The sequence below is a fragment of the Micropterus salmoides genome, unplaced genomic scaffold (assembly GCF_014851395.1).
Source record: "Micropterus salmoides isolate LMB-PRFRI ecotype aquatic unplaced genomic scaffold, ASM1485139v1 Ms_hic_scaffold_18, whole genome shotgun sequence".
In the NCBI taxonomy this organism is placed as follows: Eukaryota; Metazoa; Chordata; class Actinopteri; order Centrarchiformes; family Centrarchidae; genus Micropterus; species Micropterus salmoides.
In genome coordinates this window covers 30,172,595-30,316,773 of record NW_024040928.1, presented here as the reverse complement: position 1 = coordinate 30,316,773, position 144,179 = coordinate 30,172,595, and the positions used below count along the sequence as shown (strand labels likewise).

Sequence of the window (144,179 nt, the reverse complement as noted above, 5' to 3'; positions counted from 1 at the left end):
GTCTTACTTGACAGTGATCTCACATTGAAGAGAGACATTTTAAATGAGTTTGTTCTGGGTGCTGGAGTTGGTGCAGTTGTCCTAATCCTTAAGAGATTACTATTATTTCTGTGTGGGATGTGCACATTTCGGTTTACTGGTCTATGCGTGATGATGACAGGAATAGAAGTCTGTGGAACAACGCTGGGAGCAGACGGCTTTACATGCCAGCAGGTGGAGACAGTTGTTTGTGGCAGTGAGGCAGAGATCTGTTCAGTGAGCGGTGGTGTGTCCAGGTGTGCTGCATGAATGATTAGTCATTCACGTAAGTCATGTGTGGACCGCACCACATGCTGTATGTGAGCAGCTAACATTTCTGAGCCCCGTTTGTTTGGGTGAAGTCCGTCTGTCTTAAAAAGAGACATTCTTTGCCAGAAAATATTAAAATTATCCACATAACACACACGGTGAGCCCTGCAGGCGGACTGGAGCCAGTCGTGGAGGCCAAGGAGTCTACTGAAGCGGCCAGCACCGCGACCAACTGTGGGAATGGGACCAGAGATAAAAACGGACTTTCCACACTGCTTAAAAAAGTTAAGAAGACGGTTAAAATCTAATTTTGTCAGCTCAGACTGCTGAAGAGCTGTGTCATTTGTTCCGACATGGACTATCACTCTTGTGATGGAGGACGGGAGCGACGGCATCAGGTCCTGGAGTTTTTTTTAAATGACAGCCGTGGTGGCACCGGGGAAGCAGCGAGTGGTAGCGTTAAAGAAACGGAGGTTTCTGGTTATGGAGTCACCAATTATTAGTGTGGTTGGGGAGAAAAGAGGACGAGGAGATGCCTGTTGTGGGGATCCAGAGCAGGACTGAGCAGAATCTGCTTCAACACTGCGTGCGGACTGAGGATGGAGTGTGTGAGCTGCCGAGTGTTGTGTTGGAGTAGCAGTAACAGACCTGAGAGAAGGGCTACCCGACGGTGCAGGGTGGAGACAGCCTCCGGAGCGTCTGAGCACAGCCTCCTTCAGGATCCTACATTGGGAAGCGGAGGTTTTTGACCGGGATGACGGCGCGGGAGATGTAGCCGGTGGAGGAGATGCAACAGTGTCGGCAGGCACTGTGCCCCGAAAGAGATCCGTATCAGGGAGACTCGAAGCCGCAGGTGCATCCGCTGGATGGACCGGAGTGTTGTTAGACAAGGCTGCATAGCGGTTGGAGAGGCCGATGTGCGGAGGAGAGGCAGCCCCATCTGAGCCTCTCTTGCAGCCACGGACCACCACTTCAGCCCAGGTTGACTGATGCTTCGGAGTCGAGCAGGATGAAAGCCTGGGAAGACTAGAGGGGTCCCAAAACACGGTGTCCTGGATGTTAGCGGTTGCGCTAAGAGAAACAATCTGTTTGGCTTGTACTGAAGCCACATCCATAAAGCCAGTCAGCAGGGAATCTTTCTCTTTGAGTTCCTCTGAAAGTCGTCGGATGTCTTCCATAAGGTCAGCAATCTTTTTGTTCGCTTTCTTAAGGAGTGTGCAGTCCTCATGGGGCAGAGTTATCTCGGCTAGCATAGTCACCGGAGCTTTGTTGTGGTCAGTAGCGTTGATCGCGTTTTTACGGTCATCTAGCTTAAAATCCATGTCGGATGGCTAAAATCCTTAACCCACGTAAAACTTAAGTTAAAAACTTAAGTTTAAATAAAAACGATATAAAAAATGTAACGAAAAAGAGTGGATTAAAACTGGATAAGAGTCCGGTTTAAGACGAAGCTTCCGACAGGTGGCTACAGACGCCAACGCATGCGCAGAGTGCAGATTACGTCAGCAATTACGTCAGATCTTGTGACAAGATGATGCAATTACACAAACATTATACATTATTATACAAACATTGACAAGGGAAACACGTTAATTCTCTCTGTCATTATGGACCATCGCCAAAACTGCCCGCCAGCAATAATATCTGGCTCGCTGCCAGATTATTTTTGATAGCGGCAAAAAATATAAATAAATAAATGCTTTGATGGCGGTACTGAAATAGATCTCAGTCATGACAGCAACAGCTACTCACATAATCTCTTCCTCCGCACTGTAATGCAGTATTAGAATTGAAATTAGCTTTTACTAAATTAAATTCTGTAGCCTGCTTGACACAGCTCTGAAAGAGCTGTCAGAAAACGTGATTCCGCTAAATGTCCTCTGCTTGTAGACACTGGGGAAATGAAAAAGCGTCCATAGGTTGATGGATGCAGATCAAACACAGACACAAAAACAGTGCAGGACATGCCGTGCTCTAACATTCGCTGCAGAATCCACTTGTTGAAGAGAGAAAAATTACCCCGAGGCGGGATTAAACCCTCAGTCCTTGGGTTGCGAGTCCTGCACTTTACCTCCGATGCAAAACTTATTTGCCAACCCCTGCTGTATATTATTACTACCTCTTCTTCTTCTTCTTCTTCTTCTAATGTACGTATTCAACATAGTGATGAGTGTCTGCTCTGCCTGAATTCTACCAGAAGTAGAAAAAGAAAGTTAATGAATCACGCTGTGTAGCGCTGTTTGACCGTTTTCAGCTACTGTAGAAACAAGACGAAGCAACATGGCGATTTCCATGGAAGGGGGGGGCACGGTTATGTAGAAATAAATGGCTCAATCTAAGGTAATAACAACATAATGGTTTATTATGTAAGGTCTTTACACAACACTGAAAACATATTATTATTATGGATCTTATTTTGCATTTCTGTCGATAGATCCTCAGAAATATTACACACCAAACATTGCAGCAGAATGTGTTTCAGCAGGTTATCTGCTCATATTCAGGTTGGCTAAGGCCTCAGTTTTTAGATGTTTATATTGCAAAATTCTACCAGCTACGTTACCACTCATCACAACTATCTGGACTTACAGCGCAAGATGCACTTGATTAATATCACAGCGTGCGGCAGTGTTGCATCAGCTTGGCAGAGTTGACTAGCACCATTTTGCAGAATAGGCAACTGCCCATGTCGCTAAGGCCACTGGCTGGCTCTGTATTTGTCAACTATAAAATTTAGCATTTTTGAAATTGCACATACATACATCCACCTACAGAGCTTTGTTGGAGGCTTTGACCACTGGCAGCAGCCTCAGAAGAGCCTCCTCTGAGTATTTCTTCAGGTCAAACACATCCAGATCTTTTTCTGATGACAGTAAGATGAAGACCAGAGCTGACCACTGAGCAGGAGAGAGTTTATCTGTGGAGAGACTTCCTGAACTCAGGGACCCACTGTCTCAGCTCCTCCATCATACTTGGTGTTCTTCAGTTTGGACTGAACCACCAGGAAGTGGATGTACATCTCAGTCAGGGTCTTGGGCAGCTCTCCTCCCTCTCTGGTCTTCAACACCTCCTCCAGAACTGTAGCAGTGATCCAGCAGAAGACTGGGATGTGGCACATGATGTGGAGGCTTCGTGATGTCTTGATGTGGGAGATGATTCTACTGGCCTGCTCCTCATCTCTGAATCTCTTCCTGAAGTACTCCTCCTTCTGTGGGGCAGTGAACCCTCTGACCTCTGTCACCATGTCAACGCACTCAGGAGGGATCTGATTGGCTGCTGCAGGTCGTGTGGTTATCCAGAGGCGAGCAGAGGGAAGCAGGTTCCCCCTGATGAGGTTTGTCAGCAGCACATCCACTGAGGTGGACTCTGTAACATCAGTCAGGACCTCATTGTTGTGGAAGTCCAGAGGAAGTCGACACTCATCCAGACAGTCAAAGATGAACACAACCTGGAACTCTTCAAAGCTGCAGATTCCTGCTTCTTTGGTTTCAGGAAAGAAGTGATGAACAAGTTCCACCAAGCTGTACTTTTTCTCTTTCAGCACATTCAGCTCTCTGAAAGTGAATGGAAATGTGAACTGTATGTCCTGGTTGGCTTTGTCTTCAGCCCAGTCCAGAGTGAACTTCTGTGTTAAGACTGTTTTCCCAATGCCAGCCACTCCCTTTGTCATCACTGTTCTGATTGGTTCATCTCTTCCAGGTGAGGCTTTAAAGATGTCTTCTTGTCTGATGGTTGTTTCTGGTCTGTCTGGTTTCCTGGATGCTGTTTCAATCTGTCTGACCTCATGTTCATCATTGACCTCTGCAGTCCCTCCCTCTGTGATGTAGAGCTCTGTGTAGATCTGGTTCAGAAGGGTTGGGTTTCCTGCTTTAGCAATCCCCTCAAACACACACTGGAACTTCTTCTTCAGGTTAGACTTGAGTTTACGTCGGCACACTGGAGCAGCAGTTCCTGAATGAAGAAAGAAGAAATGTGATTAATAAGTGGATGCTGCAGTAAATCTGATAAATGTAAACTTTAAGACATCAAGATGGTATTTATTTTCCTCCTCCATGAAATCTCTTCAGCTCATCAGCTGTGAACAGTTTCTGAGTTTCAGCCCAGAAGAATTCATAGATCTGATCCAAATGTGTGCATCATATTAACAGCAGAGTTTGAAATGGAAACTTCTCCCATGTTGCCTCCATTTCCTCTTTCCATCATGTTAAATCTGTTCAAATCCTCTTACTGCTCTGCAGACGCTCAGCCAGCTCCTCCTGCTTCATTCTCCTCAGGAAGTGCAGTGTGATCTTCAGAAATGCCTCTCTGCTGCTCCTCCTCTGCTCCTCCTCCTCACCGTCCAACACCTCCTCATCCTCCCTCTGACTCTCTAAGCATTCTGGGTAATCTGGACTCAGAACTCTCTGGAAATGTAAAGTTGAACTGGTAGAAGTCAACATCAGATCATCTGTGACAGACAGAAAGCCTGCTGGTCTGCAGAGTGCAGCATGGAGACTGGATCAGAATGCTGCTTCACTATTTACTTTGTGGACTGCCCTGTCTCCTATAATATTTTTAAAGGAAACATATTGCTTGCTGAGATTTCTACATAATGAGTAAATGCTGTTAAAGAACAAATTAAGCAAATCACAGAAATGTTGATACTGAGTGTATCAGTGAGATGTTCTGTAGAACAAGTTGGTGTTATTGAGGACTGTTTCCATATGGTGCTGGTTATTCTATAGTGGGAGCCCTGCGGTGGTAGTGTAGCCTAACTGACGTCACACAGTTAAAATTGGTGCGTATCAGTGGGCTGGTGGAGTGATGGACTACAGTTGTGCAGTGCAATAACTTTCATTACAAGTGCGTGAATGAAAAAGAGTATTTTTGTATCTTTGTGTCGATGCAGCTAAACATACATTCTGTTATGTTGTTACTGCAGAGGGAAGAAATAAACAGCATATCAACCCTCTCTCAGCTCTTTATTTCATATTTGGTCTTAAGTGATGTTCTGCTGTGACAAACAGAACTAGCACCCAGACTGAGCGTATTCCTGTTAGCTCCAACATATTCTAGTTTTCCTCTAAAATATCTGATCTCACAATAGGTTATCAGCTGGGACTGACTGCAGCTTTATGGATTATGGCTGCCTGTGAACATCATCCAGAAGTCAAATATAAAATAATTTATAGAAATAATTTCAATGACATTTTTGTGCTGGCTCCTGTAATTAGCAGTAGTAGCTGAGCTTGTACATTTACACACCATAAATATGGAGTCCAGGTCTGTTTGATGCTGCTGGGCAGACTGACCACTGGGAACCTCTGAGCTCTGCTCATCAACTCTGTGAAGAAATATGATGATTTGAACATATAATGACAAACAGTGTTACATGTGCTGTGTTATATCTGGTAGAAACAGATCCTCATACACCTATACCAGATCTTGGTATAAAAATGTATGATCTGGTCACTTTCCATGGAAACACCGCTGGGTGCAGGGTAGACTGGACAGGAGAAAATGCTGCTGTTTTACTCATCCAGCTGTGTCTCAGTGGACATCAGCGGACGAGGAGGCTGCTGAGGTCCTACTGGACTCTAACTGGACTTACAGTTACAGTAAGCAGCAGACAAAAGGGCATGCTCATACTTTTAATATTTTTACTTTCTCATGTGTTTGCCATTTGTTTTGCACTGTTCTTTGAACCTGGTTCATTTCTGTGCTGCTGATGTGACATGAGAATTTCCCTCTGGGAATAAATAAAGAGTCTATTATTATTTTTAATTAACAAAAAACAGTGCTGAACCAAGACCTACCTGAGAGCTCTTTTTAGGAGAGTCAACAAAACAACACAAACATTTAAGATTCTTACTTTTGTTCAGCATCATTATGTCCAGCTTTGAAGTGAACAGGGACATGACGGTCGCTGTTCACGGACACACAGCTGGGTCCAGGAGAATCTGGTCTCTGCCGATGGATCCTGAACAATGAAATAACAAATCAGATGTGTCCTCAAAGCAGATTTAATAGATATATTTATGTGTTGGTGTCTCTGGTAGTGAGTTTTCAGCTGAATCTGCAGTTTGTCAGCGTTACAGAGTTTTATAGCGACTTTCAGTTGTTGTTTATCTGTCCAGCTGCAACTTTACTGTTAGTAGCTCAAAACTAAACTTCATTCACCTCCATTGAGCAAGAGGAGGCTCCATAGACAATGTTCTTATACATTCTCAAACCTGCATCCAGCTGTTTGTACATTTTAACTGTGGTTTTGATATTTGGACTAAGATCTGCAAAATGTGAGACCAGTTTGAAAAAAGGTGAAGAGTTCAGAACATGAAGTGATCAAAACAAAGACACCAAACCTCATCTCAGGAGAGACACAAACATTTAACATGCTGACCTTTGATCAGCAGAGTGGTGTCCACCTTTGAAGTCAATGAGTCTGCCCATAGACCAGTCACTCTTGATGGACACACAGCTGGGTCCAGGTCCAGGTCCAGGTCCAGGTCCAGGTCCAGCAGAGTCTGGTCCCTGCTGCTGCTCTGGGCTTCAACACAACACACACAGAGCTTTGAGAGTGAATAATGATGGTGGAGTGATTTGAGTCCTGGACAGTTAGAGATCCTCATCTCACCTCTGAGCTTTGGTCTGGCTGTCATGTTCCCCACACAGAGTGCTTTTAGAGGGAGGGACTCCCTCCTCTCTGTCCTCACACTGATTCATAGCAGAGCCCACACCTTCACACAAACACAACAACATGCTGAGAGAGCTGCACTCATTCATTACAACAAGCTTTACATCTCAGGACACTTTAGTTCTCCTCAAGGTCTGTGTCTTTAAATCTTTATTTCTGTCTTTAAATGTTTAAATCATGATCAGAGAGACACAGGATGGCTGATTTTACTTTGGTCCTTCTCTATTCCTGTGAGGGCCCCTGATGGCTGAGGGGCCCTAATCAACCTCTAAGTTCCCCTCCACCCTGGGCTGGCTCTGGTCCATCTAGAAAGGATCCTGGAGCCTCTGGTACAGCTGAGACCTGGGGCCTCATGTATAAACGCTGCCTACGTATAAAAAGGTTACGTACGCTGGTTTTCACGCACACGTGGGATGTATAAAAATGAACGTGATGTGAGAATGTGAAGTCCCTCCACAAACTTTTGTCTGGCTGTCAGTAAACTGCTAAAGTGCCAAAACTCACCAAATGTTTCAAAATAGTGTTTCCACTGCAATTACTGTGCAGATGTCAATGGAGTAGTCTATCAAAATCCTAATTATGTCTTTTGACAAAGGTTTGATCATGTATGTAGTGGTTTAATATCAAAATAAAATTGAATGTGAGAAAAATAGATCATGATGACTTTCACATATTTCATTTCACTTCATTTCACATGTTACCACTTTATCATGTAAACATTCAAACCAGCAGTGTTATTTGTGCTCGCACTAGTCAGCCATAACTATTCCATACTGCACCTTTCAATTGGAAAAGAAATAAAATAAGCCAAGTGCCAACTGCAGGCTGCCTTTCCCCGGTATTAGCCGGTGTGTTTACCTGAGGTGTAGGCCTCTTTAATAATAATGTTCGTTGTGATTAAAACCTGCTTTCACATAGCGGAATAATGTGAAAAATTTAGATTTTTTTTTGACGGGGGGACGGGGTTTTACAATCACAATGCCATCGCCGATGGCTGACAGATGGCTTTTATACATGAGGCCCCTGGACTGTTCTAAAGGGTCTTCAGTGAAACCAAGTCCGTCTCAGTGTTGGAAGATGTCTGTATTTGAGCCCTGAACTCTTCATCCATGCACTTAACTTCAAAGTATTAACAGTTAAAACAGAAACCTGAGGCAAGTGGATCCAAGCTGTCAGACCAGTTCAGACACACCCTGCATGTTTCACTGATGATGTGAGCTCAGACTACAATCAGACTGCTGCTGATTCTACTTGAGAAACATGAACAATATTACAGGGAAATCTTTCTGAAATCATTGTTCTTTAACTCGGAGAGAAATTCTACAGCAGATTTCAAAGAGATATTTAGAAACAGCCAATCAGCATCAAGAAGCATTTCTACTGTCCAGTTAAACAGTGATCCAGCACAATGTGATCAAAGTGATCCTGATTATCAGACATTTACAGATTCCTCTGGTCGGATTCTCACCTGCTGAACTCACTTCAGGTCGACTTACAGACACTTTGCACCTTCATGTGTGGAGGAAACACTGGGAGAGAAGAAGCTGCTCATTTCTTCCTCGTCAGTCCTGGTGTCTGTGTGCATCTGATCTGAGGACGCCGTCACAGCCTCATAACTTCAGAGTCTAAAAAACATCAGAGGGACAAAACCGGTCTGGTTTGTGATCCCTTTGTTTTGTTATTTGATGAAGGCTACAAGAACAAAAGCTTTTATTTCTTAAATAAGTTTTAAATTTGGTCGTGAGATAGTGTCACATCTTTCCTTTAGAACATCTAAACCCAGTCAGTGTCAGAAACATCTCTGATCAGATGTGTAGTTTCATTCTCTGTCCACTAGATGCTGCTAACTAACCAGCTGATGAGCTAAAGATTAGCTCAGTAAATAAATCTGTGATGGAGGATCAAGTCTCAGTGATCAGACCCACCATGAGGTTTATAGGGATTTATAAATGAACTATTTTAGAAAAACTGTTATTGATTAATTTCATTCTGCTGCAGTGATTTACAACCTACATTTCAAGATGACTGGAGATAAGAACTGTAGGGAAACAGAGGGGAACCTCTGCAGCTGGATGTAAAACATTAAATAACATTTCCTGAGTAAGTCAATAAGTAACATTTCATTCATATAGCACAGTTTAAAAACCTAGGTTACCACATGCTTTACAGAAGGATATCAAGTTAAAAGCAACATTACAACAGTAGACAGCACAATAAAAACAAAAACAGTTCAAGGCATCACAAATCAAGTGTAGATGAAAACTCTCGTTTTTCAAAAGAGCTGAATCTTCAAAATGCTCATTAAGAGCAGCAGGTGGTTTACATGTTGATGATGACCACACAGATTATATTCAATTCAATTTTATTTATATAGCGCCATAACAACAGTTATCTCACAGCGCTTTTCATAAAAGAGCAGGTCCAGACCGTACTCTGTGATGAGAAAGAGAGAGAGAGGGAGAGAGAGAGAGGGGAGGGAGGCAGCCTACACAATATCCACACAGAGGTACAGACAGTAAAGGTGATGTTGCTATAGACTAAATGAAAAATGGTACAGATATTTATAGTAGTGTTAATGGTAACCATCGTAATGTTAATGATTAAAATAACAATAATAATAATAGGACTAGTAACAATAGTTGTTGTAGCAGAGGGTGTCGAGCAGGAACACGAGGGCAGCAGGTGACCCGCAACCACAGATCCAGACTCCACAGCTCCAGAGCCAGAAACACCTGCAGGAAGTGATAGGAGGAGAGAGGAGAGGGACGAGAAAGCACAAGACTACCAGAAAGGGGAGAAGTTGTGTTAGTAACATGCAATAATGGGATGAGGTTGCATACAGAGGGAGAGAAAGTAGAGGAGAGAGGAGCTCAGTGCATCATAGGAAATCCCCCGGCAGTCTAGGCCTATAGCAGCATAACTAAGGGATGGTTCAGGACTACCTGAGCCAGCCCTAACTATAAGCTTTATCAAAGAGGAAAGTCTTAAGCCTACTCTTAAATGTGGAGATGGTGTCTGCCTCCTGAACCCAAACTGGAACCTGGTTCCACAGGAGAGGAGCTTGATAGCTGAACGCTCTGGCTCCTAGTCTACTTTTGGAGACTCTAGGAACCACAAGTAACCCTGCATTCTGGGAGCGCAGTGCTCTGGTGGGGTAGTAAGGTACTATGAGCTCTTTAAGATAAGATGGTGCCTGACCATTAAGAGCTTTGTAGGTAAGAAGAATGATTTTAAATTCTATTCTGGATTTTACTGGAAGCCAATGCAGAGAAGCTAAAACAGGAGAAATGTGATCTCTTTTCCTGGTTCCTGTCAGAACACGTGCTGCAGCATTCTGGATCAGCTGAAGAGTCTTAATGGACTTTTTCGAGCAGCCTGATAATAACGAATTGCAGTAATCCAGCCTAGAAGTAACAAATGCATGGACTAGTTTTTCTGCATCATTTTTAGACAGGATGTTCCTGATTTTCGAAATATTACGTAGGTAAAAAAGGCGGTCCTTGAAATTTGCTTAATGTGAGACTTAAACGACATGTCCTGATCAAAGATAACTCCAAGATTCCTCACAGTGGTGCTGGAGGCCAAGGCGATGCCATCCAGGGAAACTATATCTTTAGATAATGCGTCACGGAGGTGCTTAGGCCCCAGAACAATAACTTCAGTTTTATCTGAGTTTAACATTAGAAAATTACAGGTCATCCAGATTTTATCATCCTGAAGGCACATCTGAAGTTTAGCTAACTGATGAGTTTCATCTGGCTTGATCGATAGTTATAACTGAGTATCATCTGCATAACAATGAAAGCTTATGGAATATTTCCTGATAATATTGCCTAAAGGAAGCATATATAAAGTGAAGAGGATTGGTCCGAGGACAGATCCTTGAGGAACTCCATGACTAACTTTGGCATGCATGGAGGACTCATCGTTAACATGTACAAACTGAAATCGATCTGATAAATAGGACTTAAACCAGCTTAGAGCGGTTCCTTTAATGCCAATGAAATGTTCCAGTCTCTGCAATAGGATCTGATGGTCAATGGTATCAAATGCAGCACTAAGATCTAATAAAACCAGTACAGAGACAAGTCCTTTGCCTGATGCAATAAGGAGGTCGTTAGTAATTTTCACCAGTGCTGTCTCTGTGCTATGATGAGCTCTAAATCCTGACTGAAAATCCTCAAATAAACTATTGCTCTGTAGAAAGTCACACAGCTGTTTAGCAACTGCTTTCTCCAGAACCTTAGAGAGAAATGGAAGGTTAGATATAGGTCTATAGTTGGCTAAAACATCCGGATCAAGTTTGGGCTTTTTCAGAAGAGGTTTAATTACAGCTACTTTAAAGTACTGTGGTACATAGCCTGTTGATAAAGATAGATTGATCATATCTAGTATAGAGGTGCTGACTAAGGGTAAAACATCTTTAAGCAACCTAGTCGGGATGGGGTCTAAGAGGCACTTTGATGGTTTAGATGAAGAAATTATTGTTAGTTGGTAAAGATTGAGGGAAGCAAAACTGTCTAAACATGTATCTGGTTCTACAGCTGTTTCTAAGGTTCCTGAGTTTAGAGATAAGTTGGTGTCAATTGAGGGCAGGTCTTGGTGAATTTTGTCTCTAATAGCTAGAATTTTATCATTAAAGAAGCTCATGAAGTCGTAACTACTGAGAGCTATGGGAATACTTGGCTCAATAGAGCTGTGACTCTCTGTCAGCCTGGTTCCTATTTTCCTCTATTAATGACGAGTAGTAGGCTGCTCTGGCATTACGGAGGGCCTTCCTATAAGTTTTAAGACTATCTTGCCAAATTAAACGAGAATTTTCCACTTTGGTGGAACGCCAATTCCTCTCAAGTTTACGCAATATTTGCTTTAATTTGCGAGTTTCAGTATTATACCATGGAGCTAACCATCTTTGTTTTAGTATTTTCTTTTTTAGAGGGGCTACAGAGTCGAGTGTCATTCGCAGCGAGCCTGCAGCACTATCAACAAGATGATCGATTTGGGAGGGACTGAAATTAGCATAGGAGTCCTCCGTTACTTTGTGACTAGATAATGAATTTAGAGCTGATGGAATCGCATCCTTCAATTTAGCTACAGCACTATCAGACAGACATCTTGTATTGAAATTTTTGCCCAATGGCGTGTAGTTCAGCAATACAAACTCAAAAGTTATCAAACAGTGGTCGGATAAAGAGGGATTCTGTGGGAACACTATTAAATGTTCAATTTCAATACCATACACCAAAACAAGGTCGAGGGTGTGGTTAAAACAGTGAGTCGGTTCATGAACACTCTGAGAGAAGCCAATGGAATCTAACAGAGAGATAAACGCAGTACTAAAGCTGTCATTCTCAACGTCCACATGAATATTAAAATCTCCTACAATAATAACTTTGTCCATTTTAAGGACTAAAGTTGACAAAAACTCTGCAAATTCAGGTAACAATTCAGAGTACGGACCAGGTGCTCGGTACACTATAACGAAAAGAATTGGTTGCAGTGATTTCCAACTAGGGTGTGAAAGACTAAGAACAAGACTTTCAAATGAGTTATAGTTTAGTTTAGGTTTAGAGCTGATTAGTAGGCTAGAGTCGAAGATAGCTGCAACTCCACCTCCTCGGCCTGTGCCTCGAGGAATGTGAGTATTAATATGACTGGGAGGGGTGGATTCATTTAGGCTAACATATTCTCCATCACCCAGCCAGGTTTCAGTAAGACAAATAAATCAATATCATAATCTGATATTAGTTCATTTACTAGTACACCTTTAGAAGAGAGAGATCTGATGTTTAAGAGTCCACATTTAATTTTCCTATTCGTTTGCACTATTGCTCTTGTGGTTTTAATTTTTATGAGGTTTTTATGCACAGCTCCTCTTCTGTTTACCTTTGATTTAAATAATTTCGATGGTCGGGGGACAGACACCGTCATTATAGGGTTTTCACTAAGTAACTCCTGAAAAAGGGCAGAGAAGTGTGTTAAACTGCGACTCTGCCTCCTGGTCTCAACTCTGGGTTGTCAGTGGGATGGATGCCGTCTCTCCGAATCAGACCAGGTCTTCCCCAGAAAGTCTGCCAATGATCAACAAAGCCCACATCGTTTGCTGGACACCACCTCGACAACCAGCGGCGGAATGACGACATGCGGCTATACATGTCATCACTGGTCAGATTTGGCAGGGGTCCAGAGAAAACTACGGTGTCCGACATTGTTTTTGCATATGTACACACCGACTCAACATTAATCTTAGTGACCTCCGATTGGCGTAACCGGGAGTCATTACCGCCGACGTGAATAACAATCTTACTGTATTTACGTTTATCCTTAGCCAGCAGTTTCAAATAAGACTCAATGTCGCCCGCTCTGGCCCCAGGGATGCACTTAACTATGGCCGCTGGCTTCGCCAACTTCACGTTTCTCAAAATGGAGCTGCCAATGATCAGAGTTGGTTTCTCAAAATCTGTTAGAGACGTGAACAGGTTGATGGTGCCCCGTGGGCTTTGAATGCTTACGACTATTCCTCCTTCGGACAGTCACCCAGCCCCCCCTTCCTGGCTGCACAGGAGATGCCGGGGGACGGCTACCAGAGGCTAACTCAGACCGGCCCGCACCGACTACCGGGGACTGGCTAGCTACAGTAGCTAAAGACTGATCTACCAAGGTGCGGAGCCGGACTTCTAAATCACTGAGCCTCGCCTCCATGTCTATAAATAAACTACACTTATTACACGTACCATTACCGCTAAAGGAGGCAGAGGAGTAACTGAACATCTGACACACCGAGCAGGAGAAAGTAGGAGAGAGAGAGGTGGAAGGAGAAGCCATCGCTAGCTGCTAAGCTAAAGTCACTAACGGCTAAGCTAAAGTACTGTAGCGTCAGCTACCAAAACTTTAGAACAACTGTGAGATTGAACAGCAGTCACTAAAAGATGGAAAGAACTGTGAGTGCTTAGGCAAAATTACTGTAAGAATAAGTGTTTAGCGAACAGTTGGCTGCTGTAATCTAACAAATTTAACTGTTTAGCGAGATCAGCACATCACGGTACCAAAACACAAGCACCGGAAACGGAAATGAGTCGACACGCTTACCGCAGTACGTCAGCGTCATATAGATGCTATTGGTTAAGAGCAGCAGGTGGTTTAGATGTTTATGATGATGTAACAACCTATTCACATATAGGTAATAAAACTGTGCTGAATACATTCAAATTCCTTTTCCACAGCGCCCCTTTAAAAGGTGTGTGAGTGAATTAACTGGTTTCAGCTCAAAGATGTGTAGCATTATTAAAATATACTGAAATGGTCTTTAAGTGTTAAGTGTAAGAGTTCAGGGGCTGCTCTTTGTGTAGTAACGCTTTGTGTGGTGTGTTCAGTGTCTGCACTGTCACTTTGCCTGTCTGATGTTCAAACACCTGGTGAACAAACTGTCGTCAGAGACCATCAGCAGCATCATCAGGAACGCCGCGGAGATCGAGCAGGTGGGTCAGACGGGCCGGCGTGGAGCACCTGAACCGGGTCTGGTTTCTGCTGGTTTGTGGTGTGTTATATGTCATTTTGAAACTATGTTTAAAAGCAGGTCAAATAATTCCTTTGTTTTTCCCTAAAGAAAGTGTTTATTTTAAATAAATTGTTGGTTACATGATCAAAAAATGAATATTTGCGACAAAAACTGTACTTTATATGCTAGCAAGTTGTATTTTTCTAAAGAACGCAACACCTTTTTTTTTGTTTTAAAGGAGACCGAAATCATGTAATTTACTAAACAATTGGATAAATGACTGGCCTAAACATAATAGAAAAAATTGTGGTGTATCTTATTTTAAAAAACTAAACAATTTAGTAACAGGAATGAGCCCTGGCTAACAGTATGCAGAAATATTCAAATACACTTTTATACCAAATGCAAAGAAAAGCACGGTACCAATGGATGCATTAGGTCATCTAGTTTCATATGATATTAGTATCTTCACTCTGGATTTAGAATAGACCCCAGGAAAAATTTCTGAAAGATCCCCTCTGGACACTGTCCCAAGGAGGTGAAGAGAGTGTATTTGAGTAACAGGACTGAAAGAAACAGGACTGAGTTTTTAGCATAGAATTAGCAAATACATGAAATATAGTGACATTGTTTTTTTTAATAAAATAATACACAGTATATTTATTCCCGTTTGCAACAAATTCGCTATCAAACAAATATATTTACTAGGAAAAAAATCTAAATAGGCTATCAGGTCAGGTGGCGGCTCTATTATAACATGGATGGTGAAGCAGGACCCATGACAATAACTTATTTGGTGGATGTGTTCCAGTGGGAATCAAAGACAAGGGTCTAATCCACTGCACCATCGCAACCTCTCTGTAATAATTATTATTTTGTATTCATTTTTCTTCAACAGCTACTTGTGCAACACGAAATAATATAATAATAATAAAAGTCTATAACTAAATAATATAACTGCTTCAAATTAGTATGTACATAACATACGAGCGAATATACATACATCATTTTTCAGGAGAACGTAATTGAGAAAGCAATTTGAGTAAATATAAATGGAGACAGCGTTGAACCTTTCATGGCAGTAGCAGTCCGTAATGTCCTATGTAAAGCTAGCCTCCATTGGAGGAGACAGTGGGAGGTAAAGAGGTCACTTTTACATTTCACATTATTGCCTCTTAAATTGGGACTGACAGAATATACTGAGTGGCCAGAAAAAAACCCAGATGAACTCCTCACTGCCACCTCTACTGTTCAGAAGAGTGTAAAACTGATACTACAACAACAAAATGGCAGAAAATGATTAAGTTACCTTTTGATGATAAAAAATAATCTGCATGAAGTCGTCGACCGAAGGAGAAATTAATCAGCAGCTTCAACCAGGAAACCAACCAGAGAAAGAACAAATGTGACTCACAGCAGGTTTTCAAAGGTCTGTAAATTCACATGCAGTCTCTCTGGATTCATCTTCAAACTGAAGTGTTTTTTAATGTGAACACAGAGCAGCTCTGAACTTTGGACTGAGAAACTGGAGTCAAACATTAACAGTATAAATGCTTATCTCAAGATCATAAAGCTCTGGTGGTTCTACTTTACCAACTTCATTTTTCCTATTAACAACTTTGACGGGTAGAACTCAAACTATTTCTTATCATCTGCACTTTATGCTGAATAAATTACCTGACTGCAGAGAATCCAAAGCAGTTATTTAAAGAATATGATTTACCTTCTTCAGTCAACAAGTAAACAGAACAAACTAGCATACTTTAATTTGAATCCTGAACAGTGTGTTTCTGTTTGACGACGTGATCACACTGAGTGTATTTACATAATCCTGTAGTAAGAAACTTAATCACAGCCCTCATAAAAGATGCAGGTTGGGCTGTTAACCCTTCCTGTGAGTTCTAATGAAATGAGGAAACTCGTGTTTAAATGTTCCAAGATTTTATTTTGTAATCTCAGATTTGTGAATGTGGATCCTGATTTGAAAAACTGCATGAAGGAGCTAATTTATCACTCCACTTTCAATGTTCTTACACATTCTCAAACCTGCATCCAGCTGTTTGTGGATTTGAACTGTGGTTTTGATATTTGGACTAAGATCTGCAAAATGTGAGACCAGTTTGAAAAAAGTGAAGAGTTCAGAACATGAAGTGATCAAAACAAAGACACCAAACCTCATCTCAGGAGAGACACAAACATTTAACATGCTGACCTTTGATCAGCAGAGTGGTGTCCACCTTTGAAGTCAACAGGTTTGTCCATAGACCAGTCACTCTCAATAGATACACAGCTGGGTCCAGGTCCAGGTCCAAGTCCAGGTCCAGCAGAGTCTGGTCCCTGCTGCTGCTCTGGGCTTCAACACAACACACACAGAGCTTTGAGAGTGAATAATGATGGTGGAGTGATTTGAGTCCTGGACAGTTAGAGATCCTCATCTCACCTCTGAGCTTTGGTCTGGCTGTCATGTTCCCCACACAGAGTGCTTTTAGAGGGAGGGACTCCCTCCTCTCTGTCCTCACACTGATTCATAGCAGAGCCCACACCTTCACACAAACACAACAACATGCTGAGAGAGCTGCACTCATTCATTACAACAAGCTTTACATCTCAGGACACTTTAGTTCTCCTTCCTCTCAGTAACATGACACAAATATTCAGGGTTGACAGAAACCTTGTTGGAGCCCTAAACAGGATCTGATGACCCCAAAATGTGTTACACAGCCCCCAGATTCACCCAGAGGTTCAGTATGTTGACCACAAAATATATCAGATGGACTGATTTGTTATAGTACATATTGTCACTTCTATTAGTGCTATTACTACAAATACTGCTTCTGTGATACAAGTACAATATCTACTGCTGGGACTGAAAACTGCTGAGAGGTCAGAGGTCAGGGTCCGGCTGTAGTTTAGCTGCTGTGTTTGCTTCTGTGAGGACAGGATTTGTGCGGACTCTGTTAAAAGAGTATTTGTGTCGGCCTACCTGAGCAGCAGAATAAATCAAGACTAAAACATCAAGTTTATAATGACTAAAACGTTTTCCCCTTGTTATGTGTAATTCACATCACAGCCTCTAGGGGAAAGCAGTCGAACTTAAAGGTCCCACATTAAGCTCATTTTCAGGTTCATACTTTTATTTTGGGTTTCTACCAGAAAATGTTTACATGTTTTAATGTTCAAAACCACATTGCTTTTCTCACGCTGTCCGTTGCTTCAACTTAATACTACATTTTTTTTCCAGTGTATCCGCTCATTCAGCATTTTCCCAAACCAAGTCCCCACAAACTGCTGCCACCTTTATTAATCCATCCATCGTCAACCGCTTATCCTGCGTACAGGGTCACGGGGGCTGGAGCCAATCCCAGCTGACCCTTTATGTTTATAATTATACAATAATAATATGTAATTCAAAGTCCAGGGACAAGCTGCTTTTCAGAGCTTTGTCTTCACTGCTATAAAGAAGAAAAAAATGACAAAAAGTATAAACAAATGAATGACAAAATAAAGAAATAGCCTTTTTTTTACCAAAATGTATTTTATATTTGTTTATTTATATAATTTATTATTTATTTCTGCATTCATACTTATGTTATTATGCTCTTCATAATTATAAGGGATAAAAGCCTTGTAGGCTAGTACTTGTAGGTTTTTAAGATGTGACAGTAAGCCCACTCACCGCTTTGAAATGTTTGAGTATTTTATATTTCATACAGCCTGTCGCAGCCGTTAAAATAAATGGGTTTCATTTTTTACGTGAGGCTGAATATTATGCAATATAGCAATATTGAAATTCAGTTTAATATGAGTGTGTTTCTTTTACGTTAGAAGCCATCTTGTATCACACAGACTGGTCATGTAGCGCCTCACCTTTAGCGATGTGGAGGTAATGTGGGGGAGTTTTCAGAAGCCTAAATGTTGAGATTCAGTCTTTCAACCACTGTTAGAGCACATTTTATTACTTTTCATGGCATGAATGGATTTTTCATTTTGTTGCTTTATGAAATTAATTTAGAACAATGTTTGGACCATTCCTGTGTGTTAAATAAATGATTCTGATGTCTGAAGTGACGAGACGTTCTTAAAAGTGAGTTGACCACTTATTCAATCAGTGCCTGAGGCTTTTAATATGGAAACGATTGGTCATCTGCTGCTAACCCCGCCTTTTATGTGAAGGTGCTCATTGGGAGCTGGATTGGGAAACCCTGGATTGAGTTACAGAGTCTCAGAGGGATAACACCTTCAGCCTGAAGGCCTCTGTAAAGATGCGGACTTCTGAGGACCAGGTGGACTGACCTGGTCTCACACAGACTCCACGCTCTGTTACAAACATGAGCAGATAGACTCTACTGGGAGAAATAATGGGAGATCGTCTCTGCTGTATCAGAGCGCTGTAGAAGATTATTTTTGTAAATAAACTTGTTTTTATCTGCATTTTGTAATAAAATGTAAACTCCAGATTTATATGTTGGTTCTTTTCATATCAGCAGTGTTTGTACATATTTAACACAGTAAACTGTAAGTTAAACAGAAACCTGTTGTCTGTTTTTAAAAGTTCAATGTGTAAGTTTTAGTGACATCTAGTGGTGAGGATTGTGACTTGCACCCCCCCTCCCCTATCCAAGCGAGTAGTACAGCTACTGAAGGAATCATGGACTGATTTATTGCACGTTTGGAGTTATTTCTATAAGTCACGTGGATGTGGGTGGTGATTTCTGTATAGTTAATTTACACACCTGTTCAACGCCAGTGGCAGAAAGAGGGTGAGTGACGCTGTATTTTTTGTTGACCGCGGTATTCTTTATAGTTTTTGATCATTGTGATTATATTGAATATACGTTTTTCACATTATATTAAGTTGCATATTTTCGTCAATAAAAAGCAATAGATTATATTTTTTGAGATCCGCAAGTTATTTGTGCAGCGAGTCAGACAATCAGCACCACAAGGCCCTACCTCAGCCTCTCAGCGACTACTTTGTTTTTGCTTTAGTCACTACAGATACGGTGCCTGAGACAGGACAAATATGCCATCTATGAGATAGGAGAGAGTTGCCAGTCAAGAAATCAGGTTTCTTTAGATAGATATATAAATAGATATAAAATAATATTGACTTAATTATTCAGTTAAACCATATGTTTTGAATATTATTACTTGTTCATTAATAAACAGCCACATGAAGAAATGAAGTGCTGCATGATGTCTCATACTCCTGTAATACATTATTTTACATCTTGGGAGGGTTGGCTCATCTGGACTAACATACATGTTAATGAAGAACATCTCAAACTCTAAACACTATCACATCTAGTGCATCCAGTATGACCACTGACAGATAACAGGACAATGTGAGCCTCACTGTTTCTGCACCACAGTCCATTATAAACCATATTGTCAGGTGAGGATCAAGGCTCCTCTCACTTTGCTTAATTAGATAAACAATCTGCAAATATTACCAAAATGTCTTTTTAATTTTTTAAAATACAACAGAAACACAAAGTAGTACTGACAGCCATAATTTCAGCTTGTGGTAAAACGGTGCAACATTTTTAATGGGCATTTAGCATGTGGAAGCATAAATTACACATTTGTGTGCACAGTGGGGAAAACAAAATTTTTAATGCACATTCTCAAAGTATTTATTCTTGGTCACTTGATAGACGTGGTCTTGTTATATATCTCCATTAGCAGTAAAAAGAAATACATGTTTTCCACCAGGGCAGGAAATTGTGAAGTTTAGCTGCTGATCTGAGCTTTGATGCTGGAAGCTGCTGTTTTATTGCCAATTAGTGATCAGCTGATTGTCTCATGACAAACAACTACATATTTTACACCACAAGCCAAAGCACAGCGCTGGAGAATAAAGCAATCCAACTAACCTTACATGATTTTTCTATCAGGGCAGTAAAAGTTTAACTCTGTGTTGACATTTTTACATCCAGTAAAGTTCGGTAGAACTACTTGCAACAAATGTATCATAGCAACCAAAGCAGTCAGAAAAACGCTGCGCCTCAAAAAACGCCTGCTAGCGTCCCTGCTGGGAAAATCCACAACATCCGTGATTTCTGCCCTCAGCTGTTTGTATCTGTCCCGACTCCGTCTGGCTTCACGAGGCTGAAGTTAGCTTCAGTTTCGGCAGTTAAGGGAAACTTAAGTGAAAGTTAACTTACGTTGCTGAGCGACCGATTCTCCGTTTTTTGCACCTCGTACTGCTGTGAAAGCTGTTATGCATTTTAGCAAAGCGTTAAGGCTGTCTGAAACACTTGTTTAGATTTGAAAAATAAGGGCAATTTCACTGCTTTTTCTGTCCACATGCAGACCACATTAGACCAGGTCCAGATCCAAAACCACTATACTTAGAGCTCTCAAATCTGGACTAGATTGATACAGAGAGGCTAAAGTGTCAATCAAACATAGTTTCAGATTTGTGAAACGTTTATTCAATTTGTGAAAATACTTTAAAGGACGATGTCATTGTTTTTTTCGCATGTAGACCACATTAGACCAGGTCCAGATCTAAAATCACTATGCGTAGAGGTCTCAAATTTTGAAATTTAAATTTTTACTCCTGTGGCTGATTCAAATAAACAGCCAGCTTCCACATCAAGTGAAGGACCTGTTGGGCAACTCTGTAGATGGAAACGTTGTGATAAAGATCTGCATTTCAGTTTTTCATAATATAAATATATAATATAAATATAAAAAAAAATATAAAACAGCTTTCAAGACAAATAAATGCAAATGTGTTCTTTTGCTTATTGCTCAGATTCTCAGTTCTTGCCACTATGAGGATGAAATGTGCCACAGTGTAACAGATTATTAGGATTTGGGATGTTGCTGATATGTAGATGCACAGATATTAACTTACATTTGGGCTGTAAATGCCAATTTAGTCCATTTAAAGTCTTTTGGGTCATTCATGGAAGCAGAGCAGGGGGAGGTTTTAGTAAGAAGCTTTTCAGAATAAAAGTGCAACAACTTCGTTTTGAGTCATTTTGTGAGAATTTTCACGAGTGTCAAAGATGTTGGTCCCCCAATATCAGATATATGAACTTAATCTGGACCTCTAATGCTTAATGAATTAAATGTCCTGGGTAAAGAAGTTAAAATGCAAACCGTTTTAATATTAAAATGTGAAAATAAAGCACCAAAAGTAGATTTCAGTAAACAATCTTGGATGGAGGGCAAAATGTTTGTTTCAGTGTCCTGATTCACTATCTCTGATGTTTCAATGTCCTCTAGTGGGGAAGCTTCAGTGTGGCACATTTAGAAGAAGAAGAAGAAGAAGAAGATATACTTTATTTAATCCCCAGAGGGGAAACTCAATGTTTTTTTTTATTTTCTTTTGTTTTTTTAGGCTTTTTATTTAGGCTTCATTGCTGTGTGCTTCTTCCTGTGTCTGTTTTAAAGGATCAGTTCACCAATTTCACGAAAAGACTTTTATATATTTTATATTTTTTAGATATTTTCTCTTACCTCCAGGGGTCTCTGGCCATGCAGATAGTTTTTTGTTGTTACTGTGAGGTTTGGATGTTTTCTCAAATGTTAGGTGACTCATTTCCTGTGTGTTTAAACTAATTGAAATGGAGGACATCTCTGCACACAGTTTAGCCAACTGAACCACCTAAATAAGCCAAAGTCATTAAAACTCCTTTTTCATAATCAAATTCATTATATCACCATTGTGTGTCCATACCAGATACAATTTCAAATCAAACAGATTCAAATTTGTTTTGAGGTTTCAGATGCTCCTGTGCTAATGTAACAAAAGCAATAATAGGCTAATTTACTGAATATCACTGTTTCTCAATATAAAATATAAACTGTGCTCAGCATGAGACCTTTTGCCTCCCATACTACTGCAGGCCATCTCTTTGAACTGAAACTGGTATTAAGGTCATTTTCACTGCATTAAGATGACTAGAAGTGTCAAGTGATGCATCAAACCTTCTTGTCTTTGTGCTTAAACACATGTTTTCTCTTTTTGAATGGTTTTCTCTTGTGTCAGTGGGAAGCAGCAAACTGGTTTAGTACCAACAGGCCATAGCACTATTTTCTTATTCTGTCTTATTAAGTTTATACTTCACACAACTTTATTGTGACGTGAGTGTTAACTGCTATTAAGCTTATGAATATTAATGATCTAAAGAGGAAGGAAATCTAGTGGTAACAGCCTGATATCCATCTACTGCTTACTGACCACAGAGGAAAGGCTTCTTTAAAGACAGCGTCCTTCTTCATCGTAAGTAGAGTTGTTTATTGATGTGACTGATACTGAACATCTCCTGTGTACATTATTTGATCTGCTGACATGTTTTATTGTCTGTGAAGCCGCACAGAGATGAGAGGAGCAGCTATGAGTTTACCTGCAGCAGCGAGAGGATTTGTCGCCTTCCTTCTCTCTGTGTCAGGTAATGTTTATCTAAACTCACATTCATCACATTAAAAGAGGGGAATCTGGGAAAACGTAGGTCTTGTAAAAGTAGGCTGAAGGTCACATGTGGAAATAAGTGGATCAGAGTTGTGTGAAAGTCAAACTTCCTAGAAACGCTACAAATATTGGTTTTATATAACTGTGGAAACTCCCCTGACTTTAATTATCTTTATATAGTTGTCGTTTGTGTACATTTTAATGGATATCAGGACGCTAGTTTTTTTGCTCTGTCCTTTGTATAAAGTATCTGTTTGCTGAGCACTTTCACATGCTGTAAACTGAGTATATTGTGTTTTCTCCTCACTCTTTAAAAACCTATAGTCCTGTTTTGTCCGATAGCCGACCCTGGTAGTAGAAGCACCAGCTCATGTGGTGCACAGTTAGTTTCTGCAGCTACTTTAGCAACAGTACAGGTTTTTGAAAGAAATGAGTGTCACAGTCATCACATACAGACTTCTCTCATATCACCATATATCTGCATCAAACCCTGCGAGTTCTTTTTGTGCTATCTGACATCAGTGTGATGTTTCATGCTCTGTGTTGAAAACTGTTTATATCATAGCTGCTATAAGCCACACAGTGTTCTGCATTTCCTTTTGTTTTCACACTTAAGCAGCAACCCCAGACTGAACAGAGAGGACTGAGCAAGAAAAGCCCAGACTCTCTAATGACTTCTTATTCTATCCTCTTATTCTGGCCAGTAAACTTCAGTAAATGTCACAGGTTCACTTTCCTGCACCTTCAGACGCACCTGCGTTCAGAATGGTTTTTTTTAGAAAGTGCCTAAAAAGGAAGTTAACATGTTGTAAAGAATAATACAGAACAGCTCTGATTATTTTATGTACTACTGCTGTTCTCCCACATGCCATAAAATCGTCTTTTTCATTCATTATTTATTTTGGAGGACATTTCGTTGAGATCTTCAAATCCAAAACACCTGGAAGGAACACAAATGTCCCAACAATGGTAAAATAAACACATGATAAAATTCTATTTTCCAGTTCCAGTTCTAGGTGCAGTCTAACAAATTAATGGAAGAAACTTCTTAAATACGTGAAGATTACGACTCTCCTTCAGCGTGTCTTTACTCTACTTCTTCAGTAATTAAGTGTCCATGTAGTATCCATGGTAACAGCACACCGTGTAGTTTCTAATACAAGAGGAAATCAAGCCGCTCACATTGTGTTTGTTAGAACTTAGAAAGCAAAAGAATGATAGAGAACAACTGGATTTTACATCACACTGAACTTCTGCTCTGTCTCAGAAAAGTGTGCATGATATTGTTTTAATACATTTCCTGTTTTGAGGACTTTTGTAAGATGCACTTTTCAGGCAACACCCAAAGTAACAAATATTCCTGTGTCCCAGGGATGATAAAATATGATATTCAGTGAGTTCTAGTTAGATGCATGATCATGAACTGTTTATGTGAATTACTACAGATAATCAGTCAGATAATTAAGCTTGTCCAGGTTTCCTTTCCCCAAATCATATCAGTAGTTTGATCTACTTTGTCTTAATAAATGATTCATTTTGGTTGTTGTTCTGATGTGCTCTGTGTTACAGGGGTACAGAGTCTGAATGGCTGGGGAGTGACTTACACTTCTACTGAGATCTGTGCCTTCAAAGGATCAACTGTGGACATAAGCTGCACCTACACATATCCATCCTATATTAATTACGTTTATACTACTATTAAGAAAAGATTCTGGTTTAAAGGTGGTAAATTTGTATATCTGAGAACAAACTCAGGTCATGTGGCGCATATATTTGTTAAGAACCGCTGCACTCTGAGAATCACAGACCTGAGAGAGAGCGACTCAGCTGAGTACAAGTTCAGGTTCATAACAAACCAACCAGGTGGGACATATACTGGTTCACCTGGAGTCACTCTGTCTGTCACAGGTAACATTTCATCTGAATATTTCCAAGTGTTAATCATCATTAACTGCGTCTGTGTGTTGACAGTTGAGTCTAAATGAAGACTTCTGTTTCTTATTCACATAATCAGATCTCCAGGTGCAGGTGAGCAGATTACAGGTCAACACGTCTGATATCTGGGCAGAGCTGAAGTGTCACAGCAGTTGTCGTCTACCTGGTCATCCTTACTACACCTGGTACAAGAATGGACAAACATCTAATTCTTATTCAGACTTCTTTGATCCTGCAGACAGCGTTTCCTGTGCTGTACAAGGAAATGAGAAGTCTCGCTCTCCTTCAGTGTGTGAGTTTACATCCAGTCTTCCACTGACATGACACCATCTGGTGGAGCCTTTAACCTGTTGTACTGCACATTAACTGACTTTGGCAATCGTCATAGATGTTCCCTGATTATGAACCCATGTAGTTTCTGTTGGAGGAAATCAAGCTGCACCGCCACTTTGTGTTTGCATGGATTATTGTCTAATTAAAATATGCTGCACTGTTAAAGCTCAAGCTCATGTTGAAATGTTATATGTGATCATGTTTTCTCCTCCAGATGCTCCAAAGCTTCCCTCAGTGTCACTGAGTCCCTCTGCTGAGATAGTGGAGAACAGTTCAGTGACTCTGACCTGCAGCAGTGATGCTAACCCAGCAGCTAATTATACCTGGTACAAGGAGAACATAAACTTCCATCCTCTCAGTAAAGAACCACAGCTTGTCTTCAGCTCCATCCAGTCCTCTGACTCTGGAGAGTATTACTGTGCTTTTAATAATACGCTGAGAGAGAGAGAGAGAGAGAGAGAGAGAGAGAGAGAGAGAGAGAGAGAGAGAGAGAGAGAGAGAGAGGAGGGAGGCAGCCTACACAATATCCACACAGAGGTACAGACAGTAAAGGTGATGTTGCTATAGACTAAATGAAAAATGGTACAGATATTTATAGTATATAGGATAACAATCATAATGTTAATGATTATAATAACAATAATAACAATAAGACTAGCAACAATAGTCGTTGTAGCAGAGGGTGTCGAGCAGGAACACGGGGGCAGCAGGTGACCCGCAACCACAGATCCAGACTCCACAGCTCCAGAGCCAGAAACACCTGCAGGAAGTGACAGGAGGAGAGAGGAGAGAGACGAGAAAGCACAAGACTACCGGAAAGGGGAGAAGTCGAGTTAGTAACATGCAATAATGGGATGAGGTTGCATACAGAGGGAGAGAAAGTAGAGGAGAGAGGAGCTCAGTGCATCATGGGAAATCCCCCGGCAGTCTTAGGCCTATAGCAGCATAACTAAGGGATGGTTCAGGACTCACCTGAGCCAGCCCTAACTATAAGCTTTATCAAAGAGGAAAGTCTTAAGCCTACTCTTAAATGTGGAGATGGTGTCTGCCTCCTGAACCCAAACTGGAACCTGGTTCCACAGGAGAGGAGCTTGATAGCTGAACGCTCTGGCTCCTAGTCTACTTTTGGAGACTCTAGGAACCACAAGTAACCCTGCATTCTGGGAGCGCAGTGCTCTGGTGGGGTAGTAAGGTACTATGAGCTCTTTAAGATAAGATGGTGCCTGACCATTAAGAGCCTTGTAGGTAAGAAGAATTATTTTAAACTCTATTCTGGATTTTACTGGAAGCCAATGCAGAGAAGCTAAAACAGGAGAAATGTGATCTCTTTTCCTGGTTCCTGTCAGAACACGTGCTGCAGCATTCTGGATCAGCTGAAGAGTCTTAACGAACTTTTTCGAGCAGCCTGATAATAAGGAATTGCAGTAATCCAGCCTAGAAGTAACAAATGCATGCACTAGTTTTTCTGCATCATTTTTAGACAGAATTTTCCTGATTTTCGCAATATTACGTAGGTGAAAAAAGGCGGTCCTTGAAATTTGCTTAATGTGAGACTTAAACGACATGTCCTGATCAAAGATAACTCCAAGATTCCTCTCAATGTATCCAGAAAACCTCCTCTAAAGTTTCAGATGCTCCCTCATAAATATGGCCAAAGGCTTCGGTCTTCTAGGAATTATTTTAACTAGTGTTTTTTTCAAATATATTTAGCGATATAACTTACTTCTGTTTATCACAAAACAGTATAACTCAAGTGGTCCAACACACAGCTCTGCCTGCTGCAAATCACAAAACCACCTCCAAAGTTTCAGATGCTTCCACACACATAACTATTACCTGTTTCAACACATATATCCTCAATTTGGTTCATTGATTTGATCTTTTCCAGATGCCTCAAAGCTTCCCTCTGTGTCAGCAAGTCCCTCTGGTGAAATAGTGGAGGGCAGTTCAGTGACTCTGACCTGCAGCAGTGATGCTAACCCAGCAGCTAATTATACCTGGTACAAGGAGAACGAAGACTCATCAAAAGCATCAGGACAGAACTTCACCATCACCGAGTTCAGAGCTGAACACAGTGGGAAATATTACTGTGAAGCTGAGAACAGAAGAGGACGTCATAACTCCACCTTACATCTGGTTGTTGTGGCAGGTAAACTTCTGCATTCAGCTACACACACAGACGTTTACTGCACCAGACCTGATTCACATATTAATATGTGAAAACAAACACGTTCTCACTTCAAAAACTGGTACAGTTTCCTGTCTACATTTCCAAAGACTGTTTTTCTGTAGCTACGTTCAGTGAGAAACCTCTTGACTGACTGATTAACAGATTGAATCACCTGGCAAAGTGATTTATTAATCCTTACTCTAATCCTGCTAATGAGTGATGTCACATGTCTTTCTGTACTTCTAGGGAATTCAACAATAATAATGAATATCATCAGGTTGACTCTGGTGGTCTTGATGCTGATTCCTCTGCTTCTCCTGAATCTGTGGACGAGGTAAAACAGTCAGAATCCATCAGTTCAGTCTTTCATTCTTCAAACTTCTTCACTTTAGTGTTGTGAAATTCATGATGTTAAAATTAGTATTTGTTGATGTTGGACTCCATCCAGGGAGAAGAAAACTCTGAGCTCCAGCACTGAACCAAATGAACCTGTAGAGACAATAGAGGTGAGAGAGACACAGAGAGACAGGCCCTGTTGACAAAACGTCCCCTATTTCACGGTTATAATAACTTGTCTCATATGCTGTGGAAAGTGAAGAAGGTGTGATGGACAGACTCGCCCTATGCGGGTTCGGTGAGTACCACCTTTAAATGCTGAATAGTAAACGTTGCTACGGTGTAGTATTTCCTGCACAGTGATTGGACGGCTGGGTAAAAAGTGACAGTAACGAGCGCAGCATTTTTCCCAAAGTTTAACATTTTTCAACTCTCGGCGACCGAAAAAAAACGCTCAGCACCTCGTCACGCTGCTGGAGTTTTTATCAGCTCGTAAAAACGCGACGCTCCCATTGCAATGAACTGAAAAAAGACACTGGCGTCAGAAGCTCTAAGTTCTCATTTTATCTTAGTAAGGTCTGTTTTAAGAGTTTTCGTTTCTACCTTCTCTTACTTCACTTAACCAATAAGTTATTTGGGTTAAGTTTTTTTAGTTTACAGCAACAAAAAAAACTTTGCATCACCAATTTGGCAAAATAAGGGAAATTACAATAGCACAAAATACAAATGTGAAACACTGCTTCAAAGATCAGCATATAATCAACAACTCAATCTCACAACTCGAAATTAGTCCTTTTGTTAAGTCCTTTAAAAGTCCAGATGAACTTCACAGCACACTGCAGCAAAATAATTAATAAGTTTCAGTCCTACCACGATTCAGGTGAACGAATCAGTGTCCTTATCCCGCGAGTACAGGTTGGTCTTGTGGAACAGACCCGTATCCGACGCAGTTTATTCTATGGGTGGTTCGCCATCTTCTTTCCCGGCTTCACGTGCATAAACACCAAGCAGCTCCTCACAACAAAAAAACCTGGCCTGTTACAACAGGGAAATACACACATTTCAGTCTTTTATATCTTCAACAAAATTAACTGAGGAAGACTAGCACCTAAACACAGGTTAAACGTTAAATTAAATCTGAACCGCACCCTAAAATGGTGGCGGTGTTCGTCTCCATTCTCTCACCAGGCTAAACTTGACCATGCCTGATGCATGTAGCTTTTCAGTTCTTTTACACATATAAAACCACAAAATACACAACATAATTCACATTTTTTTAGCTTAGCTACTGGCACTTAGGCTTAACATTATATTCAGCTCGAAAGAAAACAAGGAAATGCATAATTTACATGTTGTAAATAGTAGTTTTCACTCAGCAAATCCAAAAACAGAATCCATCAATGTGGACTAAAAGCAACACAAAATCCTCCAAAAATGGAAAAGAAATTAGGTTTTACAGTCTTCAAAACTTGTTTTTTACTCTTTCATCTCACTCGGTTTCAGACTTCTCTGTTGTTCCCCTTCGAGGGAACTCGAACTGCGTCGGTTACGACACTATGGGAACGCCTCTAGGCGAAGCAGGTCTGAACGTGAATGAAATCACTCCAATCCTATTGGCCTGTTGCTAGAACGGTAAGGTGTGACGGAATAACCGGAGGAGTATAAAGCACACCTGTACACACTCATCATTAGCTTTTTTCTATTCAGCAGGCGCTCTGTATGTTGTTTGAAGAAAGCTCCAGTCCTACAAGCAGTATGTCTTACCTGAAGAAGAAGTCTACCAGCATGTCCGGCAATCAGATGTACAGAAGGTGTGTTTTTTTCTTGCCCACGGTACATCACGGATGGAGATTCTCATGAGATGTGTGTCTCATGTTTGGGGATGGAGCACGCACGGGCAGCTCTCGAGGGGGCTGCCTGCGCCCGTTGCGAAGCCCTTTCCGTGCGAGTACTGAGGTACAGCATGGCTCTCTTTCCGAGGATGGCCGGATGTGTTTTCCCTGTGGCGTGGGCCCTGCGGCCGCTGAGGCGGCCCTGCGGCTTCACTCATGGGTTCACAGCGTGATCTGTCGGAGGATTTCGGGACGGCTGAGGCTTTTTCCCGACCTTCATCCGCTGGCTCCGACGCTTCCTTTCCTCATTCGGGAGCCTGTTTCTCGGCTTCTCCCACTCGTGGTTTGGATCCGGAGACGCTGCAGCAATCCGACTCCGAGGAGGCGGACGTACTCAGCGTAGTGGACGATGACTTCCGGGTGTCGGGGCGGCGTCATCTGGCGGCGCCCAACTATGACGTGCTGCTGGAGGTGGTGACTAGAGCCGTGGCTAAACTCAACATCAACTGGACACAGGAGGAGCAGACACCACAGGTTAGTGGTAGCTTGATGAAAGGTTTCTTAAGCACCACACGCCACCTCCACGCCGGTCTCTGCCATTCTTTCCTGATTTACATGATGAACTGAGTAATCATGGGGCAGACCCTTCTCTACACGGCTTTCCACACCCCGATCACTGAACTACAGTAATGTGATGGGGGTTAGGGACCGTGGTTATGGGAGGATGCCTCGGGTGGAGGATGAGCTTGCGAGCTATCTCTCCCCTCGACTTGCGTCCTCCCTGGAGAAGCCGGCGTTACCATCCAAACCATGTCGCACCACATCCACGCTCGTGGGGAAGGCGTACATGGCAGCGGGCCAGGCAGGTGCGAGCTTGCACACCACGGTGCTTCAAGCCTACCAAGCCAACCTGCTACAGGAGATGGTTCAGAGGGGGGGTCCCTCCGAGGAAGATCTGGCGGAGCTTCGCAGAACCACGAAGCGTTAGACGCAGTGCGAAGCGTTCCGCCAGTACCTCCCTCGCCGGTCTGGACCCAAGGCAGCTGAGGCTGCCAGGCGTAGGTCCCTTCCCTCTACGAGCTCCTACGGAGAGGAGAGGAAGCAGAGTGTCGCTTCTCGGGGGCCCCCCCGAGGAGCTGGGGCAGCGAAACGGCATCTCACCCTCAGCCGTCTGAGAGACGCGATCTGAGGACCGTCATCCAGTCCCGACGGAGCTCAGGGAAGACCCGCCCCCCCCCCGGAGGCCGACCGAGGTCCCCTCTGCCATGGCAACAGGTGATGTTATCCCGCCGTTTACACGTTCAGGACGCACCTGCCCCCATCGAGTCCGCGCCGTACTGCCTGCCCCGAGGGTCTGCAGGCGGACGGCATCCCGACTCACTCACCGTGGATCTTCGGCGGCTCCCCCCTGCCGTTCTGGGGCTTCAGGGGTCCACCAGAAGATCACTCGAGACACCGACCACCAGCCCCGAGGGGCTGGTTCCGTTGGCAGACTTTGCAGACGCTTGGCGGAGCCTGACGAACATTTCTCCGCGGGTCCTGCGCACTGCCATAGATGGGTATCGACTACAGTTCAAAACCCGCCCTCCAAATTCAACAGAACAAAGGGGGTGGTTTGGATGGACTGTGGTCCGCCCGGAGCAAGGTCCGGTGTTGGGACAGGAAGTTTGTACTCTGCTGAGGAAAGGGGCCGTGGAACGTGTCTCCCCCCCAGACAGAGACGCCGGTTCTACAGCCGGTACTTCATAGTCCCCAAGAAGGACGGAGGGCTGCGTGCCCTATTTTGGATCTGCGGGTTCTAACCGGTCTCTGAGGAGATTCAGGTTAAAGATGCTCATCATCCCCGCCACCGTGACGCACATCCAATCTGAGGATTGGTTCGTCACGATAGATCTAAAGGACGCCTATTTCCAGGTCTCCATCCGTCCTTCTCACAGGAAGTTCCTGAGGTTTGCCTTCGGGGGTGTGGCTTACCAGTATCGGGTTCTTCCATTCGGCCTGGCACTTTCCCCTCGCACATTCACCAAGTGTATGGATGCAGCACTGGCCCCGCTGAAGCTCCGGGGCATCCGGATTTCAACTTCATCGACGACTGGCTCATCCTAGCCCAGTCTCGAGAGTTGGCGGTTCGGCATCGAGATGTCGTTCTGGCTCGTCTGCGGCGTTTAGGGCTGAGGCTCAACGCAGAGAAGAGCGTGCTGGCGCCCACCCTACGGGCTACGTTCCTAGGGGTTGCATGGGATTCGACAACGATGCGGGCACAATTGTCTCCGGCACGTGTCGACACCATATTGGCTGCCGTGAAAGGGGTGAAGTTAGGCCACGCCATTACTATGAAACACTTTCAACGAGTGTTGGGTCTCCTGGCGGCTGCGTCCAGCGTAATACCATCTGGACTGCTGCACATGAGACCCCTGCAGTGGTGGCTAAGGAACAAGGGTTTTTCCCCGAGGGGAATCCTCTCCGTCTGGTTTGGGTTACGCGCAAGTGTCTTCGTTCCCTATCAGTTTGGAAGGAAACTTGGTTCCTGTCCCAGGGGCCCGTGCTGGGAGGGTCTTGTCGCCGGCTGGTTATTTCGACAGACGCCTCCCTCACGGGCTGGGGCGCGGTCATGGACGGCCGCTTTGCAAGGGGATCCTGGCAGGTGCATCGATCCGAGTGGCATATCAACTGTCTCGAGATGTTGGCGGTGTTCCAGGCTCTAAGGAGTTTCCTGCCCGATCTCCAAGGCCACCACGTCCTGGTTCGTTCCGAGGAGAACAACACAGCGGTGGTGGCCTATCTGAATCACCAGGGCGGTCTGCGCTCGCGCCCTCTGGACAGACTGGCGCGTCAGATCCTCCTGTGGTCCCAGCAGAGGCTACGTCTGTACGCTTTTCCCCCAGTCGCTCTGCTCCCGGGGTTCTGGAGCGGGTCCGCCAGGACTATGTCGGCCTACTGCTCGACTACTGCTTGACCCTCAAGATGGCCTTTCTCCTTGCTATCACCTCTCTGAGGAGGGTGGGGGAGCTCCAAGCGCTTTCGGTTTCCCCGCAAAGCCTGGAGTTTGCCCCGGGGAATATTAGGGCTATCCTGCACCCTCGTTCAGGATACATCCCTAAAGTGCCTTCTTGTGCGGCAGGGTCCACAGTGCTGCAGGCATTTCATCCTCCACCTCATGTGACGGCGGAGGACGGGAGACTTCATCTGCTCTGCCCTGTCAGAGCACTGAGTATTTACACTCTGAGGTCCTCCCGTTGGAGGAAGGCTGACCAGCTGCTAGTGTGTTTTGGGTCTCCCAGGGCCGGGCTCCCTGCATCCAAACATACTATTAGCAACTGGATTGTTCAGACTATTTCCCTGGCCTATCAGGTGCGCGGTTTGCCTTCACCTGTGGCTGTGAGGGCTCATTCTACCAGAGGCAAGGCGGCCTCTCGAGCCCTCCTTTCCGGGGCCTCTTTACGGGATGTTTGTTTAGCGGCTGGCTGGGCCACTCCGCACACATTCATTCGGTTTTACAGTCTTGACCTTCCTTCGGCACCTGGCACTCGTGCGCTCTCCTCTTAGTCGTGCCACTTTATTGCACACAGGGGCAGGCGGGGTTTTCGGCACGGTTTAGTGGGTATCTCGTTCCCATAGTGTCGTAACCGACGCAGTTCGAGTTCCCTCGAAGGGGAACGTCTCGGGTTACGTATGTAACCCTGGTTCCCCGAGAAGGGGAACGAGAGACTGCGTCGGCCCGCCGCACCTCTCTCCCCGCCTGAAGCGCCTGCTTCATAGTTTAAGCTAATGATGAGTGTGTACAGGTGTGCTTTATACTCCTCCGGTTATTCCGTCACACCTTACCGTTCTAGCAACAGGCCAATAGGATTGGAGTGATTTCATTCACGTTCAGACCTGCTTCGCCTAGAGGCGTTCCCATAGTGTCGTAACCGACGCAGTCTCTCGTTCCCCTTCTCGGGGAACCAGGGTTACATACGTAACCCGAGACGTTTCCTTCTCAAGGTCTAATGCTCTCGCTCTGTTTTTCCTCTCTCGGCGCTAGAGTCACTCTGATTGGCTGTTACTGCTGCACTCATTAAATTACTGATTTAATGCCTAATTTTATTTGCTTGTTTACATCACATTTTTATTTGTTTTCCCTTTTAGTGGTTACCTTTTTAAGGTAACATTAACCTGGGTTACATGTGCATGAAAAAACAATTTGCAAAGAAAATCCTGGTGATACGGTGGAAACCAACATGTACTCTATCACTACACAGTTGGTGGAATATTCTTACTTTAGAGCTCTCTGTGGCACAGTCTCACAAAGGAAAAGACCATAAGGTCTTGGTCTAGGTGAGCGAATGAGAGAATGAAGGTGTGTATTGTTTTTCTGAACACGTAGATGCCTTTTTTTTCTGTCAACACGAAACCAAATACAAAATTGCTCACAAAAATAGTAGAACACGCGAGTAGAAACCAGAAATATATTTGGTAATTTCAGCAAGTATATTTACTTTTAAATAAAATAAATATTGATCAAATCTAATTATTTGCAGGTTTCATGAAAGAGGTCTATATTGAGCCTAATCTTGTCTCTCCCATCAGTTAGACTCTGGTCTGGTGTGTAAGAAGGTCTCAGACTTGAAGGCCGTCACTGCAGCACAGACAGAAGACTCAGAGCGGCAGGAAGACGTGGTGTGAAGTCCAGTCAGGTTAGAGCCACCTGCATCAAATAAAGGCCGACTTCAGATTTACAGTTAAATTTACAACTTACACAAGTTGTATGTGATTTTCTTCAGATGCAGTAGAACCAGACTCACCTCATGGAAACAAAGTAGAACATCACTGAAATATTCCTGGAGATGGAGGCTGTGGAGGAAGAACACTTTGCTAGATGTTAACATCTTCCAAGAACTGCTTGGCTGATTCAAATAAACAGCCAGCTTCCACATCAAGTGAAGGACCTGTTGGGCAACTCTGTAGATGGAAACATTGTGATACTAATTTTATTTAACAGCTTTCAAGACAAATAAATGCAAATGTGTTCTTTTGCTTTGGCTTATTGTAGTATTTGAACACCCTGCTATTTTGCAAGTTCTCCCACTTAGAAATCATGGAGGGGTCTGAAATTGTCATCGTAGGTGCATGTCCACTGTGAGAGACATAATCTAAAAAAAAATAAAAAATCCAGAAGTCACAATGTATGATTTTTTAACTATTTATTTGTATGATACAGCTGCAAATAAGTATTTGAACACCTGAGAAAATCAATGTTAATATTTGGTACAGTAGCCTTTGTTTGCAATTACAGAGGTCAAACGTTTCCTGTAGTTTTTCACCAGGTTTGCACTGCAGGAGGGATTTTGGCCCACTCCTCCACACAGATCTTCTCTAGATCAGTCAGGTTTCTGGGCTGTCGCTGAGAAACACGGAGTTCGAGCTCCCTCCAAAGATTCTCTATTGGGTTTAGGTCTGGAGACTGGCTAGGCCACGCCAGAACCTTGATATGCTTCTTACAGAGCCACTCCTTGGTTATCCTGGCTGTGTGCTTCGGGTCATTGTCATGTTGGAAGACCCGGCCTCGACCCATCTTCAATGCTCTAACTGAGGGAAAATCTGGCAATACATGGCCCCGGTCATCCTCTCCTTAATACAGTGCAGTCGCCCTGTCCCATGTGCAGAAAAACACCCCCAAAGCATGATGCTACCACCCCCATGCTTCACAGTAGGGATGGTGTTCTTGGGATGGTACTCATCATTCTTCTTCCTCCAAACACGGTTAGTGGAATTATGACCAAAAAGTTCTATTTTGGTCTCATCTGACCACATGACTTTCTCCCATGACTCCTCTGGATCATCCAAATGGTCATTGGCAAACTTAAGACGGGCCTCGACATGTGCTGGTTTAAGTAGGGGAACCTTCCGTGCCATGCGTGATTTCAAACCATGACGTCTTAGTGTATTACCAACAGTAACCTTGGAAACGGTGGTCCCAGCTCTTTTCAGGTCATTGACCAGCTCCTCCCGTGTAGTTCTGGGCTGATTTCTCACCTTTCTTAGGATCATTGAGACCCCACGAGGTGAGATCTTGCATGGAGCCCCGGTCCGAGGGAGATTGACAGTCATGTTTAGCTTCTTCCATTTTCTAATGATTGCTCCAACAGTGGACCTTTTTTCACCAAGCTGCTTGGCAATTTCCCAGTAGCCCTTTCCAGCCTTGTGGAGGTGTACAATTTTGTCTCTAGTGTCTTTGGACAGCTCTTTGGTCTTGGCCATGTTAGTAGTTGGATTCTTACTGATTGTATGGGTATGGGATTTTTTTTTTTTAGATTATGTCTCTCACAGTGGACATGCACCTACGATGACAATATCAAAAATCATGGAGGGGTCTAAGTGGGAGAACTTGTCAAATAGCAGGGTGTTCAAATACTTATTTTCCTCACTATAAGTCATACAAAGCAGAAACACGATGCTGCTGACAGAGTTTTGGTATTTTTATTAAAATTTTCTGTACCGTGCAAATAACACTTACAGCCTGCACTTACTGTGCATGTTTATTTTCCGCCACCACCGCTGCTTTTAACTCCCGTGTTGCATTCAGTAACAGTCCCAGCTTGTTATTGGTCCATGCAAAATAAAAACCTGTTGCGGTTCTTCGTCTGTAGTACTTTATTCTTTCGCCAAATCGCCATCTGCTTCAAGTTTACACTGGCACGTGCATGCCCAGTGTACATGAACGGCCACTAGATGTGCATTTTCAGTCGATTTAATGTAGACGGTGTGGTGGGAAAAAGCAAACACTTGTCTTTCTGTGAATTTTATTCAAGTCTTCTGCAGAAGGAATTCAAGGGGACACATACACATCCGAGAGTATCATCCGAGTGAGCTGCAGCGTAACAGGTCATGCAGCTTAGTCTCAGGGTCGGAGTCCTATCTCATCAAAGAAACATGGTGTCTTTCAGTGTTCCCTAGGGGACACTGAATCTGGATCTATAGAAAGACACCCATGTCCAAGGTACATCTGGTGGTTATCTGAGACGTGTTCCAGAACCTAACCCTAAAGTTGACCATGCTGATGTTACACAGTTAAGTGTCTTGGTCATATCCTTAACTTCTCGGCCCACCCTGGGAAACCCTTGAGTGAAGGTTAACAGGGCTCCTAGTGTCTCTGAAACATTTATTGGTCTGGGTTTCACTGGTATGGAGTTCCCCGCTCCATGAGGGAGCTGTGCACACGCATAACAGCTCTGATTGGTTACTTTTCTTGACGTGGTCATCGTGGTTGCATACCATGCATTGTCTTTCAGCCCAGCCGGGCTGTCAGGGAGGACGTGCATCTCCTCCTCTTCGGCCTGGAACTTTCCCTCAGTCAGGCCAAGTTTGTTGTTTTCATGTTTGGAAATGATGACAGTGAGCAGAACAACGCCTCCGTTTTGTCTCGGTCCGTCACCTCTCCAGAGCCATCTGTTGGTTTCAGTGTGCCCGCGGTGAGTGTTTGGGAGATTAGTGGTTCTAGGTGGTCTCAGAGACCTCCACTCCCCTCCCTCCCTAGGAACACAAGGCAGGAGAAAGCTCAGCTCAATCACTGATCTCCATCTTCGCCTGGTTTGAGGCCTTTTGGTTGCTTTGGCACTCGTTTGCAGTGGGTGGCGTGAATCCAAGTTGCTCTTTCAGCCACTTTTACTGCTGTTTCTGTTGTTAGCAGTATCTGAAATGGCCCGGTCCACCTGCGAGCCCTTTCTCCTGAAGTCCTTTCCCACAATCCAGTCCCCTGGCTCCATATCGTGCAGTTTCTTCTCTGCGGCCTTCGGGATGGCGTTTTTGACCTGCATATGAATTTCAGAAAGCACAGAGGACAAATTAGCACAATATCTCAACATTTCATCCTCACATTGGCTGGTATCAGGGAGTTGTCTTTTTACTGGCCCAATCCCCGTGTTCAATGGTCTGCCAAATAGGACTTCAAAAGGACTGAGACCCCCTCTGCCCCTCATCCGGCTTCTCATGTGCATTAAAACGACTGGCAAAGCTTTTGTCCATGTTAAACCTGTTTCTTCACAGCATTTAACAAGCTTGTTTTTCAATGTGCCATTTTCTTATTCAACTGCACCTCCGCTAGCTGGATGATGAGCACAATGTTGCCTCAGATCAATCCCCATATCCTCCCCTACACTCTTCAGTGCTGCGCTAATGAAAGGTGTGCCGTTATCACTGGAGATCTTAGCTGGGATCGCTCAGCGATGATCTGGCTTATCAAAGCTTTTGCAACTGCTGCTGCATCCTGTTTAGATGTTGAAAATGCCTCTACCCCTTTAGAGAACATATCTACCATGACAACACAATATTTCTTCCCCTGTGACAGTGTCAGTTCAATGAAGTCCATTTGCAGGTGCTCAAATGGTTTGTCTGGGGGTGGGTGTGCCACCTGTGGGATCTGAATCGGCCGCCCCACATTGTTAGTTGCACAAATGATGTAAAATAGTCTCATGCAAAGTTGTTACTGCAAAAACGATTTTTACCAGGAGCTGGATCACGTGATGCTGAGCCGTCCACAAACAACTCCATGTCTGGGTTTGTTAGAGGAGTCTCCTGCAAGTCTGCCCTTAGAGAGCAGGTTTCTGCTATGACTGCAACACAATCATGCGGCTGTCCTTCACCTGGAGTTGGGAGGAGAGTAGCAGGATTCAGTACAGTGCAGTAATGTTAGATATATCAAGCAACACGGTCTTGTATCTCAGCCACCTGGATGTGGAGAGATGAGATGTTTTTTGTTCAAGCAAAATCATCGACAGCATGTGGAACCAGCAATGTCAAGTCTGAATAACCCACAATGTCACGTGATGCCATGGCTGCTTTTTCAGCAGCCGCCACAGCTCTCAGGCAGTTTGGCTGCAACAGAGTCCAGTTTGGATGAAAAATAAGCTCCAGGTCTCAGTGTCCCCCATGGTCTTGTAGTGGTACTGAGGTCATGTACCCCCCTTTTCGTCAACAGTCTGGGTGAAATGTGTGTTACAGTCGGGGAGACCCAGGGTCGGTGGAGACTGAAGAGCCCGCTTTAAATCAACAAAAAAAAAACACTGAATGACCATAAAAGAAAGAAACACCACAAACTCAAAAGCTTAGTACAAAACAAAATATTGGTGCATTTCAAGATTTCACACAAAAATACAATCACAAAGTAAAGCACAAACCAACTGAAAATTCCATTTGGGTTTTCTGCACACTTAAACCAAACAATCTCAAAAACACAAATGAGTTGCAGTTCATTTCAAAATCACAAAAATAAATTCAGTCCAGTGCCAAAGCAAAAAAAAAGATAAATAAAACTGGTTCAGTTCTCTGGCACAAACAAAACAAAAAGGAGGAGGTTTAATTGTCGCGCCATCCGGCAACGAATCAGTGTGGCTCATTTATAAAATGGGCGTTTCCGGGGTTTTCCACGGTGGTGAAACCTGGTGAATTCTAGGTTGTCACAAGATCTATATAATGTCTAAATTCTTACGTGTTTCTATTAAATGTTAACAAAGCTAGTAGTCTGAGGAAATCCTATCCCGTTTACAAAAAGCCTTTGTTCAACATTCACACGGTCTGTTAGTGTTTTTTTTCCCCCAGTCGCAATTCATTCACACAAGGCTGTTTGCAATGCCCACTCAAAAAAATTTTCATTCGCACTTCATTCATACATCTGTAGTGAACACATTCAGCATTCAACAATACTGTCTAATTACTTGGTAATCACCTGGAGCAGCAACCCCAAGTAAAATAATAAAAAAAATTCTTTTAAATAAAATTGTTTTTCTTCAATTTTATTGCGAGTCCTATGACTCACACACCCCTACTTTACTGTGGGTCCCAGACCCAAAAGAACTGATGCAACAGCAGGTCCCAGACCTATAAGAAATCCACTGCCCCCCAGTGATTTCTTGACTATAGTACCTTTAACACAAAGCTTTGCCGATTCACACGGCGGCCCCAGGCCTGCCCTGCTGACACGTCTGTCACGCTCACCCTGAGAGGCAGCGAGAATCGTTCCACTGAACAGTCTCTCACCACAAAGAGAGTGTTGCCAGCCACCAGGTTCTTTGTGGATCACAGCGGTGAGGGAGCCTCAGACACTCAGGCGTCAGGCCCTCAACGTCTCACCCGTATTTTGGCCATACGGTTTTTCACCTGCAGCTCCGAGTGTCCGAGTCCTCTCGCGTGTGTGACGAGCCGACAACGCCAAAATTGTGGTGGGAAAAAGCGTATTTAAATAAATCTGAATGAACCTCACCGCTGTGTTCACCACTTGTTACCGTCCGCACTGTGGAAGTTGATGGTCTCCATCTTCTCCATGCTCTCCTCCAGGTCCGTCTCTATGACAACATGTCGTCTGCAGAGATGTTACTGCAGAAAACAGGTCAGCTTTACTACAACACACGCTGAAGTACTGCAGGTTATACACGCTGAAGTACTGCAGGTTATACACGCTGAAGTACTGCAGGTTATACACGCTGAAGTACTGCAGGTTATACACGCTGAAGTACTGCAGGTTATACACGCTGAAGTACTGCAGGTTATACACGCTGAAGTACTGCAGGTTATACACGCTGAAGTACTGCAGGTTATACATGCTGAAGTACTGCAGGTTATACACGCTGAAGTACTGCAGGTTATACTCCACATGGTATACACAGAAGAATATTAAACACAGTACATCATATCCTGTCCTGGTGAGTCCAGGTCCCTGTAGTATGGGAGTCTGATGTGACTCTGGGTCCTGGTCTTACCTGACTTTGACGTAGTCGGACAGCAGCCAGCGGTAGATGGCCTTGGTGGCGTGAGTCATGAGGTGCGTCCTTTAAAGCTGGTCTTCTGCAGGAACCAGGGCAGAGCTCCACAGTGATCCAGGTGGAAGCTGAGAGGGAGGGCAACAGTTACTGAGGAGTTTCCAGGTCCACATCAGCCCTGACCTTTATGTTGGTCTGATTTCTCAGCATCATGTCAGGCAAAGCAGTTTGATTAGAAAGCACATTTCATACACAGGTCGAGTCTGTACAGAGAAGGGAAAACAACACACTTGGACATTAAAGTCCACCTGCTAGTACAGCTGAGTGTGTGTATATTAAAGTGTTCTCTGGTTGCTGTGCTGATAAATGTTGGGAACTCACTGGCTGATGAGCAGCAGGTCAATTTCAGCCGGGTCGATCAGGTCGATGTACGGCAGAGCGTCCATCCCGTCCAGACCAGGATGGATCCCGCAGTCCAGCTGAACCACAACACACACACGTTTTTACACACTGAGGTGACTGAAAGCTGAATACCGTGCAGCTGATGGGATTAAAAACAGACCAGAATCTTTGGTCCCTTGAACTCCAGGATGATGCAGGACCGTCCCACCTCCTGTCCTGCTCCTCTGGACACAAACACACAGAGACAGCATCACTTTCATGTCTAACTGACATCCAGATGTTTCAGGTTTCAGCCTTAAAGACAAAACTCTTCCCCCAAGAACCGTTAACAAACTAAACTCAGCTATCAAACCCAGCAGAACCAATAATAACAGAAGGACCAGCTGATGCATATCTGCCCCCAGAGGAACATCAAGCAGAACTCCATTCAAAAATTAAGCACTTTTAAAACACTTTGTCAGCAAAGGCCAAAACAAGCCAAATACCAGTTATTTAATTAATTAATCAGTTAAATTATTAACTCAGAATTTCTAGAATCCACCAATAAGCATCAGATTTTAATGAATGTTGTTGAAGTTAACGTCAAGTCTCGCGGTTAGATTTCCACGTTGAAAACCTTCTTAAATAAATAATGTTTGGTACATTTGGTCTGCGCCGAAATGAAGCCTTGCCTCTAATGAATAGTTAAGTTTAAATAGCAAGTTTAAAAAGCTTTGGCCTTTGTTGATAAAAGGAAGATCTACTAAATTGGTGTTTTTCTGAATGGAGTTTGGTGAGAGAGCAGCAGCCACGGAGGCTAAACCAGGTAAACGTTGTGTTTGAACTCACAGCGGGCGGATGAGCAGTTGGTCACTTTCCTCCGCAGGAACCGTGGCGTCACATTTACGTTTAGACGCCATGTTTACCTGAATAAACTCACAAATCTTCCACAAATACTAAATTAACTCAGAACTTCAGCTATTCCGCGCGTTGCCACAACTTTAACTCTTCTTCTTCTTCTTCTTCTACTGGCTTTCCGGCAGACTAGATGCCTTACGGCATATTGCTGCCACCCACAGTTCAGTCTCGGTATCGCTTTATAGCACCTTCATTCTCAGAGGGCTAATCCTGTTGCAGATATAAAATCCATGACTGCTTCCACTATCCTTGATTGGTTCTCATGAGGATTCAAAATATCTCTCAATGTCACTGCTTGTAATCCATCTCCTGCTACCTCAGAATACAGTTGTTCTCTTTGCCTTTTATACTGTTGACATTCCATAAACACATGATTAACAGTCTGTTGTTGATTGCAGGTTCTACAGAGCCCATCCTCATGTTTGCCTATCTTCGCTAGATCCCATGCAAATCCACAGTGTCCCAGCCTTAGTCTTGTCATAATTACAGCTTGTCTTCTGGATTTACCCAAGCAACTCTGCTCTGTCTTTACTTTGTTTTGTATTGCATAATAATGCCGGCCCTTTGTTTCCTTTTCCCACTGCCTCTGCCATACTACTATAGTGTTTTCCTTAATGACAGATCTACATTCAGTGACCCCAATACAAACTGCTAAATCAATATCTCTTTTCAGAGTCATTTTTGCTACCTTGTCTGCCACCTCATTCCCTTCTACCCCAACATGTGCAGGGACCCAGAGAAATCCCACTGACCCTCCAGCCTTTTCGATTTTATACAACAGAACCATCAGCTCCATAAACAGATCTGGCCGAGCTCCCATATTACTTCCTCCCAGAGTTTTTAACACTGAAGCCGAATCTGAGCATATTACTGCTCTCCTTGGTTGCACTTCCTCTATCCACTTTAGTGCCCATATAATAGCTAGAAGTTCTGTTGTATACACCGATACCCCCTCAGACAGTCGTTTAAGCTTTACATATTCATATTGTGGGATATAAAAAGCAAAGCCTGACTTCCCAGTTTGTGGATCTTGGGATCCATCTGTATATATCTGAAGGTAAGTTCCCCACTGATTTTCCAGTCTTCGCTTTACCATATTGGGATACTCTGTGCCTTCATGATGTTTGATGTTATCCATTATACTAAGATCTATTTCTGGTATGGACATCAACCACGGTGGTACAACTGACCAGTACACTTGCGGGGCCACCCTTCCTCCTTCAGTCCCAGTTCCTCAATTTTTTTCTGATGTTAAACATAAAACATTCCTTCCTCCTTTTCCCTGATCCCCACTCCCACGCATTAATTAGAACTATTTTTGTAGGGTGTTCTCCTTTATGTGCCCATAATTTAACAATATACTGCATTGCCAATTTCTCCCGTCTAATTGACAATGGCATTTCCCCCATCTCTACCAACAAAGCTGGGACTGGAGTTGTACGGAGGGCCCCGCAACATAGTCTCAGTGCCTTAGCTTGTATTACTTCCAGCCTCTTTAAATGTGTATCAGCGGCTGTCCCATAACACACACATCCATAATCCAGCCTAGATCTTATCATTGCCCTGTAGATCATTAGTTGAGTATCTCTGCCTGCACCCCATGTGCTACCTGAGAGGGAACGCATTACATTTATACCTTTTCACACTTATTTACAACATTATCTCTGCTTTTTCCATGTTAGCTTCTCATCCAAATGCACACCCAAAAATTTGAACTCTTTAACCCTCTCAATTGCTTGTTCATACAAAAATAAACCACCACATTCAGTTTTCTTATTACCAAATATTATATACTTTGATTTCTCCACTGATATCCTCAACCCCCACTTTTCACCCCAACTAGTTACTTTGTTCAGAGCTACTTGCATTTGCTCAGTTATTTGTTTGACATTCCTGCCCCTTTTCCAGATGGCCCCATCATCTGCAAAAAGAGATTTTCCAAAACTATTCCCAATTTCTTCAAATATATCATTTATCATAATATTGAAAAGGACTGGGCTTATCACGCTACCCTGAGGAGTTCCGTTATCGATACCTGTACCAGCTGATAAAGCATTTGCAACCCTAACTTGAATTCTCCTGTCCTTCAAGAAGTCTTGTATCCAGTTAATCATCCTCCCTCTGACTCCAGCCTCATATAGTTTTATGACAAGCCCCTCCTTCCATAGCATGTCATACGCCTTTTCAATATCAATAAACACCGCCATTAATACTTCTCTATTCACCATTGCTTTCTTTATATCACTGTCAAGGGACGTAACGGCATCCATGGTACTTCTCCCTCTACGGAATCCACTTTGTACTGATGTAAACCATCCCTTCTTCTCTAACTTATAAACCAATCTGTCTGTAACCATCCTTTCCATTATTTTACATAGGACTGATGTCAGTGCAATGGGCCTGTATGATCCTGCCTTATAAGCGTCTTTCCCTGGTTTCAATATTGGAACCACCAGTGCATGCTTCCATGTGCTAGGTAGACTTCCCTCTTGCCATATGTGATTCATTAAGGCCAAGATTTCCTCCAAAACTTTGTCACTAAGATTCTTAACAATCTCATAGCTAACACCATCCTTTCCCGGGGCTGTTTTCCTTCCTTTTCCAATTGCCCTGTGCAATTCTTCTAATGAGAAAAATAAATTACCCACATCAGAATTATCATTATTTATCTCAAGTTTGTATCGATTTTGCTCTAATATCTCATTTCTTTTCCTTATACCTGCTTCACCAATGTTAGCTCCACTGTGAACAGCTCTAAAGTTATTTTCACATAGCTTTGCTTTATCCAAATCACTTGTAGCAAACAATCCTCCCTCCTCTAAAACTGGCATTTTCCTTTTCCTATTACTTCCTGCCATACGATGTACTGCCCGCCATATTTCTGTTACTGCAGTCTCTGCCCCTAGTTTTCCACAGTATTTTCTCCAGCACTCTTTTTTGCAGTCTTAATCACTCTGCGTGCTTTGGCTCGCAGTCTTTTATATTCTACTGCTTTATCTTCTGTTGGATGTTTCCTCAATGCTCTATACCCCAATTCCTGTCTCTTACTGCTTTATCACAGTCCTTGTTCCACCATGGCACACTAATTTTCCTTTTAGAACACTTCTTTATCGGGATAGATTCAATTGCACTTTTCATAATTATTTCACATAAGCTGCTATTCCATTCCTCTATTGTCCCTTCCTCATTTACTTCCTCTATAGTTTTGTTACACTTTTCAGAAAAAAATGCCCAATCTGCCTTACTATAATTAAATAAGTTTTGGTTACCCTGTTCTTCACTCAATAAAGTTTTCCCAAACCTCAATAATATTGGGTAATGATCACTCCCTATTGTATATCTGTCCAAAGAATCCCACTCTCCAACCCTAGCTAGTTCACTGGATGCTAATGCCAAATCTATATATGAAACATTTCCTGTTCTAATATCAAATCTAGTTGGCCTGCCATCATTTAAACAAACTAATCTCCACCTGTCCATAAATTCCTCTATAGTGCTCCCATTATTATCTTTTATTCTGCTACCCCAAAGAGGGTTGTGAGAGTTAAAATCCCCCACCCAAATGACCGGTGTCCCTACTTCTTCCATAACCCACTCCAACTCGCTTAGATTTATTTGCAAACAAGGATTATACATGTTTATTATGTTAATCCACCTGTGCTGTCCCCAAACTCTTACTATAACACATTCTAGTTTAGACATTATCTCTACATTTTGATACTGTACATCTGATCTTATAAATGTTGCACACCCTCCCCCAGACTTTCCTTTTCTATCATATCTGTTACTTTCATATCCAGGAATCACAAAATCTAAGCATGGTTTAAGCCAAGTTTCCTGAACACATATCACCTCTGGTAGATCCTTAAATTCATCAACAAATCTCTTAAGTTCCTGTCCATTAGCCATCAAACGTGCATTCCATTGTAAGATGTAAAACATCAGCAATTTACCTATCATCATTTATGTCCATGTTTCTTTCCCCAGTACATTCCTCATTACTGTCAGTGATCTTTTGTTTTCCCCTACCTCTTTCGTAAACTTCCAGTTTCTGTCTCATATACTTGTGCAACTCTTCAGGACCCATACATGCCTCTTCCAGAAATCTCTCTGCAGCATCCACCACCACTTTAATAACGTCAGATCTTCTGGTTTGGTCTCTAACTGCCCACAGAACATCTACCATGAATGCCAGGAATGACTGGGTTCCCACAATCTGCCTCACTTTCTCCCTATCAGGCTGGGAATCAGAAGGTACTTCAACTACCACTTGTCTGGAAGGTTCCCCCGTTCCCCTCACTTTCTTCAGGGCATCTGCATATGATATTTTGCCTTCAACTCTCAATTTCTCTACTCCCACAGCTCTAACATGATGCTCACACCCCCTAAATGAAGATACATGATTTCCGCCACAGTTACAGCACTTGACTATATCAGCTTTACATTGAATAAAGTCATGGTTTCCTCCACACTTCCCACATCTTTTTTTCCCTCCGCATGCTGCTGCTACATGGCCATAGCGTTGACAATTGTAACAACGCAGGGGGGACGAATATACTGTCTCACTGGCAAGCTAATATATCCAAGGCTGACCCTCGCTGGCACAATATCTTGCTTGAATGTTAATAGCACAGCAGTACCGGTTTCTTTGAATCTCCGTACAGCTACAACCTCAGCTCCCTTTAAATTCTTCAAGATGTCACTCTCTTCTATCTCAAGGCTTACATAGATCACTCCTTTAGCATTTTTAGCCTGACCAGGAATAAAACATTCAACAGGCCTGTTAAGCAAATGCCGAACTTTAAGGGCATTCAACCTCTGATTATCACTTCTGCAAAAACAAGTATATTCCCATTCATCATCATTTTAACATTTAGAACTTTTCCCATTTTGTTTTTTAGCTCCTCCGATAGTCTGAGTGGGTTTAAGGCTTTGTCACTTTTATCTTTGAATTTAACTATCATCCTAAATCCACCCTCCTCTTCAGATCTTGGCATTTTCCTTGTGCTTTGGGACTCGTCACTCTCACTTCCACTTCCATTGTCAGATCTATCTCTTTTTTCAGATTGTCTGGACTTTTTGTCATTACTCCCAGCACCATCACTAGTTTTCCCCTTCGGCGGCATAGCCCATCCCTCGTTGGGGAGCTGCCTGCTGCTTCAGCTCACAACACAAACTCTCACAGGAGATGCCAATTGAGATATCAAATACTTGTCCCTTGTAAGATTAATGAGTCACAAAGTAATTTGAATCGCCCTCCAAACCGTACAACTCCTCCTAGCCGTGAATCATCCAGTCTACTCCTTTCCTCGTTGGTGTTTTTTCCGACCGTTCCGCCGAGTCGTTTCGCGTTGTCCCACCTTTGGGAGTGTGTTTTTCTTCTTCTTCTTCTTCTTCTTCTTCTTTAGAGTTTATCGGCAGCTTGCATCCATTATCGTTGCACTACTTACATCTTCCGGCTTTATTTCCTGTCATGTCCAGTTACATCATATTCTTCCCCATCATACCTATTCTTGATAAAAATAAGAAAATATTTCCTCTGCTTTGTTCATTCTCCCCACTTTCCAGTATTTCCTTCATTCCTGTCCCTATTGTTCCAACTATTCCTAACTCTTCCATCATATTTTTCCTCTGTTCTTCATATTGTCTGCAACTCAAAAACACATGCTCTATAGTTTCTGCAACCTGACCACAACCACAAAAACCAGTTGGGTGCTTCCCTATAATGTGTAATGTGCTATTCAAATTACTGTGACCTATCCTTAATCTGGTCATAACTATTTCTTCTTTTCTATTCCCTCCCCTATTCTTCACCGCCCCAACTTTACTTTGTATAGCATATAAATGTCTCCCTTTAGTTTCCATATCCCACTGATGTTGCCATTCTCTAATGCTTCTTTCCATATTATACTCTTTCCTTCAGACTTTGACAACTTAATATTTCCTTCAATACTCTCTTTTTTAACAGCTTGTTTGGCTAACTTGTCCACTCTCTCATTACCCACAATGCCAATATGAGCAGGAATCCAAGTCAATTGAATCTCATAGCATTTTCCCCTTATTCTTGTGTATATTATCAATATTGAATACAGTAAATCCTGATGACTATTAGATATACCAGTCATGAGACTGTATAAAGCTGACACTGAATCACTTCCAATTAAAGCTTTTTTGATTTTGTTTTCCTCAATCCATTCTAGCGCCATCTTAATAGCATATAATTCAACTGCATACACACTCAGATCATTTGTGGTTCGTCTGCTTATCTCACCTCTTTGGTTGAAAATGTAAACTGCAGATCCGTCTGTATAAATCTGAATATACTCTTTATATTTAAAATCTATATGTCTATAAAATTCCGCTACCAGATCTGTACTATTACTTACTGTTTTAACTCGAAGTAATTTAAAATCAACTTCCATGGTTTCTAGCTTCCATACCGGTGTATCAGGCCATATTATAGTTGGGCAGAATTCCTTTTCATACACTCCCAATTCTCTAGCCGCCTCATCTCTACCCACCCAAAACTGAACTTTTGTGCTCTCTCCCTTTCCCAATTCTCTTGTAATATTATTTTAGTTGGATGACTATCTCCATGCCCTTTTAGATTTACCCAATAATTTACAAGCAATTGTTTACGTCGGATGTTCGATGGCATTTCTCCCGCTTCCACCTGTAGAGCACACACTGGTGTTCTTTTATGGCAGATTGCAGCCATGACTTTTAAAGGTGCATACGCCACCTACTGTACCGGAGTATGTTGCATGAACTATGTTTGTTGACACAACTTCATTTCATAAAATAATTAAAATAATAATGAGAGAAAAAACTAAATCCTATTATATATCTCTCTATTTTTCAGATAATAATAATAAACCTTCAAGGCTTCACTTCCTTCCTGCCTGACTTATCTTTTGATTTAGCCTTTGTGAGGATCAAACTCAGCAGGAAAAGAAATGTACTTGAGTAACAGAATAAATCAAGACTATTTGTTGAGTTTTTGTCTTCAAACCTTTATTGAAATAAATGAGAAGCTCTGCAGCCATCAGCAGCTACTAGATGCTGCTCCAAGAAAACTTTATTAAAGTGAAAATCTAAGTCAACACAGTTTGTACACAACAAGTTCAGCCCTGAGATCATTTCACCATTTCTAAGAAAACACATTTCTGACATTAAAGGCACAATCAGTGAGCCAGATGTTAACCAAAGTGAAGCCTCGTCCACCACCAACATTTAAACCACAGGACTGGAAGTTGTCTCCCTCCTACACAGAACACAGAGACACTGAGGAACCATAGAAACAGACTGTAAATCCAGGATAAAGAGGTTCAGTGAATGTGGTGTTGAAGGTGTGGAGGTGGATCAGTGTGTCAGAGGAGACTCTGTAGAAGGACAGAGAGCCAGCAGGACAGTCCACATACACTGCTACTCTGTTAGAGGAGGAGGAGGAGGAGGAGGAGAGAGGGAGGACTGTTTCTCTGTTATTGTGCCAGACAGAGTAACGACTATCAGAGCAGCTCAGACTCCAGGACTGATCATTCCATCCAAACACACAGTCTTTACTCTTTCCTCTCCTTCTGATTCCTCTGTAAGTCACTGATATATAAACTCCTCCTCTCCACTCGACCTCCCAGTAACAGCGACCAGTCAGACCATCTCTACACAGCAGCTGAGGCCAGTAGTCAAATCTCTCTGGATGATCAGGATATGGCTGCTTCTCTCTCACCCATGTCACCTTCCTGTTGTTGTCAGACAGTTTGAGGTATGTGTTTGCTGTGTTTGTGTCCAGTGTGAGTTCACAGAAATCTGATGGAGAGAACGAGACACAACACAGCAGCAGTTTATCATCAGACACATCTGAAGGTTTATTCTTTGTTTGTGTGCTGATGTTGTTCATTTCTATAAAGTTTAATGATGCATTTAGTCAGTAATGTTTGAATGAATAAATATCACAACTATCAACTTTGTATTAAGAGAAACTGACTGTGTGCTGTTTTGTCATCATGAGTCAGATTGAATCCACACTTACACTTCCTCAGACCAGGTTTTAACCTCTGCTCTCCACCATGGTCCACCCTGGAGGAAGAAACACAGTCAGAGTGATTTTCTATCCAACATGAGAAAGAACCTGAAAGACCTGAAGAAGAAGAAGAAGAAGATCCAACGAAGGTTGAGGTCAAGGGCAACTGGACTTTGTTGACCACCCTTGACCTCAACCTTTGTTGGACAAATATTTGACCTGGATGAATGTGAACCTTCACAGACAAGAAGAAGAAGAAGACAACTGATATGATAGCAGAATGTTAAATATTGTCCTTTGCATTTTGTCCCACAAAATAAACAGTTTGACCATCATTCACACATAATAATAATAAAGACACCTAGAATGTGTTTCTATCAGCAGCAAATCATTTATAATGTAATTATATGCATCTAAATTTGACCATTCTTTTTGCTTTAAATATTTAACGATTGTATTCACAATAAAACAAATAGTTTTCAATAGTTTTTACTTTTGTTTATATTGAACCAACTTCATTCCAGATGAAGAAAAAGAATAAAGACCTGCTCCCAACACTGTGTGTGAGAGAGAGATCTGAAAAAGACATGCCAAATTATTGCAACAAAATGTATTTCCTCATGCCATGGAAACTCTGAATAATTTAGAAAATAAATAATTGTTGTTGTTTGTATAAACTTTAATATAATATTATTATGCTGTTTCCTATTTTAATAATTGTTCCTTGCTACTGCGTGTCAAAAACCAAGATATTTTCAATGTAAGATATGTTTTATTTTGTTTTTATTTGTTATTATATATATATTAAAAACTCCCTCTCACCTCTTGCGAGGAGTTATGTGTCATCCTCAGGCTCGGGTCCTCTACCGGAGTCCTGGGAGTTTGAGTGTTCTGCGCAGTATCTTAGCTGTTCCTTAGACTGCACTCTTCTGGACAGAGACTTCGGATGTTGGACTATGCTGAAGCCACTCTCCCAGTCTAGGGGTCACAGCCCCCAGTGCTCCGATCACCACTGGCACCACTGTTGCTTTTACTCTCTACATCTTTTCTAGCTCCTCTATCAGTCCTTGGTATTCCTCAAGCTTCTTGTGTTCCTTCTTCTTGATGTTGCTGTCACTTGTCGATCAACACAATGTCTGGTTGGTTAGCCATCACCCGTTTGTCAGTCTGGATCTAGTATTTTAGTCATTTTAGTCATTTAGGCATTTAGTATTTAGGATTGGGCATTTGGGATTTAGGATTGAGGAGTGTATGCAAAAAAAGGTGTGTGGCCCAAAGACTGGTGGCTGGGTTTGAAATGGATGGTGTGCAGAGGCATGTTATGGTCAGGAGGGGAAGCTCTGAGTGCTAAAGAGCACACTGCAATGAAACCAAACAGAGCGAGTGAGCAGGGCTGGAGAGAGGACTATACTTGATAATTTATGTGGCCATGATTCGAATTTGGGGGGGATTAGGGGTGTCTGAGCCCCCTATTTAAAGCTTGGACCCCCCCAAAAGTGGCAAAAACAACAGTTCAGGAGGGTCTTTCTTACCTGTAATTGTAAATATTACAATATATTTCCCATACTAATATATTTAAAAATCTTGAAATACGATTTGAGAAACCCCCAAAATGGACCGTACCATTTCCTAACATTGATGTTAGTCTGCATCACTCGCAGTGGCAGCTGCTCCAGTCCGGTGTGTCACACGCTATGGAGACGCTGCAGGTTAATGTCAGTAGTTAATTATCTAGCTGCTTTAATACACTTATCTTTCCTAACTTCAGAGTTTTATAATTAGCATTTCTTTTACTTAAAATGAGTTATCTGATGTTAGCTGAGAGCCCACCCTATCATTTTTATAACTATGTAATTTAATATTTTATGTAATTGTCACCTAACACTGGTGCTCAGGCAGTGAAATTGGGGATTAGTTATTGTAGAGATACATTTTTACACCAATATAGAGTTTATTATTTAATTTGAAGTCTTGAGTAAGTTGAAACTTTAAACTTGAAGAGAATGATAAGAATTGGGAATTAGAGATAATAATGCAGACTGTATTTTATTATAGTGTCTTTAGTTCTGGTTCAACATTGTATTGGTCTGTTTTGAGCGGTCATGATGGTCTGCTGTTGTATGTCTGACTTGCTGGCAGATTTGCTCTAGAATACTTGGTGACCCCTAACTACAAAAGTTGTCATGTGGTTTGGGGCACCTATCAACTGGTGTAATGAATTTGATTTATCATCATCTACAGACTGCAGACATTAGTTAAATAAGCAAGAATATTAAACAATGCGACAATGTGCATGTTTTCTATGCTAGTAATTTATATTTATAATAATTGACTGCACCAAGGAAAGGGACATAGTTTCATTAATAATTTGTTTATTTTTCACAAGGCAATAAATTATTTTAATTATTTTTTGGTTATTGGAATACATAACACTTCAAAATAAAAAAATATTCATACTAAACTATGGCATAAATAAAATATTTTTACTTTTTGTTTCACAAGCAAGATGCCAAATGAGTAAAGATAACTTTCAGCTTCACACAGCCAAGCAACAGAATACCAAATTTCCTGAATACATTAATTTATTGATCAAAAACATTTTTATTGTTGCTATCATGTTACACTAACCTCACGCACACACACACACACACACACACACTCTCTCTCTCTCTCTCTAACTGATGGTGACATGGACTTAGTTTCACATTTGAGGGAGGGCTGTCTGGATCAAGATCTATCGGCATGCAACAAACTAATAGAATGGGATGGTTATTAGAGGAGGAGCCTACCATCAAAACTATGAAGTTACTAGCATAATTTAAGGCAGGACACTTTTTCATAGTGGTCAATTGGTCTGTTTTGCTTCCATGTCTTCTTTACTCTAATGGAAATAAAACTTGAATATTTCTTTAGATTGTGTTTGTTTTAAGCCTGATACCCTCTGTCTGTTTGCATTGGTAGACTTCTTATAAATTAACCAAAACAAGCTAATCTGCATATTTAAACAGAACATTTCAGAGGAAAATACTCTTGATGTAAGTCATTAACTGAGGAAGTTCAGTGGTGATATACTTAAGTTATTTTGTTTATCCTATTCACCTGCATTGACTGGTCAAATGTGTGCAAATTGGTGCATTTTAATTAGTTAACGGGGTAGTGATGGAGCAGTGGATAACATGCATGCCTTTGATGTGGGAGACCTGGGTTCAACTTCCCACTGTGACACATCCACCAATGTGTACCTGAGCAAGACACTTAACCCCTTGGTGCTCCAGAAGTGTGTGACCTCCAACATATATAGCAGCTGTAAGTCGCTTTGGATAAAAGCATCAGCTAAGTGACTAAATGAAAATGTAATGTAACGCATAATTTGCATATCAATGTGGCGTGTCTCCACTAAGTACAGTACATTAGCCTGTATGGATATGAGATATTGCCTTAGTTAAACTTCAGCTAACTTATTACATTAGCTAGTAGCTTATTATCATGCATGTTAGCAAGTATAGGCCTATATTGCCTTTTGTCTTTTTTGCAGTAAACTCGAGGCACTGGTATTATAGTCTTTTGTTCATTACCACTCACGTCCACACAAGCCAGAAGCTGGGAGGGGCTGCTGTATGTGAGGCGGAGCGGAGGTGAAGCAAAATACTTATATAATATAAACCCCAACACAACATGTATCAGCAACATTGCTCTTGTGTCCATGAGCATGTGATGCACCCAAGATTTTATGTTTTCCAATGAAAAATATGTTATTTCACATCATATTGGGCCATTATTTTCACCATATCTCTGAACAAATAGTTGGAAAAGCTAGAGCAGATAATGAATAAACAACACTCAAAGATCAGTCTACTGGAGGAACTATAACCTTTAGACCTGGAGAAAGTAATTTGGTTGGATCTGTTGCTCCACAGTGATTTCACATTGATGGCACAGCATGTTTTGGGCATCACCCCTAAGCCTTAACGGCAGGAAAACCCTATTAATGTGACCTCAGAATCATTATAGACACGACTGTTCATGTTTGCCTTTTGTGTCTTCATTTTACAGCTTCTGACATTTATCTGTAGACAATATAAAAAAATAGGCAGCATGAGAAACCTCCTCCCTTCTGAGGTGCATTTTATTTGCACTTTAAAATACAAAAAGAAACGTCTCCTCATTTGCTTAAAAGGACGAGTTTGCATCACTAATTAGCTTTACTAACCTCAGCTCCTCCAGTCACCTCCGTCCTTTCTTTTCCAAAACCACTTTTTCAGACTGAAAACTCAAACATAATTTAATCAGTCAGTACAGGACAGAGCTACAGGCTACGCCAGTTGAGTCTAAGTTTGTACCTGATGTTCTGAACATTGGACAACATTGTGTTGATTGCACTTTTTTGTTAACTCTCACTTCCTTCCCTTGGTATTTACCCCATTGATGTGATATGTACTATGAGCTCTTACTAGTATTTATTGCTGCTCTTACTAGTATGTATTGTCAGTTGTAGATCTGTAGTTGATGCTCTGTTGATGCTTGTATGTTGTTCCTCAAATGTAATTCGCTTTGGATAAAAGCGTCTGCCAAATGAGTAAATGTAAATGTAAGCTAAAGTCGCTAACGACTAAGCTAAAGTACAGTAGCGTTAGCTACGAGTGCTTAGGCAGAATTACTGTAAGAATAAGTGTTTAGCGGACAGTTGGTTGCTGTAATCACAAATTTAACAAATTTAACTGGTATTTAGCGAGAGCAGCACAACACACTACCAACACACAAGCACCGGAGACGGAAATGAGTCAACACGCTTACCGCAGTACGTCAGCACGTCAGCACATCCCACTCTGCTGCTGTAGTTCAACCTCCTCGCTTTTTTTTCTCCCAGCAATGTCCAGTTTTCTGTCCGGTTTTCATGTAAATATGAAGTCGTAGTCCAACAGAGCTAGCGATGCTAACATCACTGGAACCGGATGTGTACAGAAGCTGGCTGCTGAGAAGCTCGAGTGAAGATAAATCAACGTTTTAATCCCAAAAACTAAAGTAAAAAGCTAATTTAACAGTTAACTCTGAGCTCCTCCCGTGAGCAAATGGCGTAGTTGTCAGAGCAGAATTCAGTCCGACTACGGGTGTTTATTTGTCCAAAAGCTGCAGCGCTGCTCCCTGCTCCTCTCCCCCAAGTTTAGCAGCTCTCCACCGGCCAGCAGATTTTCAATCGGCCGCTCTGCCTGGCCCTCTCCACACAACGCTCTGAAGCCATCACTGTACGGACAATCTCAACGCTGATAGGCTATCGCAACTCAACGCTTGCGTTGAAAATATTCAACTCACGCGAATTCCTTTGCACTGCTTTCACTTCACCTTTGCGTCGCTGGCACCGCGTTGCTTCATGCCACCCAACAGGAAGTCGCGGCTCTATGTAAACTCACCGCCCCAAACGCTCGCTTTGCTTTTGATCTGAAAGCACCATCACACCGAGGCAAAACTGGATGGAAACCCTGTGGTAGACCCAGAACTCTGGAGGGATTACGTTAAAGCATCTTACGTAAAAGTAATCAGTCAGGTTTAACCAACCCCTCATCCCCTCATTTAGATATTTCTTTATGCTCCCATGTGGCCTGGGAACACATTGGGTTAGCCCAGAAAGAGCTTGAGAGTTTTTCTGGGGAGAGGGATGTCAGGAAAGGAAATGGAAGATAATGGATGGTTGGATGGACATCCCAAGTGTCCCCCAAAATGTGTTACAATCAAGACATTTCTAGAACAATAATTTCCTTTACAATGTCAAATGAACCAGTACCAGGTATCGCAAAATCCCATATTAAACAAGCTGAGACAGCGGAGACCAAGTCCGTCTCAATGTTGGAATATGGTCCTTCCAGCCTTAACGCTTCATCCATGCACTTCAGTTAAGAGCATTAACAGTTGGAGTTATTCAACTTTCAGACCAGTTCAGACACACCCTGCATGTTTCACTGATGATGTGAGCTCAGACTACAATCAGACTGCTGCAGATTCTACTTGAGAAATATGTATTCTACAGCAAATTTCAAAGAGCTAATTAGAAACAGCCAATCAGCATCAAGAAGCATTTCTACTGTCCAGTTAAACAGTGATCCAGCACAATGTGATCAAAGTGATCCTGATTATCAGACATTTACAGATTCTCTGGTAGGATTCTCACCTGCTGAACTCACCTTCATGTGTGGAGGAAACACTGGGAGAAGAAGTTGCTAATTTTTTCCTCGTCAGTCCTGGTGTCTGTGTGCATCTGATTTGAGGACGCCGTCACATCCTCATAACTTCAGAGTATAACAAACTTCATAGTGACGTCAAAACCGGTCAAACCTGTGGCAGAAACCCAGTCAGTGTCAGAGGAATCACACATCAGGTGATGTAGTTCTGTTACCTGTCCACTAGATGGTGCTAACTAACCATCTGATGAACTAAAGATCAGCTCAGCACTGAAAGATGTCATGAAGGAGCAGTGTGGATCAAGTTGGTACACTACGATATTTTGGACATGTTGGTTTGTAATAAGGCAGAATGAAGCTTGAGATCCCCGGGCGGGGCCCTTCACTCTGTTCCTCAGTCCTGGTTCCTAACAAAGGGGGACCAGAACCTCAGGCTGCCACAGATGTCTGCTTTTAAAGCTCTTCTTCAAACAGACTCTGGCTTCCAAACATTTTTCTTTAAAGGCCTTTTCACTTGTTTGTCGCTGTAAAGACTTTTTACCTTTGTTTTAAAAGGTGTTAAACAGATAAAGTTTGAAATTATTGTCACTTCTAATAGTGCTACTACTACAAATACTGCTTCTGTAATACAAGTACAATATCTACTGCTGGGACTGAAAACTGCTCAGAGGACAGGGTCCGGCTGTAGTTTAGCTGCTGTGTGTGCTTCTGTGAGGACAGTATTTATGAGGACACTGTCCTTAAAAAGAGCATTTGTGTAGGCCTACCTGAGCAACAAAAATTTGCTCAACCTCTGGGGGAAAAGTAGTCGAACTTAAAGGTCCCATATTAAGCTAATTTTCAGGTTCATACTTTTCAATTCAATTCAATTTTATTTATAAAGTGCCAAATCACAACAACAGTTATCTCACAGAGCTTTTCATAAAAAATGGTACAGATATTTATAGTAGTGTTAATCATAACAATCGTAATGTTAATGATTATAATAACAATAATAATAATAATAATAATAATAATAGGACTAGTTGTTGTAGCAGAGGGTGTCGAGCAGGAACATGGGGGCAGCAGGTGACCCGCAACCACAGATCCAGACTCCACAGCTCCAGAGCCAGAAACACCTGCAGGAAGTGATAGGAGAGAGACGAGATTTAGTTTTTTTTCTAGAAAATGTTTATATGCTTTAATGTTCAAAAACTACATTATTTTTCTCATACTGTCCATATCTTCAGCACCTCTATTCACCCTCAGTCGTAAACACTATTTTTAGCTCCTGTCTCTTTAAGGCCGCCCTCCCTAAAAGCTCACTTTGTTCTGATTGACCACCTTGTGGAAGGCAGTCCTGGTGACATGGTTGATGTGGTGTTCAAAAGTGAGGTTGCTGTCAAAGATGACTCCAAGGTTGCGGATGTGTAGAGTTGTCGATGGAAAGGCTGAAGCTGTTGGTATTTTTTGCGAGTGATTTGGGACCGATGATGATCATGTCCAATTGATTGTAATTGAGTTGTAAGAAGTTGGTTTGCATCCAGATTTGTATGTCGATGAGGCAGTTGGTCAGAGTTGCAGAGTTAACTCTCGTGGTGGATTTGGTGGAGATGTAGATCTGGATGTCATCAGTGTAGCAGTGGAAGTGGAGACCATATCTACGTATGACAGAGATGCTCACAAGTCTTTGAGCTAGAGTCCACGTCAAGTCTGAAGTCTCTCGTGGTTATTACGAATGTTGTATCAGCTGCGTTCAATCCAGGTTGCTAATAAAACTTCATAGCTATAACGAATACTGTTAACCGGTTTTTCATTTAAAGAGAACAACCATGTAATGTGCAATGCAATTAATGACAGCTTATTAAATACTGCAAGTCAATAAAACTGTGACGTTGCATAATCAACAATAAATCTGTCTGTTTTTAACTTACAGAGCACAACCATGTAGCCTAATGTACAATGCGTCTACAATTAATGACCGCTTATAAACTACTGTAAGTCAACAAACCCGTTGAGTTTCAGATCCAGTGTAAAGTTAACTAAATAATACTGTAAAGTTACGAGGTCAACAATAAAGCTGTAACCTGTTTTTCACAGAGCACAACTATAATGTGCAATGCAGTTAATGACAACTTATTAACTACTATAAGTCAACACACCCTGCAGACTCTCAAAAAACAGTGTAATGTTAGGCTATTAACTAAATAAAACTATAAGGTTAGGCTACATGATCAACAGTAAACCTGTAACCTCTTTCCAGCCAACAGCAATAATTAACGTGATGGCAGCCTGCGGGATGTAATGATTACGTTAAATGACCACCACAAGTTTGGCAAGTAAACAAACGCTCGTTCATCTTTTCATAACAAACGACAGTCGGAGTAAACCTCTCGTAGCTGAAGCAAGAAGCAAGCTAACGTTAGATGGCCAATGCTGAGCTAAACATGTTCACTCACCACATATTTGGGCACTTCTTTGTTTGGGTCTTGTTGTATGAAGTTTTAAAGCCAAAGTTTATGATAAATGGCACTGTTCGTTGTCCTCGCTCACGTGCGGCTGCGCACAGCAGATGTTACGTGTACGTAGGCAGGTTATAGGTAACGGAGGGCGGGAATAACAGCAAGCTCATCAGAAGTGTTCTAAAAAATAAACAGTGTTCACGAGTGAGGTCGAGCATGACCATGATTTTTGGAGTCATAAGAACAGAAACTGCAAAACTCAACATCAGAGCCATTAAAGGCTGTACTACATTCATGATTTTCAGTTCAACAACAATTATTCAGACAAACTTAATTTACAAACCTCATAAACAGCAACTTTTACATTAAATAAAAAAATGTTTTGGATTCATCACCACAGAAAAGATGTGGATTTGCACATCGGCTATGTTGCTGATATAATTATTGAATTCATTTAAGGCTACACTAATTGATTAATTTACGAGGTATTTTCTCAAATTGGTTAAAAAACACAGTGCTACTAGATGCTGATCCAAGAAAACTTTATTGAAGTGAAAATCTAAGTCAACGGTTTGTAAACAAGTTCAGCCCTGAGATCAATTCACCATTTCTAAGAAAACACATTTCTGACATTAAAGGCAGAATCAGTGAGCCAGATGTTAACCAAAGTGAAGCTTCGTCCACCACCAACATTTAAACCACAGGACTGGAAGTTGTCTCCCTCCTACAGAGAACACAGAGACACTGAGGAACCAGGCCAGAGCAGAAACCCAGGATACAGAGGTTCAGTGAATGTAGTGTTGAAGGTGTGGAGGTGGATTAGTGTGTCAGAGGAAACTCTGTAGAAGGACAGAGAGCCAGCAGGACAGTCCACATACACTGCTACTCTGTTAGAGGAGGAGGAGGAGGAGGAGGAGGAGGAGGAGGAGGAGGAGAGAGGGAGGACTGTTTCTCTCTTATTGTGCCAGACAGAGTAACCATCATCAGAGCACCTCAGACTCCAGGACTGAACATTTCTTCCAAACAGACAGTCTTTACTGTCTCCTCTCCTTCGGATTCCTCTGTAAGTCACTGATATATAAACTCCTCCTCTCCACTCGACCTCCCAGTAACAGTGACCAGTCAGACCATTTCTACACAACAGCTGCCAGTAGTCAAATCTCTCTGGATGATCAGGATATGGCTGCTCCTCTCTCACATATTTCACCTTCCTGTTGTTAGACAGTTTGAGGTTTCTGTGTGCTGTGTTTGTGTCCAGTGTGAGTTCACAGAAATCTGGTGGAGAGAACGAGACACAACACAGCAGCAGTTTATCATCAGACACATCTGAAGGTTTATTCTTTGTTTGGGTGCTGATGTTGTTCATTTCTATGAAGTTTAATGATGATGCATTTAGTCAGTAATGTCTGAATGAATAAATACCACAGCTAGCAACTTTGTATTGAAAGAGAAACTGACTGTGTGCTGTTTTGTAATCATGAGTCAGATTGAATCCACACTTACACTTCCTCAGACCAGGTTTTAACCTCTGCTCTCCACCATGGTCCACCCTGGAGGAAGAAACACAGTCAGAGTGATTTTTTTATCCAACATGAGTCCTAACTGCTGTTCAACATGAAGCAGTGTTCCTCAGTTTGTCAGCGTGACAGAGAAACAGGCTGAAAAGATTCTGTCTCAACTGTCTCCAGGATTCTTTCACTGTCTGAGAGAACAAGACCTGAAGAAAAAGAGAAGACGACTAATATGAGAGCAGGATGAAAAATACTGTCCCTCTGCATGTTGTCCCACAATATAAACAGTTCGACCAGCTTTCACACATGAACAACTAACTTGTATTGTGTAATTTATATGTCAGAAACATAGGGTCTGAGGACAGAGAGTCCACATGATGTACAATCCGTAAAGATTTCTGAGACAATTTTGCGCTTAAAACTGACTTGACTTTGGAATTTCATTTCAATAAAGGACTGTATTTCACAGAGAAAAATGAGGCTAAATTATGAAGTTTACACAGAATAAAGGCACCTAGAAGGTGTTTCTATGCATCTAAAATTGCTCATTCTTTTTGCTTTAAATATTTGCAAAGAAAACTCCCCCCTACTGTCTAACGTGCACAACGTTTCGGTGCTAGACCATCATCAGGAAAATGGTGTTACATAGTGAAAAACCATGTTTTGAAGGAGGTGGCTTATTTGTCTACACCAATCACTTACTTCCAACCATTACAAAACATTCATTAATATTTCCATGGGATGAATGTAGATTTCCATATACTGAATGTACATCAAAATAATATCATGAAGTACACGCATGAACAGACATGCTCTCAAATCTTGCTGGTACCTTATATTTCAATAGACAAATAGATTAGAGGAAATAGCATAATAAACAACAGATAAACAGAGGAATAAATAATACACACAACATATGGCAAGTCCAGGTTTTGTGGGGGTGAGCATCCTAGCTGCAGAGATCTAGACATACTGGAGTCTGTCAGAAGCCTTGCTGGGCAGACCGAACAGGATACCGTTACAATAGTCAAGTCGGGAGGTGATGAAGGAGTGGATGAGGGTCTTAGCTACAGAGTTGGAGAGGCACTGTCAAGAGTCTGGAGATGTTCTTAAGATGGTAAAAGGCAGTTTTAGTAGTGTTTTTGATGTGCTGTTGGAAGGAGAGAGTGGAGTCCATGATGATGCCCAGGTTGCGTACTTGAACGGATGCAGAGATTGAGCAGCCATTCACATCCAGTGTGATGTCACCAACCTTTCTGAGAAGTGACTGTGGGGCAAACACCATGAGTTCTGTTTTGTCTTTATTGAATTTGAGGAGGTTACTGTCCATCCAGTTCTTGATGTCCTTCAGGCAGTTAATAAGCGGCACTGGTGGAAGGGGAGTAGATGACTTAGTGCTGATGTAGAGCTGGGTGTCATCAGCGTAGCAGTGGAAGAGGAGTCCATGTTTCCGGATGATCATCCCAAGAGGTAGCATGTAGATATTGGATAGTAGCGGGCCAAGCAGTCCTTGAGGCATACCGTGTAAGACTGGCGCCAAATCAGAGCAGATGCCCTTAAGGGTGATGTATTTTTGCCTGTTGGTGAGATAGGATTGAAACCAGGAATATACAGTACCAGTGAGACCAATGAGTTCGGAGAGGCGAGTGAGAAGAATGAGTGGGAGACTGTATCGAAGGCTGCAGAGAGGTTGAGAAGAATTTAGATGCTGACATGGCCAGAGTCAGCTGCCATGAGATGGTAATTTGTGATTTTAATGAGGGCAGTTTCTGTGCTATGATGTGTCCTGAAGCCAGATTGAAATGGCTTGTAGAGGTTGTGATGTAGCATATGATGGTTGAGATGGGAAGCCACAGCTGTTTCCAATAACGTGCATATAAAAGGTAGGTTGGAGATTGGGCAGTAGTGGTTTGGATCATCAGGGTTCAGATCAAGTATTTCAGGAACCTGGAGCATAGCACTGGACAGAGTATGTTTGGAGCTCTTAACATGGTCGTTGTAGGCTTCCTGGTGGACAGTGAGGCCAGAATTTTTTATAGTACCTCTCCAGCCTCCGCCCTGTGGCCTTCATGAGGTGTTCAGCAATGAACCATGGAGCGGAACAGGAGAAGGAGACAGACTGAGTGATGAGGGGGGGCAACAGAGTACAGACTACGTGACAGGGCCAGGTTGTATTAACCAAGTCATCAACTGTGCAGTTTGGGGGATAGCTGATAAGATGGCCTACAAGTGTACAGAATAGTTTCGGTATGCACACTCGTTTGATGTTGCGATATGCAATGGTCCTTTTCACACACTTCCTGTGTGTGCACAGAAACAGAGAACATGATGGCAAAGTGATCAGAAATAGCCAGATCAACAGTTTGTAGATGGGTGGGGGTTGTACCTGTGGAGCATACCAGGTCCAGTGTATGACCTTTAACATGTGTGGGGCCGTTGTCATGTTGTGTAAAACTAAAGCAATCCAGTAGTGACAAAAATTTTGCAGCGTAAACATCTCTGGAATCGAGATGGATGTTAAAGTCACCAAGTAGGATAGTAGCTGGCGAGGTTGGGCAAATCAAGAGCAAGACAGTCAGAAAGCTCAGGCAGGAAACTAAGCAGATGACTTAGGCGGGCGATGGACAAGGACCACTTGTAGCTGCAGAGGCCCAGACAGAGCAAAGTGAATGCACTCAAATGAAGAGGCGTGTACGGAGATTCTTTTATCTGGATATCTGTGCAGCCCCATGCACATTGTGGGGGCGACGTAAGAGATGGAGAGATTTAATCAACTCAAGGCTAATGTTACTCGTTACGATGTGTGAAGTGAGATTCTTGAGTTCCAAAGCGGAGTACCTTAGGAAAGCCATGATGCCGGAGGAGACCGCTAGCTTGTCCAACACTAGCTAGCGTAAGCTTACAAGCCACAGACCATCCAGCAGAGAATCACGGCCAAGCTTCAACAGAGATTAATGTGGAGGATCAAACATTCATCAGTGTTAATTACAGCTGTTGGCAAAGCCAAAGTTTGGAAGTAGCCTGTCGACCACTCTGCAAGGTAGTGTAGCAGCTGGAAAAAGCTAAACCTAACCCTTGTGAACATTTCAAATGGATGTGTTCAGGGTGAGACTCTTAATGTATTCCAAATTTGGTGCAGATGTGAGGATGTAGACTGAAGTTACAATGACTTCCTGTTTATGGCGAATAATCGATTTTGGACATCATGCCACGGGCGCGCTGTTCCACGAAAACTCACCTGCACAACTTTTAACCGTCAATGGGTTTAGACTGCACAGCACAAATCTAAAGTCAGTCGGACTAAATCCCTAGGAAGAGTTCATTTAAGTACAAAGTGTGTAAATCGCCAAAAATGACCATTTAACCCAAAATGACCATTTAACCCAAAATGGCCGACTTCCTTGGGTTTAAGAATGACCTGATACACGTACCACAGAAATTTCGTACATGTATGTGAAATGTAGTCCAGGGGCTGCTCTGTAGGGAGCACTAGCGAGCTATTTTGCCACGCCCATCCGCGAAACCCATAAAAAAAAATCTCTGCAAACATGATTTTGTTTTTCAGTTTTCCTTCTTCAGAACTGCAACCCTTTTTTTACAATGTTGCGCAAACAATTCTTTAGAGTGTCAATAATAATACATGTAAATGAAGTGAAAACGGTGGGCTTATTTTTTGGATTTTTATACCTTGATACATTTAAGATGAATTGGCTTAAACGATTATATAGAAACCCTACGTCCATTTGGAATGTTTTACCCCTTTCTCTATTATTTAAGCTGGGTGGCTTAAACCGTCTAGTTTGTAACTATGATATTGATAAGGTATCTGTAAAAATGTCTTCCTTTCATCAACTTGTCATGGTCTCTCATCTACAAGCACAATTTTTCACCTCACAAATATCTTATATGGAATAACAAGAACATCTTATATTAACACAAATCTCTCTTCATGGAATATTTGTTTAACAACAATGGTCTTCTGTTTACTTATGAAGAGTTTCCGTTGCTGGGAAGCTGGGGACTATGCAAATGTAGTTGGTGCAATACCCTCTGGAGTCTGTATGCTATTCAAATCTCAAACAAGGGTCACTGCACAACAATTGTTGTTATTTCCATCAGACAGTCATATAGGTAAAATTAGTTTTTCCAAAGAGATATCTATTCCAAAGAGATATTATTACAGTAACATATGCAATCTCATACTGGATGTGGATGATACAGTATGAAGAACTAATTTTATATATATATCTATAGATCTATATCTATCTATCTATCTATATATATATATCATCCACAAATTGAAATTCAGTACTTAATCACCAATAAAATCAAAGACTCATTCATAAATTCTATTCAGCTTAAAAATATGTTAAGAATAGATTTAAGAAAGACACTCACGTATTAGTACAAATTTCGTATTCATAAATGTAAATTCACAAATAAGAAACCTTGCTTTTTTGCCTTTTCAAAAGAGTTCAAACATTACATCTCATCAATTCATTTCAGTGGTCTCAAAAGCAAAAGGCAATTAAGTCCCTTTCCCCCCCAGCGCTCAGCTCATGTACTTGATTCATTGTATGATTGTTTTGTACTTCTGTAATTTTTATAAAACAAAGACTCATACTATGTGAGACTTATACAGCAACATTATATATTATTTTTTTCACCGTACATATAGTATGTAAAACAATTTTGGAAAGATGTATGTACATTTATTAATAATATTCAAGTTTCATCTTGTTCTGGCAGAATGTCCTTTTTGGGGTTAGCCAGTAATAAAAAGCAAAGCTGCGACCATTATTTCTTAATTAATTTTATGTTGTTTCTAAATTTTATGTTGTTGGCTAAATTTATAAACAAAAATGCAAATTTACAAACAAAAAACACATTTATAGTCTTTGAGAAAGATGAACGGAGCTACTTGTAGCGACATTACTGTCCAACACTGAAGCTAAATTCATCTCAACAAATTCAGTAGCTGATATTTCATTCTGAACCAATAGTGTTGAACAGACCGACCAACACTATCCCTAGAGCCATGTTGCTAGCAGTGCTCACATGAGAATGATTTTATATACAAGTTTCTGATGTTCCTAATGATAAGACTTCTGAAGATCCATGTGTTTCCTAACTCAGGCCTACAAATTGGTCTGAACAGAATTAGGAGAAATAAGAAGTGATAATGGACTTCATGATGATGGACTCCGCCACTTTTATAGAGGGGGAAAATACACAACAGAAAAACATGGTTGTGAGGTTAGAGTATTGTGGCGATCAGCGCACTCGCCTGCGCCACACACACACAGCTCAAGGAATATCTGTGAAATAGCGTTTCAAACCACACTAGTCCCCGAAAGTCCAGTGTGTTACAGCAAATGCGTTACTTAGCAGCAGCATCGGCCGACAACGGGGGAGGGCGGGAACTCCGGTGTTGTTGGAGAATTACTAATCTTGACTATTAGACCAAGAGGCGTCACTTGGTTTTATTTTTGTTGGCCAACTTTTATATTGAACCACAAACTGAGGCTTTTTTTGTTTGCTTGCTGGGATCCAGAAAATGAGGTTTTGTTGAGATATGGACTCTTGTGGAGATTTGAACTGACATAAGGACTCATTAATTGGTGGTTGAATTGTGGGTTTTGTATTGAGCTCTTAATGTATAATACCACTGTGGTGAACTTTGTTTTCTTGTTGTCTGTAGGTAAGCCTACCTGATAATATTATAGGAAATCATTTATTGCCATGACTTGCATCCTTCTTATCATGGCTGACATCTACAGTAATAATACAGGATTGATGTGCATCTTCAATTGAAATACCTGGTTGTTAAGTAAGGTGGAGTGATTGTCTTGTACTGAAAGACATGGGTCCTTATTTTGCATGCAAACATGTACGTAATGTTTTTGAGTAAATATACTGAACATTGAATGACAACATTACTAACATTAATTGATGTCTTAATGAGCTGAATGTTATTCCTTCATTTAGTGCATACATTTCAAAAGTGGCAAATAAAATTTCTGAGAGGCACACCCTGGTGTCAAAAAGGAACAAGGAGTATGTCAGTTATTATAAAAATAATAGCATATTATATCACAACCGCAATATTGGTTATTTTATTGATTTTCCAACATTGTTCAGGCCTAGCAGTGTGTGAGCTCATGTTGTCCAAACCTGAGAGTGTCCAGTCTCCAGTGTGGCTCCTCCAGTCCAGCAGAAAGCAGCTTCAACCCTGAGTCTCCTGGATGATTGTAGCTCAGGTCCAGCTCTCTTAGATGGGAGGGGTTGGAGCTCAGAGCCGAGGCCAGAGAAGCACAGCCTTCCTCTGTGATCAGACAGCCTGACAGCCTGGAATCATAAATTCTGTGTTTTAGAAAATCATGTCAGCAGGAAAATCCTACAGACCATTTTCACTAACATGAACCTAAAACCAGAAGAGTAGGATTTAAAAGCAATAGCTTAATACTGACCTGAGAGTTTCCAGTGTACAGTGTGGACTCTCCAGTCCAGCAGACAGCAGCTTCACTCCTGAGTCCTGCAGGTCGTTGTTACTCAGGTCCAGCTCTCTCAGACTAGAGGACTGGGAGCTGAGAACTGAGGACAGAGCTTCACAGCTTCTTTCTAAGAGATTGCAGCCACTCAACCTGAAAAAGTGTTATCAATAAATTATTTATTTTTCCATGGCCCTGACAGTGTTGGAGCCCTAGGCGAGATTTTAAAATGGCGCCCCCTCCAACCCAACCCTACAAAGTCTACCGCAGGGGTTGGGGGTCATCAATCCTAAATCCTCCAAAAATTTTTAAAAACTTCAGCAGCCAAACTAACAATTTTAAAGCATGTATTGATGAAAAGCCAAGTCATTAATCATGGTCAAAAATGAATCAGCATACTTGTCAACCTCCACATCAGAGCCTAAACTGGGAGACCAAACCTAACAACGTATCTGGGAATATGTCCCCCCATAAACTCTGTGTCAACCCAGAGACAGTTTTCTTGCATTGTAGGGAATTTTTGGGCAGGTATGCAAACTGTTCAGTGGTAAAAAAGGTGAGAAGGATACACAAGCAGAGAAACGCACAGAAACAAGGAGGTCTGTTTTTAAGCTTAGTTCCCGACAAGCAAGGGCGTCCCTTTGTTTTCAAAGTGGTGGGCTAAGATTAGAGTGTGTGATAATACACCTAGCTCACAAGACACGGCGATGCACTATGTTGCTGTCTCGAGAACAACAATAACAATTCTGTTCTAAATCAATTTATGGCAAAAATGACTTTATTTATGTAAAGCGAAAAAAAATTCAGCTGGCAGGTGAAAATCTAAAACTATAACTGAATACTAAAGCTGCAAGCAGCGTTGGGCGGGCCCTCGCACTTGTAGCGCGTTGGGTGTGAGCCGGTGCGGCTACGTGCTTACGACGCCGCATGAAGGTGTTATATATCACTTCCTGTGTCCCCTATGTGGAGCTACATAGCACTTGCCGCTATGAATATAAATCGGTATTGCCGTGTAGATCTCTGCGGGGTGGGAGAGTTATCAAGCACGTAAAGTTTGGTGCAGATGTGAGCATATACACTGAAGTTACGACAACTTCCTGTGTCATGGCGAAGAGTTGATCTTTGACGCCACGCCACAGACACGCCCACTGACGAAAACTCGCAAATAGCACAACTTTTCATCGTCAATGCCTTTAGAAGGCACAGCAGAAATTTGACGTCGATCCAACTAAATCCCTCGGAGGAGTCCGTTAAAGTACAGAGTGTGTAAATCATCCAAAAATGGCCGTAAAATTCAAAATGGCCGACTTCCTGTTGACTTTAGGGTATGGGTTCTTGAGGCTTTTTTGTGCGTCTTGATATGATACATGTCCCCAGAAAATTTCGTACATGTAGGTTGAACGTGAACGAGGGGATAATCTTTTCCAATTTTCTAGGTGGCGCTAGCGAGTCATTTTGCCACGCCCATGTGCTAAACCCATAAAATACGAAATTTTTCACCAGTTCTGACATGTTTTTTGGTGAGTTTTCGAGTATGTTTAGGCCCTGTCAATGGAGCCTACTTTGCAGAAAAAAAATATAATCTTAGCAAATTCAATAGGGACCTCACACGGTCGTGCTCGGGCCCTAATGCAGTTCAGCACTCGTTCTGTGTTGCTTTCTGATAGGTTTCTCCTGTAGATCAACTTTTCTCATGTAACATCATCCCAGCTTCAAAACAAATACGTTAAATATTTTTACCCATGCCCTGTGTTGAGGTGCGTGACGACATATCATCAAATGCAAGTAAATGTTTGAAACATTTAAATTATCTTCATTTTCGCTGTAATGTTCACTGCAACAGAGGGACTATGTGTAAGGTTTTCAATGAAATTAATTAAATTTTCATTATTGACTTATTGTCAATGGGCTCAAAACTCACTTAACTTACTCACTATTGTCTTGTATCAGCCATTATTCTGCTTTTAATGTGGGGTCTGCGGGTCGGATTCAACCCTGTGCGCGCTCCTGAGCCTCTCTCGTACTACAGCGACAACACGGCAGCTAACGTCATGCAGTCCACTAATGCCATAAAACAACCGGCTCACAGCAAAACACAGGCTCCACGTAAGGATACAAAACAACAACAAAGGTTTATGTGCTGAAGCCCATCAGACCAAACAGGTTCAGATTATGTCGAGTAAGAACAAAGTGAGTATTAGTAAAGATGGAGAAACAGAGAAAGTCACGATAGCTCGTCAGCTAACAACGAGCAGTTGCTAATGTTATCCTGTGCAAAGTTATATCGCTTTCCATATTACTTTACCAACTCTACGCAATCCATGTTACTATCTTGTGTACCACTGTTGATTTAGCCTACAAGAAAAGGACGGTAAAAAGCAAATGTGGAGCGATGTGTTTACTAGCCTATATTAATGCAGCCACAATTGAAATTTATTGTGGTTTACGATACTCAGGTACACAGCATCTTCACCTCTCAGTCGCTGTAAGTAACGTGACCCACATAATATACAACCCAGAGGAAGAGCCATCCACCAACACTACGGTAAAGTTATTTACTGTGGTCTAACTGTTATAAAGAGTGACACAATATTGTTAATATTCAGTCCAGCTCAGTAACCGTTTCGTTATCATCCAATACATTTAGCTGTGCTGACATTGCTGAGCCTCCGGTGACAGATACACAGATAGTAAAGATAGGTACTGAAAGCAGCAGGCGAGCCAAGGCTGTAGCACGTCGGCTAAATGCAGTAAATGTACCGTGATCATGTAAAGACCTGCCGATGATAAAATATTACTGCAGGGTTCTTGCACCATTTGAAAAGTCAAATTTAATGCTTTTTAAGACCTTTTAAGACCTCAACAAATACAAATTTAATATGTAAAATTTTGAAATAATTTCTTTGACAGAAAGCGTTTGATCTCTTAATGAACGTTACAATGCCATATTTGGCAGTTATTTCCGCCACAGGTGAATGACTTTGCATATTCCTAATCATATGAGTTATATTAATGGCGGGGTCTCACATTGTCAATTACTAAAAGAAAACCATACAAATACACGCTAATTAGGCGTTTTAGGCGACTGTGTGTGACAATTTTCAAATCGTCAAATTTAATACCTACAGCAAATTTACGGTCAATTTAAGACCTTAGTTTCCCTGATTTCAATTTAAGACCTTTTAAGGAGCCGCAGGAACCCTGTACTGTAACGTTGCAGTAGGGGGTTTCCCTGAGTTTCCAGCATTTTGTGTGAAGCTGTCTCCCTGCCCGTCTCACTCTGCTTTTGTTGTGTGTTTTTTTTTATCAGGAGTACTGTGCCAATATGCCGGTGTCTCGCTGCGCTGAATGGAAGGTACGGCGCCGGTGTTGAGTTGCCTCTGAGCCGGGAATGTTTAAGTAACACAGCCTGAACATGTCTGAGTGAAAAACCACAGCCTGAACATGTCTGAGTGAAAAACCACAGCCTGCATGCTGGTGTTTCTGCGTTTATTGCAGGATTTCTGTAGGAAAGCGGTTGTGTTTCAGATTATGCTCACTCATGAGTTCAAGCGAGCACGCGCACAGGCACACGCCTGGTTGGTCTTAAAACCACACTGCTAGTGCATTTTAAAGATGAGATGATGACAGATGGCAGCTACTACTGAGACATGACTTTTGGCAACGCAAGACTTGAAAGTTAGTAGACATCAGAGTTGCCAGATCTCGTGATAAACATATCCGATATTTTTAAACGAGGGATACATCTTGATTTTATGTCTTTTGGCAAGCAATGGGTGAGAGGTTATTGCATTCACTGGAAGCAAGAGGACGTTTGCTTTGGTCTTGTAAGTATCTGTGTTTGACATGCCATTCATTATTTACATTATTTGTTATCAAGTGTGGGGGGAGGGAGGGAGAGAGAGATAGATATTTGTGTATATAATAATATAATAAAATAATATTGTTGTGGATCAGCCAGTGTGTTTAATTATTTTAGAGGAAAAAGAAAAATGAAGATCTATAATATCTCACTTTGGGTCTCCAAGGGGGCCTCCTCCCAAGATTTGGCCTTTGTGACCTGCACAGGAAAAGACTCCGCTTTGGGGTATAGAGATACACCTGCACAAGCTCAAAACAGTCAAAGACTACAAACTGTGTATTCTGAGAGACATCCTAGACACCCTGACCATAAAAAGGTGTCACCCCGACGCTCCCCAGAAGGAGCCACATGGCAGGATAACCATGGCCCCCCTTTCTAATAACTCAAAACATCAAAGACTCCTTCAGTCTTGATTCTATACCCCACCAAAGAGCCATTAACATGGACTCTTAACCTGCCCCTTCCTTCTCACGAAGATATGTGAAACTGATAAAGACACCAGAGGAGGACGCTGGCCCTGAACTCCTTTGTGTAGACAAATGAATACTGTCTCCTTATAACTTGCCTATTACCTTGTTTAAGCAAATAATCTTTGTTAAGTTACTTAGTAGTTCTCGCCACTTCGGTTTGAGTAGTTCTATTACCATGTTCTTGTTAAGACTGTGTTGAAAAGAAGAATCCATAAAGAAAGTTAATTTGCAGAGTTTTAATCTTCCTCAATACTCACTGATATTCCTTTAATTTATATTATACTAATGCCATGCTTCAAAACCGTTTTATATATTTTCTTGTGTAACAGAATATTATTTGTTAATAATAATAATTAAAAAATTAATTAATAAGTTATCTCAGTATCCTCTCATGGGACCAGAGCTCCCCCCAGAGGGCAAAAGAAGTATTACATGTAATGCGTCTCCCACTGTTTTAATCACTCTGTATTTTATTGTGTATAATCTGATGCCATGTTCGTGTAACTTGCTTATATTCTCTAAGTAAGAATGTGTAACAGCCAATATTATCCAGGAAACGTTGAGTTAAGTTTCTTTCATTCTGAAATCCTGAAAATGTGTAACTGGTAACCATTCTAATCGTTACAATGATTACTTAATAGTTATATAGTACTTTGTATCAAATGCTTAAAACTAAGAACAGTATAACTGTTTATGACATTTAAGGTTTGATTGTGGGACGGTATTTGATTCAAATACACGCAAATAGACTTTAAAATAGACATTAAAGTTAAGGGACAGCCTCTCAAAAACAAAAACGTATATTTGCAGCCGTTCAATGTTGGTCTAATTGATGACTAGACTATTTTTGGGCTATGGTTAGACGTCTACCAAACTTTGACTGGCAGCCCAAATTTAGCCATTTTAGCCCAGATGTGGGCTGTGTTTAGATGTCTATTAGATGTATTTTAGACGTAAATAGCTTGCCCACTTTTATTAACCAGTAACATCCCAGCAAAGTTATAAAATTGGCTCACATGTTCAGCTGTCAGACTCCGCAGTGTAGCGGACTAGGAAAAATATCCTCCCAATGCTGCCTCGAATTGGCTGTTGGGTTGAGTGACGATTGGTTAGGCACAGCCAGTTGTACAGTTGCAAAGCTCATGCTAGAGAAGAGAGGACTCGGACTAAATGCTGTCTTAGCAACCATCAACCCCCGCTAAAATATTTTCTCATTGGATCTACACAAATCAGGTAGGTGACCCATTTTGGTTTCAAAACGGCAAATTTCGCCGTTTTCGCGAGTCTGCAGTCCTGTATCGGGTAATTTTTCTGAAATAAAAGAGCATTGGTTTAGTTTCAATGGTGGAGTAGACTCAAATGAAGGCAAGGGTCAGGGGGTAGTCCCACAGAACATTTTAAGCAATAAAGACCTGCATTCTGGTGAACATTTCTGCACTAATTTATAGTGGAAATGTCTTTATCTATATAAAAGGGAAACACAATATTCAGGCAGCAGGTGAAAATTCAAAATACTGTATAAAAAAATGTAGCTACTGCTTTTAAATTTTTTCTCCTTTAGCTCAATGTTTCAAATTTAATAAAATCCCTGCTGAGTCAATCAATTTTCACGCAAAATGCAAATGGGAAATCCATGTCAGATCCTAGTATTTTGTCACCCTATCCATGCTACACACCTCCGTGAAGCTGGGAGACTCAGCTAGAATCTCCAAACACACATCAAACACCTAAATAAGCTTATATCACAACATCAATCGCTCTGTGAACACTACATACCTTCAGTTATTGCCATCCAGATATCTCTCATTTCATCCTACACTGCCATCTCACCTTTGCCTGATTAGGTGGATTCTAGTGATGTAAAGAGTGAGTCGGCTAGATCTTTGTCATAAAAATCAATTATTTCAAACTCCCGACACTCTGACAGGATCGGTAAGGATGAACTGACAGCAGCCTCTCTGATCATGGAAGTAATTCGTTAAAGCATAAACGCACAACCTAAAGAAATCCATTTACGCATGATCCATCAGCTACCGTGTTGTTAAAGAGGAGCCGAGCTGCCCCGTAGTTTGCATCCTGCCAAAAATCTGGACCGTTAAATTCCAGCAACAGGAAATAACGTTACTGTTTTACTGACCTATCAAAGAGACCAGAATTATACCTGGAAATAGGTCTCTGTTTCCAAGAGGTCAAAAACCATACCGCACCACCTTTTTAACTCGATAAATTTATTAATTTGGATTCAGTTTGAAACTCTTTAATAGATCCTGTGTTTTAGCAGGTTTTCTGCTCATGTTCAAAACTTTATTCTCTCTTACATATCTGTGTTCTCTATCCTGAAATGTCATCATTTAAGAAGAATTCAAAATATGTCTACCTGCCCTATACTTTGCTGTGCATAACATTTTTGTTTCGCTAGTAGTTTCCCCTTTAGACCGTTTGACTGACACAGTTTGGGACGGCATACTGCATGTAAAACCAAAACCAACCGCAAACACTTGTGATCAGAGTTGATTCTCAAAAACCTTCTCTTGCAGAGCCACCCTTACATTTTGCACCCTAGGCAATCGTTTATGTCGCCTATGCCACTGGGTGGTCCTGTAATTGTTAAATATAAAATTAAGCATTTTTGAAATTGCACATTCATATATCCACCTACAGAGCTTTGTTGGAGGCTTTGACCACTGGCAGAAGCCTCAGAAGAACATCCTCTGAAGCAGAGTATTTCTTCAGGTCAAACACATCCAGATCTTTTTCTGATGACAGTAAGATGAAGCCCAGAGCTGACCACTGAGCAGGAGAGAGTTTATCTGTGGAGAGACTTCCTGAACTCAGGGACTGTTGGATCTCCTCCACTAGAGAACGATCATTCAGTTCATTCAGACAGTGGAACAGATTGATGTTTCTCTCTGGAGACAGATTCTCACTGATCTTCTTCTTGATGTACTCAACTGTTTTCTGGTTGGTCTGTGAGCTACTTCCTGTCTGTGTCAGCAGACCTCGTAGGAGAGTCTGTTTGCTTTGCAGTGAAAGACCCAAGAGGAAGCGGAGGAACAAGTCCAGATGTCCATTTGGACTCTGTAAGGCCTTGTCCACAGCACTCTGATAGAGATGTGTTAATTCAGGTTTGTTTCTGAAGACTTTAGAACGACAGGAGGTTGATTGTTTTTCTGCCAGCAGATTGACACCAGAGTTGATGAAGGTCAGATGGACATGAAGAGCAGCCAGAAACTCCTGAACGCTCAGATGGACGAAGCAGAACACCTTGTCTTGGTACAGCCCTCTCTCCTCTTTAAAGATCTGTGTGAACACTCCTGAGTACACTGAGGCTGCTCTGATATCGATGCCACACTCTGTCAGGTCGGATTCATAGAAGATCAGGTTGCCTTTCTGCAGCTGCTCAAAAGCCAGTTTTCCCAGAGACTCAATCATCTTCCTGCTCGCTGGACTCCAGTGCTGATCTGTCTCAGCTCCTCCATCATACTTGATGTTCTTCAGTTTGGACTGAACCACCAGGAAGTGGATGTACATCTCAGTCAGGGTCTTGGGCAGCTCACCTCTCTTTCTGGTCTTCAACACCTCCTCCAGAACTGTAGCACTGATCCAGCAGAAGACTGGGATGTGGCACATGATGTGGAGGCTTCGTGATGTCTTGATGTGGGAGATTATTCTGCTGGCCTGCTCCTCATCTCTGAACCTCTTCCTGAAGTACTCCTCCTTCTGTGGGTCACTGAACCCTCTGACCTCTGTCACCATGTCAACACACTCAGGAGGGATCTGACTGGCTGCTGCAGGTCGTGTGGTTATCCAGAGGCGAGCAGAGGGAAGCAGGTTCCCCCTGATGAGGTTTGTCAGCAGTACATCCACTGAGGTGGACTCTGTAACATCAGTCAGGACCTCATTGTTGTGGAAGTCCAGAGGAAGTCGACACTCATCCAGACCGTCAAAGATGAACACAACCTGGAACTCTTCAAAGCTGCAGATTCCTGCTTCTTTGGTTTCAGTAAAGAAGTGATGAACAAGTTCCACCAAGCTGTACTTTTTCTCTTTCAGCACATTCAGCTCTCTGAAAGTGAATGGAAATGTGAACTGTATGTCCTGGTTGGCTTTGTCTTCAGCCCAGTCCAGAGTGAACTTCTGTGTTAAGACTGTTTTCCCAATGCCAGCCACTCCCTTTGTCATCACTGTTCTGATTGGTTCATCTCTTCCAGGTGAGGCTTTAAAGATGTCTTCTTGTCTAATGGTTGTTTCTGGTCTGTCTGGTTTCCTGGATGCTGTTTCAATCTGTCTGACCTCATGTTCATCATTGACCTCTGCAGTCCCTCCCTCTGTGATGTAGAGCTCTGTGTAGATCTGGTTCAGAAGGGTTGGGTTTCCTGCTTTAGCAATCCCCTCAAACACACACTGGAACTTCTTCCTCAGGTTAGACTTGAGTTTACGTCGGCACATTGGAACAACAGTTCCTGAATGAAGAAACAATAAATGTAATTAATAGGTGGTTGCTACAGTAAATCTGATAAATGTAAACTTTAAGACATCAAGATGGTATTTATTTTCCTCCTCCATGAAATCTCTTCAGCTCATCAGCTGTGAACAGTTTCTGAGTTTCAGCCCAGAAGAATTCATAGATCTGATCCAAATGTGTGCATCATATTAACAGCAGAGTTTGAAATGGAAACTTCTCCCATGTTGTCTATGAAGATTCTCAGTCATCCAGGTCATAGTTATCCAACGAAGGTTAAAATCAAGGGCAACTGGACTTGGTTGAAGATACTGGAAGACGTTTCGTCCCTCATCCAAAGGACTTCTTCAGTTCTGACTGACTGGCAGGGAAACTCAGCTATTTAACCTCAGTGGGGTTGTTATCCCGGGTCATCGATACCGCTGGTTCGTTAGTGTTCCTTGTTGCTGTGACGACAGTCGTTACAGTCGTTAAGACTACCTGTGGCCAAGACTGAACGACCATCGTTGGTATCTTCACCTGAGGCCAATAGGTTACGTTTGTTGAGTTTCCTGGGAAGTGATGAAAGGACAGCATTGTAAGTGGGGGATAAGTGGTGGCGTAGACCCCCTCCCCTGTTCAATGACGGATTCTCAACCCTGGTGTAGATGCTTCCTTGACACCTCTTTCAAACCATCCATCTTCTCTGTCTAAAATGTGCACCTGGTGGTCCTCAAACGAGTGTCCTTTGTCCTTCAGATGTAAGTAGACTGCAGAGTCTTGACCTGAGGAGTTGGCCCTTCTGTGTTGAGCCATGCGTTTGTGTAGTGGTTGTTTAGTCTCCCCAATATACAGGTCTGTGCATTCCTCACTGCATTGGACCGCATACACTAGATTGCTTTTCTTGTGTTTGGGTGTGCGGTCTTTGGGGTGTACCAGCATCTGTCTTAGTGTGTTCTTGGGTTTAAAAAACACAGGGATGTTATGTTTGTTGAAAATCCTCCTGAGTTTCTCTGATACTCCAGACACGTATGGAATCACAATGTTGTTGCGTTTGACCTTCTTTTCCTCCTCCCCTGTAGTTTTGTTCTTCTTGGATCTTGTAGCTGTCTTCACAAAGGTCCATTTAGGGAAAAATGGAGAGAAGATGGATGGTTTGAAAGAGGTGTCAAGGAAGCCATCTACACCAGGGTGGAGAAGCCGTCATTGAACAGGGGAGGGGGTCTACGCCACCACTTATCCCCCACTTACAATGCTGTCCTTTCATCACTTCCCAGGAAACTCAACAAACGTAACCTATTGGCCTCAGGTGAAGATACCAACGATGGTCGTTCAGTCTTGGCCACAGGTAGTCTTAACGACTGTAACGACTGTCGTCACAGCAACAAGGAACACTAACGAACCAGCGGTATCGATGACCCGGGTTAACGACCCCACTGAGGTTAAATAGCTGAGTTTCCCTGCCAGTCAGTCAGAACTGAAGAAGTCCTTTGGATGAGGGACGAAACGTCTTCCAGTATCTTCAACCAAGTCCAGTTGCCCTTGACTTTAACCTTCGTTGGTTCTCCCATGTTGCCTCCATTTCCTCTTTCCATCATGTTAAATCTGTTCAAATCCTCTTACTGCTCTGCAGACGCTCAGCCAGCTCCTCCTGCTTCATTCTCCTCAGGAAGTGCAGGGTGATCTTCAGAAATGCCTGTCTGCTCCTCCATCTCTGCTCCTCCTCCTCCTCACCGTCCAACACCTCCTCATCCTCCCTTTGACTCTCTAAGCATTCTGGGTAATCTGGACTCAGAACTCTCTGGAACTTCTTCACCTCGTTCTTCACAAACATGACAATGTTTTCCTCGAGCAACTGGAACAGAAGAAAATGTAAAGTTGAACTGGTAGAAGTCAACATCAGATCATCTGTGACAGACAGAAAGCCTGCTGGTCTGCAGAGTGCAGCATGGAGACTGGATCAGAATGCTGCTTCCCTAGTCTGTGGACTGCCCTTTAGGGCTGGGTATCGAATTCAATACTTTTTAGGCACCGACCGAATTTCCTTAATACCATTAAGTATTAAAAAAATGTCTTGTCTTTTAGTAGCAAATTTCAGTACCTAAAGGTTCTTGTTAACGTCAATGAGCCAATAAGCATGCTTGATGTGCCCAAATTTAAAAGTGATTGTAATTGGCAGCAGTGATGTAAACATTAGTTCACGCCCGGCTTGTGGATGTAAAAGACCTGGAGAAGATCAAAAGTGTGGCTACATTGCACCAGGCAATATATATATTATAAAGTTAAGGAACCGGTATCAAAGTCGAAGTATCGTATCGATATCGAAAATCTTTGAACGATACCCAACCCTACTGACTAACTAATTTAGAACAGCAAATACGTTTTGAGGAATACATTATGGGTGGGAATCACTAGAGGCCCCACGATACGATATGATTTTAAAACTATTGCGATGTATAGCAATTTATTACCTTTTTTATAACTTCAAATTGTGTCCCCAAAGGAAAACTCTCTCTCTATTGGACTGAAAAACCAATTGATTTTATTATTGAAGTACCAAAAAGTAAAATACCCATGTACAATTTATATAATAAGAGATTGATACTTGTCTGTGTATTGATAGAATATTGCCACGGAAAATATTGCAATACTATGCTGTATGGTCCCCCCCCCCACCCCTAGAAAACATATTTTGGAAATCACAGTAATGTTGACACCGAATGTATCAGTAAAATGTTCTGTTGAATAGGCCCCAAAGTCACAAGTTAGTGTCATACAGTACAGTTGCCATATGGTACTTCTATGCGTGACATTCTGATAGAATTATTTATTCAGTGCTAGTCATTCTATCGGGGGAGCCAATGCATGTGCTGGTAAATCATCCCTGAAGTCTCACAGTTAAAAGCGGTGTTTATCAAAAGCCATACAATAACATTATTATTTATCCGCTGCGTAAGTTGTGGTATTGTTTTATCTATGTCGATGCAGCTATAGATAATTTCTGTTATCCAATGACAATAAGAATTCAGAACTATATGAAGAAATTAAGTCTCCAAACAGAGAGGAAACATTTGGAAATAACCCAGAAAAATGGAGACACGTAACAGCAGCAGTCCAACATGCCAAAGTGAAGCACAATGAAGAACAATGACCACCCAACAAATGAGAGGGAAAGACCAATTAAATCCACCAGTAGGGTGACCATAATCACACACTGGTGAAACCACTAAAGGCCAATTTATACACCTACTTCTGCGTGGAATATACGGCTTACCCTAAGGAGTACCCTACGCCAAAGCCTGACCCCATCTCCCCAAAGTGCAATCACACGTCACGGTGATGCAGACTGCAAGAACTGTGATTGGTCAGCTTGGTAGCATTTCCTCCAAGCCCCAAGAAGTACTTCGTGCTTTGAAGCCAATTTTACTAGTGAGGAGGTGGTGGATGAGATGGTGGACTGTGGCCGAACAGTGGTGTGACGGTGAATGGTGTCAGGTCTGTCCCATTGTCTTTCAAAGACAGTAAAACTGGTTCAAGTCATTGTCAAGGTATGAGTCGTTCATGGAGTGGGGGGGATTTAGTTTTGTAGCTGGTGATCTGCCTGAAGCCTCTTCAGAAAGAAGCAAAGTCATTTGTAGAGAACTGGGGCCGTCTTACAGAAAGTTCCTATCCTAAGTCTGAAATTAAGATAGGAAAAGTCTAAAATAGGATTTTTTCCCCCAATATGGTATTACAGAAGTAAATCCTAACCGACTTTAGGAATCCCATCTTATCTTAATATCGGTTGTCAACTTTTATGTCCGTTACCTAGCAACCGCCACTTTTCTCATCTCGCCGAGCTAAACAGCTTTTAATCGCTCTTTTTTGGTAGTTTTTTAATGAAACATACACTGAAAACGGAGCGGAAACAACAACAACAACAACAACAACAACATTGAACTTCAAGTCAGATGACTTATGCCTTGTACAGTCTACATGACTTTCAGCGTCGGCCAATGCCGTGCTGTTCAGACTACACAACTTGTGGTCTTGTGACAAAGTCTTAAAGTCATTGTCGCATTCACACTTCGTGACTGATCGGTGACAGGGGTCACACACACTACGCGAACAGACAAGGACTCTGTCCAGGTAGTAGGGATTGTCTGAGCTACAGAGAGAAGTGGAGGTGAGTAAAAAGTGTTTTGCGGTAAAAAAAGTAGCTGCCTGCTCTACCAGCTACCTGCTCTCATCGGCTGGATGTGGATGTCATGTCAGCTGACTCCTCCAGATATTTGGCATGCTAGATATCTGGCAGACGTCGGCGATGTGTCAGAAATGTGTTGGGGAGCCGTTTTGATGCGTCGTTGTGTAGTTCACACATAATGACTGCCGACCGCCCGCTGATTTACCCCCGATCACAGCCTGACTGTCTGATGGGGATTGCACCGTTGTGCATTAGACTGGCCACAATAAAAGGCCGCTCGAAAATTTGCTGTTCCATCACACAGCACAATGCCACAGATGTCACAAGTTTTGAGGGAGCGTGCAATTGCCATGCTGACTGCAGGAATGTCCACCAGAGCTGTTGCCCGTGAACTGAATGTTCTTTTCTCTACCATATGCCATCTCCAAAGGCGTTTCAGAGAATTTGGCAGCACATCCAACCGGCCTCACAACCGCAGACCACGTGTAACCTCACCAGCCCAGAATCTCCCAATCCAGCATCTTCACCTCCAAGATCGTCTGAGACCAGCCACCTGGACAGCTGCTGCAACTATCGGTTTGCATAACCAAAGCATTTCTGCACAAACTGTCAGGAGAGAACTGGAGGTGATTAAAAAGTGTTTTGCGGTGAATAAGTAGTTGCCTGCTCTTCCAGCGGCCTGCTCTCATTGGTTGGATGTCGATGTTGAGTTGGCCGACTCCTCCAGATATTTGGCATGCTAAATATCTGGCAGACGTCGGCGACGTGTCAGAAATGTGTTGGGGAGCCAATATTGATGCGTCGTTACATGTGAACTACTGATCGACCGCTGATTTACCCCCGATTAAAGCCTGACGGTTGCCGAGTAGCAAATAGGGCTAAAAATCGTGTAGTGTGAACTAGGCTTTGGAGGTGTTGGTAACCTCCGTCAAGAAATCCAATTTCACATAGGCTAACGCTCGGGAGATTACAGATAGAGAATGAGCTAAAATAGAGGGCACAGTCTCCACAGCATATGTGGCATCCAGAGGAGCATTGACGCTGTTAAAAAGAAATTAAGTCCATTGACAAGTGATACGAAGAGAATGGCAATTTTTGTGTCCAAAGAGCAAGAGAGAGAGGAAAACCGGTGGTGGTGGCGGCTCCTCCTGTGCCTCCTCACTGACCCCAGCAGAAACAGTCTGGCAGAAACCCATAGCTTACTCTTCTTGGGAAAGTTATTAATGAAGGTGAAAAAAAAAAAGCTAACATTATTGTGTTTTATTTAACAATCTCCTATCAAAGACTTGCATAAGGATACTTTTGTTACATCAAGCCTTAACTTTATGTCATAATGAGACATTATCTAGCGTTACATCGCCTACAGCCTTTTTACCAATGAGTGTTTTGTCATCAAACTTTTTTACTAACTAACAATAACTAAGTTCCGCCTGTTCACATTTTGTTGATTTGTAAAAGCAATAAAAGAGCACATGTGGTTTAAACGAGTTAGCAAACTACCTGGTGGAAAAGTAAAATTTAGGACAGCTTAACAGTTATCCTAAAATTAGCAGAGTTTATTTAAGATTTTACAAAGTTAGGATGCTTCTGTAATACACTTTTCCTATCTTTAGTATGCATTGCTCATTTATAATTACCAGACTGGAATTTCTTCAATGAATGATAAAGTGCTGGAATTCTCCTATAGGCCATTACATTCATTTGAAATAGGCTATAGGCACATTTATTAAGCTGTAACCTGATGGGACTAAATGCCAGTGGCAATCGGCAACCTGATTATGAAAAAAGGTATAGATCAAATATATGACACAGTTTACTCATCAACCTGTGACTGTAAAGTCACAGTCGATCCAGTAGGTCTATAGGTTCAAACTGACTGTTAAGTTTTAGACGTCTATTTTACATGAATAAAATCTTGCTCATTTCTATTTTGTTAATGCCGTCAAAACACATTCAGAATATATACAGCTAATAATGAAAAACTCACTTTAAACTAATTTAGGCCTATTTGTTTCAGCTGCACCACAGTCATCCTCACTCAGAAATATTCACATTATCTCCAACATGATAACTATGACAGGAATGTTCCGATCAGTGCGACTACAATATGAAAGATTACTGTTCATTGATCAGTTTTATACAGATCAGTTTAAACCGTGATTAATGCAGTAATGTAGCTTTAGTGTTTTCAGTGCAACTGAACCCAAAACACTGCTCAAAATCTACTCTGGCATTTCTGCAGAGGAACAAGTACTATGTTCTGGAATGGCCATCCAAGTCCCCAGACCCGAATATCATTGAAAATCTGTGGGTGATTTGAAGCGGGTTGTCCATGCTCAGCTACCATCAAACCTAACTGAACTGAAGATGTTTTGTAAGGAGGAATGGTCCAAAATACCTTCATACCTTCATCCAGAATCCAGACATTACAGGGTATAGGAACCATCTAGAGGCTGTTATTTCTGCTAAAGGAGGCTCAACTAAATATTAATGTGATATTTCTGTTGGAGTGCCCAAATTTATGCACCTGTCTATATTGTTTTTGATGCATATTGCACATTTTCTGTTCATCCAATAAACCTCATTTCACTACTGAAAGTAGTTAGTAGTAGTTATTTGATAGCTCAAAATTAAATTGCTGATCCAAACACCCAATTATTTATAAATGAAAATCATGGAAATTGTCAGGGGTACATAATCTTTTGCATACGACTGTAAATGCATTCAGATATGTGCTTTATGAATGAGTAAATTAAACTGTGTCAGACAGCCGCCTATGGCTCTAAGTTAGAGAGAGAAACTGACTGTTTTCCAACTTATCCTTTGAACCTAATCTCCTCCCGAGGAGGTTAGGTTCAACTGATCTAGGGTTTATCTGATCTCGCTCTCTGAAACAGAAAACCCAGAGTTTCCCCTCATCTCAGGCTTAACATATAAAGAGTTTTCATAATCCTGCTTTCTGAAACAGGGCCCAGAACTGTGACATTGCTTACAATACAAAAAAAGAGTTTAGGAGACATGAAGTCATATTCATATCATTCCTGATTACTGGTTAAATTAGGATTGGTAATATTATACATATTACTGCATATGGATGAAATGAATGTATTCATGTTACCCTTCATCCAGCTGTATTTTGTTATTCTTCCTCTTTAAAGAAACAACCACACATAAATAAATACCCAACTCTTTATTGAATGACTACTGAAAACCTGTTTTGTGTTACTGCAAGGAGAAGAAGTAAACAGCTGATCAACCATCTCTCAGCTCTTTATTACATACTCTGGAGGGTTTGGCCTTAAGTGGTGTTCTACCGACACACACCGTGGTGAACATAGTGGCAAACACAGAACTAGCGCTCAGAAGGACAATATTCCTATTAGCTGGATAACCTGTTGTCTGAGATACACGTTTTAGTTTCTGACCTCTGATCTATGACTTGCAACTGCGGTGTGGAAGAGATTATTTTGTTTGCCAACACATCGTATTTGGGAAAACAATTTAGTAACTTACAAATGTAAGGAAAAATGTTTTTTGGTTTGTTTTAATTAGCAGTATCAGCTGTGTTTGTGCATTTACACACCACAAATATGGAGTCCAGGTGTGTTTGATGCTGCTGACCGGACTGACCACTGGGAACCTCTGATCTCTGCCGCTTATCTCTGTGAATAAAATATGATGATTTGAATATATAATGACACTCAGTGTTACATGTGCAGTGTTATATCTAGTGGATTCTGGTAGATCCTCATTCATTTTATAAATACACAGAACAAAATTATAAACGCAACACTTCTGTTTTTGCCCACATTCATCATGTGCTGAACTCAAAGATCTAAGACTTTCTCTATGTACACAAAAGGCCTATTTATCTCAAATATTGTTCACAAATCTGTCAAAATCTGTGTTAGTGAGCACTTCTCCTTTGCTGAGAGAATCCATCCACCTCACAGGTGTAGCATATCAAGATGCTGATCAGACAGCATGGGGATTGCACGGGTGTGCATTAGACTGGCCACAATAAAAGGCCGCTCAAAAATTTGCTGTTCCATCACACAGCACAATGCCAGTATCAGATGTCTTAGGTTTTGAGGGAGCGTGCAATTGCCATGCTGACTGCAGGAATGTCCACCAGAGCTGTTGCCCGTGAATTGAATGTTTTCTATACCATGAGGCATCTCCAAAGGCGTTTCAGCGAATTTGGCAGCACATCCAACCGGCCTCACAACTGCAGACCACGTGTAACCTCACCAGCCCAGAAACTCCACATCCAGCATCTTCACCTCCAAGATCGTCTGAAACCAGCCAGCTGGACAGCTGCTGCAACAATCGGTTTGCATAACCAAAGAATTTCTGCACAAACTGTCAGGAACCGTCTCAGGGAAGCTCATCTGCATGCTCGCTGTCCTCATCAGGGTCTCGAACCGACTGCAACTTTGCACAGCCATTGAAGAGGAGTGGACCAACGTTCCACAGGCCACAATCAACAACCTGATCAACTCTATGTGAAGGAGATGTGTTGCACTGCGTGAGGCAAATGGTGGTCCCACTAGATACTGACTGGTTTCCGGACCCCCCAAATACAGTGAAACTGTAAATTTTGGAACGGCCTTTTATTGTGGCCAGCCTAAGGCACACCTATGCAACACTCATGCTGTCTGATCAGCATCTTGACATGCTACACCTGTGAGGTGGATGGATTATCTCGGCAAAGGAGAAGTGCTCACTAACACAGATTTTGACAGATTTGTGAACAATATTTGAGATAAATAGGCCTTTTGTGTACATAGAGAAAGTCTTAGATCTTTGAGTTCAGCTCATGTTGAATGGGGGCAAAAACAAAAGTGTTGCATTTATACTTTTGTTCAGTGTAGTTTACATGACTATTATAATTATTTCTGGGTAAATTACAGTTAAGTAATATTATATTTAGCAAATTATACAAAAAGTGATTTACCTGGCAAATTGATTTTTTTGTATCTTGGTATAAAAATGCATGGAGTGGTCACTTTTCATGGAAACACAGCTGGGTGCAGGATAGACTGGACTCTGCTGTTGGATACTGACAGCAACACAACACTGATAAATTCACAGGTTCTGAGATAAAATGATGCTGAAGTTCAGATGTTTTAATACTGAAAACAAAAATAAATTCCAGTTAAAAATTCTTACCTTTGAAGATCAGAATACTGTCCATCTTTGAACTCAATAGGTGCGCCCATAGACCAGTTACTCTTCATGGACACAAAGCTGGGTTCAGGTCCAGGACAGTCTGGTCTCTCTAGTTGGATCCTGATACAAGCAAACACTGATAAATCCACAGATACACTGAAATTCTTCCAGGATCAACTGCTGCTGAAAAAGATGCTGACTATTGAATTTTTTAATCAAAACTATACGATAAATTATTACCTTTGATCAGCAGAGTGGTGTCCATCTTTGAACTCAATGGGTTCGAACACAGACCAGTCACTCTTCATGGAAACACTGCTGGCTGCAGGGTAGACTGGACTCTGCTGTTGGATCCTGACAGAAACAACACTGATAAATTTACAGGTTCTGAGATAAAATTATTCTGAAGTTCAAATAATACTGAAAACAAAAATAAATTCCAGTTACTGTGCATCTTTGAACTCAATAGGTGTGCCCATAGACCAGTTACTCTTCACGGACACAAAGCTGGGTTCAGGTCCAGGAGAGTCTGGTCTCTCTAGTTGGATCCTGATACAATCAAACACTGATAAATCCATAGATAAACTGAAATTCTTCAAGGATCAAATGCTGAAAAAGATGCCGAATATTGAATTTTTAAGATAAATTATTACCTTTGATAAGCAGAGTGGTGTCCATCTTTGAACTCAATGGGTTCGAACACAGACCAGTCACTCTTCATGGAAACACAGGTGGGTGCAGGGTAGACTGGACTCTGCTGTTGGATCCTGACAGCAACACAACACTGATAAATTCACAGGTAAAGGTAGAGGTAAAATGATGCTGAAGTTCAAATGTTTTAATACTGAAAACAAAAATAAATTCCAGTTCTTTGAATAAATTCTTACCTTTGAAGATCAGAATACTGTCCATCTTTGAACTCAATAGGTGTGCCCATAGACCAGTTACTCCTCATGGACACAAAGCTGGGTTCAGGTCCAGGAGAGTCTGGTCCCTGCTGCTGCTCTGGGCTTCAACACAACACACACAGAGCTTTAAGAGTGAATAATGATGGTGGAGTGATTTGAGTCCTGGACAGTTAGAGATCCTCATCTCACCTCTGAGCTTTGGTCTGGCTGTCATGTTCCCCACACAGAGTGCTTTTAGAGGGAGGGACTCCCTCCTCTCTGTCCTCACACTGATTCATAGCAGAGCCCACACCTTCACACAAACACAACAACAGGGCTTAAAGCAAGAAAATTTTCTGTGCCTGAAATGTGTTTATGGTTTACGACAAAGATGGAGGGTAGGGGGCAAGAGCGTAACTTTGTGTTGAAAAGTGATGGGGACCATAGGTGCTCGGATTATGGGTGTAACATGCACACTCACAAAACATGAGGAAACACACTACTGGGTTCACAAGAACAAGACAATAAGATAATTGTGCACTGTTTGATGAAATGTTCAACGTGGAAATATGTTATGGGGGGTCGGGCGGTCCTTCCCCAGAAGATTTTGAACATTAAACATTAATAAGCATTAATTTCCTGCATTCTGATAACTTTTTCCGCCACAATTTTTTAATTTAAAATCGTATTTGATTGCCGATCAGCATCGTAGCGCGTTCGTGCAGCACATCCTCTCGCTCGTCTCTCTCCCTCTCTCATAAACACTGCTGCATAAATCTGTCCAATAAACTACAGAAGTATCATAAAAGGGGACTGTTGCTTTATTATTCTAAATAGACATTGTTACTGTACAGTTGTGGTTATAGTACTTGCTTTTATTTTATATAGTTCCAAAGCAAAAATCTTTGTTAAACAGTTAAAAGTTTTAAAGTTTGTATGTGAATTATAGGAGTATCCTACGCTGTCTTGTCTTCTTCCCTGGTTTCCCCTTGGTGTTCATTCTGAACAGCAGAACTCGTTCACTTAATGGTAACGTTAGCTAGTTAGGCTGTGTTGGAGATCAGTAATTCACTTGAAAGATATTTAATTAGTTAAATTGTTTAATTAAGGTTACATTTAGGGTGTGACAAATAATCGTGACTACTTGAATAATCAAATAAAACAGATTAGTCTACTACGAAAGTAATTATTAGTTGCAACCCTACTACTAATAAAATAAAGAAATGATTGATGTAATCACATTGAGTGTTCCGCATCAGCTGGACATTAAAAAGAATCTACGTTTTTCAGACAAATGCATCGAAATAAGGTCCTTCCCCTTCTTTAAGCCAAGCCAAAAACATGCAGACGCCAAACTGTTCAGTAAATTTTATTCAGGACATGCCAAAATCAAATGTGTCTCAGATAGTGTCACAGTATTGACACCACCAAGGGTAACAAAAGCATACCATGCACTGGAGACTGTAGGTTTTCCTCATTTGGGGCTGACTGGTTAATTTTACCCGTCACTATCTTTTGTTACAAACAGACCTAATTTAATAATTTTAGGGGCAAAGCCTCTCGGCTTTAGGTGTTTATTTTCTTTGGAGAGCACAAGACCAAATGTCAGGGCAGCAATTCCATCAAATAAAACTGATTGTCATAGAAATTACACATTTATCTTTAGGGTTATGGATGGTTTTATTTATTTTTTATTGTTTCTAATTCATTAATGCTTGTTAATAATCATAACCGCTCATCTGGGATCCTGGAAGTCAGCGGTGCGCTGCTGCTGAATTGTGACTGCCGCTACTAAGTTTCACTCACACACGGCGCGAGCACGGTAACACTCATCACTTGGCTCGCTTCCTCCCCTTATTCATCAAAGGACATCTACGTGACAGGACAGTCAGGGATGTCCTGACAAATAGTCGTCACGAACGAGCACACACACGAGTAGGCCCGTTACAAGGATATATGTATATTAATGTCTCTGTCCACATAAACCCTTGGAATAAAATCATTAGTAGCAAAAGAAGCATCAACAACCAGGTTTTTCAGTGATTAGAAAGTATATTGTTCACCAAACATAGCCATAACATTCAGAATAATGGGCATTCACAGACTTCCTCAAGTTATAGTCACACACAAAGACAACTCAGTCATTAGTTCATTGAAACACAGAAAACAGTTCTCAGTCCATCAAAAATATAAAGCCAAAGTAAATTTTCAGTACATCAGAAATACCACAGGCCCAAAAGTAAATGTTGAGTTCCTAAAATAAAATACCAAAAAAAAAAAAGAAAGAAAAAGACAGCCGCTTAAAACAGCACACACACACAGCCAGTCTGTATACGGTTGATCACAACAGGAGGTTAACGGTAAAATGCACCTCAGAAGGGAGGAGGTTTCTCGTGTTGCCTATTTTTTATATTAATGCCTACAGATAAATGTCAAAAGCTGTAAAATGTAGAAACAAAAGGCAAACATCAAACACAATCGTACCTATAATGATTCTGAGGTCGTATTAACACAAAGGTTTTAGGGGGTGATGCCCAAAACATGCTGTGCCATACATCTAAAATCACTGTGGAGCAACAGAACCAACCAAATTACTTTACCCAAATCTAAAGGTTGTAGTTCCTCCTCCCAGCTCTTTGGGTGTTGGTTATTTATTAGCTGCTCTAGCTTTTCCATCTATTTGTTCAGAGATATGGTGAAAATAATGGCTCAATATGATGTGGAATTAAATATTTTTCATTGGAGAATGTAAAATTTTCCAATGAAAACGCTCTAATGATGATTAGCACGACTACCACCAAAACATTCATCTAAGATCACATAAAACTATGGGAAAATACTGAAATTATAAGCTATTGTAATGTGGATCGTGTTGGGGTTCTATATACAGACATATTACGCACTACACGCATACTTTATTTTTCACTTCACCTCCGCTGCTTCAACTCCATCCTGGGGGAAACACTGTACTAACAACACTGTGATAAATGCTTTAGGACAGACCTTTTTAAAACTATTTGGTGGAGTCAGAAGTTATGTCAAACAGCAATATTAGGGTCAATGACGTGATGCCTACTGGATTTTTTTCACAAAATAAATAATAAAAAATAGGTTGAAAGCATAAAAGCATACATTATAAATACAGGACCTCTCCCATATATGTAACATGTGACCATGTTCTGTCCATTTACATAGTTTTTCCTTTTTCATGGCGAATCATCAAAATTGAACGCCACGCCACGCTGTGCCATGTACACGCCATTTGATCAATCAAAAAAAGCTTTGCAATTTAACATCACAAGGGTCTTGGGATGGCAGAGCCCACATTTGAAGTCAATCTAATCAAATCCCTAAGAGGAGTTCCTTAAAATAAGGAGGGTATAAATGGAAAAATCGTTGCACATTCAATTAGGGCCGTACATATCGATTATTTTTCGATTAGTTGATTAATCTAATGACTACGTTTGTTTATTCTAAAGAACAGGAATTTGCCTATTACTCGATTAACATACCAATTTATCCAAAATAAATATCAAAAACATGTCTAATCAATAAATCTATATTTTATTCAATCATCCTGATGAAGCACATTAGAATAAAGACAATAGCAGCAAATCTTAAAATGAATCAAATTTCCACGTCACTGATGTGTTGTGATAATAACAATAACAGACATCAATTAGGCTGCTTTACTTTAAATGTTTCTGCCATGGATTCATTTCAATATTAAGTAATGCAGTATGATAATCAAATGTGTTTCTGCATCAGTGAAAGCCTGAAAGGACTCAGACTGTCTGTAATCAGATTCAGCTGTTTTCTCGCTCATAGGTGGCCGTTAAATAACAGAAAATATGAAACAGCTGATCGTTACGTGACTCGCGGTGTAACGTTAATTAACCACGACAGCAGCGGGGCAGAAATTACTTTTAACACGAAGGCGATGAAGAAACACTCCGTGTCCTCGTGCTGATAATGTGCTCGTGTGGCGACAGAAAGTAAACAGGATTTGCGGTGCTGCCGTGTAAACAAAGTGCTGCGGGATACTTTCGTTTCACGTGTTCGTGGACAGCAGTTGTTCTGCAGTGAAGCCGTTTCCGGTTCACAGAGCTCACGGAGCAGCACGTCTGTCTGAAATGCTCCAAACTTTAGACGGTCGAAGGTAAAAAGTTGAAAGTAATTGTAACGTAACGAGTAACGTGACTATTTACTTTAAATACCCAGTAATAAGTGAGGTTACTTTTTAAATGCCACCACTCCCATCTGATTTTAGTTTCTGCTTCCAACTTGTGTGTGTCAGACAGACAGAAGATTTGGACGGTTTATTGACGTTTTGCCGTGTTTGGAACAGCGACACAGTCACCTGACGATACATTACGTAGATGAACAAAGTTATCGGAACGTTTTTCCTGGTTTGTGGATCCTGAAGCCTGCGACACATCTGGGACTGTCAACAGTTAATTTAGCCACCAGTTAAACTGTCCAACCGGAGATCAACTGTGAATGCCAACGAACTAACTTATAACTTGACATTTGAGGTAAATGTCGGCAAACTGACTTGTGGTTTACTTTATTTTAGCTAGTGTATTAGTGTTGCCCACGTTAGCAAGCCACACAGAACAAATTAGTTAATATCTTCCGATAAACATGAACTAAAGTTGGCTACATACAATACCACTATTAACTAAATTCACAATAGGTTCAAATTTCTAAAAAGGCAGTGATTTCATCAACTTACCCGCGAGCCTCCTTCTGAAAGGCTGAAAGTGAGTTTGAACTGCCGGCTGTCCCGTGACAGAGCTGCTGCTGCTTCTTTTGATTTGATTGGCGGTTGGCAACCAGCACTTAGGAGCATCACCGCCACCTACCGGACTGGAGTGTGGAACAGATTATGTGCAGACTAACATACTTAAAATCAAATAAACAAATAAAAAAATAAAAAAATAAAAATGTGAAAACCTATATCCTTTCCATTAATCCCGTATCTTTCAGATATTTAATGAGATGCTTAGATATGCCCCATGCTTTATCCCCAAGGAGGTTCTCCACAGTGAACTTAAGCTTAGCTTTCTCTACAACTGCTGCTTTTTTCCTCCTGGCCTCCACATAGTCGCTACACTCAAACAGCACATGCTGAATGGTCTCTATACTATTACATTTTACACAGCGTCCAGTTGGGTGTTTACCTATTTTATAAAGTGAGTGGTTAAGCCCTGTGTGTCCTATTCTTAGACAGGTAATGACTGTCTCTGTCTTCAGGCACCCACCCAGTTTTCTTCCCAGACCAACATGTTTCTGTATACTATAATGATGTCTTCCAGTTTCATTTCATTTCATTTCATCTAGGTTAAGACGACATTGGTGCAATAGTCTGTACAGTGAGGAAAATAAGTATTTGAACACCCTGCTATTTTGCAAGTTCTCCCACTTAGAAATCATGGAGGGGTCTGAAATTGTCATCGTAGGTGCATGTCCACTGTGAGAGACATAATCTAAAAAAGAAAATCCAGAAATCACAATGTATGATTTTTTAACTATTTATTTGTATGACACAGCTGCAAATAAGTATATATATATCCCAATATGAAATTTTTATGTATGTATTTTTTATTTATGTATTTCCTTTTATTGTGTACTGTATGATGTGTTATATGGACCTGTGTCTGCAATACAGTTATTACATTTAGTTCCCAGTATTCTTGCCATATTTTTTGCATTTGCTCTTTAATGACTGTTTTACCTTCAGATTTACTTAGCACAACTTGCATATCAACTGACTTTGATTTAAGTGCTTGTTTCGTCTTCATTTCCCTCTACACCTACATGGGCAGCAACCCAAACAAAGCAGACAGTCAGTCCCTTATGATATAATCTACATAGAGAGTTATGAATACTAAATCCCAGATCTAGACCAGATTTACAGATTTAACACTGGTGAGCGCTGCCCAGCTATCTGATGCAATGACCACCTTGCCTTCATTATTTTCTTCTACCTACTGCAATGCCATCAAAATGGCCATAAGCTCAACTATATACTGACAGATGATCTGGGGCTCTCTTTTTAATGCCTATTTTGTATGCTGGGATGTATATGGCAGCTCCTGTCAGTCCGGTCTCTGGATCTTTAGAGCCATCAGTAAAGACCATGTGGTTATCTCTATAGTGCTGCTCTATGTAATTTTCTGCTATTCTTTCTGTGTGTGCTTGCTTTGATTTCTTTTTGATTATTTGCTGTATATGCAGGTCAATGTAGGGATTTACAAAAAAACACGAAGGAATATCTGAATATGGGACTGCTGGGATATATTTTATACTGTACAAGCCAAGGCTTTCTGCTTTCGCATTTCCCACCCATCCAAAACTGAAACAGCTGCTCTTATTTTGTTCCCAACATTCTTCTAGGATGGCTTTAGCGGGGTGAGAGCTACAGTGTCCCTGAAGATTAACCCAGTATGTTAGCATAATTCTTGTTCTTCTTATCCTTAGTGGCTGTTCCCCCATTTCCACTTGCATGGCAGCCACTGGAGAGGTCTTAAATGCTCCACTGCATGTCCTTAACGCCTGCGCCTGTTCCATATCTAGTTTTTTAAGATGGCATTCTGCTGCTGACATATTTGCTATACATCCATAATCTAGTGTAGATCTCATCAAGGCCTGATATATTTTAAGCAATGATGTTGTAGCGGCCCCCCAGTCCCTTCCCGATAGACATCTTAAAAGGTTTTTGATTTGTTTGCATTTGTCTTTGACCTTATCAGTGTGCTGTTTCCAGGTCAACTTTTCATCAAACAACACTCCTAACAGTCTAATAACTTTTACTTGTTCGAGGGTTTGGTCATATAATTTAAAGGACACTTCTTTATGTCTCCTGGAAAAGCATATTACTTATGTCTTTTCAACCGGCACCTTAAAACCCCAGTTATTTCTCTGTTCCACCTCCACAATTGCTGCCCGTAACTTGTAATAAATTTCTAATTCTGTCCTCTTACCCATAGGGCACCATCGTCTGCATACAAGGACTTCCCAGTACTTCTTTCCACTTTTTCAAAAATATCATTGATCATGATGTTAAATAGTACTGGACTACACACACTGCCTTGTGGAGTACCATTTTCAACTTTATAGATTCTTGAATATTCTGTGCCCACCCTGACCTCTATTGCCCTGCCAAATAAAAAGTCCAACACCCAGTTGTACAGTCTACCACCTACACCTAATTTATTTTATTTAATAAGTAACTCTTCCTTCCATAACATATCGTACGCTTTTTCAATATCAAAAAAGACAGCTACCACAACCTCCCCATTTGTCTGAGCTTTTTTGATTTCAGATTCCAAACATAAAATAGAGTCCATTATATTTCTCCCTTTCCGAAACCCACTTTGATGTGGTGAGTACAGATCTCTGCTTTCTAGAAAGAATGTTAATCTGTCTGTTATCATATGCTCCATGGTTTTCCCCAACTGTGAGGTGAGTGCTATTGGTCTATAACTTGAGGGGTCTGATGGATCTTTCCCAGGTTTTACTATTGGTACTATGATTGATTGTTTCCATACTATTGGTATTTTGCCTGTTTCCCAAATCTGGTTAAATAATCTTAAAACTACAGTAAGTGCACTATCTTCCAAGTGAGCTAACATGCTATAACAGATGTTGTCCTTCCCTGGAGATGATTGTCTTGTCTTTGAGATAGCCCTCCTTAACTCAAATAAGCTAAATGGTACATCTAAATCATCAGTTGTTGTGCTCTTCTGTATATTGACACCTGGGTTCATGGCAAGAGTGTTATCTCTGCACTTTCTGGCTTCGACTAATAAATTATCTGAACTGTGTACTTTAATGTTTCTGCCAACATTTCTACCTTCTTCACATTACTGATTGCCGTTTTATTGCCACTTATTAAGACTAGCATTATATAACTCCTTCTGATTCCACTCATTTTTCTAACCATTCCCCATATATCAGCCAGTGATGTGTCTCTTCCAGTCTTATTGCAGTAATCCCTCCAGTATGCGCGTTTTGTTGCTCTTATAGTCTTCCGGACTATGGCCCGTGACCTTTGGTAATTAATTAATGTCTCTAGTGAATGATGTTTATTTAACTGCCTAAATGTCTTGTTTCTTCTTTTAATAGCTTTGCTACAATTTACATCCCACCATAGTACATTCTTTGTCCCTCTGCTCCCTGTACTTCTTGGTATCGTTTCCTCTGCTGCATTTATAATGACTCCCACCAACTTTTTATTATTATTTTTAATTGGTCCCCATCTGATAAATCTTCTCTACTCTACTAAACTCTCACACTTTTCTTTACATCATTTTTGTAATGTGTCCCAATCTGCTCCATCTAGTTTCCGCCTTTTTATTCTTGAGTTTTCCTCATGATGTATCTCTACTCCGATCTTAACTATTATAGGATAGTAATCACTCCCTCCTGATGATGTATTTAACACCTCCCATGTGGTAATGCCTGCTACTCCCTGAGATTAAGTCAATTGCACTTTCTGTATTTTGAACACTGTTATATCTGGTGCAACTGCTATCATTCATGCAAACTAATCCCTTATCCACAATTAATTCCTCTATGATTAATCCGTATCTTTCTTTTTACTTCCCCACAGCGCACTATGTGCATTAAAATCACCACACCAAACCACTTTATCCTGTGTTTGCCCACCCACAGTATTCAATGTGTCTATTTTTAATCTATTGCAAGGTTTCTAGTAATTAGTTAGTTAGTTCATCTCTTCCTGTCCAACTTCATGCTCTTTTTCTTCACTCATCAAACTAAACCTTGTCCCATTCAGCACAAACGTTGCTACCCCCCCACCTTTTCCATTTACCCTATCATTCCTAATTGCTGTGTAACCCTGAATCACGAAGTCCCATTGTGGTTTTAGCCATGCTTCCTGTATGCATAAAATATTGGGTTTATCTTGAAGGTTTGAAATAAAATGCTTAAATTCCTGTCCATTAGCAATTAGACTTCTTGCATTACATTGCAGTATAGTTAGGATCATGAAGATCCACCACCCCATGACAGTGCTTGTGAGCTTGGTGTTCCTCCACTTAATTGTTCCTCAACCTCCTCCCACACTAACCCCTTGATTCCTAACTACTTTTAGATTTTTTCTGTTTTCTTCTCTGTTTGCGCAGAGCAATTTACCACATTGATCATAAACAAAACAAACTCATTTTTCCCCACCATCATAGCGTCTTCTTTGATTTTGTCAAATCCCTCACATGTTCTTGACTTTTTACATTCTGCACTAACTTGTTTATTGTTTGGTCTGTCTGGTTGCCAACCTACTCTCTTGGTTGCTTCAGCGTATGTTATCCCTTCTGATGTTTTAATTCTCCGTATTTCTACAGCTCTCTTACTTGCCTCGCATCCCCTGTAGGCCGAGCAGTGTTCTCCTCCACAGTTACAGCACTTCAGCTTAGCTCCATTTACACATTTCTCGTACTCATGTTCACCACAGCATCTTCCACACCTTTGTTTGCCCTTACATACAGCTGCTACATGTCCATATTTTTGACACTTAAAGCAGATATTTCAAACAAATGTTTCAAATATTTGACACTGAAAACAGCTTTTAAAACACTGATTAGTCATCACAAAAATATTTACTGGTTTGCTTGTGTAGTTTTTGAACCAGGGACAGATTCACGATACACCAACAGTACCCACACACAACCCATGCCACACCTAATGTAAACAGTGTTACAATAACTTTAGTAAAACAGAACAGGTGGAATGGGTTGATCTCAGGAGCATTTACATTTATTAATTTAGCTTACGCTTTTATCCAAAGCAACACAGTGGTAGATGGGTCACAGTGGGGAGTTGAACCCACATCTCTCACACCAAAGGAAGGCATTTTATTCATTGCGCCATCACCACCCCACCACACACTGGTACAGCTGTGCAGTGGAAATCTGCAGAGGCTCTTTCCACAACAAGGAGGAAAAACTAATTTAAACGTGTGTATTAGTATTTATATTATTATAATGAGTTTTAGATAAAACGTTCACTTTTAATCGAATAGTATACTGTTAGTATGTTAATATTTCAATGGTTTAATTAGCTGTTTCATATTTTCATTCATTAAATCCTTGTTGACAAAAAATGGCCTACATTGGTTTCTTTATTTGTTAATGCTACTATCCCATTCGTGCAGAATGAGTTCAACATTTAACAGTTTACTGTAGCATGTCAAACTTTTTTATGTCTCGCCCAATCCAAGCTATGATTGGTCAGTTGACAAAAAGTGAAATTGATAAGCACATCTATTTTATGAAAAGTTGAACATGTTTCAACAAAAGGTACCTGGGTTCAATCTCAAAATGTTTTTTCACATATTTGCAACATTTCCGGATTGGACGACGTGTTTCCTTTCAACGTTATGCAACGTTACGCAACAGGCTTTGAGGTATGTTTTCTTCTTTTTGGTGGGCGTGTCACAGGTGTTACCAAATCAGCGATGACCAGTTTATAAACACAATGGTGTTAAGAAGGCAGGGAAATGCAGTGTGCTTGCGTACACAGCAGGGTGTTCAGGGAATCACCGTTTCCGTTGCGAAAAATGTTTTGCTACGTTTTGTCGGCGCTGAACTTGACCCTGACCTAACTAGCCAGCAAGCCAAACCCACAAGCTTCTTATCTTCTCCCTACTGTCTTCAGTCTCGCCGGTCCAGCTGCTGACGCTGCATCTCTGTCTTTGTTTTTGTAACAAGCTACTCAAGCGCCCACCGAGTAGCTGGCTGTATTCCTGCAAGAGTTTCACCAACTCTCATTCCATTACATTGACACCAGCTTTGCGTCGCGTCCTGCCTGCTATTCGGGGTGGGCGCGTTTAGTGGCGCGTTTAGTGGCGCGGTGTGGTGGGCGGGGGATTATGGTAGGTTGTAGCCTACTCACACATTGTGCTCGTCACTCATTTTTCCGGCTCGAACGTATCAATTTGTAGGGGCATATGTGAGCAAAATGGTCGCACTGTAAAGTCCTGCATAATGCAGAGCATGAATCTGTACAAAGAATAACTTTTTTTAAATTTCTAATTCTTATATCCTCTGTGATACTGTTACAATTGCCAACATCTCAACTGTATATATGGATAAATGATCTGATGCACTTCTTTTAACAGAAATGTTTAAAGCTGGAATACTGACAGTGAAACATCTGTATTAGGATCTTTGGATCCATCTGTATATACTTGGACAAATGTTTGAAATAATGTTTGTAACCTATCTTTTTTTTCAAATTCTCTTGAGGTTTTGCATATAAAATACAAAAATAAAAAAACAAAATAAACAACAGACATCAGAGGACATCATTGCCATTGGCATGCGAAACACATCAATTATACATTTGCACCAAAATTATCTATGGAAGTTTGCATTGAGTAAAATATTTCAGATTTCACCCTCAACAAATATTTAATTTTCTCCAATTTCAAATGAACCATTATGTCTTTCATTAAGGCTCAGTCAGCAGGGGGCATTTTCTGTTTCCAACACAAGAGAATCAATCTCCATACCATCAAGGTGGTTTGTAACCTGTCTTCAACCAATACTGCAATATTTCCACAACCTTTTTGACCCTGCCTTTTTCCCAGAAAATATAAATCAACTGACACTGAAGGAATTATCCAGGAGTGGTGTTACTAATAATGGTACTGTAGGGATACATCTTCCTTGACTAAGGGGGCTTTCACACCTACTTCGTATGGTCCGGACTTTCGGACTTTTCAGTTTGGCCCGAATCAAAATTGCAGGTGTGAAACCTCCCATGGACCACAGTCCGAGGAAAAGAGGTTGTCTCAGTCTGGATCAAACTGAACCATGGTTCAGTTCGTTTCTGGTGTGAAAGCATTTTTTGGATGGTTCAGACTTTCAGACTATTTACAGGAAGTTTGGCGGTTGCCTTGTGAAATGGAAACAAACAAATGCACGGACAAATGCATTGAAATTAGGACACAATAATAAATCTCTTCCGTGACAGCTCATCTTTTCAAACAGACGGCCACTATAGAAGCACACTGCCACCCATCTCTCTGGTCTCTGCTCAAACAGAGTTGCAGAATGATCGCTGGCTGTCTTCTCCTGTCCTGTCGGCGATGTTATAATGTTCACACAATGAGGACGTTTAATTGTGAATTGTGAATTTGAACTAGCCTTCAGTTTAGTTGGTGCTGCAGGTAGTAATACCATAATAATAACAATATAGTGGCAAATATGCATATGTTCATTTTTTATTTATTCATTCTTGTCAAAGCTCCCAGCTGAACTGTTTAATAAACCAATCAATGTCAAGTCCTTTAGTGCAGTCCCAGAACTGCAGTGTGAAACCAAACCAAAACTAACCGAATGTATCAAAACATGAACTTTAGTTCGGACTTTCAGGTGTGAAAGCCCCCTTAATGTCCATCTCCAGCTATTTCCTCACAATTCCATGCAAAACACCCCCATTTGGCCCTTTCACTCTCCCAACAAGGGAGAAGTACCTTTGTTGTTGGATGCCTACCCACTGTTTTCTTAGGCTTACTGGGATTTTCCATTATTTTTAGTTGTCCTCTTTTCTGACCTCCAACTGCCAAACGTTCCTTTCTCCCAGGATCATCTGTCAACTTTCTCTGATTATTTTGTTTAAACATTTTAACCAGTCGCCATCCTCTAACAATTCACTGTCTGTTACGGAAAATGCTGAAAGCAGGAAGAGGGCGAGTTGATCTTCCTGTGAATGTCTAATGTTTTCTTAATAAATGTTCTAAAAACAGAAATTCATCTTTGGAGCCTTTGTCAGTAAACATGTCACGTAGAGAAACTATTTAGCCCTTCAAAACATTAAAATGGAAAAAAATATATTTTTCTTTCATGGGATATAAAAAAAATACCCAATATATTCTTTTTTTTTGTTTGGACATTTTTTTCTTTAACGGGTTTTCTTTTCTTGTCTCATGGTCACTGTTTAGTCCTTTAATGTAAATGGGCTAAGGGATATGGGTAAACTAAATAAAATATTAAAACTATACAAATCTGATTTCATATGTATTCAAGAAACTAACTGGGACGATGGTGTTATACAAAAGGTAAAGGATAGATGAGAGGGGATCTGACCAGTGATGACAGTGAAAATCCTATAGTGACGGTGTCTGCCCCCCCGACCATCGAAATTATTTAAATCAAAGGTAAACAGAAGAGGAGCTGTGCATAAAAACCTCATAAAAATTAAAACCACAAGAGCAATAGTGCAAACTAATGAGAGTTAAATGTGGACTCTTAAACATCAGATCTCTCTCTTCTAAAGGTGTACTAGTAAATGAACTAATATCAGATTATGATATTGATTTATTTTGTCTTACTGAAACCTGGCTGGGTGATGGAGAATATGTTAGCCTAAATGAATCCACCCCTCCCAGTCATATTAATACTCACATTCCTCGAGGCACAGGCCGAGGAGGTGGAGTTGCAGCTATCTTCCACTCTAGCCTACTAATCAGCTCTAAACCTAAACTAAACTATAACTCATTTGAAAACCTTGTTCTTAGTCTTTTGCACCCAAGTTGGAAATCACTGCAACCAATTCTCTTCGTTATAGTGTACCGAGCACCTGGCCCGTACTCTGAATTCTTATCTGAATTTGCAGAGTTTTTGTCAACTTTAGTCCTTAAAACGGACAAAGTTATTATTGTAGGAGATTTTAATATTCATGTGGATGTTGAGAATGACAGCTTTAGTACTGCGTTTATCTCTCTGTTAGATTCCATTGGCTTCTCTCAGAGTGTTCATGAACCGACTCACTGTCTTAACCACACCCTCGACCTTGTTTTGGTGTATGGTATTGAAATTGTTGTTCTGTTCCCACAGAATCCCTCTTTGTCCGACCACTGTTTGATAACTTTTGAGGTTGTATTGCTGAACTACACACCATTGGGCAAAGATTTCTATACAAGATGTCTGTCTGATAGTGCTGTAGCTAAATTTAAGGATGCGATTCCATCAGCTCTAAATTCATTATCAAGTCACAAAGTAACGGAGGACTCCTATGCTAATTTCAGTCCCTCCCAAATCGATCATCATGTTGATAGTGCTGCAGGCTCGCTGCGAATGACACAGGACTCTGTAGCCCCTCTAAAAAAGAAAATAATAAAACAAAGACGGTTAGCTCCATGGTCTAATACTCAAACTCGCAAATTAATCTTTTTTAATCTGGCAAGATAATCTTAAAAGTTATAGGAAGGCCCTCCGTAATGCTAGAGCAGCATACTACTCGTCATTAATAGAGGAAAATAGGAACAACCCCAGGTTCCTTTTTATCCCTGACAGGCTGACAGAAGGTCAGAGCTCTATTGAACCATGTATTCCCATAGCTCTCAGTAGTTACGACTTCATGAGCGTCTTTAATGATAAAACCAGATATATGTTTAGACTGCTTTGCTTCCCTCAGTCTTTACCAACTAACTTCGATAATTTCTTCATCTAAACCATCAACCTGCCTCTTAGACGCCATCCCAACTAGGCTGCTTAAAGAAGTTTTACCCTTAAGGCCCATTTATATTCCTGCGTAGGGTTTACTTGCGTACCTACGCCGTAGGCTACGCATGTAGCCATGCATTTATACTTGTGCGTAGGTGTGTCTGTCATTCTGCAATTACAGCCCCAAACGCTAGTCGGCAGTAGCGCTACAGCGTCCACTGTGTTGACCTTTGCTGGCCGAGCAGGCTAACTTCCAGTTTAGCCCACCGCTAACGTAAATGGGGGTACAATTGTAAACATGCGGCTGGTGTAGCCTTTTCAAATGTTACCGACCGAATGGATCACATTCTGATAGCAAAACGAGTCATTTTGCCCGGGTTGCGAAGGTCAAATATATTGATTCACTGTGTTACAGCCGCCGTTTCGGCCTATTGTAAATGTTACTTCAAAGTGCGGGGTACTTCCGGTCGGCTCGGAGGCATTGCGAGGCTACCCAGCCAACCAATCACAGAACTTACGGTCCGCGTTGACTCGACGTGTAGTTACATTTTGGAGGAGGTGCACATCAGGCGACGGTGTAGCCTCTGCATAGCCCCGTAGCCTACGCCGTTGATTTGATGCAGAAGTATAAATTGCACTTTAGTCAGCACTTCTTTACTAGATATGATCAATCTATCTTTATCAACAGGCTATGTACCACAGTACTTTAAAGTAGCTGTAATTAAACCTCTTCTGAAAAAGCCCAAACTTGATCCAGATGTTTTAGCCAACTAAAGACCTATATCTAACCTTCCATTTCTCTCTAAGGTTCTGGAGAAAGCAGTTGCTAAACAGCTGTGTGACTTTCTACAGAGCAATAGTTTATTTGAGGATTTTCAGTCAGGATTTAGAGCTCATCATAGCACAGAGACAGCACTGGTGAAAATTACTAATGACCTCCTTATTGCATCAGACAAAGGACTTGTCTCTGTACTGGTTTTATTAGATCTTAGTGCTGCATTTGATTCCATTGACCATCAGATCCTATTGCAGATACTGGAATATTTCATTGGCATTAAAGGAACCGCTCTAAGCTGGTTTAAGTCATATTTATTAGATCGATTTCAGATTGTACATGTTAACAGTGAGTCCTCCATGCATGCCAAAGTTAGTCATGGAGTTCCACAAGGATCTGTGCTCGGACCAATCCTCTTCACTTTATATATGCTCCCTTTAGGCAATATTATCAGGAAATATTCCATAAGCTTTCATTGTTATGCAGATGATCTTATAGATCATATCTATCTTATAGATTATATCTATTGATCAAGCCATATGAAACTCATCAGTTAGCCAAACTTCAAATGTGCCTTCAGGATGTTAAAACCTGGATGACCTGTAATTGTTATTGTTCTAGGGCCCAAGCACCTCTGTGATGCATTGTCTTTGAGGAATCTTGGAGTTATCTTTGATCAGGACATGTCGTTTAAGTCTCACATTAAGCAAATTTCAAGGACCGCCTTTTTTCACCTACGTAATATTGCAAAAATCAGGAACATCCTGTCTAAAAATGATGCAGAAAAACTAGTCCATGCATTTGTTACTTCTAGGCTGGATTACTGCAATTCCTTATTATCAGGCTGCTCGAAAAAGTCATTAAGACTCTTCAGCTGATCCAGAATGCTGCAGCACGTGTTCTGACAGGAACCAGGAAAAGAGATCATATTTCTCCTTAACTTCTCTGCATTGGCTCACTGTAAAATCCAGAATAGAATTTAAAATCCTTCTGCTCACATACAAAGCTCTTAATGGTCAGGCACCATCTTATCTTAAAGAGCTCATAGTACCTTACTACCCCACCAGAGCACTGCGCTCCCAGAATGCAGGGTTACTTGTGGTTCCTAGAGTCTCCAAAAGTAGACTAGGAGCCAGAGCGTTCAGCTATCAAGCTCCTCTCCTGTGGAACCAGGTTCCAGTTTGGGTTCAGGAGGCAGACACCATCTCCACATTTAAGAGTAGGCTTAAGACTTTCCTCTTTGATAAAGCTTATATTTAGGGCTGGCTCAGGTGAGTCCTAAACCATCCCTTTCTCTCCCTCTGTATGCAACCTCATCCCCAGGCTGCTAACCCTTCCCGCCCCCCCTTCCTGTGTGTTCTAATATAATAAGGAAACTCGTGTTGAAATGTGGAATAAAAATTATGACTTTGCTCCCAGATTGTATTTTGTAATCTTAGATTTGTGAATGTGGATCCTGATTTGAAAAACTGCATGAAGGAGCTAATTTATCATCCAATTTCAATGTTCTTACACATTCTCAAACCTGCATCCAGCTGTTTGTGGATTTTAACCGTGGTTTTGATATTTGGACTAAAATCTGCAAAATGTGAGACCAGTTTGAAAAAAGTGAAGAGTTAAGAACATGAAGTGATCAAAACAAAGACACCAAACCTCATCTCAGGAGAGACACAAACATTTAACATGCTGACCTTTGATCAGCAGAGTGGTGTCCACCTTTGAAGTCAAGAGGTTTGTCCATAGACCAGTCACTCTTGATGGACACACAGCTGGGTCCAAGTCCAGGTCCAGCAGAGTCTGGTCCCTGCTGCTGCTCTGGGCTTCAACACAACACACACAGAGCTTTGAGAGTGAATAATGATGGTGGAGTGATTTGAGTCCTGGACAGTTAGAGATCCTCATCTCACCTCTGAGCTTTGGTCTGGCTGTCATGTTCCCCACACAGAGTGCTTTTAGAGGGAGGGACTCCCTCCTCTCTGTCCTCACACTGATTCATAGCAGAGCCCACACCTTCACACAAACACAACAACATGCTGAGAGAGCTGCACTCATTCATTACAACAAGCTTTACATCTCAGGACACTTTAGTTCTCCTTCCTCTCAGTAACATGACACAAACATTCAGGGTCGACAGAAACCTTTTTTGAGACCTAAACAGGATCTGTTACACATGTGTTACACAGCCCCCAGATTCACCCAGAGGTTCAGTATGTTGACCACAAAATATATCAGATGAATTTAGACAGGCAAGATTTGTTATAGTACACCCAGTCATCATTTTTTTTAATTTATGGACCGGCCTTAACGTACACCATGTAATTGCACACTTGGGTAGGGGGAGGTGCAGAGCTTATCAACTGATCACCGCCTGGCGGTAAACTGAATCAGCTGCTGGACAGACCTAGTAAATCCTAAACAGGAAGTTCTGGCAAAATGTTCAACTGCTCAGGTAGGCAAAGCTGTGCTCAGCCGGGGGAGGGGGGGGGGACTGCTGACCCGGACTGGGGATATTGTTGAGCAGTTGTAGTAAGAGCACTTTGAATAGCTCCTGAACCTGACCAACAAATCCTCTGTCAAAGAAGCAGAGTCTGAAGACTTGAGGGAAGGCTTGCCCGTATCCTTGGCAGAGCTCGCTAAGGCAGTCAAGAAGCTCCTCTCTGGTAAGGCGCTGACTGTGGATGAGATTTGCCCTGAGATACTAAATGCTTTGGACATTTTTGGGCTGTCTTGGCTTGCACACATCTTCAATGACAACAAGTGAAAAGTGTCTACTTTGGGAACCTCTGAATTGCGTCCTTGCTTTTTGCAGATGATGTGGTTCTGTTGGCTTCATCAGAACATGACCTCCAGCATGTATGGGGCGGTTTACAGCAGTTATGAAGCTTGCCAGTACCCCATATTTTGATGCCCAGCTTGAAAAATGAGGGATTGTTCCCTCTGGGTTGGGAGAGTAGTTCAAGTATATCAGGATCTCGTTCATAAGTGGCGGCCAAATAATGCATATGATGGACATGCAGATGGTTGCAGCATCAGCAGTAATGCGGGCATTGTACTGGACCATTGTGGTGCAGAGGGAACTGAGCTTGAAGGCAAAGCTTTCGATTTACCATTCTATGTTCCAGCCGTAACCTATGATAATGTTCCAGCCGTCACCTATGATAATGAGCTTAACAGTATCAGTACTCCGGCAAAAAGAGACTCATCATCGACCTTTCCCCAGTCCAGATTTTTCCATGCATTACGCAACCATCTGACAAGCCCCCAACCGCATCCATCTCACCGGCTACGGAGCATGGTTGGCTAAAGCTGACATTATCAGCACTTTCAAAGTCTTGACCATCCATCCCGACTTCTGGAGTATATTCAGCATCTCTTGGAACAATTCTTACTACCACAACCACATAACCCAACCCAAAGACATCGACGTACACACCGATGCAGCAACCTCCGCTGGTTTCGGTGACTACTAGGGAAACAGATGGTTCGCCTCCGAGTGGCTGCCAGAACTGGCCTTACTCTCCCCCTCCTCCCTTTACAAACTGTACCCGATAGTCATTGCTGCACTTCTTTGGGAACACGAGTAGTCCAAAAATATCATTCTGGTACACACAGACAACCACACTGCTGTTGACATCATAAACAAAGCTCACTTTCACTCGACATCATGAAGTTCATCCGTAGACTGACCTTAATCTCAGCCCAACACCAATTCATCATCCACTTAAACTCTTACCTGAGCCCCTTCGAACCCATCCAGACCTACGTAAACCACAGACTATACCACCACGCTTCTCTGCAAGACCCACTATTCATCACAGTATCAGGTGGAGTCGCCACATGCTCCTGGTTCCATTCCCATCTCTGCCAAATCCTATCCAAATCAAGGATTTCTCTGGAACTTTACTCCAGTCACTCGTTCCGCAGTGGGGCCACTTCCTCTGCCTCCAGCCAAGGGCTCCCAGACCACACCTTCAAAATGCTCAGCTGTCCAGTAACCATTTTAGGGGACAAGCCGCTCATTGAGACAAGCCCCCAACCTGAGTCTCAACCAACGGTTTCCTAGCCACACCGGCCACCGAACCCTAAACTACCCCCTTTCTTCCTTCCGTCCTTCACTTCCCAGTAGCCCCCCACAAATGTGTCCAGACATTTCGAGAACCATTATATCCTTTAAAAGAACTAGCCCCAAATTCATGATCCCAAAATTTTAAAAAGCAGCTGCAACATATGATGTAGAGAAAATCAAAGGCTTTGTCTTTAAACCTTCATTTTTATCTTTAATTCTTGTCATTATGAAAGGTAAATAGAAGGACACAGGATAGTTTACAGTTTCTATTCCTGTAGTGCCACTTGACGGCTGAGGGACCCTAAGCAACCTCTAAGTTCCCTTCCACTTTGGGCTGGCTCTGGCCCATCTAGAAAGGGTCCTGGATCCTCTGGGACAAGCTGAGACCTGAACTGTGCTAAAGGGTCTTCAGTGAAACCAAGTCCGTCTCAGTGTTGGAAGATGTCTGTATTTGAGCCCTGAACTCTTCATCCATGCACTTAACTTCAGAGTATTAACAGTTAAAACAGAAACCTGAGCCAAGTGGATCCAAGCTGTCAGACCAGTTCAGACACACCCTGCATGTTTCACTGATGATGTGAGCTCAGACTACAATCAGACTGCTGCTGATTCTACTTAAGAAACATGAACAATATTACAGGGAAATCTTTCTGAAATCATTGTTCTTTAACTCAGAGAGAAATTCTACAGCAGATTTCAAAGAGATATTTAGAAACAGCCAATCAGCATCAAGAAGCATTTCTACTGTCCAGTTAAACAGTGATCCAGCACAATGTGATCAAAGTGATCCTGATTATCAGACATTTACAGATTCCTCTGGTCGGATTCTCACCTGCTGAACTCACTTCAGGTCGACTTACAGACACTTTGCACCTTCATGTGTGGAGGAAACACTGGGAGAGAAGAAGCTGCTCATTTCTTCCTCGTCAGTCCTGGTGTCTGTGTGCATCTGATCTGAGTCCACATCTAAAAACCTCAAAACTGGTTTAACCTGTGGCAGAAACCCAGTCAGTGTCAGAGGAATCACATCAGATGATGTAGTCTGTTCCTGAGTCCTGGTTCCTAACAAAGGGGGACCAGAACCTCAGGCTGCCACACAGTGTGTCCTCTTTTAAAGCTCTTCTTCAAACAGACTTTTGTTACCCATCATTTTCCTTTTTACTAGTTGTCCCTATAAAGACTTTTTAATTTTGTTTTACTGCTTCTGTAATCAGTGCTTGAAGTGGGGAGGTACGCTCCGGTACGCAGTACTGGCACCTCGAAATTTTACTCTTTGGCGTACTGGGACATTTTCTTGCGTACCGGGACTTCTCCCAAGCTGCCGGTCCTCTCCTCTGCGCTCTCCATATCAGGTTCTCTGGGCGCTATGTGACGCTCACCTGTTCCAGTTCTTGCTTTCCTGCTAATCTCTGTCAGCAGACAGAGACGAGGGAGGCCCAATCCCAGTGTCCCCCCAAGCCCTGAACCCTCACAGACTTTACTGACGTCACTTGGAAAGTGATTGAGGGCAAGAGGCTGCAAAGGCTCAAAATGCTGTTAAAAGGAACGGGACAGCACTTTGCCACATTATCACATTACCTTGATAACGCTGAAACATGTTGCACACTTTTTATTTTATGTTTTTTCCTGATTTTTAAGTCCTGCAGGTTCTCGCCCTATAGAGTGGAGGAGAGGTAAATGTCAATCTACATTTGTCAATAGCCTAATCAATGCACAATTGTTGGTCAAAACAGCATCATTAAGCAAAATCTAAAAAATAAATAGTTGAATAAACCAAGTGTGTAATGATGATTGCATTCCTCTGACGTGTTCTATGTACCATCTTAAATCTATGTTAAGTTTCCATCATGCTTTTACTGTTCTTCTTCTTTTCTTATAAGGCAGATTTGCCGTGATACTTCTCTCGCTTCCGGGCTTCCCCTGGTAAACCCCAACGCTTTGAACTGTGGGCAATTCCCTCAGGCAAAGACTGCAGAAATGCGGACTTACGAAAGCCCTAAACCCTCACGGACTTGCGCCTCAAAGTCTGTGATTCTGGGGAGTTCAGGCAAGATGGCAGATTGAACGGTTGGAGGCAACTCGAGCCTGGGGAAAGTTCCTCAAATTGAGTTTTCTATAGAGAATTACCCCTGATGAACAGCTAGAATTGACTGTCTGACCATGCCGAACGAACCAAAGAACAAAAAAGACGAAAAAAGCCTCCGAACTACGCGATATTCAGACCATGATTAGCGAATGGACAATGGAGTCTGCGCCCAACAGTGAAGGAAAAAGAGGCCATGATGAGATAAATGACTCTCCGCCATTAACTCCATCCAAAGGAGCACATGTGAAGAAAATGTCCAAAACAAATCTAACCGCGGTGGAGGTTTTAGAAGCAATAAAGGCACTTCATTCCAGGTTTAAAAGCCAAGACCAAAAGATGGTGGAGCTTGATAGCTTTAAGCTAACTCAGAACACGGTGATGGTTGCTAATCTAGAAGTGTGATGCTGAAGGGGTAAAGGAATGCAAGGAGAAGATTATTACTCTGGAAACACAAATGTCTGTCTCGCAAAGAAGTTGGCGAATTCACAGAAAGCTCAAAGGAGCAAGAAAGATACAGACGACGCTGGAATTTGAGAATAAAGGGAATCAAAGAGAAGGTAACGTTGGATGAAAATATCAGGCAAGAGGTGATACGACTGCTGGGGGAGATTTTTCCTTTGGTGGTTATAGTTATTGTTGCTGTTTATAGTTACAGCACTATTTTTTTTTCTTTTTCTTTCTTTCTCTATGTTAAAGACGAGTTTATTGCTAACTTCTTTGAACACAAGAGGCCTTAGAGATTCAGTGAAGAGGAAAGCAGTATTTTTATTTTGTAAGGGACAAAATGCCCACTGTACCTTCTTACAAGAGACTCACTCCTGTGACGCTGATGCCACCTTCTGGTCAAACCAATGGGGGGAAAAGATTATATTCAGTCATGGTTCCAATCGATCTGGCCGTGTAGCCAGCTGATGGATTTGGTCATTGGCTTGCTGTTGTGCTAAACATTGAAGGGATTTTTATTATTTTGATGAATATTTATGGCTTTAATGGAAACAATCAGAACAAAGGGTTGTTATCAGAAGTTACGGATGCAATTACTAAATATAAGGAAATACTATATCATACCGAACTCATTTTGATTTGTGGGGATTTAAATCTGACACCTGATGAATGGGAGGATGGGTATCCCTAAATACAAATCACTGGAACACTATTCTTTGTGATTTCTTAAATTCAAACAGCCTAATAGACATTTGGAGGGATAGAAACCCAGGGCTCATTCAATTCTCATGGGTCAAACCAAATGGTAGTAGTAAATCCAGAATAGATTTATGGTTAGCAACCCCTGGAATTTCTAGCAATGTCTCAAATGTGTTGATTAGTAATGCACCTTTAACTGATCACTGTGTGATAAATCTTGAATTAAATCCAGATTATAGGCCCAAAAGTAAAAAAGATTACTGGAAATTTAATGCAGACCTTCTAAAAGAGGAAGGAATATAATAAAATTAAGTTAAGTTTGATAGAGAAAATTAAAAATAATACGCATATAGGCAATTATAGCAGTAGAAGGGAGTACATTAAGTTTAAGGCAAGGGAGTTTTCAATACAATACAGCAAATCCAAACATAGCCAACAAAAGCAATATGAGATCCAATTGATACAGGATATTAATAGATACTGTGATAAACCTCTAATGTCCGATGTTGATAAAAGCCAACTCATTAACCTACAAGAAAAACTAGATCACTTATATCTTAAAAAGGCTCAAGGGGCTTATCTAAGGTCTCGGGCTAAATGGATAGAGGAAGGGGAGAAAATACATTAATATTTTAGCGGATTAAAGAAAGGGAGACAGTAGAGAAAGATAATTAATGATCAATAATACAGAGTGCACAGATTATAAAATAATATCTGAAGAAATTTATAAATTTTACTCCAAACTTTATGGCTCTGAATATTCAAGAAATGACTCAGATATTTTACTTGGTGGTTTGAGGCTGTATATCCCCAAAATAGACTTAGCCTTTAAAGAAATATGTGACTCTGAGATCAGAATGGCAGAATTAGATTAAGCAATTAAGAGAATAGCAGTAGGGAAAGCACCAGGACCAGATGGCCTGACATCCAATTTTTACAAATTCTTTTGGGTTGACTTGAAAGAATTTTTATTGGAGGCTATAAAGGACATTTTGTGTAATAGGACACTTACACCTACAATGAAACAGGGAATAATGGCCTGGCTGATGGTATAAGTGAGACTCAATCTGGTTTTCTCCTTTATGAGGCCTTCGCCATGGTCGTACATAGATTTCTTTTAAAGACTTTGGAGTGTTTTGGGTTTGGGAATAAGTTTATTGACATAATCAATCTTCTATATACAGACATCAATAGTTCAGTGTCTCTGCCATTTGGAACATCTAAGCGCCTTGATATAAAGAGAGGCATTCAACTAGGTTTTCCAACTTCGCCTTTGTTATTTATTATTGTAGCTGAAATACTAGCAATCCATGAAAAAAATAACCTGAACATCCAACCCCTAAATGTCATGGGAAATTCATTGGGAATAAGTCAACTGGCAGATGACACCACACTTTTTTTAAAGAATGCAAGACAAGTTCCAGCAGCATTAAAAGAGATCTCTTTGTTTTCCAAAGCATCAGGTTTAAAGTTGAATATGAAAAAACTATTCAAGACCATGCCACGATTAATGTGTATAATATCCCAGTAAAAAATGAAGTCAAATATTTAGGTATTATAATTTTAACAGATAAAAAGGTTAGAGAACCATCCAACATAGAAAATACCATTCAGAACAATAGAGCTATTCTTAACAGTTGGCTAAAAAGAGACTTATCTGTTTTTGGACGCATTTTACTTACTAAAATGCAAAGCTTGTCAAGACTTATCTTTCCAGCCTACTCATTGAATATACCCGACAAATTAATTAAGAAAATCAATCAAGATAATTTCAACTTCATATGGAAAAATAAATATCATTATGTAAATAAAAGAGATAGTGAAATCCGACCAAAGAAGGAGGGTTAAATGCCACTGACTTTGACCCAATAAACGGTACCATCAAATTAAAATGGTTACAAAATTTTATTATAAAAGGCGATAATTTCTGGTTTGATTTCCCCTTCAAAATCTTCAAAAAGTTTGGTGGCATACATAAAGCTGTGAGAAATGCTCTCTCTCTCAAATTCAAATGAGCTTTATTGACATGAATGTGTAACAACAATATTGCCATAGCATCATACAAACTCTCTCCTCTCATGCTCACTCTAAATGCAGGCAGGCTGAGTCATGGTGGGGGGTCACGTTACGTGAACTAAATGTAGAAATATTATTGTGAGTTGCCGCTCTTTGAAGACCTGCGAGACAGGCTGCGTCATGAATATTATTGCATATTAACATGGAAAATATTTTTGTAGCTGTTGTTGAGTTAGCCTATATTCGGGGCTACAGTCGAAAATGACCTGACGACGCCAATGACGCAGACTTCTTAGGACCAGGTGGGCCAACCTGTCTCACACAGACTCCATGCTCTGTTGCAGACAGGAGCAGATAGACTCTACCTCTCACCCAGTGCATGCTGGGAGTAGCTTCAGCCTCCTGAAACCTTTTTAAAACAGCTGGACTTTAATTCGTGCAGCTGGTTGACAGCTGTGATGAAATAAAACTTTTATCTTCTTTGATGAAATGAAAAATGTTTATGTTAGTCAGAGTTTATTAATGTTTAATGTTTCAAAGTTTAGCTGTGTTACTTTGTACTGATAACCTGACAGGGGACTTTTGCTGTGGTTAAATTGTAATAAACGGATCAAAATGTTGCCGAAATAACTACATAATGATGCTGATTTGTTTAACATATGAATTCATGCTTTGTCAGGTCTGTCAGCAAGATGACAGATCGATCAGGGCTGTGTTATTATAGATTTTTTCATTGTATAACGATAGCTGGACTCAAGTACCGTTAACAGACACATATTTTGTGAACACCAGGAAGTTCAGCTTCTCCTGTTTCTGTGGCTCTCTGCAGCAGACAGGTTGAGAAGCGTGAGCCAATTTAAATCCACTTTTTAATCCCCGAGATTAAAATTAAAAAGTTCATTTCATAAAAGACATTAAGTGTGAACTCCTCAGCCAGTGTTTCGGTTTAACTTGTGACTTTCAGTCGAATGAGTCTGTGGTTTAAATCAGGAACAGAAAGCTTTTCTTGCGTGTGTCATTAAAAAGTCATACATTTTCTGATTCGTCTTTGGAGTCTTGTGTGAGGAAACGTGTCACGTACTATTTAGTCGCCCTTTGAACTATATATTTTTTCTTTAATGGGTTTTCTTTTTTTGTCTCAAGCCATTTTGTCCTTTAATGTAAATGGCCTAAATGGCCTGGTAAATGGTTAAATTATATCAAATATTACAATTATACAAATCTGATATATGTATTCAAGAAACTAACAAAAGGTAAAGGATAGATGGGAGGGGGATATATAACAATGGAGCGGTAAATGCGAGAGGTGTAGCGATATTAATTAAAAGTAAAATAGACAATATAAGGCAGGAGTATAAGGACAACAGAGGGAGGTTGGTAAGTATAGGGTTTGATTATGTGGGTAGAGATTCAGATTGGTGAATGTATGTCTGTAAAAGAGGAGGAGAAAAGGAGGGTTATTTTGGAATTGAAGCCGTTATGTACAATGAAGTGCATAGTGACAGGGGATTTTAACACAACATTAAGTAGGTTAAGATGTAGGGAAGGATGTAGTGTTTAGATGGGAAACATCAAGGAAAATGTCAGCAGAAATGATAGAGGAAGGGAAGTTAGTGGATATATGGACATATTATAATTCAGATAAAAGAGAGTATTCAAGAAGGGCGGTAAGGGAGGGAGAACTGAAGCAATCTAGAATAGACTTATTATTGGTAAAAGATGACATTATTACTAGGTATAATTTTAATACTATTAGAGATCATGCAGCACTATTATTTAAGATTAGAGGGAGGAGGTCAGTGGATAATATATATGCATAGTATTATTTACAGTTAATCATTTAGCTGACGCTTTTATCCAAAGCGACATGTCAGAGGTCGCACGCCTCTGGAGCAATGAGTATAATTAGCTGATAAGGTAGTTATTAATAGACAGACTTGCTTATATAAATAGCATTGTAGAAGATAGTATAGATGTGGGGGAACGGTGGGAAGGAATCAAAAAGGAGATTAAGATGAGAGTACACAGCAAAAACTGGAGTCTTGAATTAACTCCCACAGAGTTGATTTCAACACTTTTTTAGGGTTTATATAGCTCCACACTCTCCAGAGTTAAATGAACACTTTCAAAATAGTTAAAACATTTAACACTATGCCAGAGATCCTTTTTAAACACACAAAACAAGTAACACTTAGAGATTAGCCAAAAAACACTGCTCTTAGTTAAAGTTTTTACTATTTGTGTAGCGTTAGTTTCCCTCCCTGAAGTGTTAAATCTACACTAAAATGTGTTAAAATTTAATTAGAAGAATGAATTACAATAAACAAATAATGTTTAATAACATTCATTTTTGCCTTTCCACAATTGCAGTGACAGTTCATTCAAAACATTACGAATGAAGGTATGATGTACAAATTTTCATCTGAATGACTGTATGAGCTTTGAATGTCAAACGGTTTGTAAAATTTAAGCTTAGACATTTTTATTATAAACCTTTCCTCACTTTTAAATACTCTGAATGCATGATGATGGTCATGAAATACTTCTGTGAGTAGTTTGTTAGTCAAAAAATAAATGTGATCTTCAACCAAAAGTATGTTACTTATTTGACAAAAGACAGGCATGTCTTCTTCTATTGCACTGCAAACAACAAGTCCAGCTCTATACTCTACACCATCAACTTTAACCCAACTAGTTGAGAAAACATCTTTTGCCAACATCATTTCAAGTACTTCATTGTTGACCACATTCTCTTCTCCAAGGGAAAACGATTTAATTGGCCAATACTCATTTTGTTTGAGAGTAAAGGTTTCCCAGTGATAAGCAATGGCCATCTGATGCTTTTAAGCAAGGGATTTGGTTATGTTTTTGAAATTTTTAAAGGAGTCTGTAAACAGTTTGTGTTTAGCTTCAATACTCCACATATGTAATAAAGGGCCAATTTTCCTTATCGAAGATGGGTAATGGATCATAAAATGATGCTTAGGTATCAAGTTCCTATGTGGATACAAGTGCTTAAATAGTTTGTGGTGGTCAGCAATCAAATGCTTTAAATATATTGTCATATTTTGTGTGAGATGGTGAAAAAATATGTTCATTATTTGAAGTAACAATAACAAATTCCAGTTTTTGTTTCCTTCAAGAGTAATGTCACCAAACAACAGATGCCATTACCAGCACTCTCCAAAATAATCTTTGTGGGACGGTTTTTTCGTTCTAAAAATCCATAATCAAAACTATAAATCCTGGAAAGCAAGTCCTTTTCTGTGAGATATACAAAAAGCTATTTGATCTCATACTGAGCCCCACCCTCAAAAAGATCATGGATTATAACAAATGAATAGTTATTACATACATGGAAATACTTTAATGAATTAAGTGTAGAATTTTTTTTCAAACCATACAGTGACTTAAATTGTGGGTTTTCCTGGAGAGTCTGGCAATGCATCTCAAACTTTTCCGCGAAGGATCACCCTCACTGTATACTGTTTGACAATCATTCTTCTCAATCAAACAAAGGCGACAGAAATGACAACTACTAAATGACTCATTAAAACCAAGAATAGTGTGCATCCCTAGATTATCTCCTGTGATCTGTGAGATTGTACCACATACCTGCTCATCAGAAAATGGAAGACTTATTCCTTGGCGCACAGTTTTTTCACATCATTTAACAATGGTTCCAGTATTACATCAAAACCATACTTATGCAGATCTTGTATATGAAAAAGTGCTACCAAATGAATGTTCATCAGAACTGAATTAAATTTGGGGGGTAAGTTTCTTCAATAAAATAAACACAGCCAATTTCGTGAATTCCACGTTTGGAGCCAAGGGGATTGGCTATTTCAAACTCATCATAATATATTTGAATTTGTAATGCATGTCTTTTTGCTGCAAACGTCTCGGGTTACGTATGTAACCCTGGTTCCCCGAGAAGGGGAACGAGAGACTGCGTCGGTTACGACACTATGGGAACGCCTCTAGGCGAAGCAGGTCTGAACGTGAATGAAATCACTCCAATCCTATTGGCCTGTTGCTAGAACGGTAAGGTGTGACGGAATAACCGGAGGAGTATAAAGCACACCTGTACACACTCATCATTAGCTTAAACTATGAAGCAGGCGCTTCAGGCGGGGAGAGAGGTGCGGCGGACCGACGCAGTCTCTCGTTCCCCTTCTCGGGGAACCAGGGTTACATACGTAACCCGAGACGTTCCCCTTCGAGGGAACTCGAACTGCGTCGGTTACGACACTATGGGAACGAGATACCCACTAAACCGTGCCGAAACCCCGCCTGCCCCTGTGTGCAATAAAGTGGCACTACTAAGAGGAGAGCGCACGAGTGCCAGGTGCCGAAGGAAGGTCAAGACTGTAAAACCGAATGACTGTGTGCGGAGTGGCCCAGCCAGCCGCTAAACAACATCCTGCAAGAGGCCCCGGAAAGGAGGGCTCGAGAGGCCGCCTTGCCTCTGGTAGAATGAGCCCTCACAGCCACAGGTGAAGGCAAACCGCGCACCTGATAGGCCAGGGAAATAGTCTGAACAATCCAGTTGCTAATAGTATGTTTGGATGCAGGGAGCCCGGCCCTGGGAGACCCAAAACACACTAGCAGCTGGTCAGCCTTCCTCCAACGGGAGTACCTCAGAGTGTAAATACTCAGTGCTCTGACAGGGCAGGGCAGATGAAGTCTCCCGTCCTCCGCCGTCACATGAGGTGGAGGATGAAATGCCTGCAGCACTGTGGACCCTGCCGCACAAGAAGGCACTTTAGGGATGTATCCTGGACGAGGGTGCAGGATAGCCCTAATATTCCCCGGGGCAAACTCCAGGCTTTGCGGGAAAACCGAAAGCGCTTGGAGATCCCCCACCCTCCTCAGAGAGGTGATAGCAAGGAGAAAGGCCATCTTGAGGGTCAAGTGCTTAGCCTCAGCTGACTCTAGGGGTTCGAAGGGGGCCTCAGCCAACGCCCCAAGAACCACCGCCAGATCCCAAGGGGGAACCTTGGACCGAGTCGCAGGTCTCATCCTCCGGGCACCACGGAGGAAAAGTACAACCAAGGGAAGTTTCCCCAAGGACCCCTCCCTCAGAGGTGTGTGGAAAGATGAAATAGCTGCCACGTACACCTTGAGGGTGGAAGGGGAAAGACCAGCAGAGAACCGGTCCTGGAGGAACTCAAGTACCTGAACCACCGGGCAGGTAACAGGGTCCACCGACCGCTCCCTACACCAAGTGGAGAAAACACTCCACTTCAGGCCGTACATCCTCCGTGTGGACGGGGCCCTGGAGCTCAGGAGGGTCTCGACTGCTCCGGCTGTTAGACCCGCCTCTAGGTACTGTGCCCCCTCAGGGGCCAGACCCACAGTCGCCATATGGCGGGGCAAGGGTGAAGAACCCGGCCCTGCGCCTGGGACAGCAGGTCTCTCCTCAGAGGGACCCGCCACGGCGGGCCGTCCAGGAGCGACATGATGTCCGAGAACCACACCCGGGTTGGCCAGAACGGGGCTACGAGCAGTAGGCCGACATAGTCCTGGCGGACCCGCTCCAGAACCCCGGGAGCAGAGCGACTGAGGGAAAAGCGTACAGACGTAGCCTCGGCCACGAATGTACCATGGCGTCCAGACCCAACGGGGCTGGAGGAACGAGAGAAACCATAGCGGGCAGTGCGTAGTCTCTTGAGACGCAAACAGATCCACGTCTATGGGGCCGAACTCTTCGCACAAGAGCTCCACCACTTCGGGGTGAAGTCTCCATTCCCCGGGCCTCAGCCCCTGCCTCAACAGCAGGTCTGCTCCCTGATTCTGTGTCCCCAGGAAATACATCGCCCTGAGCGATAGTAACCTCTGCTGGGACCACAGGAGGATCTGACGCGCCAGTCTGTCCAGAGGGCGCGAGTGCAGACCGCCCTGGTGATTCAGATAGGCCACCACCGCTGTGTTGTTCTACTCGGAACGAACCAGGACGTGGTGGCCTTGGAGATCGGGCAGGAAACTCCTTAGAGCCTGGAACACCGCCAACATCTCGAGACAGTTGATATGCCACTCGGATCGATGCACCTGCCAGGATCCCCTTGCAAAGCGGCCATCCATGACCGCGCCCCAGCCCGTGAGGGAGGCGTCTGTCGAAATAACCAGCCGGCGACAAGACCCTCCCAGCACGGGCCCCTGGGACAGGAACCAAGTTTCCTTCCAAACTGATAGGGAACGAAGACACTTGCGCGTAACCCAAACCAGACGGAGAGGATTCCCCTCGGGGAAAAACCCTTGTTCCTTAGCCACCACTGCAGGGGTCTCATGTGCAGCAGTCCAGATGGTATTACGCTGGACGCAGCCGCCAGGAGACCCAACACTCGTTGAAAGTGTTTCATAGTGATGGCGTGGCCTAACTTCACCCCTTTCACGGCAGCCAATATGGTGTCGACACATGCCGGAGACAATTGTGCCCGCATCGTTGTCGAATCCCATGCAACCCCTAGGAACGTAGCCCGTTGGGTGGGCGCCAGCACGCTCTTCTTTGCGTTGAGCCTCAGCCCTAAACGCCGCAGACGAGCCAGAACGACATCTCGATGCCGAACCGCCAACTCTCGAGACTGGGCTAGGATGAGCCAGTCGTCGATGAAGTTGAAATCCGGATGCCCCGGAGCCTCAGCGGGGCCAGTGCTGCATCCATACACTTGGTGAATGTGCTAGGGGAAGTGCCAGGCCGAATGGAAGAACCCGATACTGGTAAGCCACACCCCCGAAGGCAAACCTCAGGAACTTCCTGTGAGAAGGACGGATGGAGGCCTAGAAATAGGCGTCCTTTAGATCTATCGTGACGAACCAATCCTCAGATTGGATGTGCGTCACGGTGGCGGGGATGATGAGCATCTTTAACCTGAATCTCCTCAGAGACCGGTTAGAACCCGCAGATCCAAAATAGGGCACGCAGCCCTCCGTCCTTCTTGGGGACTATGAAGTCTCTGTCTGGGGGGGAGACACGTTCCACGGCCCCTTTCCTCAGCAGAGTACAAACTTCCTGTCCCAACACCGGACCTTGCTCCGGGCGGACCACAGTCCAAACCACCCCCTCTCTTCTGTTGAATTTGGAGGGCGGGCTATGAACTGTAGTCGATACCCATCTATGGCAGTGCGCAGGACCCGCGGAGAAATGTTCGTCAGGCTCCGCCAAGCGTCTGCAAAGTCTGCCAACGGAACCAGCCCCTCGGGGCTGGTGGTCGGTGTCTCGTGTGATCTTCTGGTGGACCCCTGAAGCCCCAGAACGGCAGGGGGGAGCCGCCGAAGATCCACGGTGAGTGAGTCGGGATGCCGTCCGTCTGCAGACCCTCGGGGCAGGCAGTACGGTGCGGACTCGATGGTGGCAGGTGCGTCCTGAACGTGTAAACGGCGGGATAACATCACCTGTTGCCACGGCGGAGGGGACCTCGGTCGGCCTCCGGGGGGGGTGGGGGGGGTGCGGGAGGGGAGAAAGACTCCCCTACCCCGGTCTTCCCTGAGCTCCGTCGGGACTGGATGACGGTCCTCAGATCGGCTGAGGGTGAGAGCGCCGTCTCGCTGCCCCAGCTCCTCGGGGGGCCCCCGAGAAGCGACACTCTGCTTCCCTCCTCTCCGTAGGAGCTCGTAGAGGGAAGGGACCTACGCCTGGCAGCCTCAGCTGCCTTGGGTCCAGACCGGCGAGGGAGGTACTGGCGGAACGCTTCGCACTGCGTCTAACGCTTCGTGGTTCTGCGAAGCTCCGCCAGATCTTCCTCGGAGGGACCCCCCCTCTGAACCATCTCCTGTAGCAGGTTGGCTTGGTAGGCTTGAAGCACCGTGGTGTGCAAGCTCGCACCTGCCTGGCCCGCTGGCATGTACGCCTTCCCCACAAGCGTGGATGTGGTGCGACATGGTTTGGATGGTAACGCCGGCTTCTCCAGGGAGGACGCAAGTCGAGGGGAGAGATAGCTCGCAAGCTCATCCTCCACCCGAGGCATCCTCCCATAACCACGGTACCTAACCCCCATCACATTACTGTAGTTCAGTGATCGGGGTGTGGAAAGCCATGTAGAGAAGGGTCTGCCCCATGATTTACTCAGTTCATCATGTAAATCAGGAAAGAATGGCAGAGACCGGCGTGGAGGTGGCGTGTGGTGCTTAAGAAACCTTTCATCAAGCTACCACTAGCCTGTGGTGTCTGCTCCTCCCGTGGCCAGTTGATGTTGAGCTTAGCCACGGCTCTAGTCACCACCTCCAGCAGCACGTCATAGTCGGGCGCGGCCAGATGACGCCGCCCCGACACCCGGAAGTCATCGTCGACTGCGCTGAGCACGTCCGCCTCCTCGGAGTCGGATTGCTGCAGCGCCTCCGGATCCAAAACCGCGAGCGGGAGAAGCCGAGAACGGGCTCCCGAACGAGGAAAGGAAGCGTCGGAGCCAGCGGATTAAGGTCGGGAAAAAGCCTCAGCCGTCCCGAAATCCTCCGACAGATCACGCTGTGAACCCATGAGTGAAGCCGCCGGGCCGCCTCAGCGGCCGCAGGGCCCGCACCACGGGGAAAACACATCCGGCCATCCTCGGAAAAGAGAGCCATGCTGTACCTCAGTACCCGCACGGAAAGGGCTTCGCAACGGGCGCAGGCAGCCCCCTCGAGAGCTGCCCGTGCGTGCTCCATCCCCAAACATGAGAGACACATCTCATGAGAATCTCCATCCGTGATGTACCGAGGGCAAGAAAAAACACACCTTCTGTACATCTGGTTGCCGGACATGCTGGTAGACTTCTTCTTCAGGTAAGACATACTGCTTGTAGGACTGGAGCTTTCTTCGAACAACGTACAGAGCGCCTGCTGAATAAAAAAAAGCTAATGATGAGTGTGTACAGGTGTGCTTTATACTCCTCCGGTTATTCCGTCACACCTTACCGTTCTAGCAACAGGCCAATAGGATTGGAGTGATTTCATTCACGTTCAGACCTGCTTCGCCTAGAGGCGTTCCCATAGTGTCGTAACCGACGCAGTTCGAGTTCCCTCGAAGGGGAACAAAGGATGTGTTTTAAAATAACTGCCATCAAAAAAGTCAGTGTAAGTGTCTGGTTCTGTTCTACACATTTTTCTTCAGGAGAACACAAATGTCTGCACATAAACTTCAGTGTTTCTAAAATCAGCACATATATAAAAGTATCCTTCACATATACTTGTCATAAGTACCGGATTACTGATTTTGTCTGTTTTCATATCTCACACCTAGTTTTATTTCTGCTGGCTCGACAACTTCACATTTTAGATATAAGTATTTGTTTCTTTTCCATTCTGTATTCAGATTTGTGAACAGGTTTTCAAAATGTTCAAAAGCTTCATTAGTCACAGGTATGTTTGGGTCAGTAACGGGCAGAAATAGCAGTGCGCTGTGCTTGTGAGCGGAGCTCACTTGTTAGTTCTTCCAAATCTCCTACAATTGAGGATACCAAACTGTTGGAAATCCCACTCCCCTGTCATTTGGCCACAATAGATGCACACATTTCTTTGGTTGGATCTTTAAGTCCAGAATAATTGCTCTCAGAAGAAACACTGGAAGAGCTACATTGATTTGGTGGACTAAGCTGGTCTTCCAAAGCATGTGCCTGAGATGAAGTTGCAACTGGCTCACAAGAGGAACACCCAGCAGTTGAAAGTTGAGCAATTTGCTGAACACTGCTATGAACAATATTGAGGTGTTTCCGAAAACCTGCATATGTTAGGAACTGATGCCTACAGCCTTGCTGAGCACAAAACAATTTTAACTTTGGCCCAGTATAGTAACCATGTTGAACTCACTGTGAAATCAACTGCTGACTGCTGGGATACAGTTTCTGACACATGAAATAGGTCAGCATTGTGAGCGGTACGGGCTGGTTAAGCAGTCGGGCTCTCAAGTCTCTAACTCTGGGTGACTCCTTCATTTTTCCCACATCAATGTTGTATACCATTGTCTGCAAAAATGTGTAGAAATTCACCAATACTACATCATAAGACAAATTAAACACAAAATGCACTTTGAGAAGTTCATCAAATGCCCCAAGGGAACGGTTTGCCTGGCATAGGATGAGATGCTTATCCATGGCGATACAGAAGCTGTCGATCTTGTTCTTCTGACGCCCAACGGCAAGGAGGTATGGCTGCCGACCCTGCTGGTTGTGGAGATGCTCCTCCAAACTGCAGCATTAATATTTTTAGATTATTAGTGTGGAAGGCAGTCTATGGCTTCTTTACATAGACTCATTCTAAGGTAAGGTAGATTTTTTTTTTGCTGGTTATACACTAACAAAATCATAGTTATTCATATCATTTCTTAATGCACATATGATCCTTCTAAATGTACACACAAGACCTTTAAGACTTAATTTCAAATCCATACACTTTAACAATCTAATTTTACATACCCAAGAAAGTTTTTATTTATTTTATTTAACCTGTATTTTAAGAGTCTTGCAAAGTGACATGACAGATTATTATTGTTACCGTAATAATATAATTACCTTGTGGAAGACAACAAGTTTCTCAACTGCATCCCACGCACTAATTTTTGGAGACTTTGGTCCTCCAGGTGGTGGTGGAAGAAGATGTATCAGCAACAACAGGGAGGCCATTTCTTGGTCATAGGCTAAGGACAAAGAGGCACAAGAATGAACAGAGAATTGCAGAATAAATAAATGAAATTTAAGAAAAAGTCAACACTTTTATATATTCCTAAGAAAAACAAATACAACTCACTTGTTGCTTCATCACTTCCTGAGGAACTTTCCGCTGACTGTATCAAGCGACGCAACTCAGGAGTGGAAGTGAGACGTTTAGCTTCTTGTATGACATTTGGCTTGAAGAACACATCCCATTTCTGAAGCAGCCTGGAGGATGTCTCTGCACCCAACAGGAGAGTGAAGTCTTGTTCCACCTTTAAGAACAATATTATTAAACTACTACTACAGGAAATATTTTCCAATTTCAAGCCAATCTAAACATCTATTTTCAAACTTACCATTCTTTTTGTATCCAGGAATCTTGGGAATGTTGAGAGGATATCATCACTCCTGCCTGGATCATTAACAAGCTTCTGCTGGTGCTGAAAGGTCTCTCTCATCTTCTGGAGAATCTGGAAATTGTCTGCAGTATGGTTGAGCAAGGATATGGCCTCTTGGCAGGCATCCCCATCGAGCTGCCTTTCGACATTTACTGTCCTTTGGAAATTTGGACCCCCTGGAAAAACGGCAACAGAACTGTTTGGTGGTAGTACAGATCCTCGACGAATCCTCCTTTGGACTGTTTTCAGACGGCAAGAAATGTATCCTGCGCTGCTGGTAGCATCATAGAAGTGTTCCTGTAAGGAAAAAAGAAAATAAATACTTGTTTCATACTCAACTCATGAGAAAATATAGAGAATGCAATGTAATGGACACAGATTCGTGTCACAACATGGCGATATGACGTGAAAGTGTCATGCAAAAATATTTTGACTATTACATAGCCTTTCTTGGCATATGGATCCTTGAGGGTAGGGAACAGCATCACTATCTCGAGAGCATAGTCTTCTCTGATTGCTTTAGTGGGGAGGTGCCTGAGAGGACATATTAAATTAGTAATCTAAATTAATGCAATGGCCATATAGTTATTTGACACAAAAGAATTTGAAACATACATACCCATGTTTATTAACCATGTGACCCACGATTATGTTGACCATTTGTCTTCAAGTGGCATCGGTTAGGGTTTTGTAGTTTGGTACTCCTGTAGTACTGCTTCACCACCGGACTTGCTTCGTAGCACAGTTTCAATCAACTAATAAAAAACAAAACCATGAGAATGCAAAACATGGTGATAAACAGCTTTTTTAGAGCCTCAGATGAATGTCAGATGTTAAAGATTCGTGAGAATAAAGTTTTTTTGGAACCTGTTTGGCAGACTCTACATGACATGTATCCTCAAGTCTTTGTTTCTTGCCAGGGACTTCATCTATGATTATAGTTGATGAGCTAAAGCTTGAGTCAGACGTCTCAGAAGAAAACGACAAGGACCAATCAGAAAGTTCTAAAGGAATAAAAAATATGTTAAATTAAAATGTTTGTCGTGTGTAGAGGGCTTTATTATAACTTCTTTGTAACTCACCGTCATTTGAGAAAACTGTCAGCACCACATTTCCTTGTCCAACGAGGTCGCTGAATATTTCTCCATCAACTTCTGTACCTGTGGCATCTTTGTATTTAACTTCTGCATCAGGTGGCAGCCAAAATCTTTCGATGACTGTAAAGGAGAATAAGATAAAAATAAATGTGCTTTCCCCCCACTAAAACTCATTACCTATTAAGTCCAAATTTTACAGTTAATGATTTTTTTCCTATGTTTATTGACTGTGTTGGTGGGTATTATGCTTTACACTCTATAAAGAACTAAAAACGTTGAGCAACTGACTCCATTTTTATGTTATGTGTCTGCCAAAAGCATGAAAAGAAATCTATAACCAATGAACTGGTAAAATGACTTTTAAAAAAGTGAAGTAAAAGAAAACCTTTTTTTAACGTTACTCACTAGCTAACGTTACTCACTAGCTAACGTTACTCACTAGCTAACATTAGCTAGCTGTTTGGGCGCTACTAATTAATGTTACCTGGACAATTATACTGTTCCGTTCTGGCAACAAACAACGCTTTATAAAACATTTTTTGTCTGTAGATGTCACAGTTCACAACATAAATTTACAATTGTTGTAGTTACTTTGACTTAATTAGACTTACCTTGAAGAGCTTCGTGAAGGAGGAAAATGTACTGTTTCTAGCCGAAAAAGTGAAATACCTGTCTTCTTAGTCATTGGCTTGGTTGAAATCTTGAAATGTGTGGCTTTTGCTGGCGGAGCTTAATTAGATCTCTGTAGAGTTAGGCTAACACCAGGGAGGGTTTGCTAACACTGATGAAATCAACACTGTAAAAGAACCCCAACATTAAACATTATGTAATTCAGAATTTGCTAAAATTACTCTTTGGGAGTTAAAATCAACTCAGAAATGTTTGACCCTGAAATTTCAACACTCCAGTTTTTGCTGTGTATAAGATATGCGAGGAAGAGGAACAGGGAAAGGAGGGAAAAAGAAAGGGAGAAAATAAGTAGGGAGATGAGGGTTATAGCATGGAGGTTAAGGGCTGAATTAGCTAAGTTTGAGAGAGATAAGTGTAGGAGAGCAATTATAATGAGTAAGGCAAGATACGCATTAGAAGGAGAAAGGTGTACTGCATTCTTTTTAGGGCAAGAGAAGAGGAAACAGAATAAGACTATATATATATAGTATCAGAATTAGTGGATGATGCAGGAAACAGTATAGAAGTGTTAGAGAGAGTTCAGGAATATTATACAGATTTGTTTAGAAAAGGGGAGGAAGATGAGGAAAGTATGAAGGATGTATTAGGGAACATAGATAAGAAGACAGGATAAGGGGATATAGGGAAATGTGTGATGGTGATATAACTGAGAGGGAGATAGAGGAGGCCACAGGGGGGTTGCAAGGAAGGAAGAGTCCAGGAAGTGAGGGGTTAGCAGGGGTATATAAGTATATAAGGATGTTTTTATGATTGTGTTTGTGAGCAAGCAGAAAAGAAATAGATAACATATACAGTACAGCAAAATTAAAACAAGTATACCTGGAAGGTGGAGTGTAATAATAGAAAAGAATATAGTCAACAAGAAAACAATGAAAATACCGGAATTATATATGGAAAAGGAGAGTTGGAGGAAAAATGCAAGTGTGAACTGATTGTAAACAACATCTATGAAATCCTGATAGAGAAGGAGTTTAAGGCTCCAGCTGCAGAAAAAGTATGGGGGGGGGAGTGTTTCCTCAGCTAGAGAAGTGAAATATATGGGAGAGTTTGAATGGGAATTATGAATGTGAAAATAGTGGTTTTATGTTACGTCATAATAGAAGATATACAAAAGTGGGACTGCATAACATATATAATAACGAAGAGGTGAATGTGATGTGTGTGCAGGTGGTCATGAGACGTTTTTATGTTATTTTTAAGGATTTTACAGGTTGTTTTTGTTTATTTAAAGCAATTAGCTGCTTGATGGGAAATTTACAAAAATATACTGTAGGACAGGAGAACAGTTTTTTCTATTTGGGATCCCTTTTAAAAAGAAAGGAGTGAATTTGTGTTCATTAAATTTTATTTTGAGTCACACAAGGTTTGCTGTTATTTTGATATGGAATTATGCCTATTTTGAAAAGAAAAAACTAAATATAAATGCTTTATTTGAAATTATTGTGAAAAGAGATGTTAATTTGATTCATAAATATAGAGTGCTACCAAGAAAATGCTGGGCCTTTACATTGTCATAAGTGTGGAAGAAAATGGGGGTTTTGGTTTTCACTTGTATATTTCACATGTATGTGTTAGTTTTTTATTATAATTTTAATTATTTGTTTATTTTTGTTTTGTTTTTGGCGTATTAGATTGCTTTTTTGCTGCTTTTTAAATTAATAACGACCAAATGAAAGCAATAATAAATTTATATAAAGCTGTAAGGTACATGTGTATAGATATATTCTTGTATGATACTTTTAAAACAGGTTTACTGATAACACCATATAGGTTTTATTGTTGTAAAAACTAGATGTCTCATTTATTATTTATTTTGGTTAAGTGTCAACTGAAGGATGGTCTACTTCAGTAATTGTTTTTGTTGGTTAATTATGGAAAATTTATTATATTGTAAATTTACATTTTTGATAATAAAATAATAAGCTCTTGTGCAATCTCAGGAAGGTAAGCAGGGTTGGGCCTGGTTAGTACTTGGATGGGAGACTACCTGGGAACACCAGGTGCTGGAAGCTTTTTCACTTCTCTTTACAAACAGCAGCTGCTGCTGCTTCTTCAGTGGAGACAGAGCTTTGAAAAGCTGCTTGTCCAGGACAAATTAACGTTATGACAAATTTATGCAGATATCCAGGTAACTCCAAAGGGTTCACATACTTTTTCATGCAACATAGTTTTATTCATACAGTATATTCATGCACATACTTTCATACAGACATTTATACACATACTAATACTACACTTTCACACATGCCTCCATACTCACATACTTCCCCACAGTAAACTTGTGCTGAAAGTAGCAAGCTAATGTTAAGTTTTCATCATTTGTGTTGCATAATAAAGCATTTTAGTTGAGCAAACTGTTTAACATGAAACAAACCAAACCAGTTCCTGTCACGATGGGTGGTGTGGAGGCAGGTTGGAGGACCCAAATGCAGGACGCAGATAGTGCAGGTATAGTTCAAGGGGTTTTAATAAACAAACAAAAGGCGAGCTCACTTGCAAACGGAGTGGCTGACCCCAAAATAACACAGTCCAAGAAAACAAAGGTGATCCAACAGAATAATCCGGAACGAGTGTAAATCCAAAAACTGACAGAGAACAATCAAAACGAGACTAAGCAGACAACGCACAGTAGCTCAAGGTAACAGGAGGTACACGGCGAGTAAGGTAGAAGACACGAGAACAAACTGCAACACTGGGTGACAAAAAAATAAATAAACAATGACCCGACAAAGACAAGACAGAAACACCAGGTATATACACACAGGGACTAACGAGCAGGACGGGAGCAACACAGGTGAAAGACATGAGGCTAACGAGGCACAGGCAGGGAGAGAGAGAGCAGGGGAAAACAGACAGACATGCAGAGGGATCACTGGGGTAACAGACATGACAAGGGTTACTGAACACTAGACGACAGACAAGATAGACCCCCAAAACCCAACAAACTATAAGGCAGATACTAAACTCAAAAGTGCAACACAAAGAATGGCCGACCGGCAGTGCGTGACAGTTCCAGCATTAACAAAAAGACTTCATAAAGTGTATTAAGAGACAGTACACAGAAAAGTGTAGAGCAGTTTATAGTCAGTAACCTTGCTCAGACTCTGAAGACATTTTCTGTTTTAAAGACCAGACTGCACATCTTTAAAATCAGCCCAGAGGAACATATTAGTGCATGATGTGATCCCTGTTTGTCATACCAGCTAGATCATCACTGGAAATGTCCTGGAAAATGATCTAGAAAACAGTTCCCTGTCATTTATCTATTCTGGGGATTGTCATTACTATACTTGTATTTAATTAATCTTTTCAGTGTGACGAGCGGCTTCTCTCAGGTCAGATGTCTGCAAAAGTCAAAACTCAACATCAGAGCCGTTAAAGTTCGAACTATCATTCATGTTTTTCAGTTCAACAATTATTCAGACTGACTTAATTTAGAAAAATCTCATTAACAGCCATTTTTACATTAAACAAAAAAAGTAGTGTTTTGTATTCATTACCAATGATAAGGTATGGATTTGCACATCCGCTATGTTGCTGATATAATTATTGAATTAATTTAAGGCTGCACTAATTATTGATTCATCTGCTCAGTATTTTCTCATATTGTTTGGAAAAAAACATAGTGCAGTGTTAATTTTGTGTGTTAATCTTTAACTGATTGTTTTTTTAATAAAAATTCTGTGTAGTGTAGGTATTGATCATATTTTGTCTGAGCTGTAGCCTACTAGGTGTTTTGTTGTGTTAAGTTAAAGTAAAACTAAGCCTTGCTCCGTTAGTTAGCTTTTACCTAATAACATTAGCTAACTTGCTCTCTATAACAACTGCAAGTTTTGAACACACTGTATTTAATACTGTAAATTATAATACATAATATATAAAATTGTGCAGAAACAGTGTTTGTGAGGATCAAACTCAGCAGAAAAAGAAATGTACTTGAGCAACAGAAAAAATCAAGACTATTTGTTGAGTTTTTGTCTTCAAACCTTTATTGAAGTGAATGAGAAGCTCTGCAGCCATCAGCAGCTACTAGATGCTGCTCCAAGAAAACTTTATTAAAGTGAAAATCAGTCAACACAGTTTGTACACAACAAATTCAGCCTTGAGGAGATCATTTCACCATTTCTAAGGAAACACATTTATGACATTAAAGGCACAATCAGTGAGCCAGATGTTAACCAAAGTGAAGCCTCGTCCACCACCAACATTTAAACCACAGGACTGGAAGTTGTCTCCCTCCTACACAGAACACAGAGACACTGAGGAGTCATTACAGAACCCAAACCCAGGATAAAGAGGTTCAGTGAATGTGGTGTTGAAGGTGTGGAGGTGGATCAATGTGTCAGAGGAGACTCTGTAGAAGGACAGAGTGCCAGCAGGATAGTTCACATACACTGCTGCTCTGTTAGAGGAGGAGGGTGGAGTGAGGAATGTTACTCTGTTATTGTGCCAGACAGAGTAACATACACCAGAGCAGCTCAGACTCCAGGACTGATCATTTCTTCCAAACACACAGTCAGTAATGTTTCCTCTCCTTCTGATTCCTCCGTAACTTACTGATATATAAACTCCTCCTCTCCACTCGACCTCCCAGTAACAACGACCAGTCAGAACATTTCCACACAGCAGCTGAGCGTAGTAGTCAAATCTCTCTGGATGATCAGGGTATGGCTCCTCCTCCTCCACCCGTGTCACCTTCCTGTTGTTGTCAGACAGTTTGAGGTTTCTGTGTGCTGTGTTTGTGTCCAGTGTGAGTTCACAGAGATCTGATTGAGAGAACGAGACACAACACAGCAGCAGTTTATCATCAGACACATCTGAAGGTTTATTCTTTGTTTGTGTGCTGATGTTGTTCATTTCTAAAGTTTAATCATGATGCATTTAGTCAGTAATGTTTGAATGAATAAATACCACAACTATCAACTTTGAAAGAGAAACTGACTGTGTGCTGTTTTGTCATCATGAGTCAGATTGAATCCACACTTACACTTCCTCACATCAGGTTTTAACCTCTGCTCTCCACCATGGTCCACCCTGGAGGAAGAAACAAAGTCAGAGTGATTTTCTATCCAACATGAGTCCTAACTGCTGTTCAACATGAAGCAGTGTTCCTCAGTTTGTCAGAGTGACAGAGAAACAGGCTGAAACTCATCTGTCTACAGGATTCTTTCACTGTCTGAAAGAACAAGACCTGAAGAAGAAAAGGAAGAAGAAGAAGAAGATAACTAATTTGAGAGCAGAATGTCAAATGTCAGAATGTCCTTTGCACGTTGTCCCTCAAATTAAACAATTTATATTTTGACAATTCAAAATAAAAAAAATGTATAGAATATAATGTAGTAAGGCATTCAGGCATTCTGTAGCTATTGCTTTTAAATAGTCTATATTTTTCCTGTAGATCAACTTTTATACTTTAATAAAATCCCTGCTGAGTCAGCACACATGCAGGCATGATTCAGTCTGCCGTCCTCTTTTGTGTCTTTTGCATGGGGGTGTGCATGTGGCACCTTTTCACCTCAAATAATTTCAATTTCAATTCAATTCAATTTTATTTATATAGCGCCCAATCACAACAGTTATCTCACAGTGCTTTTCATAAAAGAGCAGTGTTGCTATAGACTAAATGAAAAATGGTACAGATATTTATAGTAGTGTTAATGATAACAATCGTAATGTTAATGATTATCATAACAATAATAACAATAGGACTAATAACAATAGTCGTTGCAGCAGAGGGTGTCGAGCAGGAACACGGGGGCAGCAGGTGACCCGCAGCCACAGATCCAGACTTTTCACATCCAGGTTTTAACATCCTGAAGGCACATTTGAAGTTTAGCTAACTGATGAGTTTCATCTGGTTTGATCGATAGATATAACTGAGTATCATCTGCATAACAGTGAAAGTTTATGGAATATTTCCTGATAATATTGCCTAAAGGAAACATATATAAAGTGAAGAGGATTGGTCCAAGGACAGATCCTTGAGGAACTCCATGACTAACTTTGGCATGCATGGAGGACTCATCCTTAACATGTACAAACTGAAATCTATCTGATAAAGAGGACTTAAACCAGCTTAGAGCGGTTCCTTTAATGCCAATGAAATTTTCCAGTCTCTGCAATAGGATCTGATGGTCAATGGTATCAAATGCAGCACTAAGATCTAATAAAACCAGTACAGAGACAAGTCCTTTGTCTGATGCAATAAGGAGGTCGTTAGTAATTTTCACCAGTGCTGTCTCTGTGCTATGATGAGCTCTAAATCCTGACTGAAAATCCTCAAATAAACTATTGCTCTGTAGAAAGTCACACAGCTGTTTAGCAACTGCTTTCTCCAGAACCTTAAGTTAATTTTAATTAAAGGTATAAATTCCTGAACTTTAATAAATCCTGTGTTTTAGCAGGTTTTCTGCTCACATTCAAAAGTTTTTGCACATTCAGAATCTCTCCCACATCTGTGTTCTCTGACAAAAACGTGCTTGCTGTTTGCTGCCGGTGGTGTGAGTAGCATCAGACATAACATGAGAGGACGCTGACGCTGTTTATTTCCCGCTTTTCCGTCTGCTATTCTGTCTATTCCATCTGCTATTCCTTCCTTTGCTCCTGTTCAGCTGGTTCCTGAAGCCGCTTGGGCACCTCGACCGGACTACTGCCTCCAACACGTGGTGGCCAACTCTAGCTGCATTAGCGGCTAACCCGATTTCCTAGCCCTTCTCACAGGCAACCTCCACCAGATGCGAGCCGTAACCGAGACTTTCATCTCCTCCTGTCATGCCGTGGATCATTTTGGCACTTACATCAGTCATCCATCTCTGTGTCCCTAGTCCATTGCTAACTGCTATCACGGAGCTCTCAGTCCCTCCGCTCGGCATCATGTTCAAATACTCAACTCTGCAACTTGTTGAATTAATCAGCTACTGTATTCCATCCTGCATCCCAGTCATCAAACAGCTCGGACTTCTTCGACAACCCCGTTACATCCACAGAAGCTTTCGCTGCAAGTTTGTTTATCTTCACCACGGACAATCCATTCCATCCATCTGGTCCCCTGCACGCTCTGTCGCACCTCTCCCATGTCATCGGAACGCTTCCCCCGCTGCATCACACAGAGCTGACACCGACAGGCTGCACAAAAAACCCGGACTGGACTACAGTGCTATTTGCACTTCACATACAACTATTCTCCAATCATTTGCAAATTCACTCACTGTCCCTCCTCAACTGCATTACCCCCCCACACTCACTGTTAATTGGGAGAACCTCAGATCTCTCCAGCCTGCCCCCATCTCACCACCCTCTCACCATGCCAACTTTGCCCTCCTCAACACCCAATTGATTAACAATAAAGCCCCTGCCCTCCATGAAGTAATCCTTGACAACTTGCTCACTGAAACCCAATGACATATTCTCTCTCAACCAAGCATCCTCCACTGGCTTACATCTGCAAACCCTGCCCTTCCCGTCATGGAGGCAGCCTCGCCATCATTTACAATCAGAACTTCCGGGTCACCATCCCCTCAATTTCTTCATTTGAATATCTCGCCTTCAAAGCTCTTTCCTCCATGACAGTTATCCTCATCTATCGGCCACCTAAACCAAACCCTTCCTTCCTCTCTGATTTTACAGAACTCCTCAGACTAGCCTCATCTCTCTCTTCATGCCTGCTGCTACTCGGTGACTTCAACATCCTTATATTTTATCCCTTTATTTTATCCCTTTTATTTTATTGTATTTTACTAATTTTATATTAATTTTTCATGCTCTTATCTTGTTTTTTTGTATTATTCTTTACACTTGTTAAAGCACTTTGTAACTTGTTTTTGAAAAGTGCTCTACAAATAAGGATTATTATTATTATTATTATTATTACACTCCCCCACCTGCCAGCTGTCATCAGAATTCACCATTTTACTGGACAACTTCACTCTCATCCAACATGTCACATTCCCCACCCATGACAATGGACACATCCTCGACCTGGTCTGCTCCATTAACCTACCAGTGCTCGACGTCCATCCATGCCTCTTTCCCCTCTCTGATCACAAACTGATACGGTTCACCATTCCTTCTCCAACCGCACACCCCCGCGTCCTTAGAGAAATCACCTTCCGCAACCTTAAATCCATTGATCCCCACCATCTCTCTGACCTGCTCTCCACCTGGACTCAACCCTCACCTCACCTGATGATCTCACAAACCACCTCAACTCCGTTTTGTCTACCTTCCTTAACTGGCCCCCCTCAAAACAAAAAACGTCACCTTTAACACCTCGTCCCCCTGGTACACACCTGCACTCCAGAAAATGAAACAAACTGGCCGCCAGCTTGAACGTCTGACAAAAAAAAACATCTCTCACAGTCCACCATGAAGCCTATAAACTCTACCTCATTGCCTACAAAGATGCCCTCATTGCTGCCAAATCTGCCTACCTCTCCTTCATCTTCACCAACCCCTGTCATAACCCCAGAACCCTCTTCTCCACAATGAACAACCTCATCAAGCCTCGGACCAACACCCTCTCTACCTCTTCTCCAGATCTCTGCAACCCATTCCCTCACTTTTTCGCTGATAAAATCAACACCATTTATCAGTCTCTGTCCCCTGCATCTGACCTCCCAGTTTCTACTGCAGCACCTACAACAGACCCTCTTCCCCCTGTCCTGCCTGACCTACATCCTCCTCCTCCACACTGCCTTCCCTCCCAGTTTGACCTGGTCACCACCCCTGAAATCTCATAACATAATCAGCTCTTCCAAACCCACTGCCTGCTCACTTGACTTCCTCCCTACTCCGCTCATGAAGTCATGCCTCCCCGTCCTTTCCCCCTACCTCACTAACCTCTTCAACTCCTCACTGTCCCTTGGAACCATCCCCTCTGCTTTCAAAACTGCCACTGTCAACCCAGTCCTTAAAAAACCTGGTCTGGATCCCTCTTTCCTTAATAACTACCGCCCAATATCCAACCTCCCCTTTCTGTCTAAAACCCTTGAACGTATAGTCGCCTCACAATTAGAAACTCATCTTCATGCCAATAACCAATTTGAACCTTTCCAATGAGGTTTTCTGTCCTCAAAGTCTTCAACGACCTCCTCACTTCTGCTGACACCGGAACCCTTAACATCCTTATTCTTCTTGACCTGAGTGCAGCCTTCGATACCATGAGCCATAACATCCTGCTCACCAGACTCAAAGACCTTGGTATCAAAGGTACTGCACTCACCTGGCTCTGTTCCTACCTTTCCAACAGATCCCACTTCATCTCTCTTCATAACCACACCTCTGCTACAGTCACAGTCACCCAAGGCGTTCCCCAAGGCTCCGTACTCGGCCCCCTTCTCTTCATCATCTACATCCTCCCCCTTGGTCAGATACTCCGCCACTTCAACCTGAACTTTTATGTTTATGTTATGCCGATGACACCAAGATCTACCTCAGCACCAAATCCCCCCATAATCCCCCTCTCTCCCACATCAACTCCTGTCTGTCAGCGATTAAAACCAGGAGGCAACACAACTTCCTCAAACTAAACAGCAATAAAACAGAATTCCTCCTCATAGGCTCCAAATCCACTCTCTGCAAAGCCAATAACACCATCAACAGCACCATTGTCTCCCCATCTCCCCAGGCCCTCAACCTCTGTGTGATTTTTGATTCAACCCTCTCCCTTGAGCCCCACATCCATCATGTCATTAAAACCTCTTTCACCTTCGCAACATTGCCAAAATCAGACCCTCACTCACACTCTCTGCTGCTGAAAGACTCATTCACTCCTTCATCTCCTCACGGCTGGACTCCTGCAACTCACTACTCCTTGGTATCAGCTCAACCTACATAAAAAGACTCCAACTGGTCCAGAACTCAACTCTGAGTCCCTCATCATTTTCCAGTCCCACCTTAAGACCCATCTCTTCACCTCTGCCTATCCCTAGTGTTTTTTTTGTTTTTTTCCCTTTGGTCATGTTTCTTTATCTGCTCTGTAAAGCGACTTTGAGTTTGTGAAAAGTGCTATACAAATTAAATTTATTATTATTATTATTATGTTGAAAAAAAACCCCGTAATATTAAAGACACTAAAGTCATCATTTGATGAGAATTTATAACATACACATAACACACTGCTGCTACTGAACGACTAGAAGACGAGCTGAATGGCTTTTATTGCAGATTTGAAAAGCCCACAGTCACACCTCTCCACCACTCCAACTCCATCTTCAAACAATCCATCTTCAAAAATGCTTTCACCCCCCTCTCGGACCCCTCACATGCACTCATGATCTGTGAAGAGGATGTAAGCCACCTCTTCCAAAGGCAGAAGATCATGAAGGCTCCTGGCCCATACGGTGTGTCACCATCCTGCCTGAAAATCTGTGCAGACCAGCTGGCCCCCATCTTCACACAGATCTTCAACAGATCACCGGAGCTGTGTGAAGTTCCCTCCTGCTTCAAACGCTCCACAATCATCCCAGTCCCCAAAAAACCCTGCATCTCTGGATTAAATGACTACAGGCCTGTCGCCCTGACATCTGTAGTCATGAAGTCCTTTGAAAGATGGTGTTGGTGTTGTGTTGGCCCACCCGAGGGACATTACAGGCCCCTTGCTGGACCCCCTGCAGTTTGCCTACAGGGCTAGCAGGTCAGTGGATGATGCAGTCAACTTGCAACTGCATTACATCCTGCAACACCTCAACTCTCCAGGGACATATGCAAGGATCCTGTTCGTAGACTTCAGCTCGGCATTCAACATCATCATCCAGGACATCCTCAGCACCAAACTCACCCAGCTCACCGTGCCATCCTCCACCTTTCAGTGGATCGCAAACTTTCTGACTGACAGGAGTCAGCAGGTGAGGCTGGGGAACATCACATCAAGCACCCAGACTATTAGCACTGGCGCCCCCCAGTGGTGCGTGTTCTCCCCACTGCTCTTCTCCCTCTACACCAATGATTGCACCTCAGGAAACTCATCTGTCAAACTCCTGAAGTTCGCTGACGACACAACGGTCATCGGCCTCATCCGCGACAAGTTGGCCTAAAGACTGGAGGTTGATCAGCTGGCTCTCTGGTGCGGTCTGAACAACCTGGAGCTTAACACGCTCAAAACTGTGGAGATGACCGTGGACTTCATGAGGAGCCTCCCCACTCTGCCCCCCATCACCATACTCAACAGCCCTGTGTCTGCTGTGGAATCCTTCAGGTTTCTGGGATCCACTATATCCCAGGACCTGAAGTGGGACACCATCATCAAGAAGGCCAAGCAGAGGATGTACTTCCTGCGCCAGCTCAGGAAGCTCAACCTGCCTAAGGAGCTGCTGATCCACTTCTACACAGTCATCATTCAGTCTGTTCTCTGCACCTCCATCACTGTCTGGTTTGGATCTGCCACCAAAAAGGAGCAGACTACAATGGATAGTCAGGACTGCAGAAAAGATCATTGGTGCCAACCAGGACTTACACATTTCCAGAGTCAGGAAATGGGCAGGAAAAATCACTGCAGATCCATCTCACCCCGGACACAACCTGTTCCAGCTCCTCCCATCTGGTAGGCACTACAGAGCACTGTATGGCAAAACCAACAGACGCAGGAACAGTTTCTTCCCTCAAGCCATCACTCTGGAACAGCTGATTTCTGACTCACAGTGTCAAGAACAATTCCTTTGCAATAACCCAGTAGCTCTGTCTCTAATCAGCCACCTGTTTACTGGTTATCACTTATTATTTATTGATCATTCTCTATTTCAGAGCTGTTCATATTTTTGTATTTTATATTATATATACTGTATACCAAATCCACCTACCCCAAGTAAAGAACACCTGCACATAATACTTATCTATTCCAGCATCCTTTGCACTGTGTACATGAATGTGTACCTGTGTTAGGAATGTGGTTTTTGTGTTCATGTCTTTCCTGTTTAAGTCTGTTTTTGGTTCTGCGTTTCTCTGTGTAGTCTTGTTTAGTTAGTTCTTAGTCCTGTACATTAGTTAATGTCTTTTGTGTTTACTCCTGGTCTTGTGTTCCCTGTTTAGTCTTGTGTATTCCCTTGTTCATTTACTGGTTCTGTTTAGCTCTGCATCTCAGCCCTGTGTCGTACTTGTGTATTCTGGGTTAACTGTCTCTCTCTGGCGGCCTGGTACTGTCATGATCCTGTCTGTGTGTCTTATTTGGGAGTCTGGGTTTAGTTCCATGTCCTTAGTTCATGTTTTGGTGTTCATTCCTGGTCCTTGTTTGCATTATTGTGGTTTGGTCTCCTCTGTACTCTGTATCCTAGTTCTGTGTTCTCGTTTAGGTTCTGGTTCTTTGTAACTTGTGTGTTTCTGTCTTCTTGGTTATTCACTCTGCCCCATGTCTGCTTGTCTAGTGTTCTCTCTGTTTCCCCCTGCTTGTCTCTCTCTTTTCCATGCTTTCTGCCTGCCTCGTTAGCCCTGATCCCGCTCACCTGTGTTACTCCCGCCCCGCTTGTTAGTCCCTGTGTATATGTATGCCTGCCTGTCTCTCCAGTCTTTGTCACGTCCTTGTGTCTTGTTGAGTGTTCCGCCTTGTGCTCCGTTTTCCCTGTGTTTTTGGATCGCCTTGTGTTTCCTGGATTACCTTGTTTGGACTTTTGCCCTGAGCTTCATGTAAGCCTGTTTTAGTTTAGTTTTTGAATTAATAAATCCTTTGTTTGAACTGCATCCTCCTCTCGCCTCGCCATTGTCTGCATTTGGGTCCTCACCTCAGTCTGCACTCAGCGCCCCGACCCCTGACAACCTGTATATCACACCCACCTCACATGTACATAAAAATAATGATTATAATTATTTACTCCTGCATGCTTTGCACTCTGCTCACTGCACTATTTGTCAATCTGTCTATATTGTTCTGTTTTGTTTATAGTGTGTATATTTGTGTTGCGCTTATCCTGTACGCAGGATAAGCGGTTGAAGATAGATGAATGGATGGATGTTTGTGTTCTCTATTCTGTAGCCTGTGGTTGTTTTTATTATACTTTTATTATAGTATTATTGTAAGAGTAAGCACACCATAAGCAATGTATAATCCAGAGTCAAATTCCTCGTATATGTACACATACCTGGCAAATAAAGCTGATTCTGATAAGTGCGAATGAGTACCTTGATTCACTTGCACTGGTACACTTATCCACTGCACATACCACTCAGCTGGTTTGGGGAATATTACAGTAGGTAAACATGTTATATATGGAAATATAGTGAATTGGTGAGTAGTGTCTGACTGATTTTGGTAGTTTCTGATGTTTCTAATGAACGGCTGTTTCCAATCAATAAGACTTCTGAAGATCGATATTTTTCCTAACTCAGTCCTACTCACTGCTCTGAACAGAATTAGAAGAAATAAAAACTCCTTCGTGATGATGAACTCCAGTAGATTGACATTAAATAGTGGGAAAATAGACACCCACAGTGTGTGAGCTCTTGTTGTCTGTCCAAACCTGAGAGTGTCCAGTCTCCAGTGTGGATCCCCCAGTCTAGCAGACAGCAGCTTCACCCCTGAGTCTCCTGGATGATTGTAACTCAGGTCCAGCTCTCTCAGATGGGAGGGGTTGGAGCTCAGAGCTGAGGCCAGAGAAGCACAGCCTTCCTCTGTGATCAGACAGCCTGACAGCCTGGAATCAAGAAAACATCATAAACTCTGTTTTAGGAAATCATGTCAGCAGGAAAATCCTACAGACCATTTTCACTAACATGAACCTAAAACAACATGAGGAGGATTTAAAAGAAACCGCTTAATACTGACCTCAGAGTTTCCAGTTTCCAGTGTGGACTCTTCAGTCCAGCAGACAGCAGCTTCACTCCTGAATCCTGCAGGTTGTTGTTACTAAGGTCCAGCTCTCTCAGACTAGAGGACTGGGAGCTGAGAACTGAGGACAGAGCTTCACAGCTTCTCCCTGTGAGGTTACAGTCAGACAGCCTGAAAAAAGATCAGCAATGGACACAAACTAAATTTTAATAAGCCCAACCCTAAAACGTCCACTGCTGGGGTTAGGGTAATCACTCCTAAATCCTCAGGAATTGTTAAAAAAGTTCAGCAGCCAAACTCATGACTTTAAAGCATGTATAGATGAAAGGCCAAGTCAATAATCATGGTCAATCAGGGTCTTCCCCCAGAACATTTTAAGCAATAAAGACATTTCTTGCATTCTGGTGAAAATTTACGCACCAATTTATGGTGGAAATGTCTCTTTCTATATAAATGAAAACACAATATTCACATCTTGCACCTTAGGTAACCGCCTATGTCGCTTATGCCACGGGGCAGCCCTGTATTTGTCAAATATTAAATCAAGCATTTTTGAAATTGCACATACATAAATCCACCTACAGAGCTTTGTTTGAGGCTTTGACCACTGGCAGCAGTCTCAGAAGAGCCTCCTCTGAAGCAGAGTATTTCTTCAGGTCAAACACGTCCAGATCTTTTTCTGATGACAGTAAGATGAAGACCAGAGCTGACCACTGAGCAGGAGAGAGTTTATCTGTGGAGAGACTTCCTGAACTCAGGGACTGTTGGATCTCCTCCACTAGAGAACGATCATTCAGTTCGTTCAGACAGTGGAAGAGATTGATGCTTCTCTCTGGAGACAGATTCTCACTGATCTTCTTCTTGATGTACTTGACTGTTTCCTGATTGTTTTTTGAGCAACTTCCTGTCTGTGTCAGCAGACCTCGTAGGAGAGTCTGATTGGTCTTCATTGAAAGACCCAGGAGGAAGCGGAGGAACAAGTCAAGTTGTCCATTTGAACTCTGTAAGGCCTTGTCCACAGCACTCTGGTAGAGATGTGTTAGTTTAGGTTTGTCTCTGAAGACTTTAGACAGCTGGGAGGTTGATTGTTCTTCTGCCAGCAGATTGACACCAGAGTTGATGAATGTCAGATGGACATGAAGAGCAGCCAGAAACTCCTGAACGCTCAGATGGATGAAGCAGAACACCTTGTCCTGGTACAGCCCTCTCTCCTCTTTAAAGATCTGTGTGAACACTCCTGAGTACACTGAGGCTGCTCTGATATCGATGCCACACTCTGTCAGGTCTGATTCATAGAAGATCAGGTTTCCTTTCTGCAGCTGCTCAAAAGCCAGTTTTCCCAGAGACTCAATCATCTTCCCGCTCTCTGGACTCCAGTGCTGATCTGTCTCAGCTCCTCCATCATACTTGACGTTCTTCACTTTGGACTGAACAACCAGGAAGTGGATGTACATCTCAGTCAGGGTCTTGGGCAGCTCTCCTCCCTCTCTGGTCTTCAGCACCTCCTCCAGAACTGTAGCACTGATCCAGCAGAAGACTGGGATGTGGCACATGATGTGGAGGCTTCGTGATGTCTTGATGTTGGAGATGATTCTGCTGGCCTGCTCCTCATCACTGAATCTCTTCCTGAAGTACTCCTCCTTCTGTGGGTCAGTGAACCCTCTGACCTCTGTCACCATGTCAACACACTCAGGAGGGATCTGATTGGCTGCTGCAGGTCGTGTGGTTATCCAGAGGCGAGCAGAGGGAAGCAGGTTCCCCCTGATGAGGTTTGTCAGCAGCACATCCACTGAGGTGGACTCTCTAACATCAGTCAGGACCTCATTGCTGTGGAAGTCCAGAGGAAGTCGACACTCATCCAGACCGTCAAAGATGAACACAACCTGGAACTCTTCAAAGCTACAGATTCCTGCTTCTTTGGTTTCAGTAAAGAAGTGGTGAACAAGTTCCACCAAGCTGTACTTTTTCTCTTTCAGTACATTCAGCTCTCTGAAAGTGAATGGAAATGTGAACTGTATGTCCTGGTTGGCTTTGTCTTCAGCCCAGTCCAGAGTGAACTTCTGTGCTAAGACTGTTTTCCCAATGCCAGCCACTCCCTTTGTCATCACTGTTCTGATTGGTTCATCTCTTCCAGGTGAGGCTTTAAAGATGTCTTCTTGTCTGATGGTTATTTCTGGTCTGTCTGGTTTCCTGGATGCTGTTTCAATCTGTCTGACCTCATGTTCATCATTTACCTCTGCAGTCCCTCCCTCTGTGATGTAGAGCTCTGTGTAGATCTGGTTCAGAAGGGTTGGGTTTCCTGCTTTAGCAATCCCCTCAAACACACACTGGAATTTCTTCTTCAGTTCAGACTTGAGTTTACGTCGACAAACTGCAGCAACAGCAGTTTCTGAATGAAAAATCGAGAAATGTGATTAATAAGTGGCTACAGGGGTTGGCTTCCAGGTTGCAACCAAGATTGCTGCATAACTTCAATGCTCTCCGACGGTTTTTCTAAACACAACAATTTTTGAGATTTGATTATAAATGAAATTTTACTTAAGATGGAGGATGGGGTTGTTACAAGGAGGAGAAAGGCGACGGGCACAGCACCTATTACTGAGGATTTACAGCAGGACAGCCGAAGCTGCTCCCTGGTCCACAAGGCAGAGGGGCAAGCAATGGAGGAGGTTAGCTTGCAGAAGGTACTAGCCGAACTGAGAGATTTTAGACAAGCAACTGCTCTCGGAGATACAACAAGACTTGCACAAGACAAGTGATAGGCTAGATGAAGCCTGAAAAGAATTCAGGAGGTGGAAACGGCCATGCAGGCGCACCATCGTTACTCACGTAAATTTTACAACGGCAGGACAATATGGAGGCTAAACTTATTGACCTAGAGGGTCGCGAACGCCGAGAAAACAATAGTAGAAGACAATAACATTGAAGGTTTCATAGATAAACTGCTTCGGGATTGCCTGGATTTCCCCCAGGACGCGCAGATCAAAATTGAAAGAGCCCACAGGGCCCTTGGTCCTAAGCCCGCTGATGTGCAGTCAAAGCCTTGCTCTATCATTGTCAAGTTTGAGGGTTACAAAGTCAAAGAAGAAGTTATCCATAGAGCTTGGCAGAAGGGACAAGTGCAATACAACAATGACCGCTTCTACGTGGACCACGATTACCCACCAGCTATTATCAAGAGACGTGCGGAGTACAATCAAGCAAAGAAGATGCTGAAGGGGAGAAAAATTAAGTTCCAAACTCCTTACCCTGCAAGACTACGCGTCTTCTATGGAGATGAGACCTGCCTGTACCAGACCGCGGCGTGAATGTTGGGAATGGAGAACTTTGGTCTTGGTCACAGACTGGAAGTGTGACCATAAGGTAATGTAAATCTGGCTATTGTATTGTTCTCAATTTTTCAAAAATAAAGAATTTAAAAAAATTAAAAATAAGTGGATGCTATAGTAAATCTGATAAATGTAAACTTTAAGACATCAAGATGATATTTATTTTCCTCCTCCATGAAATCTCTTCAGCTCATCAGCTGTGAACAGTTTCTGAGTTTCAGCCCAGAAGAATTCATAGATCTGATCCAAATGTGTGCATCATATTAACAGCAGAGTTTGAAATGGAAACTTCTCCCATGTTGCCTCCATTTCCTCTTTCCATCATGTTAAATCTGTTCAAATCCTCTTACTGCTCTGCAGACGCTCAGCCAGCTCCTCCTGCTTCATTCTCCTCAGGAAGTGCAGTGTGATCTTCAGAAATGCCTCTCTGCTGCTCCTCCTCTGCTCCTCCTCCTCACCCTCCAACACCTCCTCATCCTCCCTCTCTAAGCATTCTGGGTAATCTGGACTCAGAACTCTCTGGAACTTCTTCACCTCGTTCTTCACAAACCTGACAATGTTTTCCTGGAGCAGCTGGAACAGAAGAAAATGTAAAGTTGAACTAGTAGAAGTCAACATCAGATCATCTGTGACAGACAGAAAGCCTGCTGGTCTGCAGAGTGCAGCATGGAGACTGGATCAGAATGCTGCTTCACTATTTACTTTGTGGCTGTTGTAATTAGCAGTAGTAGCTGAGCTTGTACATTTACACACCATAAATATGGAGTCCAGGTCCGTTTGATGCTGCTGTGCAGACTGACCACTGGAAACCTCTGAGCTCTGCTGATCAACTCTGTGAAGTAGAGCAGAAGCAGAACAGACTACTTAACTGCCTGATAAAGACATAATACCCATTGGATGACAGGAAATCCCTCCATTAAAATGTTTACCTAGGATAAGCTGATGGGTGTCATATGATCTGAATACAACAGGTTAATACATATACCCATCTCTCTTTTTAATTTGAACCCTGAACGATGTGTTTCTGTTTGACGACGTGATCACACTGAGTGTATTTACATAATCTTGTAGTAAGAAACTTAATCACAGCCCTCATAAAAGATGCAGGTTGGGCTGCTAACCCTTCCTGTGTGTTCTAATGAAATGAGGAAACTCATGTTTAAATGTGGAATATTATGACTTTGTTCTCAGATTTTACTTTGTGATCTGAGATTTGTGAATGTGGATCCTGATTTGAAAAACTGCATGAAGGAGCTAATTTATCACTCCACTTTCAGTGTTCTTACACATTCTCAAACCTGCATCCAGCTCTTTGTGGATTTTAAATGTGGTTTTGATACTTGGACTAAGGCCCTGTGCACACTACTGCATTTTCAAATTAAAACAGAGACCTTTTGCTACGTTTGCACCTTCCATCCAGACTGAAACAGTGAAGTTTGGAAACGCTGCCAACCCCGTTTTACATTTCGAAACTCCAGAGAGCTTTTTAGTGAAGACGGGCAAAAACGGAGGACTTTCGAAACAATGACGTAGACCCTCGCAAATAACACTTAGCCTATCTGCCTCCACTTGTACTGTGCATGTCGTCATTTACTTTGCGACGACTCCCAGACTGTTTTCCGCCTCCACACTCCTGTGTTACATTCAGTAACAGTCCCAGTTCGTTATTGGTGCATACAAAAAAACAAATCTGGTCTGATTCTTTGTCTACATTACTTTATTACAAATTTTCTGTAACTACGGAAGAGACCATCTGCTTCATGTGTACACCGGCACGCGCATTCCCAGTTTTCCTGAATGGCCACTAGATGTGTGTTTTCAGTTTTTAATGTAGACGGAGATCAACTCCAAAACGCAGCTGAATCGTATTTGTTTTAATTCTCCATTTGTAAACTAAAACGCAGTAGTGTGGATGGGGCCTAAGATCTGCAAAATGTGAGACCAGTTTGAAAAAAGTGAACAGTTAAGAACATGAAGTGATCACAACAAAGACACCAAACCTCATCTCAGGAGAGACAAACATTTAACATGCTGACCTTTGATCAGCAGAGTGGTGTCCACCTTTGAAGTTAATAGGTTGGCCCATAGACCGGTCACTCTTGATGGACACACAGCTGGGTCCAGGTTCAGCAGAGTCTGGTCCCTGCTGCTGCTCTGGGCTTCAACACAACACACACAGAGCTTTGAGAGTGAATAATGATGGTGGAGTGATTTGAGTCCTGGACAGTTAGAGATCCTCATCTCACCTCTGAGCTTTGGTCTGGCTGTCATGTTCCCCACACAGAGTGCTTTTAGAGGGAGGGACTCCCTCCTCTCTGTCCTCACACTGATTCATAGCAGAGCCCACACCTTCACACAAACACAACAACATGCTGAGAGAGCTGCACTCATTCATTACAACAAGCTTTACATCTCAGGACACATTAGTTCTCCTTTCTAAGGAGCCCTAAACAGGATCTGATGACCCCAAAATGTGTTACACAGCTTCCAGATTCACCCAGAAGTTCAGTATGTTGAACACAAAATAGTATATCAGATGTATTAGACTGTCAAGATTTCTTACAGTACACCCAAACATCATGGTTTAAGCTCAAGCTACTGTGTGTTCGGCTTTATAAAACATTTTTTTATAAAGCATTTAGCAAGGGCATAGGTCTGCATTTGTCTTAATATGTTGACTATGACACTCAGGTTAGTATTTGTCCAAAAGAAGATAAATTAAAGATCTATATCGTTTAGACCGTTCGGTGTCTCAAACAGCGTACAAAGACTTTGCTGGCTCTATGAATTCATCTTAGTTGAATTGAAGTTTATGTACTACGACAGTGTTTCCCAACCCTTTCCTGAAGAAAGTTACCACCTGTCCTGCATGATTTAATCTCTCCCTGCTTCAACACAGCTGTTAAAGCAGTTTCAGTATTCATAACCAGTTGATATTTTGAATCAGCTGTTTTGGAGCAGGGAGAGATTTAACACATAAACAGTTATATAACACTGTTTATATAACAGTTATCCACAGAAAGAAACTCCTCCTCACCAAAGCCACTGTTGGCATATCCTAATTTGCGTGATTTGGATGTACAAATATTGAAAGTGGTAGACATTTTGCATGCCAAGACCCATGCATTCAGACTTTTTTTTAATGTTTTGCATAATGCAAATCAGTCACTGCTGCCAACTCCTCTTGTAATTGTGTAATCTGTGTGAACACAGTGAATAAAGTAAAAGTATTACATTAGGCAACTAACCTAACTAACTAAAAGGTGGATATTTACAAAATTATCAATACAGGTATACATGTTGTATTGCATGTGTGTTTATCCTATTAAATTCAGCTGATAGCAGTAAAATACCAAAGCATATTACTCTTCAAAGGGAAATTATGAATGAGAAGTGTGTGTCTGGTTTTTAAGACTGGAAGAGAGTTAGAAAGAAGAAAGTTACACTCTTAATCAACGACGATATGTTTTTCTGTGAATGGACGTGGCTAGTTGTATGGACAGGGTTAACGTCCTATTTTGACAGAATAAATAAATAGTGCCTGTAAAAAAAGATCCTGTTACTAGTTGAATAATTGAAGCGATATGCAGTCAGCTTTGTTGCTACACTGGCACGTTAAGTGCTAGATAGAATAGGCTCAAATCAATAGGTTATATTTAAGGAATTAGCCTGCTAGTTTCACGTTACAATTTTGACTAATTAATTAAATATAAATCAACGACAAAATCCCTCCCCCTATAGCCTAAGTGTCTACATGACTAAAATTTATAACTTTTGAATGCGTTTCCTATCAAATCGCACAATTGTATTTTGTATTTTTTGCATGTATTTCCTGTCCTGACCGTCCTGACTGTGAAGGTCTGCAGTTGGACCCTCTTACACAACATAGTCGAACTTAAAGGTCCCATATTAAGCTCATTTTCAGGTGCATAGTTGTATTTTGGGTTTCTAATATAAAATGTGTACATGCTTTAATCTTCAAAAGATGATGTTTTTTGAACATTAAAGCATGTATTTTTTTCATACTGTCTGTATGTATACTGTCACTCAGCGATGCTGTCTGTTGCTTCAACTTAATGTTTTTCAGCATATCCGCTCATTCAGCATTTTCCCATGCCAAGTCCCCACTGACTGCTGCCATCCATCCATCTATCCATCATCAACCGTTTATCCTGAGTACAGGGTTGCGAGGGGCATGAGTCAATCCCAGCTTACATCGGGCGAAAAGCGGGGTACACCCTGGACAGGTCGCCAGTCCGTCGCAGGGACACACATAGACAAACAACCAATCACAGTCACACCTAAGGACAATTTTTAGAGACACCAATTAACTATAGCCTGCATGTCTTTGGATGGTGTATTATTAATTATATTTATAATTATACAATAATAATATGTAATTCAAAGTCCAGGGACAAGCTGCTTTTTGATGCTTTGTCTTCACTGTTATAAAGGAGAAAAAATGAATAAATTAATTAATATAAACATAGAGAAATAGCTTTTATTACCAAAATGGATTTATATTTGTGTATTTATATATTTCTTTCT

At 42.0% G+C, this 144,179-nt stretch overlaps 3 protein-coding genes and 1 long non-coding RNA gene across 8 annotated transcripts in view; all 4 read right to left on the bottom strand.

Moving 5' to 3' along the window:
• Positions 1-36,258: 36,258 nt before the first annotated feature.
• On the bottom strand, positions 36,259-40,287 carry LOC119909455. 4 transcript variants are annotated; one of them, XR_005445436.1, is made up of 4 exons: positions 40,227-40,287; positions 39,508-39,843; positions 37,977-38,114; positions 36,259-37,283 (listed from the first exon to the last, which is right to left on the bottom strand). It is a non-coding gene; the product is annotated as an uncharacterized LOC119909455 (long non-coding RNA). The 4 variants fall into 4 exon arrangements; XR_005445439.1 differs by having other exon boundaries at positions 39,731-39,843; XR_005445437.1 differs by lacking the exon at positions 36,259-37,283 and adding an exon at positions 37,809-37,891.
• A 9-nt stretch (positions 40,288-40,296) lies between these two features.
• On the bottom strand, positions 40,297-42,727 carry LOC119909415. The gene is made up of 4 exons (XM_038727641.1): positions 41,457-42,727; positions 40,789-40,852; positions 40,608-40,705; positions 40,297-40,354 (listed from the first exon to the last, which is right to left on the bottom strand). Exon 1 carries the CDS (start codon positions 42,691-42,693, stop codon positions 41,722-41,724), a length of 972 nt encoding a protein of 323 aa, XP_038583569.1. The 5' UTR covers positions 42,694-42,727; the 3' UTR covers positions 40,297-40,354; positions 40,608-40,705; positions 40,789-40,852; positions 41,457-41,721.
• Positions 42,728-48,517: 5,790 nt separating this feature from the next.
• Positions 48,518-85,490, bottom strand: LOC119909375 (NACHT, LRR and PYD domains-containing protein 3-like). 2 transcript variants are annotated; one of them, XM_038727576.1, is made up of 14 exons: positions 85,387-85,490; positions 85,177-85,299; positions 84,943-85,056; positions 84,737-84,838; positions 84,530-84,643; positions 84,290-84,409; positions 84,075-84,179; positions 82,701-82,779; positions 76,558-76,789; positions 73,153-74,956; positions 66,141-66,314; positions 65,845-66,018; positions 59,663-59,709; positions 48,518-49,331 (listed from the first exon to the last, which is right to left on the bottom strand). In XM_038727576.1, exons 1-14 carry the CDS (start codon positions 85,473-85,475, stop codon positions 48,790-48,792), a joined length of 3,819 nt encoding a protein of 1,272 aa, XP_038583504.1. In that variant the 5' UTR covers positions 85,476-85,490; the 3' UTR covers positions 48,518-48,789. The 2 variants fall into 2 exon arrangements, with proteins under 2 accessions (XP_038583504.1, XP_038583505.1); XM_038727577.1 differs by lacking the exons at positions 84,075-84,179; positions 84,530-84,643; positions 84,943-85,056; positions 85,177-85,299 and having other exon boundaries at positions 82,701-82,764; positions 84,290-84,349; positions 84,787-84,825.
• A 41,025-nt stretch (positions 85,491-126,515) lies between these two features.
• The window catches only part of LOC119909383 (NLR family CARD domain-containing protein 3-like), an 18,908-nt gene continuing 1,244 nt past the window's right edge, over positions 126,516-144,179 (bottom strand). The window contains exons 1-9 of the mRNA XM_038727587.1: positions 141,878-144,179; positions 141,668-141,790; positions 140,385-140,463; positions 139,982-140,204; positions 136,885-138,691; positions 136,300-136,473; positions 135,995-136,168; positions 127,537-127,583; positions 126,516-127,315 (exon numbers count right to left, since the gene is read on the bottom strand). The exon at positions 141,878-144,179 is cut by the window's right edge and continues 1,244 nt beyond it. Of these exons, the coding sequence (XP_038583515.1) occupies positions 126,789-127,315; positions 127,537-127,583; positions 135,995-136,168; positions 136,300-136,473; positions 136,885-138,691; positions 139,982-140,204; positions 140,385-140,463; positions 141,668-141,790; positions 141,878-142,026 (3,303 nt within the window). The 5' untranslated portion in view covers positions 142,027-144,179 and the 3' untranslated portion in view covers positions 126,516-126,788. The remainder of the gene's footprint in view (positions 127,316-127,536; positions 127,584-135,994; positions 136,169-136,299; positions 136,474-136,884; positions 138,692-139,981; positions 140,205-140,384; positions 140,464-141,667; positions 141,791-141,877) is intronic.

Excerpts from the sequence above, each read along its gene's own strand:
- LOC119909415 (XM_038727641.1), bottom strand. The coding sequence starts at position 42,693 with ATGTCCATACCAGAAATAGATCTTAGTATAATGGATAACATCAAACAT.
- LOC119909375 (XM_038727576.1), bottom strand. The coding sequence starts at position 85,475 with ATGAATCAGTGTGAGGACAGAGAGGAGGGAGTCCCTCCCTCTAAAAGC. Across the intron at positions 82,780-84,074 it reads CAAAAAAATCAATTTGCCAG|AGATAAGCGGCAGAGATCAG; the intron begins GTAAATCACTTT and ends TTTTATTCACAG. Across the intron at positions 49,332-59,662 it reads AAAACCTGGTCTGAGGAAGT|ATTTCTGTGAACTCACACTG; the intron begins GTAAGTGTGGAT and ends TCTCTCCATCAG.